The 144,179-nt window shown below is 37.2% G+C and overlaps 5 protein-coding genes and 1 long non-coding RNA gene across 8 annotated transcripts; 2 read left to right on the top strand and 4 right to left on the bottom strand.

The window, feature by feature from the left end:
- The first annotated feature begins 31,325 nt into the window (after positions 1–31,325).
- Positions 31,326–42,893, top strand: LOC139687481 (transmembrane protein 205). The gene is made up of 4 exons (XM_071584662.1): positions 31,326–31,577; positions 39,535–39,728; positions 40,998–41,152; positions 42,140–42,893. Exons 1-4 carry the CDS (start codon positions 31,387–31,389, stop codon positions 42,395–42,397), a joined length of 798 nt encoding a protein of 265 aa, XP_071440763.1. The 5' UTR covers positions 31,326–31,386; the 3' UTR covers positions 42,398–42,893.
- A 1,344-nt stretch (positions 42,894–44,237) lies between these two features.
- On the bottom strand, positions 44,238–61,902 carry LOC139688152 (CST complex subunit CTC1-like). The gene is made up of 14 exons (XM_071585579.1): positions 61,763–61,902; positions 61,372–61,522; positions 61,180–61,296; positions 60,891–61,096; positions 60,645–60,812; positions 58,051–58,180; positions 57,213–57,973; positions 55,518–55,661; positions 54,075–54,205; positions 51,305–51,533; positions 48,674–48,916; positions 48,254–48,401; positions 46,866–46,974; positions 44,238–44,339 (listed from the first exon to the last, which is right to left on the bottom strand). The coding sequence occupies exons 1-14, from the start codon at positions 61,828–61,830 to the stop codon at positions 44,248–44,250; spliced, it is 2,697 nt and encodes an 898-aa protein (XP_071441680.1). The 5' UTR covers positions 61,831–61,902; the 3' UTR covers positions 44,238–44,247.
- An 8,883-nt stretch (positions 61,903–70,785) lies between these two features.
- On the bottom strand, positions 70,786–115,762 carry Cand1 (Cullin-associated and neddylation-dissociated 1). Its single transcript, XM_071585422.1, has 23 exons — positions 115,437–115,762; positions 115,101–115,270; positions 114,622–114,835; positions 109,209–109,357; positions 107,364–107,507; positions 105,793–105,955; positions 101,552–101,722; positions 101,192–101,300; positions 94,715–94,854; positions 94,225–94,385; positions 93,251–93,456; positions 91,471–91,629; positions 90,296–90,420; positions 86,169–86,300; positions 83,593–83,761; positions 82,647–82,819; positions 81,778–82,007; positions 79,369–79,567; positions 77,920–78,171; positions 76,661–76,852; positions 75,973–76,216; positions 74,559–74,705; positions 70,786–72,254 (listed from the first exon to the last, which is right to left on the bottom strand). Exons 1-23 carry the CDS (start codon positions 115,476–115,478, stop codon positions 72,073–72,075), a joined length of 3,873 nt encoding a protein of 1,290 aa, XP_071441523.1. The 5' UTR covers positions 115,479–115,762; the 3' UTR covers positions 70,786–72,072.
- A 45-nt stretch (positions 115,763–115,807) lies between these two features.
- On the top strand, positions 115,808–116,332 carry LOC139688041 (uncharacterized). The gene is made up of 2 exons (XR_011700720.1): positions 115,808–115,935; positions 116,053–116,332. It is a non-coding gene; the product is annotated as an uncharacterized lncRNA (long non-coding RNA).
- Positions 116,333–119,016: 2,684 nt separating this feature from the next.
- nmdyn-D7 (nucleoside diphosphate kinase homolog 7) lies at positions 119,017–137,843 on the bottom strand. Of its 3 annotated transcripts, none has more exons than XM_071584854.1 (11): positions 137,641–137,843; positions 137,485–137,547; positions 137,295–137,408; positions 137,050–137,216; positions 130,883–131,044; positions 127,821–128,028; positions 125,452–125,566; positions 125,017–125,150; positions 124,060–124,179; positions 122,662–122,769; positions 119,017–119,198 (listed from the first exon to the last, which is right to left on the bottom strand). In XM_071584854.1, the coding sequence occupies exons 1-11, from the start codon at positions 137,641–137,643 to the stop codon at positions 119,169–119,171; spliced, it is 1,224 nt and encodes a 407-aa protein (XP_071440955.1). In that variant the 5' UTR covers positions 137,644–137,843; the 3' UTR covers positions 119,017–119,168. The 3 variants fall into 3 exon arrangements, with proteins under 3 accessions (XP_071440955.1, XP_071440956.1, XP_071440957.1); XM_071584855.1 differs by having other exon boundaries at positions 137,494–137,547; XM_071584856.1 differs by lacking the exon at positions 137,485–137,547.
- A 779-nt stretch (positions 137,844–138,622) lies between these two features.
- On the bottom strand, positions 138,623–143,763 carry LOC139687759 (WD repeat-containing protein 73-like). The gene is made up of 4 exons (XM_071585039.1): positions 143,428–143,763; positions 143,121–143,331; positions 142,253–142,343; positions 138,623–139,360 (listed from the first exon to the last, which is right to left on the bottom strand). Exons 1-4 carry the CDS (start codon positions 143,514–143,516, stop codon positions 138,633–138,635), a joined length of 1,119 nt encoding a protein of 372 aa, XP_071441140.1. The 5' UTR covers positions 143,517–143,763; the 3' UTR covers positions 138,623–138,632.
- Between the last annotated feature and the right edge of the window lie 416 nt (positions 143,764–144,179).

Genomic DNA, 144,179 nt, shown 5'->3' with positions numbered 1-144,179 from the left:
AACCATGTAACACACTCTGCCATGCGCCAGTTTCTCAAAACTACGAGACAGTTTAAAATTGCTTGTCGTTTGCACACCGAGTCTACTGTTAATAATTAAATGGTACGAATTAAAACACGGAACTTGGATATATTTATGAAGGGTCGGTAGAATACATGACAAAGTCAATATGCCTGTATACGTTTAGCAGATGATTACACAATTACTTTTTGGGGGATTTTTACATCACTGTTTATTTCAAGAGGACGATTAGTAATTTCGTCCCACCGCAAGAACATGGTCTCTTTCCGAAGAAGAAACCGTAGTCACTAAAAGTCGGTTTACAAGTTCAGTATTGAATTTAATGGCCAAGTAAAATTCTGAAAGAATAAGCAGGAAATGCCTTTGATGCGCCGCACTTTTTCCTTTAATTTTATGTTACTTTTAAATACATTGGATCATTTTACTGCTTGAAAACTTGCAAGCCCCGATTCATTCGTGAAAATGGTTGCTAGCAGAAATATTGTAAACTTAAATATTATGCAATGCAATTAGAGTAAGAATTTATCTTAAACAATCCTACCCAATAAATGAAACAGTTTCTGGCGTCACTTGGTGGAAATTCTTCATATTGAAATTAAATTTAAAATACGAGTACTTCGCCTTTCCACATAAACCACTTTTATTACTACCTGGGTTTCCTGATGATGTTATACCATAACGAAACCTAGGTAGTAATAAAAATCCTACCCAATAAAAATATATCTTGCAACAGTTGTTATTTGCCAACATTATATTGTATGTGAACGGGAAAGTTTATATTACATCAGAGAGCGTTCTCAGAAGGCTTTTAAAATGCATGCGTACATAGCTTTAAGAAACGGTCCCAAATAGAGTGCTTCTCCCACGAGAGACGATCTTGGATCCTGGTTATGAGTTTATGCTATCGCTATTCATCACACGATTGTCCTCCGCAGCACAGCTTGAGCTCGTGGATCTCGCAACCCTGCTTCAATGGTTGCCAGGATTAACCTTCCGTTAGATTTCGTAAGTCTGACCTTGTAAAAGAGTGCCGAGTTCTTCGTTATCCATCATGCAGGGAACGACAATGATAGGGCGCGGGGATTAAACAAGATTACCGAGAACAAGGTTTACAATTATTAATACAGGTTGAGTCAGGATGGATTCCGTGATGTGACGGGTAAATTGTAAAAAAACCAACCAAGATAATTAAAAAGCACTTTTATTTCTGAAAATAACATTTAATGTTAGTTTATTTTCATTAGGTTTTAAAAATTATTCCATCTAGGAGACGACCTTGGTGAGCGATGGACTTGTTGAGTCGTTCAAAAAAGTTTTTGAAAACTCTTCTCAGCATATCTTGCGTTAAATTCAGCTGTGACTGCCTCCTTAAGAGCTTCCAAGGAACTTTGGCGAACCTCAGCTTTGAGATATCCCCAAAGAAAAAAATCACACGGGCTCTAATCCGGGGGTCATGGAGCATCCCCTCGTAAGGAGATCAGGCGGCCGGGAAATTGTTTTTGCAGGATTTTGCATGAACGACGGGCGATATGAGCCGTGGCACCATCCTGTTGAAACCAAAAGGCTTCTTCTGTGTCATATTTCTCACCATATTCTTCCATTTTGGGGAGTAAAAAGTTCTCCAGAATCTCGAAGTAGCGCACAGAGTTCACAGTAACAGTTGAACTTCGAGATTCAAAAAAATGAAGGCTCAAGAAAGCCTATGGAGGGCGCATTACCCCAAACTGTCATTTTGAGGCTATAAAGATGTCTTGGGTGAAGTTCACGAGGGTTTTCAGTCGCCCAGTACCGAAAATTTTGTTTATATACTGAGCCTGAAAGGTGAAAATGCGCTTCATCGCTAGACCACATCGCCCTCTGCGTCGCCACCACACTATCATTGTTCTTAAAGAACGTTTCTACGACAAAGCCTCGATGCTCACCAGACCACTGCATGGTAACTACTAAAAATGGCGTTGTTTTCCCCAGCTAACGCCACTACTCCCACTCTGCTAATTTACCTGCGCATTCTTCAGTGATTTTTTTAAAACTAGGGGGCTATTCTGACTCACCCTGTGTTATCATGACGTTTCCCCCAGAAGATGCGGAAAATTCGACTCCCGATGGCCGCTCCTCTAGGCTACAGATCACCTAAAAATTCCTCTAGAAAATAATCGTAAATAACATAGAAAGTTATAAACTAAAGCCTGTTCTCTCCGAGTGGATACGATAAACGCTGGACTGGTGCTAATGACATTAGAGGGTCCCGCATTAACAAACCAGACTTGTGAGTTAGGGCTTATGGTGCTTTGATTTACACCTTTGAGGAACGGGCCACTGGAAGACTGCGTGACATTGCTGTGAGCATATCGAACCTTGGAAGATTAAAAAACTCAGACGCCTTCGTGCTGAAGTATGGGTGCAACAAGTCAGGCCACCCGGAAGAGTTTTAGAGTAGCTCGTGATGACTCTCGTCTCCTCAACGTAACTTGAGGAGACGAGAATCGGTGAGGACAACCAAGTCACAAATCATCATGTAATGAATACAAGTCACTTCACGCGTGTAATGTTGTTAGGGGATCGTGACGTGAAGTTGACACGAACGTAGACTAGAGGCCGCCCAATGGCAACAGAGTAATTGCGTTACAGCCAGGTCGTGGGTACGCAGAGAGATGTGCCTCAATTTATCCTTCGCTCGAAGGATCAAACACCCAAAAAATGTCCCCCCCCATACTTCACGATTATTTAGTACTTAATTAAGAGTAGCTCAAATGGTTTCAAATGCACTGCCGTCCACACAAACTTATGAATATTTTCTGCGGATAATTGACTTCACTCGTCTAATGTAGTACTGACAGGATTGGCAAATGCGCAGTTTTGAAATTTTGAAACAAAGGAGGTGAAGAGCAGGATGTAAATGATGAAATAGAGGGTTCAGTGCTAACTACGGCGGATCAGGTTATATATTTGGTGATAGTTCTAACAACAAGCCATTCATGGGGAGCGCATATCAGGACAATACGCGGATCCGCTTCAAAGAAACTCGGCTTCATTGAACGGATGGTGGATTAATGTAATGAGAAAGGTGTTATTGTCCTCTAGTTAGGCCACATTTGGAATACGCCGCAGGTATTTATGATCCTTGGGAGAAAGTGTGGCTAAAAGAATTAGACGAAGGTATTTATGATCCTTGGGAGAAAGTGTAGCTAAAAGAATTAGACGAAGTTCAGATAAACTTCGCCAGATTCGTAAAAAAATTGTTACGATAAGAAGACGAGTGTGACTGGCCTTTTAGAGGAATTGGACTGGGAGCCGCTTGAGATGCAAAGAAAACAAGCCAGACTTAGACTTTTAGCAAAGTTCAGAACAAACGAGTTCAACAGTGACAAAAGGAATTCACGTAAATATTTTGGCAAAACATTTTCTATTTCCTTTGAATCGCGGCTTTTATTATATTCCCAATTCGACCGACGACGACCCACGGAAGGAAACACTTGACAATCAATGGTCCTTGATGAGCTTTGCGGCGGTGGTCTCAACTCAAGAGCGATCACGTAGAGAGGCGATTTTCACTTCACCTTGAAAACTACATTGTATTTTAAGATGACAGCTGTCACTTTGGGTTGAGTGGTGGGTCTCGTTCGAGGAAAACCTTCCTGAATATCCCGGAACGTTCGTGCAAGAACCGCCGGGGAGAAATTCCCCAGAAATAAATCGCCCGCAAGTTGATGGCAACTCGTAGGCCAGGTTCACTGAGTAAGGAGGTGGGAGAGGGTGTTTTTCCGGAGAAAATCTCCTCTCGCCTTCTCTCCGATCAGCAAAGCCCACCCGCGAAAACTTGAGCGAGATCACGCACCCCTCTCTCGCGAGAATACCAGATGCTGATTGACCTCCGCCCCGTTCTTTTTTCGAATGCGGCTGGGCCTCCGCGCGAGGACGGGCGGAGAAAGCCCCGAACGCTTCGGGAACGTTTTCGGTCGAACCGGCGGCTGTTTCGAGGAAACGGCCTGGGAGAGAGGGAAAGCAGAGAGAAAAATGCAATCGCGTTTCGGGGAATTGAAAGGCTCTTCCTTTGTGAGGCTACGTTCGCATTCAAATAGCAAACCTCGTCCCCCATACTAAACCTCCCCTCCAACATCTACCAAGATGCCATCACTCCCTACGATTACGAAATGCACACGTCCGAGCATAAGTATCGCATGGCCTTCTCAATCGACGAACATTCACCCAAACCCTGATCTCGACACAATATATATTCCCTCACAAAAAATAAATAATTAAAAAAATATATAAATGAACACGTCGTTACCTTAAAAAAGTCTGATTTTCCGTCTCGTGACATGAAACTTCTCTTTTTTCTGATTCATTCCATAATGTCTCGTCTTATCATACTTCTTTCGCATTCATGCATTGTTTCACGCGTATCCTTTTGTTCCTGGGCCTTAAAATATTCCTAGCCTTGGGTGCTTCTCCGAACGTATTCAACCGGCTTTCTAGGTCCGACCCTTCCTCCTCTCCCATATTTTTGTTTGTTTATTCGACTATCATCCATTCTCTGACAGTGACCAAACCAGCGTGGCGCACTTCTTTCAGAGGTACTTGTCAATTACCGGTGCATCCACTTGAAGTGCGAAGTCTGCTCAAAAGGTATCGCGAATTTTGAATTTTCGCGGGTGACGTATTTTTGATTTTTTTGTGGCGTTATGTTGGTACTTATGTCTCTCACTTATGCCGAAAAGTTCGGCTATTTTGAATGTTCAGGTAATTGCTGACAGCTGTTTTGCTTGGACGTGTTTTGGCAATGTTTATCGGTGGTACAAAATGTTCTCAGAGGGCCGAGAAGATATGAACGACCAAGAGCGTGCCGGACGCCCCATCACGTCAACAACAGAGGAAAATATTGATGAAGTGAAGAAAATAGCATTGGCTAATCGTCGAATCACCGTTAGAGAAGTTGCTGAGGACCTAAACATATCGACTGGCTCGTGCCATTCGATTTTTACCAATGATTTGGGCATGAAACGGGTCGCCGCGAAATTCGTACCAAAAGTGCTCAATTTCTGCCAAAAACAGCAACGCATTAACATTGCTAATAAGGAGTCAGCGACAACCAAAATTTGCTCCAGAGGGTCATAATTGGTGACGAATCATGGGTTTATAGTTATGACGTGGAAACTTAAGCTCAATCATCCCAATGGAAGCTACAGTACGAGCCAAGACCGAAAAAAGCGCGCCAAGTTCGGTCGAAGTGAAAGTTTTGCTTACAGCTTTCTTCGATTGCAGGGGCGTGGTCCATCATAAGTTCTTGCCACAGGGTAGAACGGTAAATAAGGAATATTACCTGCAAGTTATGCGCCATTTGCGCGAAGCAATCCGCCAAAACGGCCAGATTTAACAAAATTTGGCTTTTGCACCATGGCAACGCCCCTACTCACACATCGTTACTTGTGCGCGAATTTTTGGCCAAATACAACACACTAATGATGCATCAGCCACCGTATTCACCATAAACTGAAGAGGCCCACGAAAGAACGACGCTACGCTACGACTGAGATAAAGACTGCATCGAAAGAGGAGCTGAACAAGGTCACAAAAAATGATATTTTGAAGTATTTCGAGGATTGGAAAAAACGTTGGCGCAAGAGCATAATATTTAATGGGGATTACTTTGAATGGGACAAAATAGATATCCTAGAAAAAATAAATAAGTTTTGAAAAAACACAAAAGTCGCGATACTTTTTGAACAGACCTCGTACTTCCGTGGTCCATCCGCCCATTCTGTCTCCTCTTTTTAGCTCAAAAACAATTCTCAGGTGCCCCATTAAAAATGATTCGTAATTAATCCCTGTTCAATCCCGCCTTCGATTTCTTACCTAAGAAAATATAGGAAGTCTGACTGCATAAAATAGGTTTATTCATTCATATTAAGCTTCAAAATCAACTGAACTAGCTTACTGAGGACTCGGTTCCTGGAGAAACCTATAGGACAGTGTTCCCCAACCTTTTTCCATTACGTATAAATAAATTTACCACTGAAGTACAACTGTAGAATATAACACGTTACATATCAAATGCTGTAATAATTCAACACCACCAATTTAACATTATTAGTATGTTATAGTTTAATGTTAAAGGAAAAACGTTCGTTGGTGCATTAGAATATATCCCATCCAACTCGTTGCGTACCACCAAAAACTCTTCATGTACCACTGATGGTATACATACCACCAGTCGAATAACACTGCAATTGGAACACTCACATCACTCACGAGTCGCAGCCGTAGGCCTCTAAATCCCCGCTCATCGCCTCCTCCCAATTATTCCAACCGTCTCGGCTCCCGGGAAGTCCGTGGATGATCCGCGGCACGTGCGAACTGCTGCTCCCCTTCCACCCCCATTCGACCCACTTCGACGCCCACCGACCCCCTCATGATGGCCCAGCACGCTCTCGATTGACAAGCGAGTGTCCCGCTCTCCTCTCGCCCCCCAAGGCGGAGAAGTGCAGCCCTGCATACACGCATGCTCATCCATCATCCACTCGCTCCTCTGTACTTGCGTCACCGGTACCAGAGGGTTGGGGTGGGAAGGGGTTTGTAATACCGGGAAGCGAAGTCAACCGGCTGCCGTCACGACGACCCATTCAATCGAGTCGCGGGGAGGGTCTCGTCTCCTCTCAGTTGGATAGATTTACGACGGTTTCCAATTAGATTTCCTCCCCTCCCCCATTATGGCGGCGGAAGAACCCGAACCCGCGATGCGACGCCGACCAACTGGGGCACGCCCACGATTCTCGAATAATTTATAACGGGGTAGGGAAATGTGAGAAAGGGGATGAACGGCACGGAAGAGTTCAAACGGCTCGCATAATTCTCGAGTCTTGTAAACCCTAGGGAGTGGGAGGAAGCCTACAAAGGTGGTCAAAGTGCATGAGAATAAACGAGAGAGCTATTAATGAATTGATCCCCGATGATTAAGGCGGCGTAGAGGTCAATTGAACAATGAGTCTTGAAAGGGAGTTATTGGCGAGTAATCCCGTAAGGCCGACGAGAGCTAATAAATGTAAAAAAAACTTTAATAGGTTTGTGGATTGCAAGAGACGGTAATGATACAGCGAAGAATGACGAAGGCCAAATCAAAGGAGTAAAAAACTGACGGAGAAGTTACACGAACGGTCCGAGAAGAATTAATTTTAGGTAACTGAAGCAGAAAAATAAATACTTGTGAAATCTTTTCAGGTCGTATTTTTCAAGGGGCAAGAGGGAGTGAGAAGGTGAAGGAGAAGAAAAGAAAAACGTCTAAAACGCAAAACCACTCAAGATTTAGGAGAAAGTATTTCCGCGGCAGTAACCCGCCAAACGCACTACAACGCTAAATTGAAACCCACTAGAGTCACAGCTGTATATTAAAAAAACTGATCGGGAGCTCATTTTTGCCAGTTCTATTCCAATTCATTATTATGTTAAGCACGTTGAGAGGGTCCGCCGCGGGAATACACCCCCCCCCCTCCCAGACACTGATTTGGACTGCCCTCGGAACTTGCATATTTTACACCTCTCAGTACCACTTTTTACTAAGAATACTATTAAACGTACTCTGTCTAACGGCCATTGAAGCATTTTTTACATGAGATGAGATAAACTCACTTGGATAAATTAGCGCGCCATCGAGGTGCAAGTACGTAAATCCTAATGAAGACACGTGGATAAAGACGTGTGCGAGAAGTGGTGTAAAGGCCTGGATGTAATTATTACTATCATTAGCATAGGTACGGTACTGTCGGTACTGATGGTACACACTACTGAACCCTCATGCTCTGACCAAAATGATACAAAACATCCTTGACAAATTTTATGGAAACTCATTATTGAACTCTGCATAATTTCTACCTCCCTTAATTCCATCCAAATAATCTATCTTTTTCAACCGTCTACCCCGCTTCTCTAGTAAACTCCCCTCTATTACCATTTTCAGTGCCCTTCCGGATTCGATACATGAAGAAAATAAACGCAGACATGAAGGTGAATGTGTCTGAATAAATTAAGAGATAAACCTAGAAAAAATTGATCGGAGAGTATTATCAAACCAAGATTGATATTCAGTAACGACTAAGAATCAGGGTTATTTTTTATGTGTTATTTTTTTCTGAATTGAGCAGTAACTTTCATTTTCAGAACGGATCCAATGATGGAAGCGTCGAAAGCATCTTCAAAGAATTTCATACTATTCTGTGCTAAATCAGAGAGTAAGCTGTGCGTTCGTGTGCTGTGCATGCCTGGTATGAATACAACCCTTCCCGGTGGCTTGCAGGATGCTATGCACATGTACATGTAAGTCGTTAACCTTTCAGCGCGTATAAGAGATAATAGGCATTAAAACCCGGTAATTACAGAGTACGTGAAATAGGAGCAGCGCGACGAATTCATCGGCAGCATAGAGATTTCTAAAGAATTTTCCTTTACTCATATATCGTAGAATATTAAGGAGATAACTACATGTAGTTCTACACTGCAAGCCGCCACTGCGGAGCTGTAGCAGGGAGTGATAAGAAACAATTCTAAATCGAAGGAGTTCCCAGCCTATCAAGCAACTCTAATCATTCAGACATCTTGGGATAAAACAGTTCAATTAAATACCATGTAATGCCTGCTCAGTTAAGTATTTCTAGATTTTAAAATGTGACATATATATATAGTGTATGCATGTGTATATATATATATATATATATATATATATATATATATATATATATATATATATATATACACATGCATACACTAGACGATTGAAATGTTTATAAAAAAATACCTTTCTTTTAAATAAAAATTCTCATAAGATACCATTTATGACTTCAACTGATCGATTTAAACTAAAGTTAAAGTTTGTATTTAATAAAATATTTCACTCTCAGTTCCGCCACTGAATTTACAAAATCCTTTGCTCCTTTTTAAAAGGAAAAAAAGGCGTGATAAGGAAGATGGAATAGCCTCGTGGGGCAGAGCATTTCCGAAGAGTATTTCCAGAGTATCTGGACATAGAAAACAGTCGAACGGAATGAAAAGAATAGAAAGCCCTTAACGGCTGCAGAGGCTGCCCGAGATACAGGGAAAATTTAACGCTGCAGAAAAGACTCATCATTATGGAGAGAGGTGTTTTCCGTTCAAATCACTTTCTCCAAATACTATCAAGTATTATTTACAGAGTACATGTTCGTCGGACGTAAAATAATCAATTGCTCTCCTTAGGTCCCTTCCTCGACAGAAGCGTTTAACTACGGATGCTGGGAGGGGGCGGGCTGGGAGGATCACGAAGGTCATGGGGTCCTCCTCACTCAAAGACCCCTCGTCCGAATGGAAATCATCAAAAAGGCGGAGTGCGTAGTTCGCACTGCCTTGGAGATTAAGCAGGGCTAGAGTTCATATTTTGATGCTTTGGTTCATTTTTGGCTGTTTCTGAAAATCAGAGAACGAAACTCATTATTAAACGCACACTCTTCTTCGACTTTTGAACTTCCCTTTCACTCCTCCCCCTCTTTTAGGCCGCTAACCTCTCACTTCTCATCCCCTCCGAGGACGGGTGGTCAGGACACGCTTCCCCTCCTCGGGCTCGTCACGTTCTCACTCATTCCATGCAACGGGTGTGTTATCCAACCGCGAAAACCTGTGTCGTACTGCCCAACCATTAACACTCTCACTAATCATGCGAGGACAAATTAGCTCCAGTAATCAATCGTTCTTCAAAAATCTTGGCAACATATCAATAATACTCGTTGCTCAGTATTTATTTTATTTTTACGAAATTCTTCGGCAAAATCATCACATAATTGTATACAATCGATATTAAATGGTGAAATGCGCAGATGAAAGCAGATGCATTCTATGGATCGTGGTAGATATATTCCATCCGATCGTGGTAGATATATTCCTTCCGATTGTGGTAGATACATCTTATGGATCGTGGATACTTCTCAGATAACTTGAAGCGCTTGATACCCCTTGAGATTACATAGTGTCCAGGATCCCACTAAGTATCTACGTCGTCCTTACAGTAGTAAACTAATATAATTACTGTCGGCTTAATTAAGATTAGGGTTATTTTAATTCTAAACATCTTATCACTTGAGGAATAAAAAAGAAAAAAGTGATAAAACCACGGTTATCAACCACAAGTTTGATTTAAAGAGTGAAAGTAGAGAGAGCTCACCTAACACAAAAACTCCCTATGACGGCGTGTGAAGTTCACACGTGTTGCGGATGGCAAGTTCCTTTCCCTTACGGTTTCCCAGAAAGATCTGGTATAAGAACAATCACACAAATTGGGTGAAGCTGAGTGTGTCCAGAAACGTCGCCCGGATTCGAACCCTTGCCCTCCGATCGGTAGCTCATCGCTATACCCACCGGACTACCACGTCCCCAAAACAAACACAAAATGATAAAAACCACCTCGAAGATCCCCCTCTGCACGAGAAACCATTTTTTAAATTCTTTCTAAAAAAATCAATTATACAAATGGAACAGGAAGGCCACTATTTCTCTCTCACTGTTGCACCAGTATCCTTCCCGAGTGTTTCGCAATAACTTACGCCGTGGCGTGTCCTTCGATAATGCGCCGCGGCCTACTTACCGGTAACCCTTGTGGGACGAAGGTCATCGCGCTCCTCTATCCTTATCACGTCGAGTGACAACATTGATGTATGTTTTCCCCAAAAACATAAACCTATAACGTTCTACATCCAATGACTCCTTTCAGATGAACCTAAATATGATTCGTGTCGACACCGACCTCCTTGAAGTCCGTGTCGACAAGATGCATACCTGTAGGTGGTGGGGGAAGAGAGGGTATTGCTGGGAGAAATCCAAAAGAGGTGGGAAAGATGGATGCTAAGCATTTTAATTGGAAATGGGATGTTGGAGACAGTGATAGAAGGGAGAATGTGAAGCAACCGAGGAAGGAGCAAAAATACAGGGTTCGTACGGAAAATAAGTGTACTGATTTTTTCCCGCCGCTCCAGGCGCGCCCAGCACCGCTCTGACGGGCTGCGATTGGAGGGGGGTATGTTGGCAAGCGACGCTGAAAAAGGCAGTCGGCTCTGAGCTGTTGTGTAGTGAGGAGCTCTGTTAACGCGAACCTCCACGCTCGACCCACGTCACGGAACGCGATGCCGAAGTTTTTGGAGCAGCGTTATTCCATCAAATTTGCGGTAAAGCTTGGGAAATCGTCTACCGAAACTGTCGGTATGATTAACCAGGCTTACGGGGAGTCAGCCATGTCCAGAAACATGATCTTTCGGTGGCACAAGATGTTCGTGGAGGGCAGAGAAGAGGTCGACGACGAACCACGGCCTGGACGTCCATCAACGACACTCACCGACGAAAATGTGCGAAAAGTTCGCGATGTACTGAACTCTGATCGTCGTCTTAGTGTTCGGATGATAGCAGAGCAGTGTAATGTGCCAAAAACAATAGTGCACGAGATTATTAGGGAGCAATTACAGATGCGAAAAATTTGTGCAAAGTTGGTGCCGAAAGTGCTCAGTGATGATCAAAGACTCAATCGTTTGGAAATCGCGACACAACTTGCGGATCACTGCAAAAATGATCCACATTTTTTAGAGAACGTTGTTGTTCCCGAAGATAAAGAGGAGTTTGAAAGGAACGCGATACGGGACTTAGGACACCGTCAAAGAGGCCGTGACGACGTGTCTTCGAGAGGTTCCCGATGATGCCTTCGCGGGAGCGTTCCAGGAATGGGAACGCCGCTGGAACAAGTGTATCGACTCACAAGGGTCCTATTTTGAGGAATATTAGCTTAAGATATGTAAAAGTGTAATAAATTTTTTTTCCTGAGCTCAGTACACTTATTTTCCGGACGAACCCTGTAGGATAGGGATGCTGGACAGGATGAAGGGAGGAAGGACGCATTCAGAGATGAAGTGTGGCCCGTTGGAGAGCAGGATGTATTTTGTTAGGAGAGTAAAGTAAATGTATCGTTGTACTGTTGTATTGGCTGCGTCCATCCAAAACGTAACTTAACCGGTAGAATACCATAAAAAATGTCCATGGTTGGAAGACATGGCTCCTTCCACTTCTTCATTTTTCCACTGATTGCACAGATTTCTCAGTTCTGGCCCAGTGGCTAAAAGGTTATCCACCGTGGTCATGGCCTATTTCCTATGTAGTCGACTTAATTTTTTCCTCAGGTAAGCATTCTTCGTTATGGTTATTACGGATGTGGAAAGTAAATTTAGAAATTCTCCTAGGGAAACTTTTAAATCGTCCCAATGCACTCAAATACTCATGATTTCGTGAAATTTACTTGTAGAATGTATTAAGGCATGTCCATACTCAATCCCATGCACAGGTCAACGCTGACCTCGTCGACTTTTAGATATAAGTGTTGGATTGCGTTAGGGATCCACACCATGAATTTTTGGGAGTTTCTTAGGATTATATTAAAACCAAAGCATAATTAGTATATACGAAACAAAAAACAGGTATTGAGTTTTGAAGAAATATGAAGTAGGCCTATTTATTACATTAACTATTTATTGTCGAGTCGCTCAGCAAGGTGACCGTCCTTCAATTACGTGAAGCCACGTTTTCAGCATTTTTAACCTCCCCCCCTTTATAGGGATCCGTAAGATAAACATGTAGATCCCCACGTATTGTACATGTATATCCTCCGCCCCTTACGTTATAATCTATTAATATTAACTGGCACTGGTTTCTAAATAAATCAAATAAAGCGCATTTAGGTTTGACGAAAGCTTCTCTTACTACAACTACCTTCTGAAAACCTTAGTTATATGTTTGTACTGAAAAAAGTTCTCTAAAAAGGAAGAAAAATTGCTTTTTATTTTTAATTGCGATCAGAAATCATTCAGTGAAATTAAGCAAACATTTTGAAACTCTTTCAGCCGGTTGATATAGGTTTCAATAATCCTGAAACGGCAGTAACATTAGTGACAATTGGCACAATTTGTACTTTGATGATAAAGGATAATTAACATAATTACTTTCTAATCAATGGCTGAAACAATGCAGCAATATAGCCTCACGTAAGATTTCTGCTGAACCCTCTCTCAACCCCGAAAGGAAATGTAATGAAATGAACATGTTCTCTTCTCCCACCCCTCTAAAACCCCTTGCGTAATTTAATGACAACCCCCAGGTAGCTCGAGTAGGGGAAAAATGAATGGCTACTCTGACTGAAAGTCGCTGAATACGGCGACGATTGCCTGGACACCTGGTCAGAACAGCTGAAAGAACCGCGAGGACGAAGAAGGTTAAAGTCACAATGGTTTCAATGCATCGGGGAGGGTTAAAAAACACTCCATTTTCCGCGGAACTCGCATCACGCCTGATTTGTCCAGAAGCTTTTCGAGGGGATCCCGAGGTGAAAAGAAGGTCACTCCTCAACCTCGATTGTCGACGAGAGGGGAGGACGATCTTTCGAGGATTTCCTTCCGTCCCTCCTTTCTCGGAAGCCCGCCAATATTCCGGCCGCGCGCAAAAATAATATCGAATGAAAAAGAAAACGTAGCCCGCATCCCGCATGTTGACCAAGGAAGGAACGTGCGCGCTACACGCCTCCCTCGGCTCGCGATCAGCCGGCGGCTGCGCTCCTTCCCCGCTTCGGTCCGCGCGACGCCGCCTCCACCCGCGCTCCACTTTCGTCATTTTTTCCCCGCTTCGTTTGGTATCTTTTTGTGCAACTTTTGCCTTCTCATTTCTCTCGGTCCCATAGATGAAGAACAAAAAAGGGACCGTCCATCCAGGGCCACCATTTCACGTATGCATGGTATTTCTCGCAGGAGGCCAGGGCCCCGAGCTTTGTCGATTTAGTTGATTTCTTAATCCCCTGTCCCAAGGTAAACTTTTCTTTACTTTCTTCATGAAATTCTCATCTATGAATTCAGATTTGTGCATATGAATGCCTCGATGTCACATAAGGACGAATATATACAAGAATTTGACGCTGTTAAGCTGACGGCTTCGAAGGAAAGCTTTGTTGTGGTGACATCAACGATAGGCAATCATACAGTAAAAAAACCACAGACTGTCAAGTTTAGCTAGGAATCAGGCCACAATCGTGCCGGAGAAATTAAGCAATAAACTGAAGTAATAAAAAATTTTGTTTTCACTCTTTCTATTTTATTATATTGATTCAGAAACATTAACAAATGGCATGCGCAAGCACATCGGTCTATGATATATCATCGTACTTGTCCAATAGTATTAATGCATGGCTAAGTAATCCTACAGAAATAACCGATATAAACGCTAACTTGCCCTGAATCCCCTCCACGAAGGGCATGCGGCAGACCAACTGTTACTGGGGTAATTAGTTATCATAGTTATTAACATCCCATTTACTTTTACGGAATGAATATCATTTTGTAGTCAACCAAATTCCACTTTCATCAGACGGAACTTCGAAGGTTGGGGTCGAAAAATTATACAATTATACCAAGCAAAGGGACCGTGTAATCAACTCATGATAAGCCCAAGAGTCCACCCACATTTGACCATCGACTGATTAATCTCCACATCGTTTTTGTGGCGAAAATATTTTCCTAAAGTTTGATTTTTTCGCAAACGCCTACATGCGATTCACTTTTGGCGTCGAACAAATTTCATGGTTAAGTCATCTGTAAATACAAGACAGCAATCATTCAATTGAGGACTCATTCAAATTGCTATCGTCAGAAGAGGCTAGAAAAATTTCATGGGCTTGAATAACGTATGATTTTCAATGCAACTCAGTGTCTAGTCACACAACAGAAGTTGTGGTCTAATTACAAGTATAAAAGAATTTACATTGCAAAAGATTTTATAAAAGAAGATAATAATATGTGCGTATGAATACATACACTCACACACACACATGTATACGTGGGTATATGTGATCATAATCATTTCATCTCAAAATCAACGAGAACTATCTCATCAATTCTATTCCAATGAAACCACCTAGTAACAGTCCTCTTCCAGCCTTCGAGGCACGGTGCGACTGCCTTTGGTCGAAAGTTGATAACGAAGACGACAGTGGCTGTAGCCCATCCATCAAATGCCATTGCGGGATACGAAAAATAAACTTCTTTTTTCAAAAAGCGTCCACCAAATCTTTACCCAGAAGCTTAGACGGACGGGGACCACACACTAGAGATAAGGCGTCCTGCCACTGAAGGGCCTCTGCTCGGAACTTTCCATTGCATGCGCCTAGCGAATTTCATGCGAATCACACACGGCGGCACACGCACACAATACTACTCTCAGGACGGGAAAATTTGGAATGCTCGAGGCGTCCGGCGGGGCTTTTTGTTCGGGTGAAATTCTCCCCGCGTATACGAGTCGTGGAGCAGAAGTAATTATATTGCACACATCCTATGGTCTCGGCCGTCCCTTCGTGGAACTAACTAATCGTTTTCGAAATGAAAACATACTTGGAGGGTACAATTTAAAACGTTCTCATTACAATTATTATTTTTACTTTTTTCATTCTTCGTTCAAAAACTTAATCATTTGTTTCTATTTTATCATTATTTATTATCTTATGTAAAGGATTTGTTTATCTCCTTGACAATGACAGCAAGTGTCTAAAACCTAAGTCAATTTAAAAACAATATTTTAATTGCCTATGCATATATGGGGGTAGGCCTGTGAGTATCGCCCTGGGCTGCTGACCGAAGTACCAGGGTTTGATTCCGGGTGACGCCTTTGAATAGCATCAGCTTCATCCAAGCCGTGTGATGTTTCGGGTAGTAGATCTTCCTCGGAAACCATAGGCGAGTCAGGGAAAGGAAATGGCCCTACTATCCCGATGTGTGAATTTCACATGCCGTTGGGCGAACCCTACCTATAAACTAACCGCCCGCTGTGATTGGGGTTTATGTAAATGTATTTTTATTTCGAAACAACCCGCGTAATAACGTTTCTCGTTATTAGATAAGAATCGATACCTCAATATCTACTTCTCGTGTTGAGTTCGCTCGACTTTCAAGAGTGAGTACATATATTTGACCATTTCTCTCCAACTTCGTAGTTTGACCGTAGAACTATAAATTCCTAGCAGAACAAGACCACTGCGGGGCTCGTCTAGACGGTGTGGTCCTTGGATTCGATGGAAGGTGAGACATGAACTGGCGACAGGGTATACCTTTTAAGAGTGCACTGTCATAAATTGAGTTCAGTCGACTTGCGATTCAGGAGATAACTCGAGGGTTTTTACCACCAAGAACTTTAAGGCGGTCGTAAACCCACTCGGGCGTAAAAGAGTCCATCACGAGAGCAGGAAAACCAACACTTCATTTTCCTCTAGAAATTTCGGAGATATTTACTCGTACGTGTATTAATGGACTACCGATCTCTAGTTTTCGGTGTAGCTCACAATCAACTTGGAGCGTCAATGAATCACAAACGAAACATCAACTTTTCATGAGACGTATATCACCATGAAGCATGTTTTAGTCTCTCTTATTAAAAATTAAGGGACTATTTAAATTTCAATGAAATGGCGGATATTTGCCAATCTTCAACCTTTGTAGTTGCATCTAAATACACTTATATCACTTAGAATAGGTAAACCGTTGAAATCAATAAAAGGGTGCGATTTTTAAACTAAATTCTACAAATATATTCTATTGTTTCAAGCTTCACTTCGTGGAAGTATTTAATATCCATACTAAAAAGAAAGACTCGTACTTTTCCACAGATTTTACGCGTTGTACCGTATAATAAAATCTGTGGAAAAGTACGAGTCTTTCTTTTTAGTATGGATAAATTCTATAAGTTTTGAAGACATACACACAGTTAAGTTCAGGTACTCATGCACATTATGATTTCACAGAGCCGTTTCACGTAGGCATTTCTGCGGATCCGCAAATTTGGTTCTTACATTTCATTTATCCGCCATTTATAATTGTCGCTCCCTTTTATTACCATACACGCCTTTTTCGTCATCTTTAGTACTCCGCATTCATATAGCCGTTGCCGCAATTTATTAACTTACCAAATTGAGGGTAATTTTTCTATGTATGTCATACTAATGCGGGCACACGAAAAACGGTGGCGCATTAGATGAGGTGCTATGCCTGGTTCCAGGCATCTGCGGTTGGTTTTGGACGGTATCACCTGTGGGTACGGGAAGACTACCGCACATACGTATATTAGCAGTAACTGGGATAATCTAAGTGCCTACTGCTTAAAATCCTATCGGACCATACGTTTTACCGTTGAAAATCGTCAAGGAAAGGCTTTTACCACCAAATGTTTTTCCCAACCATCCGCACCCAGGCGCAATCCTCATCCTAAAAAGGGCAGCCCTACCCTAACGGGGACTTTCTCCCCCCCCCGACCCCCCCGTTCCCGAGTACTCTCCTGAGGACGATCTTTTCTGAGAGACAGCCCTCCAAGTAGCGTCTCTACAGGTATGTCTTGCACACAATGTTACTAGTCCCCTGTGAATCGAAACAGTCGTGGCACCCGTTCCGCTGATATAGTATTTTCACGAACCAGATTATAGCAACCAAAACGAGTACATGTAATGCAAAACAAAGGAGATACGTTACACATTTTACATGATATCACGTCATACTCGTATTTGTACAATGTAATAATCCTCTCCTTTTAAACCTTTAAATGGACGTTATTACTGTTTGCCGTAGTTTTCTTTAAATTGATATTAATACAGTAAAACGATAGCTACATGAGTTACCTAAAATATGCATATTCCATTTTGGCAAAAATAATGAGCAAAAAAATTCGAGTATTATTAGTAAATTACGAAATGAATGAAATTGTATGTATATCGACAGAGGTATTAATATGATGTATGTGGCATGAATATTGATGGCTTTGCCTTAATAATCCATGCCAAAATTATAGTTCACGTCATACATAATGATGCATAATTCATAGAGAACCTCTGGTGTTATCTCCGATTAATACGAAAGGTTCTCTAAGTGGGCGATATCGTTTCATTATGATTATCTTCGTTTTTAGTAGTAAATGGGTGATCGTAGGAGATCAAATTGAGTAGCATCAGGCGTGATGTGGTGGAAGTCGAACATAATGAATAACTGATCGAAGCACTTTTCCACTTGATAATCAAGTCAATTATTAAGTGGAAAAGTGCTTCGATAAGTCATTCATCGTAGAAGATAATTCATTTTAGGAAAGTTCGTAGCAGTATTAACGATGCAATAACCAGTTATAACATATTATGTTATAAGTGGAAATTAGATGCTTGACTTTCTGCAGTAATGTCACATTTTTCACTCTAACGTAGGTTTTGTACGACCCATAACAAACATTACGTGTCGTCGCTTATTTCTTCCGACCCTTTCTCCTTTTGCTTGCCCCATATTATTTTATTTTTTCCATCCTTCATACTTCCTACTTTCTTCATTCAGTATTTTATGTTTTCTATCTACTTTAATGCTGTCCAAAGAGCCTCTTCCCTTCCTTCTTCTTCCCATCTTACTTAACCTTCCCTCATGCATCGCGGCCTCAAATACCAGATTGCTACCCTGCACCCATATTTTTTTTTCCTTTTCCCAAATTCACCTATCAACGTCCCATCCCCGCCATGCATTAAACTTTATCGTTTCTCTTCCTCTCCAACCAATTTATTTTCCCCATTCTCCTCCATAAGAACACCTCAAAAGCTTCCAACCTACGCTCATCCTATCGCCTCAGAGTACAGGTTTCGGAACCATAGAGAAGCACTTTATTCCATATTGAAGTTTTTACGAATATTTTCTCTATGTCTTTATTAATTGTGCCTAACATTAATAACCTTAGTAAATTTTTTCTTCGCAAGTTTAATTCTTTCCTAACATCTATATTAATTCCCCAAAATGCGATGGGATTTCGTTATGCTTCAATATAACTTCACTTCAACACAGTCTTCCTGTTCCTCAATAATCTCATAACTTTCGTCAGCTTGCACTTAACCTTTATTCAATACTACACGCATGGAACACTCAGCTAATTGTGATCCATTCACTCGACAATAACTTCCATTACTTGGCTGCCAAATTAACGAATTCTTAATCATCTGCAAACCTGACTTAAATACCTCACTGCCTACCTTAATTCCCATCTGATGGACCTCCCATGTCACCCTGTACATTTTCAGTGTCTTATTATGCAGGGTGAAAGAGCGTTATTGGAAGGTGTAAAAAGATGGAGTGGCATCAGGGAGGCGAAGCCCACGTACCCCTAAAAGGGTCGACGTTCAGTCACATGCGAATCAGAAAATAGGTATACAGCGGAGGATGGAAATGGTACGTGTTTTTTTTAATTTCTTAAATTTCTTCAAATCAAAAACTCATATTATAAAATGTTAAATGATCTCATTGCAACACGCTAACTAATGATAACCAGCGTTCAATTTTTATGACACAGTTATTGTGAAAAACGATGAAGTACGCCACCGCTACAGTTAACTCAAAGTAAATCTAACTTAAAACTCACCGTGCACATAATTCGTCTGATCATCCGTGGTGTTCTCTAAATTAAATCATCTTTTAAACGGCAATGACCGCAAATTAAAAAGCCGAACTCAGATAATGAAAATTTATCAATACGAAAGATGAATTATTTGACAGAGTATGTCCAAATATTTAGAAAAATGCAAATGAATGAATTATGGTGAGATACAAGACCGTCAATCGTAGTGAATTCATATTCATTCGTTAATCGCTCAAAATGAATGGAAGCAGCAATATCTTCGCATCCGTTGACAATTTTGTTTTTGCGTTCCATACTCTTTTGTAAAAGTATTTCACATATTTACCAACATCTCTTTTCTAACAAAATACCATGTCCTTGAAAGATATGGCAACCGATGCCTTGAAACTTTTAGTTCAACTCAAGTTAAAATTAATAAAATCTATTAGCTTACCCATTGACCTGGAACGGTTGATGTATTCTTAGCGTTGCAATGCATGAAGCACTTTGAAAATGAAGTATTGCAGTTTACTGAGTCCTTTATTCGCTCCTAAGATATGTATCCTTTTCTTCCTCTTCCAGTTTCTATCGTCTCTGAAATCAAAAGGTAGCAATCTACACGATAAGATATAAAACATTATATTTATTAATTTACTAAGCATTGATTTGATTGATTTCATATCAGAGCCAGGACTCATATACCTTTTAATGAGGCTAAACGTTGTGCAACAATGAAGCAAGTACAGGGTCCGTACAATAAGTATCGTGACTGGTTCGCTGTAGCCTCAGCGGAGGGGTGGATGGGGGGGTCCGACCGGTCGGCTCGGTAGAGGGGTCCACCACCATTCAGGCGCGGTTAGTTCACTCGCCTCCGGTCATGCGTTGAGACAGGAAATGGATTTTTGTGACGTGTGATTGTTTTTGGTGTTGTCGCGTCAGCATGGAGCGCACCGTCGAGCAACGCTACGCTGAGAAGTTTTGCGTTAAACTCGGAAAATCCGCGTCGGAGACCCTTAACCTCATTTAACAGGCTTATGGGGGTGATGCCTTATTGTGTTTATAAATGGTTAAGGAAGGCCGGGAGCTCGTCGAAGACGAGCACCGCGTCGGATGCCCGACGACCGCTCGAATCGATGCTCAGGTGGTCAAAGTGAAAAACGTTTTGGACCCTGACAGGCGTTTAACCATCGCCCTTATCATTGAGGAGACCGGCCTTTCATTCGCAACCATCCACACCATTGTATCAGAGGATCTTGCGATGAGGAAAGTGTGAGCGAAGCTGGTGCCGAAAGTCTTGAGCGAGGAACGAAAACTGCCGCGGGTGGAAATTTCACAAGAAATTTTGGACTGCGTCCAGGAAGATGAAGATTTTCTCGACAGTGTTATTACCTCAAAGGATAGCTCAAAAGGAGCTCAAAGGGTATCGGTTCGACTCCATCGAGGCGGTTCAAGCGACGACGATAAAGGCTCTCAACAGTATTCCGGAAACCGACTTCCAGCGGGCTTTTGACGAGTGGCACACGCGCCGAACTAAGTGTATCGATGCAGGAGGAGTGTATTTTGAAGATTATTAAGTAATTGTAATGATAACTGCAATAAATTTTGATTTTTGGAATCAAACTCGAAACTTACCCTATAAGGACCCAGTATGTTATCTTCATCTGATTCTGCCGAATCGAAATAGCCTTTATCGCCGTGCAGCGCTATTTTAAAAAGACACCAGACCACCAATGAGTAACAATTGCCCGCTTGATATATTTATTTTTTTCAAATATGGTCAACAATGGCCAACGTCCGTCCAAGCGAAATACATACGTATTAAGGGCGAAAAATTGAGCGAACTCTTCAGTCAGAGCTCCTGGTGGCAGCCTCAGCACTCAGAAAGAAACGAGTTTTTTGAAAATATATAGGCATAGAAGGAAATCCCGAAAATATCATTTAGCGGAAACTTGAATTGCTGCGAGAGCCTTCGATCAAAGATAAGACGGTGATTGTTGGGAGAAGGTGTGACCAGGAAAAATTCAGGCAGTAAAATACGTCTGGCGACGATGATATCTCTGCCAGATGGAAGAGACCGGAGTGTTCCCTACGGAGCTACAAAGACTGAGGGTCTAGGGGAAGAGATAACTAGGTGAAACGATGGTTGTAAAGGATTGGATGTAGTGAAGAGAGACGAACGGGGGTGGGGGAAATGATAGTGGGAAAGATATGATGCAACGTAGAGGGATACATTGACTTCATTCTATTTATTTATATTTATTGACATTTTTAAATAAACAATTTCATTCAATATTATTGGACGAAGTTTCCCACTTTTTCCCCACATTTCCGTTATCTCAGTCTGACATTGCGTCGAAAGATATGGTAATTCTAGTCATTCATCCCTTCCCTTGGTTCAAACGATTCCTGTGAGCTAACCGGCGTGCTCCTCTTAACCGAAAATGACATCCGAGGATGGGGGCATCCTTGACCTTTTAAAAATGCCGGGTGTCACACTTGCAATTGACCACGAAGCCTCCGCTAGCCCTTTAGACTGACGTTCCCTTTCAGAGCGGCGGTCGCCGATCGGCTTCCGGGATAAGAATGCATTCGCCACTTGACCCGAGAGATGGTCGCCCGTGATCCTCCTCCCCCCTAGGTCATCGTCATCGAGTGACTATCCGATTATCTCGGGGGAAGGGCGGAGGGAGGAGCCGGAGACCAAGGCAATTCCATCCCCCAAGAAATCGTATTTTCAATAATTGACAATGAAGGGAGGAAATATAGGTTGTACTTCTTGTCAGATGTAAAATATGTATATACTGACGAAGACGATAGTGAAACCTCACTGGACCGCCACAAGTTAAATTAAACATGTCAGATAAATAAGGAACTCTAACTCCGTCAATAACAATATGGAGTTAAAGGTTTTATGGGTTTGAATCCAATTGTTCAGAAGTGATCGAGAGCAAAATATTTAGCATTTATATTCACTTTTATAATTAATGTCTGTAAACAAACTTTTTGTCCTCTAGGAAGACCGAAATCAGAAAACGCAACCATAACCAACGAAGAAAAGGGCAAACTGTGAAAACATATGAGCAATTACGATAATGTGCCACCACATGGAAGATTATGACGAGAGTAATCAAACAAAGACGCGAGAGGAAAGTACTCGTGCTTAAGGAGGGGGGGGGTCGATTCGGATATGGAAGTATGTAGAGTGAAATGACACACATATTTTTGATTTCAGAAGCATCGTAGGGGAAGGAATAGATAAAAACGACCAATCTATACTGCAATCGTGGTACTGGAGAAATATTTTGACGATGAGGACTGGAATATCATAATACGTATCCTAAAATAAACTGGAATGAACAATAACGACAGGAGATAGATACACGCTCTCTATGTATAGAAGACAGGTAATAATGATTAGACTAAATGAAAATAATAGTAAGCTAAAATAAAAAATGAGTAAGGCAGGGTTGACCATTACCGTTCATGATATTTGCCTCGTATATTGAGAAGGAAGTCAGTAAGATCATGAAAAGATAATAGGTTGAGTACGAAGGAGAGAGGATAAGCATGCAGAAATTTGAGGACGGCACAATTATATTTCCGGGGAGGAAATAAAACATGACAAGGACGTGAGCGGTATGGAGATAGGAAAAGCTTGGTAAAAACCTTGGAGGGAGAACCGCGACTACACGTGTAAAATTATCATGAACCCACGTACGGAGGAATAAAGATTGTAATCAGAAATGTAAAACCTACTAGAGAAATCGGAACGATTTGTCTGAAATGATAGAACTCACATTTATGGCGATTAGGACGGTAGTTGCTCCCTCCAAGTATCAAACTCACCCATGGTCGTTACTGAACTCGTGTGGGAGTGGGCATAATACGCGCAAAAGTCGACCCTTCTTGTCGTTTCGATTCCTGTGCGTTCTCCTCGTTTTACGGATTGGATTGCTTGCTATAAGTCAGGTTACAAAACCCTCACATTCGACTCTCTGCGGTCGAGTACAATAGTCTATTCCAGTATATGAATTCGAAGAACCATCAATTTTGTTCGCGGTAAATATTTTTTCCGGAATTCTTGTAACAGGGAAGGTGAGAGAATCTACAGAGGAACAGCTGGGACTCACGTGGGCTATTTGAAAACTTTGGTCAATTTACATTCAAACTACCAAATTCCTAGTTGGATACGAGGATACTGACCAACCGAAATTCTCTGTAAAATACGAAAGGGAAATACATGTATTTACCTTAAAAGAGTAAAGTGGAGGTGGTAAGGTGGAACTTGATCGAAAATATCTAACAAGTTTACGAATATTTGTAAGTCCGAGGCGAATGAAACACCAAACCAAAGTATTATGCCAAAGTTTCAGTTAGCCTTTACAATGAATAGTTAGTTAGTTTTTAAGGGAGGCGACCTAAAGCTAACGGCATTTGCGCCATTGGGGATGGATGGGAAAGGAAGTGTGGAGAGAAACCCGGCGTCGGCATTAGCCTACTCTTGTCGAAAGGCGCCAAGGGGTCCGCAGTTTAACGTCCCATCCGATGGACGTCGTGCTCATTCAAAGTGCTCTCCACAAAAGCACATCAAGTAGGGATCGGTATACCACCGAAAAATATTAGTTGTCTCCAGGATTTGAACCCGGGCCCTCTTGGTGGGAAGCCTGTACGTTCACCACCGCACCATCCTACATTATGTTAATCAACTGCTCCAAGAGCCTTAGTTCTTTCTCTCTCACTCTCAAACGCTTCCAAATTAACTCAATACGCTTTCTCTGGTGAAATAATCTGATAGTACCCCATGAATTTCTAGATTCAATTTTTGCCATGATTCCTTCTTCCACCATGGAGGACTTATTAAAAATCCCCTTCCCCAGTCGGTGTAGGTACTGCTAGGAAAAGCCTGGTTTTCAGTCACGAATGGGATCTTACTTCAATTTATTAATTTACTTTCCGCTGCTCTACTCTAGTAAATTTCTTTTGACTCTGAAGCATTCATACGTGGTACACTAATAAATATGGGTACCTATAAATAAAACTCTGAAGAGCTCCAACGAAACCAGTAACGATAGAAGAGACCACGGACATTCTAAGACAGGCGAGTGTATATCACCGATCAATACCACCTTAGTGCGGAAAAAATATTAATTATATAAGTCACCTAAGAGAAAAGTTTGTGCTTACATGAGACCAGCATGACCCGCCTGCTCGTCAAAAATTAAATGCTAACGGAAAATTACTATTACTCCCATTACAAACGTTGTGCATTTCATGCAGTACCGAGGAAAGAAAATTGATCATATTCAATCCGGACAAACACATTGCGGAATTGAAGAGGCTTGTAAGAGGTTAAGGCCGCCGCCTTCGGCAAAATAAATTGACCGATCTAATGTACCGGACTGGTTGTTGCGAGGATAATTTATCAAAACTGTGGAAATTGGCACACTTTCCTTGATCGTCACCATCCTGAGCCGAAGAAATTATTTTTTTTACTGCAGGCACCAAGATAATAGTTTTCCTCGCTGAATGTAGGGCGCGATCAATTGCGCCTTTAATGGAAACCTGGTGCAACGACAATCCCTAGTGATGATCAAATGTAGTAGAAGTCATTATGCTAGAGCTGCAGTATGTATCATATGACTACATGATACATACATCCATGCATTTGCCAGGGAAACAATTGAGAGGCTCAGTAGTCAACAAATGTGAGTGGCATTAACGGGAACTATTCGGCCAAAAAATTCACCAAAATAAAAACTGAAGGATGGATCTAAGAGAGATTCTAACCCAGTAAAAGTAATTCAATAATACAAAACATTTTAGCTAGACTCCTGAATAATTTGGTTATCAAAAATGTATAGACTTGTAATCCTCTCAATATCTTCATTTAGAGCTTCTTCCACCTCTATCAAGGTTTACCGCAACAAGTCCACCGCCCTTCATCTGCATGCATCTACATAATATTCCGCAAGCCGCCGCAGGGGTGTGTGGCGGGGGGGGGGGGGTGTTAGGTCACAACCCGTAAAAGAGAATAAACCCACATGCAAAACCAAAAGTTCATTCAAGTCTACACCCGCAGAGGCGTATTTATTCATGCAAAAGCCTTTTTAACTTACACGCATGTAAATAAATATATACACATAAACCTAAGAATGTAGTAAAAATCTATCAAATAACGTGCAAGTTTGTATACATGCTAGAGGAAGATTTAATACAAAACAAGGGTTAATTCACCTAATATATCAGTTATTTGTTATACGAAAGAAGGGAATAAAAAAGAACCACAACCATTTATACGACAGTCTTCCACCATAACAAGACAGTTATCGCGGAATTGAAAAATAATAACGGGAAATTCTACTATCATATGGACATGCAACTCATAGTCTCCGCCCCTAAAGTCTCACAGGTAGGGGAATGTGACAAAACCCTGTAGGCAGCGGGCGGCCTGAGGCGTCGGAAACGAGGGGTAGGCAGGCAGCATTGTACCAAACCACATTCGTAATTTATTAATTTCAGCAATAATAGCACGTATTGCAAGTGCTGATAGTTGGGGTCATATCCAACCACTGAAAAACTGCTTCATGAAAACAAAGAGTCCATCTAAGAGACGGGAAGGATTACAATGTGCACTTCAGGTTGACCAGCTAGTGCGTTACCGAACAAGCTATCCGAGTCAGGCCCCAAATATCTGTAACCTTAGAAGGCAAAGCTGATAGCACCGGGGTCATCTTTCCAATATAGATTTAGTAAATAATGTATTTTCACCGAAATTTGTTTAAGTTTTGAACGTGGCGTAAATACATTTTTAATTCTGACCGGTGTTCGCTACCCAGGTATCAAGAAATTTCCTCAAGTTTTTCAGGTTTCCCAGGAAATATTTTACGTCAGCTGAAGCAATGCACGTCTCCAAAAAAAGTGTATTTTTTGGCAAATAATGGTCATGTGTTAATAATTATTTTCTTTAGGCGTCGAAAATGACAAGGAAAGGTTGGTAGTCTCATTGTGGTATTGAACGATTAACCTAATATGATGCAGTGAGCTTTAAATGCATGCGAAGGCGTAAATAATATATAGTTAAGTACATTAATTTGATCATAAACTCTTTTGTAATGACAAGTATATAGTGTAAAACTTAATATCAACCTTTCATGGACTTCCTGAAAAATCAAATTAATAATTTCAAAAACAAAAATACCACTGAATTATTTTTACCGCAAAATGTTTAGACTCTAATCTAAAGCATGAACTTTTGACTCAACAAGTGCATTCTCGACGCCTCTCAATGGAGAGCCAAGTAGGACTAGGGCTCCGAAGAAAATCATAGATGCGTAGCCGGGAATTAGTACCGTAGCGTCTCTCAAGCGCATTTCAGAATGACAGTGGGGATAAATTTCCAACGTTTAATGTACCCAACGGCTATTTTCCTAGAAAAAAAAGCCGACTTCTCTGAGTCTTCCAGGTTAGGGGACACCTTGTATTATGAGTTCCGATATTATAAAGTTGAGGTTCGGGAAATACAAGGGAGTGACAGGCAAGCATGATGGACGTCAATATTTTTCCAAATCTGACTGGTGACATCAAAACATACAGTATATTTAGCCATTTTTTTTGTAAATTGCGCTTTTTTTGCAGAAAATATACAATAATATTGAAAAATTTTTCCATATTTCAATATTTTATCAATAATAAGAAATTAGGAAATGTAGTCGTACAAATACGATATTTTGTGTAACCTCCCCTGCTTCGGTTGGGCTATTTCGATGAACATACACGAAAAAGCTCGCGAACCGATATTGAAAATTTGGATGACACAGTGACGGCACACAAGAAAACAAAAACATAGAGCACAAAAAAAGAAAAGGCGAACGAAAATTAGAAATGTCGCTGGCGCTGCCAACTTCTTCAGTGAAAGGAAGAAGGGGGCAGAGACAAGTATTCTTCCTCCTGCGCCACCAAAAATTCTATTTCTCTGTATTCTCTTTTGTACTAATTTGTATTGAACAATTGAAACAGTAAATAAAATCATAAATTTATTTAAAAAATTGTGCTCGGGCTTAACGCTAATTTTCAACGCGAAGCAGAATCCAGTAAGTGCTGACTCGTGCCTTTTTAAATTACATGCATATTTTCCTTTTGAAAATAACATGCAATTCCCATTGAATGTCGACTTGATGACAACATTATTACCAGGTTACAAAAGTAGAGTTAACTAATACGATATAACTAATTACCACATTTAAATCTAGTTCATCGACCAAACTTTGAATCTGGATCATGACACAAGTTTCATCGGATAATAAGGGTTGGACTTTTTTTAGATGAAATTCAACAAATAAACAAATGATAATAACAAACGGCGCGGTTACAGAAAAGATTTTAACCGATTATGATAGTTTCCTACACCGTCAGCAACCCAAAGTAAAGAAAGGACTAAAATGTTACGTCATTCAGGGGTTCCAATATTTGTCGTCTCAAATTAAACTATCTCTTACCGTACATGTTGAATACCCAAAACTCATTTTCCGTAGGAATGACTCGTGAGTCCGACAGCAACTAGCACTAGAACGCCCGGCCAAGTCAATATGGCCCGTCATATTTTCGTCCACAATTCGTTTTTTTTTAAATTCCATTTTCTAATTAGATTCTTTCCTTCTTACTTTGGAAAATTAACACGATTAGGACAATATCTCCAGAGACCTGAGCCCGCATCGAGGGTTCGGAGGTCGGGAAGCCTATCGCAATGAGGGTTGCTCTGAATGAGATCGAAAGGGTTTCGAGCAAGTTAAAATGATGAGTGGCGTCGTGTATTTTTCCCAAAAGCCAATAATTTTTCTTGGTTAAACAATTTAAACATTCAACGAATTATCAATTCTAGGATCGGTTTGTGGGAGCTCTCCAAACAGTTCTTTTTCCTGCCAATCTCTTTATTCCCTCGAAGCTCTTTGCACCGACATTCTCTATTACCCGCTTCTCGTCCGAGGCCTTACATCTTTCAATTATGATCTTCAGTGAACTATCATCCCTCAGTACGTGTCCAGTCAATTTCCTTTTTCTTATAGGTATCTTCCATATATGCTTCTCCCATCGTCTACTCTTTGAAGTATTTCTTCACTTATTATTCTGTGTTTCTATTTTATTTTCATCGTTCGTTAGCGCCACATTTCCATCGCCCACAATCTTATTTTTTTCTGCCACACCTTTCGTCCACATCTCACATCCCTAGAAAAGTAGACTCCGTGTATAAGTTTAAATTAATTGCTTCCTGAGGTCAACGTTCTATTTGCTGTCAATAGACGAATCTTCAGAGAGAGAGAGTATCTTCAGAGAGTTCTTCCTACATTTCTGTTCCACTTACTATACCCCTCTAGCTCGTGTTCTGGCTGCCTAAATAGCAAAATAACAACAATTTAATTTTTAATTTTTTTTGGACCCATTTGACCAATGGTTTCCTGGGTCCACTTTTATTTTACTTCACAGTTAGTTGGAGATTCCTTTGAATCTTAGTTACCCTTTTTACAAACAATAATCAGACATAAGGAAACAACAGACATAACAAAACAGAAAAAAATACAAAAATAATCAGACATAAGGAAAGTTATTCTAAAATTTTAACATCTACAGGTGCTTATATATGTTAGCAGTTAAACTAATGATAAACAATTCAAGAAAAAAATCACTCAATAGACAAATAGGAGAATACATTGCTACATTTTACACAAAATATTTTCCAGTTAGTTCACTTGTTGTGGTTCACTATTTGCCGATTTTCTTATTGCAAATTTTCCAAGCAGCTTATTGTTGTTCTCTAGGCAGAATGTAATCATTTCCCTAATGCTTGTTAGCTTCTCTTCCATACTGTTCCATAAGTGTTGTCGCTCTGTCTCATAGAATACACAATCCTCCACTCTATGTTCTGCTGTGTCTTCTTTTCCACAGTTACACAGAGGGGTAAAACATTTCCCTATGAAGTGTAAGTAGGAGTTGAAGTTCCCATGTCCGGTTAACACTTTTGAGCTTGCTGAAGAGTGTTTAATATTTAATTTTATCCGGTCATCTATGTTCGGAAATACACGGTGCGTTTTCCTTCCCTTTTCTGTTCTGTTCCATTCGTCGTTCCATTCTCTATGTGTTTCCTGTCTCAGTAGTCTTTTTAATTTTGATATTTGTATTGCATTTTCTGCATCTAACGAGAGGTTGAAATACTCTATATTTAATTTTTTCCTCCATTTGTTTAGAGCAATTCTTTCCCAAATTCGGTATTTTAGAGGTGGAGTTGCAGCCACTATACAGAGTGCGTCGCAGCTCACGGTGGAATAGCTGTTGCACATCGCTATCGTGGTACTTCAGCAGAAATTCAACGGAATGTTACCCAACATTCATAGGGCCTTACTGAAATTTTCCCAGGCGGAATACGTCTCGCGGATCCTTACTAACTAATGAGGTCCGTATTATGTCTGACCACGATATCATCATAGACAATAAGTGTGCTCAACAATTGACCAGTCAACAGTACAGACGTAAGCAAACCCTTCTCCTTGGGCGTGGGTCGGCTCCACCCACTTTTGTTTTGCTCGGTGACTACCACAAAGGATAAAAATTCACTCAATGACGGCATCACGTCCCATCCAGGAATGTGTTAGCAACTGTCGACTGCTTAATGAATCCCCTTCGGTTCAATCACACTGGTTGGGCGTAGTTTACGTCAAACAAACAATGATGAATAAACTGGTAACTAAAGTATAAAGTCCATCTGATAATTTCATAAGCATAACAGCAAAATAATGGCGCGATAGCTGACCGCAATTTGTACAACCAACCGTCTTCGTGAAGCGTTATTAAAATTGAACTGATACATTTGGATAAATCTCAAAGAATATAATTCGTCATCACAGCAAGACTAAGGTCAAATGTGAACCGGTCATGAGTATAAGTTTCCTAAGCACACACGAAGACGATAAATTTCCAATCCGGGTTTCTATTGACGCGCAATCGTATTCAAGGTTTTAGGACTTTCAAAATGACAGTACATTAGTCGAAACCCGGATCGGAAAAAATGTTTCCGTGTGGGCTCTACAAAGTTTTTTTTACGAAGTACGGTACGAGGTTTCGTCAAGTCTTTCCATAAATTTTAATTAAGGTCAGCTATCTCGATAAGCGTGATCGAAAATCCCAATTGTAACCTACCATTCTCATTATGAACGCATCACACTAACCCACTATGAAGGAAGAAAGACCGTATACATGACACTCCTTGCCACACGCCCCAAATATGACCTGTGTGTCGATTACCGGCCGATCTGACAGTAAGTGATTGGATCGATCAGAATTGGATTTCATTGACCAGCACAAGTAATTGTAATTCATTGAATAATAATAAAAATAATTCATTGAGTAATTGAATTTTTGTATTTCATTCAATAGGTGTATGCCTATATTTTATTAATGGTGTCTATGAACCTTCTCCCCCACCATTAAGTTCAAAAACGGAAGACTTGGTGCAATTATGGCCACGGGTAGCTTAGTCCACGTCTCCGAGTAGCTTCGTCCCGCGTTCCAGAAACGGGAGGCTGCTGCTCCGCATGTTTTATCTCGTCTCTCTGTGGGAGGGTATTGTGGATGACCAAAACTTGCGACGGTCGTGTAGCAGGTGGCGTAAAAGGCTTCGAGGGGGAATGGGATTGCGCGCGCACTGAAGGGACGGGGTAGAGAGAAGGGGAAGTATAGGGGATGACAGAGGAGAGAACGGCCCGGGGAGAGGGGAAGGGGTGACGGAGAAGAGAAAGGGAGTGAGGGTAGGGGAGGGGGACGACAGCACTGCCTCTCCACACCCGTATATAGGTCGTCCAGACGCTCTCCGTCCCCTAACCGATTGTGTCAGTCGCGTAAGCAGCTTCGCAAGCAACGCCTAACTCAGATACTGAAGGAAGAAAAATGTGCGTACGTTCGGAACAAGCCAGACCCTTCGGAGCGACCGCCGCCGTCGTCGGCGCTATGGCGAAGGAGGGGGCGACGCCCCTGGGCCGTCGAGTCCCACCGCCCGCGCAAGAGCGGAGGATCTCAACCGCGGAGGCAGGGGCCGGATCGGGCAAATTCGGCGTTTCGATCTTCTCCCAGTTGTTGATGTGAGTAGTGATTCTAATCCCATACATCTCTGCGCGAATCCATAATTCCTTCTCCCCGCTGCTTTTCCGTCCTCACACCTACGGAAGTCAAGTGTCAGTGGAGGGTGGCGGGCGTCGCTCTTTCGGAGAGCCGTACCCTCAAGCCATGTACGCTCAAGGAGAAAGTGAAGTGCTGGCAGGGGAGTGCTGACTTGAAAATCGGTGTCCGTAACTGACTCGACTGTCTTTCAGCGACGTCCCAGCGGTGAATTGTCGTAGTGCGTTTATTTTATCCGCGAAATAGGAATTCACTTCTCGCTGATGGCTTCTGAAATTCTTTCAACCATCCAGATTCAAATCTTCACTTCGGTACATATCACTTTCCAGGTGAAAAATTTAGCGATATGACAGGTAAATAATGATTGGATATCGGAGAAATGTGCCTGGGCGTCGTAAGACCTTAGTGAGATTTCGAGTGTTCCCAGGGCTGAATGATTTTCGCGAGAAATGACTTATTTTTGAGCAGCATTAAATTGGCGACTACCTCAGATATCATCAGATGTGGCATAACTTGGCTTTCTCTAGTGCGAAAATCGCGGTAATATCACTTTAATAACAACTTATATCGAACACGCTTGTTGTCACTAACTACGGCGGGGAATGAGGAAATTCAAACCATTTAATTCAGGTATTTGATTGGGATGAGATATGAATTATTAAAATTAAGCCTAGAAGCTCGTTTCTCTAAGGCAAGAGTTCAATTTAAACGTTCTTGTTGTTTTCTCTCGTAGACCCTTATAATGGCTCAACACCAAACGCAAAATCCAATGTTCGTCTACTTTTGAAGAAATATGTAGCGAGCATATAATGCATTCACGACTTATGATGAGACTTAATGCTTTGAGAATCGGTTCCGTCGTCAATATGACATGGTAATGCCAACCCAAATGTTATACGCCAAGAAACTGTTCCGTAATTGTCAAGTTATCATTGACCCATGAGTTATCGTAGGGTGTTAAGACTCGCCAACGAAGAATAATTTATGTAATGAAATGTAAAAATCACTTCATTAATGAAAAAAGCAATATGTCAGACGGCGGGTTTTATTTTTTGCGGTGCGGAGGTTTTATTCATGAGTTTAAAAAATAGAGGCACTTTAAATAACTTTATTCTGGTTGTTAAATACCCTTTATTGCACAATGAAGCGTTGATATTGTTCGTACAGTTGTGATCGCTACGTGCGAGAATAAAACAATCCTTCAATTCGTCTGTTTAATTGCTAACCTCACGTAGTGAACAAACGGAGTCGTAAAGATTGAGCACAAAAATGGACGATGCGAATTTTCCGAAACGGATTAGTAAAGCACAAATTACCTACCGTTGACTTCACATTCAGAGAACCCAGGTCGAGCGTTCGGGTTTTTTGGCCGTGAGTACCCCAAACTCCCCTTGGAAGAGTAGTCATTTTTCACCAAGTGGGGAGTTCACAAGTACTTGGGCCACTTGAGACACGTAGAACAACTGCCTGGTGAGGGTGTGGAATCGGAGGGGAGTGATGGGAGAAGGGTGGGGAGCTAGCCTAACACCGGCCGGCGAAAGACGCCAACGTTCCCGCCGCCTGATTAGAGTCAATTCCGCCGTAAATTAAACGATGTTTCATTTTAGGTATCATCCTGGATAAATAACCGTTGTCTTCCATTAATTTCTGATTTTCACCCGTGTAATTATTCAAGAATGCATAAATATGAAAGTTGACAGCGAGATGAAATAAATAATACAAGCTTGGCCCTCCTTCAGTAATACGTGAAAAACATGCAATACGTAGTTCAATGCAAAGATAACATCTAGATGAAAATCAGCCTTCTTTTGTCCGAGCAGGAGACTTTCTGGATCACAGAATAACATGATGTCATTAGGAAAAGTGTTCCACCTGCAGCTTAACGAATAAATTGCGAGGAGTTAACTTAATTTCTATACGGAATTCATGAGAAGATCATAAAACTTCATGCCTTTCACTCCAACGTATTTTATCATCGGCGCAGTGAAATGCTGTAAGATAACCACAGAAATATACCAGGGCTGCTCAATAAAGAAATTTTATCTAAGAAAATTTACTATTCGCGTAAATTATTGAGCAAATTTTTTGTTGAATTGTAACGCTATGTTTCAACTTGAAATGGCTGCCGCTGACGCAATATTGGGATCAAATAAATTAATCTTGTACCACGCATACATTACGCGTCATGCTAACAATAAAATAAAAAATTAAGTATTTACACTTATGAGAAGAAAAAGTATTTGATCACTCTTAATTGAACATGTCTCGAATGTTGCTACATGTTGGTGCTCAGGTTTCCTCTAATTTCCTTTAAATTATGTAATTCTTTTGATGTATAATTAAGAACATAAGTGGAGAGCTATTGGAATATCAAGTAATGTGTAGTTGCATGTTCCAAATATTACCAAAAATGTGTCTAAGTACAGCAAGAGGTCTTGTGAATTGCTTAAGTACGATAATTAAAATTTTCAAACTAGTCCATCTCTGCCTGTCTAGGCCAACATATATTGTGCTGAATTCGAAACAGTCTCCGCAATGGTGGGAAAGTACTTTACGGAACCCAGGATACCCTTGCCAATTTAACGCAGGTGATTTGTCGAAGACGTGGTTCCACTAATCGTTTCGGTATCCTCCTTCCAAACGCTTTCGGAAAATTACCGGTTAAACAATGCTTGGGAAATCGTAAAAAAAAATGCAGACATAGCACTGGGAATGCGATTACACGAAACTGCAGAATGAATACTCAAGTTTACAGTATATATCATTATGCGGGGAGCTTATTTCACATTTGGCAAGGTATCACTTTGTCCGGCGAGAGATTTCAGAAAATCAATGTGATAAGTGGAAGCGTGGCTAGACACCGAAAGAGAGGAATTATTTTCCAGTCGCCGGCTCGTAAGTACTCGTGGAACATTTCGTCGGTGAGGGAATCATTCCGGTTCATTATCGTACGGATTATTTAGGAGAAGTGAAAACCATGAGGTATGTTAAAAATTAGCTCACGTTAGATTAGATTTCCCCGCCGACACCAACGTGTATGCACATTTTCTAAGCCTTGATTTCAAAAGAAACAATTAAAAATGTTGGTATATAGTATTCTTGATATCAACCGTAACAATTTGCCCACATTTTCAAGGAGCACTAAAATTATTAAACTGAAATGTGAATCGTGATTTACTTTGGAGCTCATCCGTCAATTGCATTTCGCTTTCGATCAATTCAGATTGATTTGAAAGGTGGAGAAGAAATAATCGATTTTATGAAAAAATCATCTCATTTCATCTTCAAAATAGATTGCGGTCGAACTGAATCTAATGATCAGATCGGCATCGAAATTGGTCGTGCACAAATAAGATTTAAATGGGAAATGTTCACTTTTTTTGCTTACTGGCTTGCTTACGGTGAAGAGTCAAGATAATCCTGTAATGTATTCGCAGGGATAAAAATCTATAATTTTTTCGATGCATAACGTCAGTGGTTCATATAAATGGACTGAATTAGAGCGTAACGGTGGGAAACAGACCGAATCGGATCAAATAAAAGTAATGAAGAGTGGTACTCATTCATATATAGGTACATTCTCGTGCTCCAGGGTGAGTCGAAACCGAATCGCCAATCTCCACATTCGTGGGCGCGAACACGCATCCGGCGCGAGAAAATTTACGTTTTGACCCGTGTTTACTTCCGGGATTTATTGAAAGGGATGAGGGAGATGTTATCTTGTTTGGTCGAACTCTTTGGCCCCTTGCGCCGAAAGAAAAAGCTCTGTAAGTAAAAACGAAAGCTCACATTCCGTCCAATCGGAATCAAACTTGAGCCTGCAAAGCGGATGAGAGTAAGAAACCATGAGATTACCGCCACTTTTCTTCCTCAGAATCCACTCGCCTCGAATCATGCAATCGTTTGTAAGTGCGGGCGTAAATTTGCAAATCAATGAAGATCTGTGCCGTGTGATATCAATTTCACTAGAGAGCATCTTTCTTCAATTATCCGTTCACATGTCGACAAGAAATACAGAAATGACATTAAAAAGATCGATAAGTTTGGCTTCGACTAGATATCTCCTCCGAAATGATTTTATTTAGAATAATTTCTAAATTTCCTATGTTTGTGGAGTATGTCCCCGTCATCGCTCGAATTTCGCCTTCGAAATAATCCTTCTGGGGCTACAAGCTACAAATCCTCTGAAAATAACAGTGAATGCAATATGAAATATTGACCACTCACGTACTCGCAGGCCCAGCAACACCTCGTGAAGCCGTCAAATTCATTCTTCCGAAAGATGCTTTTCTTGTGAAGTTTCAGAAAACTTAAATCTCCGTGGATGATTGCCCGGCAGCAGTTGAACCCGAAATGGTGTACTACGAATAACACCTCCCGCTATTCATAATGTGACACTATTCTGGATTCTTACTGCACAATTTAACGTGTAACTGCTGGCAGAGTGCGAGATATCTTTCGAGATAGCGATTATTATGAGTTAATTGAAGAATGGAAGCATCACCTTGTAGTGCAACAATCTCTGCTATCAAGGGGCGCGTTATCGGTTGGCAAGGCAAAATAGCGGGCGGGAAATGGTGTTTTGTTCATAGCTTTGTGGTAATCAGGAGCGAGAGGGGGCGAGGGAGGGGGGCACAAAGCCCTCTCCTCCAAAAACAAATAATTTCCATCGATTAATTTCCAATTTGTGTGACATAGTGACAACGAAACCGAGTGGATTAAAAGCGATTTTTACATCCGTTAGACACCCGGTCAATAGCCGTTCCATATTAAACCTGGCCACGCCGTTGATTGTCTCTTTCTTTGATCCCCTGCTCTAACTTCGGGGTTTACATTCTTTCAGTAGTTGAACATGAAATGTAGGTATACTTCTGAATCTTCTAACCAACATGGTCAATTGGTAAGAAATTGAAACCCGCCGATTGTATTAAGTGATCTCGTATAGTCTGAAATAATAATAAATCGAACTTAATCAATGTGCAACCACATTCGGCTCCGATTACCGCATTTGTATGAACGAAAAACCAAAATAATAACACCGATTTGATCTCTAATCACGATCCCTCGGCGGACTAACTGCATTACACTCTCAAAATTAGCTTGAGGAAATACCAGAGTTCATTGATCTGTCGTCCCACCGGACAGGGAAATGACTCACTACTCCCCATCAGACAAGATGGAACACAATGGTCGCCTATTATGTCATTAATTTTTGAACACGATTGTTTTGTTCGCCGACAAGAAAAAGTTTCCCTCGTCACGGGTGAGGAGGTGAATGCCAGATAGTACGTCAGTGGAGTTAATATAACTTCAGACGAGACTATTTGACGTGTCATTCAACGTTAATAATGTGAGTACAATGGCGACTGACTCGATCTCGAGCAGGCCCCCTCTTCTCCATCGTTTTGAGAAAACTATTAGCTCCCCTCCCCGTCTGGTTTACAAGAAGTACCAAAGAACTCGTGGGGAAATTTCTACCCAATCTGCGGCTCGGCTCAATGGAAGTTTAGCTTAATGCCCATTTCCATACCCGTCATCATTGTCATCTCTACCCGCGGGGTTGTAAACTGAAGAATTGTGTTTTAAGTACTCCACATACGACATCCTAACATAGATCAGAATACCACTCATTATATACGAAGCTTACCTTTCTTGATGATAGGTATGGAGATGGTAATTAAGTTGACCTTCCAACCAATCCTAGCATACCCTGGAGGGCTATCCGCCTTCGCGGTATCATTCAATCACGAAGGTCTTTACGGCCATCTCCACACACTTCTCCCCATTGAAACTAGACCACACTATTCATTCGGGTGGGAGTGCAAATACTGCTGTTTCTTCCTTACACGTCACAGGGACCCAGTGACTTTAATTTCCACGGGACCGTTCCATGATCAAAGGATCATTAATTGCCAGGCAGAACATACGTTCCGCCTCTCGGATTGAAAGAATTTGGAAATACTTTTCCTCTGCCAGCTCGTGGGGTCGCGGATTCATTGGCTGTGATTGACGTATCATGTAGGTGCCAAACGAATAGTTTATTTTTATTTCTAGAAATTGCAATGAAGGAACTTTGTCATGGAAAGGGTAAAACAAGATTTAATGCGGAGCTAGAAGGTATTTTTTGGCTTACGAGGGGTGAAAAACTTAAAAAGGCTGTCTCCACTACACCGTTTACATTCGTGGCAAACTAAGGATAAAATCTAATGTCGTTTAACAGCAATTCACTGTGTCGCGTCAGCCACTTCCGGATGCGTTCCTGCTGTAATACGGCTGGCCGTTAGCGCTTATTTAGATATCCATTTTGAGATTTTACACTATCAAAACTAAAGAAACAAGGTTTTTAATTGGGTGCTACCGAGGTAGTATTATCGAAACTAATGAGTGAAATAATGATATGTCACATCTGGAGCGGCGTAATCTTGCATACTTATTTATAATACATTTTCACAGAATATAGTGACATGCAGCAGTATGTAGCTCTTGCAATACCACGCCAAAGCGATACGTAGGACCATTGGCAACATCCGGTTTCCATTATTCCTTGGGTCCCTGGCTACGTGAGCACTCTCTAGTTACGTCAAAGTACCCGTAAAGACAATCCTGAATCAAAGGTCAAATCAAGGTTCGTAACGATGTATTCTACAGGTCCGTGCGCCATCTACCACCAGAGCCCCGTTATCTGGTTCCATCCATAAATTGATCACTACACATATAGTATATTTTAACTATCAATAAGTCACTGATCAGAGCTAGTACAGAGCACTGATCCAACAAAGAATTTCAATCTAGGTAGAGGCTAAAAAGAATGAAGATATACTAACAACAATTGAGAAGACCAGTTTTTAACTCTCGAATTTTCATAGTACTTGATTAATATGATACAAATAAATATATCTATTTTCGCCAAATCCAAAGATAAACATGACCGACAGGTTCATTTTTTTTTTCTAGTTAATCTGAACTGAGGTCATCAGAAATTCGGTTTTCCCTTAGTCATGAGATAAAAATCAGGCAATAAATGTTTGGAAAACAAAATTTAGTCTTCCTTTACTGTGCCAACAAGTCATGGAGCAAGCTCTTAATGTACTAAAAACAAACAAAATGTCTAGCATCATTTTTTTGGGGGCAAACATGGACAAGATGAAATTGATATCAATCCCCAAAACTGTACTCGCTCAACCATGTGCTGTAAAAAATCTATTATAGATGAGGCCAAAGTTTTTTACAGTCCAGTGATATGCCTAAGGAGCAGTTCTTAAAATTAAATGCTATTCAAATAACTATTTCATACAGCTGCAAATGGAGATAGATTTCACTGAGAGGGGACATGGTTGGGCAATGAACTATTTAACTATTTGAATGTGCGACGTGGTCTTTAAGTTTCCATAATATTGGAGCCACCTTGAATAGCAATGACAAAAGAAAATTTTTACAAATGGAACTGAGACCCTGGCTTCAGCCCACATTAATCACATCAGTTTACAAGAAACATCCTTATTGTGAAATAAGGCCTGAAAGCTTAAGTAGTGAAGAAGGATTTTATCCTGAGACATTATCCCGCTTTTCTTTTGCTGTATTATTGATGCATTTCTCATTAATTAAATGACTAAAAATAAGATTATGTATCGAGACTTAAGCAGCAAAATCAAAATATTCAATGCAGATTTCACATTCTTTGCCAGTAACCTGACTGATTAATTCAACAATATTATTCCAAATACTATTTTGCTCATGAAATTTTTGAAAAAAAATTTAATGCAGAAGTATTGCCTCCAACATAAATACAATCATCAAAAGTGTTACATGGAAGGAGAAAAAGGATGAGAGGTTAGAATCTAACGATACGTATAAGTCATCAATAACTGCAATGACTCAAAACTGTTTAAAACTAAAAATGAATTATTTCTTGAATTGCAGAATCATCCGTGAAACAACACAGCCATTTCATGTAGTGGCAATTGTAGCTGTACTTGTGTTGTCAGCAGTGTTCTTTCCATCAAAAGGTGACGCAAAGGACCTAGATGCCAAGGCACGCCAGTTGTTGGGCTTTTTACATCTAACTGCATTTGCAACCCATTTTGGATCCCAAATCTGGATGACATTCGTTTCAGGTTAGTTTATAATTCCAAATAATAATAATAACTATGATATCACAGAGATGAAGGAGCTGACAAAAAAATAAAAGGAGTTGATTAACTAATGGTACAACCACCAATTCATTAGTCATAACTAAATATCTTTAAAATTTTTGGTAATGACATCAAATGACCTCAATGCACTATGTATGTTACAAACCAGTGTTCACTGCACTATAAATACCACCAATATTTCAGTTTTTTAAACACCTAAGATCAGCCATTTCTGATGAAAAACGAAGTTGGAGCTAAAAGTCATGGTGTCATAAAAGCAATTTCTTGCTCATAAGACATTGAAAGATAAGGCAACCAACACCAATGTCAAACATATATTATTAATGAATACAATATAATTCCCACTTAATGAGGAAAACAAAATTTTCATAACTATATGTGTACGTACTGGTTAATGTAAATTGAGAATGCATAGATAATAAATTTTGAGGATAATTTCTTAAATGTTCTGATTGTTCCAGACACAAAAGTTCCCAAACTCTGCCTAGGATTGAAAATTTCGGTAGCCGCCCTATTACCTGTAAGACTTTAGCTTTATCAGGAAAAACCTGTTTTGCACATTCATAAAAATATTCAAGAAATGGGTGTTGTCTTCAAGCCATTCAATCCTAGTTTCTAGTAACAATAGTTGAAGTAATCACAGAGATGACCATTCTGCCATTCCTATAAGTCAACTCAAAGTTATGAACTTTGATCAGAATTCAAATGAAAAGTTCTCAAATTTGATTTTTTTAAATAATTCCTAAAGCTTGAAATAATCTTTTCAGTTAAACTTTGCTCCATGCTGAAAACAGTTGACAGGGAATCTGTAAAATGCACTGCAGGACAATGATTTATCATATATTACAGTTGTTTCAATGATACTGTCACGTGCTAACCTCTATGGAATACAAACGCAAGAAGAAAATGAGACATTGAAATAAGGAAAAGCATAATGGGCCCATAACTGGAAGGCCATGACTCGATCAAAATATAACGAGAGTTGAAAACTCATTTAGCTTATAGCCGATAGAATATGGAACACTTTATGCTACAAATGTGAAGCAAATCAATCAAAATGCACCATAAGTGTCTAAAACATTAAAGGCATAATGATATATGAAGTACTGACTTTCATCTCAAATTAATGAATGGAAATAATTTATTCATCAAAATATGCTGGATAGTAGGTAGTAAAAAAATGTATTATTAAAGACTTAATACCTAAAAATGAATATTCTTGATCCACAGGTTTATCTCTATACTTCACAATGCCTCGTCACATATTTGGGCAAATCCAGAAGGTGCTATTTCCACTCTACTTTATGCTGACTGGAGCCTTGAGTCTTGTGACAATATTTACATACTCTCAGCTGCACCCCATTGAGGACCATGGACCATCACAGGTATTAATATTTACATCCACTTAAGTTATTGTAATTTAAATCTACCTCTCATTTTCCTACAGGGGGAAAGTGTACAGGTTAACTATCACCCTAGTTGCTGTGTGTATAAATATTTATGCACACCAATATTGACGAGAAACTACAAACTCAATCTTTTTAAACTGACACACATAAAAGGTTGATGCATTGTTGTTTTCATCAAATTAAATGATGGGTCTTACGATTTCTGAAAGCAATTTCTTTTAATTCCTCGAGGGAAATAAAAGAAAATTCCTACACCATTCGCACTAATCTCATCTACACACACCCAAAAGCTTATGCATGGGCCAGCAGCAGAGATTTTTAGGCTACCAAACTGCTGCGCTATTTCTAAGCGTATCGGTCTTTGTTCTATAACTTAAAATAAAAATTAATTCTATACTTCATTTCTTGAAACGCGTACTTCTCTAATTTAGTCTTTATTATCTGACTGGCCAGCATAGTGTGAGAATGCAATTATTCCTCAAAGCTGCTCTTTAATTTGTATGATTGAAACCCTTGTTAATAGTTCAATCTAACATCAATTTTTATAGTGTTCAGGGCCTTCCATTCACAGTCATGCAGAAATTTTGAGACAATCTGTGCTCTCCAAATGGCTGTTTCACGTAAATGAGGCAGCTTTTCTCCACATTTGTTCAATTCTTAGGTCAACGAGATGGGTCCCAGATGTTTTCAGCATATTTAATGCAGACAAAAGATTCAGTCAATCGATAACCCAACACTGTGTGAAATTTCATGCCGCCAAATTCAAAACACAATCCAATTCTATCAAGATTTTAAAAACAAGTTGTACACCCAGTAACTGAGCAAATATGGCAGTTTGTTAATACTCCTGCATCAACGAGGAATGTGTCCATGTGTAGAATTGATTTAGAAATAGTTTTTTGTTTGGGCGGCTGACCTCACTGAACAGACCTACTCTAACGATGAAACATTTTTCACCCGCAGTTGATCGCCATGTGTGCCTGTTTCATCGCTCAGCTGTTTGCTCGACTTTGCCTCTGTCCTCCTCTGATTCGCTCAATGGAAACGAAACACAAGATGGAATCAATGGCATCATCAGGGGACATCTCCAAGTGCCCTCGCTACATGCACTACTGCATTTCATTCCGTCGTGCCCACTCAGCAACGGCAGTGTGCAACATCTTCACCATGGCTTGCACAACTTTCCACCTTCACCACCTTGCACAGCAGTTTTGTATATGATAGTGAAGTAATAGTAGCTCCACTAAAATAATAGGTGTGACTCGTGAGTCGAAAAGCTAATGAATCTTAAATTTTTTTATGTGCGTGTAAATGTATTATTATTAGTATTGAGTCAGTGTGATTGGACTTCAAAAAGTAAACAGACAAGACTATTATTATAAATACCTCTTGTGATCTCCAATGGCTGCGCAACTGCTATAAATGTTTCACAGTGGCATCTTGTCTGAAGTGTTGTGATGTGCTCCTTGATCCTCTAAGGGTGAGGTTATAGTTCACAGGGATGGAAAACCAGACAGGACTATGCACAGCACATCACTTCAAAGGTATTAGAAAGAAAAAGAAGCCAAAGATGGGAAAACCATTACCTCTGTCGTGCTCTCTCCCTCTCAACATTGGACGAGCACAGAATCCCTAAACGAAAATCAATGGTTGAAGAAAGATAAGTCGTCCATGAAAACATAATAAATGCATTGCAGACAAACATGGGATTAAATCTCCCCAAAGCTTAGAAAAATTTTTGTATTACCTTCAGTATGATTGTTTTACAGTTTATTTCATTCTATGTATGCATATGTGGCATTTTTTTTCCAAAAAAATGGATTTCATATCATATTAGTTTCTTTTTCCATCATTTCACATCAGGGAGAGTTTTCATTAAAGTCCTCTTAATGATAATGTCTTGCTGTCAGACTGATCATAATAACACAAAAAACACAGCATTAATGAGAATCTGAATGATGAATTTCATATTAATTTATTACCATTGTATTTAAGATATTGTAAAATTCATGTTCAAGATCATACTTGATTCTTGAAATTCATACCATGTTTATCAATTTTATCACAAAACATTCATCATTGCACAATTAATTGTCCTGTCATTCCTGATGATTAATCTAGTCGCACAAATGATTCTTTCTTAAGAATTATGACATTTTGGAGTAAATATTATATATTTTGAACTTATGTATTTATATGATAAAATGCGTCAATGAAAATCTTGATTACCGAACAATGGACTTATTTTTCTTAAATTCCATCCCATTCTACTTGTATAACCAACTAGGAACATTACTAATGACTTTGCATTCTGCACATCTTAAAAATAGACTTCAAATTTGATAAGAAAATGCAACAGATTTCAACTCAGATTTTATCTCATGACCTGCCCTGACAACAAATAATAACTTAGGAAAATTGTATTTGAAAAATTTTAGCAATTTATTTTAACATTAACATTCCAGCCTAGGTAAGAAAAAAAATAGTGAGCAATTTATTCTCTTTCTCTGGAAATTTCCATTTCCAGAAAAGTTTTATCATAATATTTTGTAGAAACAATAAATCCCATTGATTTACAAAAAAAGTAACATGAATCAAAAATACATTTGCCAACCTAGTAAATCAAAAGTTTTATAAGACTTAATGTTTATGATTAACTTTTGGGGCAATTCAATATGCCTACCGCACTTCACATAATTATGAATTTTAAATATATTATAACAGCTCAATACTACATTACGGATTTATTAAATTCTTTGTTCACCAAACATCAACAAAATGTGTGCCATAAATTATTAAAGCAATGTTAACTGGATTTCATACCCTCTGATAATGCTCTTCTGATTCAGGATTAAAACTCATCGATGAGTGCAGGACATTTAAGCATGCTTATTCCATTTAAACTGCACAAACATCAATAATGGAAATATATTTTTAACATTTTTAAATCATAGGGGAATTTAGGGCAAAGAGAATACTAAAAAATTAAAAAGTGAATTGTTGCTTATTATTAGTCAAATTTTAATTACATCAACAACTAATACACAAATTATCACAGTTGGAGTATACCATCACTGGGTCAATAACTCGGCTCTTTCTAAATCAATTTCCTCAACATCCAAACAGAAGAGACTCAACATGTCTCTACCTTCCTCATTTGGGACTGAAAACCAAAGATAAATGATAAACAAGGTGAAATAAATTGTGAAAAATTCAGGGAAATAGGGAAGAGGCAGAATTTTTAAAACCCAGGTGCAAAGTATATAATATTAATATAATATTTTAAAAACATGCAATAATAAATATGACAACTAAATATAGCTATATTGACAAAAAGTAAACATAGCTATTAATAGAAAAAATTGCACAAATATATTTTCTCAAATATGTACAAGATAAGAAAAAGAGAGATGTAGGTAATTCATATTCCTTTAACTTAAATATCATATGCCAAGGTTATGTCATGGACAAGCATGACCATTCACGTTTAATATGCAATAGAAAAGGTACTTACTGTTACTTCCCGACATACATACAAAGGAAATGTTAAGAAGAGCAAGGGAGGGGTTTGAGTAGGGAATAAAAGTGGGTGGCGAACTGATAGTAAATCAGGTTTTGCAGATGATCAAACAAAAATGAGCTACAAAGGGTTTCTATTATTATTGCATGCTTTAGAGGAACAATCGAGAGGTATGGGACAAGCATTAACCACAAGAAAATAAAGTAACGATATTCTCGATAAGTTGTAAAGCAAAGTTAAAAATTTCAAGGTAGAGGGAATAAACAGGGGCGTGGAGGAGATCATGCATCTGGAAGTATTTTAGAGGAAATCGGGCATTATAGTGAGGACACTGGGAGAAGGAATGCATTATAGAAAGACCATTTGCAAGAAGAAGAGAATTGATGATGGGCCCAATGAGCAAAGGTGTGGATAAAAGAATGTTTGAGACTTTAACATGGAGCATAGTTCTGCATGGATGTGAAATGTCATTTTTGAGGCTGGACATAGGGGATGAGTATAGATAGGAGCTTTTTCAGACGTGGATGTTGTGGAGGATGGAGAAAATAAGCTGGACAGAAAGGAAAACAAACACTAAGGTTTTATTAAATAGAGTGGAACAAGAGATTAAGTTACTGTGAGGAATTCAGAGGAAACTGAGGACTGGAAAAGGCTGAGGAAGTGTATGGTGAATATTGAAACGTGCTGGAATGTTGAAGGCCATGATAGAAGGGAGAATGTTGGGTAAACAGGGTAGAGGAAGGAAGAGAGTTGAGTCTGCCTGCCTTCTTACTGTCTAGAAAGGATAAAGACAGGCAGAAGTCATGTAAAGCTGAAGAAAGACACAATGCAGTGGAAGGTAAGAGGAAGCTCTCATGATACTTAGAACTGAATAGTCGTTACAGGCTTTTGAAAACTTAGCTTTAAATAGGATACCTTGAATATATACATTCATTTTTTGGCAATACCACTTTAGTAATGATGAGAATTGTAATACAGAATATGTTAGATGATTATTTGAGCATTATTTTTGAGGAAAGAGGGAATTATAGTGGGGATATTCGGTGAAATACTGCATTAGCAAATAGGCATTTGTGAGTAGAGGAGAACTGATGGTGGATACTCTGAGTAGAGATGATAAGCATATACTACATATATATATATATATATATATATATATATATATATATATATATATATATATATATATATATATATATATATATATAAGAGAAAAGATAAGCAAACATACATATACATATATATAAGAAAAAAGATAAGCAAATACTTAAAATGCAAGTAGTATTTTATAGATGCAAGACCTGATCTTTGAAGCAAGAGGATGAGTGTAGATTGGAGGTTTTTGAGATGCAGATGTGGTGAAGAATGAAGACAGTAAGTTGGACAGTGGGGAAGACAAAGTAAGTGTTTTTAAATTGTGTAGGCAGAGAGGATATGTAAGAGGAACCCAAAATAGGCAGACAAAATGGATGGAGGGAATATTGATAGGTAGTAAGATGTTGAAGGTCATGATAGAAGGGTAAACTTTGGGCATATGGGGCAAAAGAAGGAAGAGAGCAGGCTTTTTTGACAGCATGAAAGAAGGTGGAAGTAATGAAGAAATGATGAAGGAAGCACTGTAGGACAAACAAAAAGGTAGTAACAGATATTCAGAAGTAAATAGTCATTATTGACCACTTAAAAACCATATGCAATATGTATTTTAATGGATGTCAAAATACAGTTGCCATCAAATTTAAAGAATGATTGATCGACAAGAATGTATGATAATGTCAATCCTAACATACGAATGAATGTGCGTACAAAAATTACAAAATGTTCTATTTTTTTCCAATTCCCCTGGATTCTACAAAAAATCAATGCATAAGTTTTGATTAGCATTTGATTTAAGCATCCAGTCAACTTCCAGTTATCTATGAGCTGAGAGCTTATTTCCACCACACATTAATCATTTGAGAGTCCTCAATATTAAATTCATTTGTGATGTGATGATTTTGGGTGAAAAGACATGAATTTCCTTTAATGCAGCATATCTCTTGATTTCAATTTCTCTGTTAGTATCAATTTATTTTATTATCTGCAGATTTTGAGCCACTCAATGCACAATTGATAATTAGGATTCGAACAGGGCTATACACCACAAGACAAAAATGAGAGAAATCAACTTACATTTCCGGCATAAGATGTGCCAAGGTTTTAGTTCCACTTGTGAACAAAGTCTATTGAATACAATTTGGTCAATGCTCTTGTCATTTCCTTCACTTGATTGTTGCTCTACCTGAAAAGTCAAACACAGTGAGTCACGTCAAGTGCCTTAACCAATAAAATTTAAATGGGATGTTTACAAATAACAAAACATGAGCCACATCTCCGCCGAATGAGTGGAGCCTGAAATTAATTTTTAGGTGAACACAATACAGCCTTCAATTTCCTTTACCTTTAATGGTGCACTGGTGTATTCCTAATCCCCTTATGGCTGAAGCCTTAAATCGTATGTGGTAAAGTACATCATAACATACCTAGTCAATTACCATTGTAAACCTCCTGATGCTCACGTAATGTGAGTGACAACGTGAAATACTCATTGAAATTCAAAAGAGTTGTTTAATAAGTTGTCATATGCTAGTTGCAATGTGATTATTCCCTAGTTACTGCGCACATCACACTAAATAAAAATTCAGGAAGTATCAAGTGAATGGCATTATAGGTTGCCACATTGTCAATGAAAACTACATATAATATGGGGCTTAAGGCCAAACAGAGCAATACCGGGCACATAATGACTTGAAAGTGTACCAATTAAAAATGAAATTATCCTTAATTCAATGAGTGCATAGTATTAAAGATACCCTTTTAAACCATACCATGGAGTGATATGCCTACAGTTTCAGAAGAATAAAAAACATAAGAGCTACCAAAGCATTACTAATAAATATTATCTACCACAGAGGCCACTTAACATGAAAATGGATGGCAAGAAATATTAGTTAACATAAATGGACATCTGGTTCACTCTGGCTCCTTTAGTTTTCACTGAAAATGTGTTCGTTTTACACAAGATAATTAACACAAAGCAATGATTATTATGAAAACATATTTCATCCCTCAGAAAATTGATGCTGAAAATTTCTTCACATAACAAACAATAACATCTTTGGCTGGACTTTGTAAGCCACAGGAAGTTCTTTCAATGCCTACATTGAAACTTGCATATGTATTTTCCATGAATACACCAGCAAGTATTATCTCACAACCTCAAATCTCCATACCCTCTCAATGGCTGTAGTCATTGGTGTGGAATGACACACTACTCCATTGACCCCACAGCCTCTTATATTAATGCATACTCCTCCGCCCCCATGGAGGGGAGTTCACAGAGAAGACTTTCCTTTGAAGCAAAAACAAAACATACTCCAGGAACTGCCACCCTTTCAAAAACGAGAAGGACTGGTAAACCATGAAGTATGTGTACATTCCAAGTATGGCACATAAATGATTGAGTATGAAATTGAAAAATACTAAATTAAAATCGTTAGGATAGGAGCATTCCAACTTACACATTTTCTTTTATCAAATAGTACTCTCTTTTTTGTGGAAACCATCCCAAGCTCTTTCCATCCACTCTCACAGAAGCCAAGAATCTTCCTGACATTCTCATCTTTGGCACTCATGTAAGCCTCCCCAGAGCCATCTTCGACCAAAAAACTGAAATGACATAATCAACTCTTCAAATATCCCCTTAGAAATTAACTCTGAAAGAATAGAAGTAAAAGTGAATCATTTTAATCTTCTGATATCTCTGAAATACTCAGATTTTCCATGGACATCATAAAGAAGTTAAATCATTACATAAATCAACAAACCATAATGGTTTTAAAATCAACTTAATAAACATGCATTGCATAAGATTGAGTTTAGGCCATTGAGTTTAGCCGACAGTTTCAAATTTTTCATACAATGACAAAAGTAAAGCTTACTTAGCATTTGCTGTGATCAGTGGGTCCCTCAAAATATATGAGCAGCCAACATATGTGCACCTTCCATACTGAATTAGAGAGTTACAAGTCCTGCATCGTGGCAACACTTCAAACTTCCAAATTTTGGTAATTGAAAAAATACCCCAAAATGGAGAATACAAGTTACAAGAAACTTTTGCTTCATTGGCTATAAAGCTGTGCCTTTTGCTGCTATCCAGAGATTGTTTACCCTCACTAATAGAGCTAGAAAAAAAAGTTTTCTTTTAACAACCCATATCATGAGCACATATGAGGTCTGTTCAAAAAGTATCGTAAATTATGAATTTCCACGGATTACGTATATATTTGATTTTCGATTTTTTTGTGGCATTATGTTGGTACTTATGTCTCTCACTTATGCCGAAAAGTTTGGCCATTTTGAGCATTCAATTAATTGTAGACAGCTGTTTTGCTTGGATATGTTTTGGCTTGTTTTCGATTTTTGCCTGTTCCAAAAAATGGATCAAAGAATCTGTATCAAATTTTGTGTGAAAAACAAAATTAAGTGCATAGACACATTCAGAATGTTGACTGTGGCATATGGAGAAGCTACCTTGGACCGAAGCAATGTTTATCAGAGGTACAAAATGTTCTCAGAGGGCCGAGGAGATGTGAATGACGAAGAGTGTGCCCGAGCTCATCAACAACAAACGAAAACATTGATGAAGTGAAGAAAACAGTATTGACTGATTATTCAATTATAATATCTAGAGGGGTTTACTTTGAAGGGGACAAAATAGATATTCATGAATAAATAAATAATTTTTAAAAAAACACAACAGCCACGATACTCTTTGAACAGACCTCATACATACATATACACACATACAGGAATGCATGTAATACATGAATACCAGTGGCATGCCACGATATGTGAAGCAGGAGAAGACATGGACCCAGGAGAGAGAGGATTGAAACAATCAACCTGGAGCTGGTAGAGAGATAAATTCAATCATGATGATCCATGATGTAGCCTATGCTTTTTCACTCCGGCAACACTTTTCCATTACAATGTTCAAATGGCAGTCATATTCAAAAGCCAAAGAGGGCAGAAACTGAGATGGTAAAATCAAGGTGAAGGAAAGAATGGGTCAAGGAGATAAGCCACAATGTTAAGGCATGTAGGAGATACCAGAGCAACTTGAGCATTTTATATTTTGGATAGGGAGTGTCCCAAAGGAAGGTTTACATCTCAGGGGAGTTTGTTTGCGAAATATGAAAAAAATGCAGTCTCCAAAGAAAGTTCATGGTCAGAATCAAGGTTAAAAAGTGGAATGGCGATTATGTACAAAAGTGAAGAAGGTTTGTATAAAACCAAAACTGTCAACAAAAACTTTTTCTAAACAATATATTTCTTTTAAGACCAAATGGCCCTTACTTTTCCAACATGCCTTTTATTAAGACAAAAGTAAATACCTATTTCCTGCATCTTTCCCAACTGTAAATAAGTCCAGTGATGTGTGATATTAACCCAACAGGGGAGAGAGCGGCCTTCCCCTGTGCCACCTGCAGTTTCCAAGGGAAATATGGTACCCAAAAAATGAGTTTGGGTAAAGGTATGGGTGCCCAGAGGCGACACCCAGAATCAAACCTGGGCCCTCTGGACTACCATGTCCTTTCCAAACATGTATTTCCTAATATTCCCTATAACCTTCAATTTATTCTAGTTATAAATCTAAATAATTAAACAAGGTGGACAATCTTCCCTTCTTACATATCCAAAACCCTACATTACTATATCAGAGTTATATTCGAATTAACACCAGGTTATTTTTGGGCTGTTTGGTTATGAAATATGATTGATGTTTCAGAAATTCAGTTGGAGGTACATTAACTTGTCTCTATCGTGGGAGGATAGAGAGATTAGGCAAGTTGTTAGTGTATACAGGCAAATGGCATAGGACCCCTGGTTAGTTAGATGGGCAAAAATATTGCTTGCGATATTTTTCTACAGTACCGCCATTTTGTGATAATCAGCTTTCAGCAAAGGCCATGCGGAAAAAGATTTATGCAACATCCCCTGAATTTTGCAGGAAGATGTTATTCACAAACACCTTTTTAGGTTACATCCCTTTACTTTAATAAGTCTAATAAAATAAAGACCTGACAAGTGCATGTACTTCAAGTAGGTGAATTCCTCCTCGCAAATGAGCCACAAAATATGGATGCAAGGTATTAACCTCATTCATATCCCAGTATTTCTTCCATTCAAGTTAGGAAAGCAATACTTCACCTGCTTCACTGCATTGTATACCACTGCTATACACAGAACACTACAGCTTAAACTCTTATACCAGAAAACTCTTATACCATAAAAGGCATTTCACCCCTTTTAGAGGGCGAAACAACAAAGGAAAATTTTAAATAAATATTTCAACTACTTAATATGCAGAAGTTGATCAATTGATTTTGCATACAATTAGAGGCAAGTTCAATTGGTATATAAATGAAACCATTAACTAGTCATAAAAGATTAAAAGCCAACTATTTAATTGAAAATGAAAGTAGGATGAACTAGGACTAGTTAATGTGTTTTTTGGCACCCTTTCATTAAAATGACATTCATACGAATTAATAAAATGTTGTAATAACCTCTTTGGTGATACTTCCGGGTTTCCTAAAAGTTTCACACTTGTAAAGCATGTGCTTTGATAAAAGTGCTTATTATTTGCGGAGACTTTTTTCTCCATGAATTTTAAGCACACTCGTGATCCAGGCAACAAACCAAGAGGATATAGTTTTCCCGCGTATGCAATTAAATAAATTCTAATCGTCTCATCAGACTCTTCATCTCTCAACTCAAGGATGATATTCTGTTCAACTAGAATTTGAAAAAAAAAGATAAGATAAATGTACATAGGTAGGAAAAAATATACACATAAATAGAAATGACAAACAACTTGCACATGTGTGTGCATGTGATTTACTTCCTCTTCTGGTAAATGAAATCATGAGTGAAATATAAACAAATTTTTGAGTTACTGCTTATACTGCCAAACCATGCACAAAATTAGGGAGCCACAGGGATGTTAAAAGGGTTAAAACAAAGCACAGTAATAACTTTTAAATGTATGAAAGAGATGCAAAAAGAAGAAAGTTTGGGAAGGAAAAAGAAAAATTACTGTAAAAAATATGAGTATTTACGTTCAATATTGCAGGGAAAATTCAATTTGTACACATTTTATTTTATAACATTAGGGAGACTTTTTTAAACTAGCAGGTGTACATTAGTAGTGTTCATTGAACACACACCTACAGCAAAACACTAATTTTTACCACCTCACTGAAGTAAGTTTACTTTGGCCAATGCAAGTGTGCGACAGTAACTGCAGAAAGAAGAGAGAATTAAATCCTTGAGAAAAATAACCAGAATTATATTTTGTTTGATTCAAGGTGCTCAGATTGGCCACACTACGTCACTAACAGCATTATGACTAATGCTACTACTTGACTGTCATCATCATACTAAAACACAGCATGATAATTAATTATCAGATGTTGAATGCAGTATTTGATAATTTAATATACAATGCTATTCTTTGATATTCTTTTATTGAATGATCTAGTGCCCATACAACCATGAGACAAATGATGGTATGCTGTAAGTTACTTTCATAATAAAGGGCCTTGGATGAATGAATTCAATTCAGCAATGCTTCACCTCACATGCATCGGTGTTTAAGGGCAAAAAATCAACCTTGAAAGAGTCACAATATAAAATAAAGAGTTCATCTACCAGTGAATAATTACGGATATGGCAAAACAATACATTTGAACAGGAATTATAGTTCTTAAGTAAACAAATCCTTGAATAAGGTCAATTGACAACAAACACTAGCTAGAATTAACAAAAGCTCCCAAGTTACATTTTTAATGCCATCAACCTTTATTTCCATCTTACTTTCCCTTGTGCATATGCTTAATTTTCATACTTCCCCATCCTTGAGCTGATAATTACCACAATGCTCTCTGTGGCAACTCTAACACCAATTTCATGATTAAAGTATGACATGAGATAAGTGGAGAGTAAAGCCAAGCATCAGAACACTTAAGGGATATAATAATTTGCTACATTACTTGTTGTGCCCACAGTTGAGGGTAAAAACTTGCCATATCGTATATGTTGATATCAAATATACATATATATCAATATGATGAACTGTTACAACACTTAGAAAAACACAAGAAAGATAGCTGATGCATACAAACATTAGGGTAAAAAGTAAATTAATTTTTAAAAATAACTAGCATACTATTTGAAAGATAATAAACAAAAAATCATCACGAGATTCAGGACTTAGGAAAACATTTATGACAATATCTTATCATAAAACTAATTCATTGCTGATCACACTGAATGTAATCCAATAACTTTAGAGCTATTTAACATCATACTGATTGATAATTTTCAATAGTACCACTAACTTTTTGCTGATACATGCATAAGTAGTGGAGGTTCTTTCACTACCCCTATTTCAATGCCATATTAAAATTTTCACCCACTATTGGCCACAACAGACGTTCCTAATTCTACGAATGTGCGGTTCCATTAAACAGAAACACAGTAGATCCTACTGCTTCAGAAGAGCAGCAAATAAATTTAAATGCTCATTTTTGCCATCAGCATGAGTAAACAATCTACTTCAACTGTCATGACCACTGAACTGAAAGCGCAGATCAAAAAATGGATCACATCATCATCTGCTACAGAGTCATTCTGCTCTCTTCTCTCTTTGCCCTCTTTCTCTTCCCGAAAGACTTTCTCATGGGAAGTTATCAACTTTGTGCAAAATTACTAGATTACTGAATGAACGGGATGTGTTAGATTTTGCAACATACTTGGACTGGATGAACTGTTGTGCTAATTCATTACTGCTACAAATGATTTCACTATTTCTCTAATGAGAGTCGGGTGGAACTGCATCGGTGAAAGCACTTTTCATACTAGTGAGTTAGCATTATCCATAAAAATCAAAGTATAAACATTTTCTTCAAATCAAAGAAAATATTTAAATTTCAATCTACCCCGAGCAAAAAAATGAAGGTTGTCATGAAATTCACAAGTCTCCATTGTTTTTAGTACAGACCTATGGAATGTGTAGGTGATACACTTGCTGTTAGATATATTTTATTGGGAATGACAAAAAGTATCAATTTAACAATATATAGTATATATAAATATTAAAATTGATCCAGGGTAATTCAACAAAATATCCTCAGTGATTAACTTGCATAAGTACCTACCGCCAATTGACTTCATGAAAGTTACTCTCAAAAATCTTTATAATACAATTCATAATTATTACAGAAAAATGATACCAATGTCCTAATTGAATTATATCTAAAAAGCATAAATTCTCACCTGGAATGCCATAGTTATCATCATTAATCTTGCGCTTACGAGGGTATTTTGTATCTTGATGTGACCTGAAAGCCACAATACCTTGTAGGTGGATCACATCATGAAATTCGACATCTTTTGCATCCCTAATCCTGGTGGAATAAAAAAATAATATTACTTAACCCTCCTGTGAGCATACCGATGGGACAGTGGGTGAGAGGCTGAGAGGCCATGCATAGTCTGGATATTTCTTGAGCAGTGAATATCAACATCTCATAACTATGAACCAGTCACTTTGGCAGACACATTCCCGCCCATACGTTGCACCAAATGTAAGCTGTGATTTGGAGTACTACAGCTGCACAATGTGATTCCTAATCACATATGGGTATTGAATTATAGTATTGCTTTTGCCCAGCCCTGATGTTCGTGGGAAACAAACTTCCCTCCTTAATCTTGCTTCTAAACATAAATCAATTGAGCACTTGTTTTGGAAATTTGGGAATAATAGCAAGTCTTGAACACCATTTCCTACAAATAAATAAGTGTACTGATAATTGCTAATAAATATGCAAAGATGAAGAATTAACTAGCACGTATCAGGTTGGGTGTACTGAAAGGTTAAACACAGGTTTTCATGAAAATTAAAAAATCAATTAAAATAAATATCTGTACAATATACTTAATATAATTCTCTCTAGCAGAGCATGATATTATGCCATAAATTGCTCCAATACACTAAGCTATATTAACAGAACCGGTAACAGACTGATTTGGACACAACTACACCGGGAGATGTTATGTTTGCTGTATTTGCAGATGTAATCCACGATGAATCCCAGACTTGAACAGTATCACTGTAAAGTATTACAGAGCACGCATAAGAGAGTTTTGTAAAAACCCAGCCAACTTCAAAGGGCTGTGCCATTTATAAATGAGGTTTGCATCCTTTGCTCAAAATGCTGTGATTACAAGATCAAATACAGTGGGATTTTTGTAACACTTATCAATAACCTGTCACACATGATTAAAGGGCAGATTTGAAGAAATTTGTCGCGGGGGGCAAAATGCAATGTTGTTCCATGACATTTTTTGGGTGGAAAAATAACACTTTGCCCCCACACAGTTACCATCACTGTACAGGATGAACTAATGACATTTGATAGCATACTTAAATTTATTTTCTCAGCATAAGCTGTACTTCAGATTTAACAGCCTGAAAACCATTATTTAATTACAACTTAAGTTGCAATTGAGTTAGAAACTTATGAAAATTAATATATTATTCCATTAATTCCTTTATAAAGCATTAAAACAGGCATTTAATTTTTTAACACACTTCAGTTTTACATCTCTTTTATGGCGCCATTTAAAAACATTATATGAGATTCTACCGCAGGACACAACGAAGAAATATTTTCAGGATTTCTTTCATATCATAAAATACATAAATAACATATTTACCTGTAAATTTCTTTGTTGATGATTGAATCACTTGGAAGATTAGGTAAAGTAAATGGCCCCAAAATTGAACTGCCAAAGGGGATTATTACACCTGAGGTAAATGGAAGAAATACTGCTCCAGAGGCCAATGCTGGGAAGTTGGTCCTTTGAATGCAAAAGGTTAAATTTAGAAAAATAATAAATAAAAATGCTGTGGGGAAAATGAATTTTTTGAACGTATGTAACATTTTATAAATTATTACCCAAGCATAATAAGTACATGAGAATAAAAATAAATTAATTTCTACCAAATAAATACATGAACATGCGAATAAAATCACAGATAAATTTAATGAGATTTTCAAAACAATTATTACAAAATATGAATAATCATTTATGAATGTTGAAGCATGCATGAAAAAAAATCCAACTGCTACATTATGACGCCTCTATTGGGGTAAAAGGATACTTAATGTCCTTCCCATTTTGAGAAAGGGGACTGCCTACCTGTTTACAAACATCTGGTCTGATAAACTTCCATAGAGCCTGAAGCATTAATCTCTTTTATAGCGGGACAAGGTTTATGTATTTACAGGCATCAGGTTCATTAGATGGGAAAGATATTAGAGGTGATCATGACTGTATAAGAATTTCTAGAAGATAGCCCCCTATATGCACAAATTTCACATTGCACATCATTGGATGACAATATAACTGTTATGACATCTCTAAAAAGCAATTGGAATTGGAAGATTACAGAAAGAATAAGAAATATTTTGAAATATTCAAATAAAAACTGATAAAATACATTCCCCATCATTGCTACAATTGTACCCTTGGATCCACAATAGATAATAGATAATAACAGTGGGGGGGATCTCTCAGGAGGGGTCAATACAACATTTTATTACAATCAAGATAATTAAAGGGCTTTTTTGAAGAAAAACCTAAAATTTATCAACAAAAATAGTTCAGCACAAGTATTACCTGCAAACTTTAAAATGTAAATTCAGCACCTCTTGTTATGTAGCTTATGATGGAAGGATGGAAAGAAATTATTTGAACCAAAAGAAGATGGCAGTAAAAAATTTTCCATAATTTCTTCCAGTTTGAAAATACCACCACAGATCCATCAACACTATCAAAAAATAATCTTCAACTGCTTCATACTAATGGGGATATCCACCTACATGGTACAAAGAGTAGCAATAATATGCATGCTACAAACTCAAGGATAAAGATCTCATGCTACAGCACTTATGCAGAGAGAACAAAAATGTATAATTCCCTTCTAAAATCTATATCACACACAAAATACTATATATCGATATGTTTCAGAGCAAAGTGAAAAATTTATTCCCGATGAAAAATTACTTGATTGTCAATGAAATCATGATGGACAACCAGAAAATAAAACTATTAATAGTCTCACTATCTTTTTTATTTCTCGTCTTGTTTTTTACATATTTGTTGTTATACTATGTTTATTTTCCTGCAGAACCCTATACCTGCATGCTGTTCATGTATGGTCTCTGGATAGTAAATAAAATAAATGAAGTAATCCATAATGCAATGGCATAATTGTAAAACAACTGTCCCTAATCCTACAGAAAATTACTTGACTCTGGCAATCAAACATATGCATTGTTCAGAATAGAAAGCCTGTTTCCCTTACTACTGACTTAATACCTTACAATGTATTGATGTTTCACTGACCTTTTATTGAACAGCTGAATTCCATAGGAACTGGGATATTTGATTTCGTACACCCGATTCTCAAAGAGGAATGGGTGATATTTAAGCAGATTTTTCTTCATGCAGAGCAAACATAATCTTCCTTTTTCATTAGATATCTCAGTGGCTGCGTTTGTTGATTCCACTGGTTGACCCAAGAGGGACACCAGGCAGTAAAACTGTTTTTCATTATCATATATAACTGGTGTGCTCACATGATTAATCAGCAGACGCTGTGAGAAAAAGTCTCTCTGAACATTTTGCACAGCAGAATTGTGACTTTCGCCGTCATTCATGATGTTAGGGAAATCCAGAACATTCGATGATTCCGCAGCATTTTCTAAACTAGAACACACTGGATACATATCAATGGGAGAGAGAAGTACATAAACATAATCTTTCTCAAAGTGGATCCCTTTTGCAGCATTTGATAACTTGAATTGTTCCACAACCACAGTTGCCTTCCTCACTATCAATGTTTTGCCAATATATTGTGTTATTTGACTACAACAACCAGAATCACCAATGAAAACACAACATATAGGGGTTTCCTCATCACTTAACACCAAGCGTGGAATTTCTCCTTCAACGTTTAATCTCCCAACAAGGGCCTGCTTCCTATCAACCTTGCCTTTGTCGATTATATGATGCAAATTGTAAAACCACAATTTTTCATAAGTCGTAGTTTTTGACCAATCGTGACAGTCTTTTGATGTGATTACTACCAAATTTGGATGATTTCGCTGAAATAAATTAATCATAATGGAAATTAATTATTTAGGGCACCTCATGCATGCAAACAACTGAAAAAAATACTCACGGCAACAAGGGAAGGGCATCCATGGTCATTGAGTAAAAATTCTTTCATGAGAGATCGAGATTTGAAACTGGAATCCGATACTGATGGGCCATTGAATAATAAGTGGTTCAAGACTTCAAAAACATGTTTTCTGCAAAAAAAAATACAACTTGGGAATGATTACCATATGTAATATATGAGTTAATTAATTTTAACTATTAATTAAATAAATCACACATTACTAAAAGCACTTTCATATTTTTATATACACACATATATAAGGCATATGTATGAGTATGTATACATATATAGGTGTATGTGAGCACGACAGCGTGTGAAATTCATACATCAAGGCAGAGGAGCCAGTTCCTTTCCCTGTGCCAGTTATGGTTTTCTAGAATGATCTGGTACATGAAAAATCACATGCTTGGGTGCTAATCAAGCCCGGGCCCTCCAGTCAGTAGTCCAACGCTCTACCCCTGGACTACCATGACCCACATGTATAAATAAATAGAAATATTTATGTATACATATATGCATATTATATAAATATATACATATATACATATATATACATATATATATGTATATATATATATATACATATATATATATATACACATATATATACATACATTATAGTTTTCTTTATTCCACTATAAATCACCAAAACTAATATTTTCCAGTCATCAAAAATCTAGGCCTACTCTCTTTCAATTTTTTGATGCCTATTAAGAAAAGCACAGATTTCTGCAGATATCTCTTGCCATTCAGACACCATGTATAATGTGGTCACAGCAAAGCGACATCATTTACATATCTAAGGTCCTGTTGTTACGGTCGTCAACTAGTACACTGTATATCTCATATATTAAAGAGGGTAGGAGTACCAGTGGCTTTCTCAAGCTCTAAATTAGCATACTTTTAGCAATTACATATCATTAGATAAAGATCTTTATTGCTACGAAGGTTGTTCAATAAATAGTGGCCATAAAATATTTCATCCACATGATTGAATTTAAAATTTAATTGTACCCTATATTGTTTTTTTATTGTGTTAAGTATATATGATGTAAGTTTCATTGATTTTACTTCCATATTATATTAGCAGAAACCCTTGTAAATTGAAATATGTTCGGTTCACCTGTATTTTATAATGAAAAATGCTTTCCAAGGTGTTTCTTCAATATGGAAAATAAGAAAAAGTCACATGAGACTAGGTCTGGCCTATAGGGTGGAAAAGGATCACCCTTCAAATTGATTTTTGTGAGATATTCGGCAATAAAATTTGCAATGTGCAGCTGTGAATTATCATGCGGCAGCATTCAACCTGTTGCTTTGAAATGTGGTCTTTTGCGGTTGATATGACCTTACAGAATTTTTAGTACATCCCTATAGCATGCTTCATTTACAATTGTGTACTAATGCAGCATACTGAATACACCATACCCTGAATATCAAATAATAACACTACCATTACCTCCCTAACAGAAGTCACCACTTCGGCTTTTTTTGGTGCTTACGATGCAGGAGATTTCCATATAAAACTTTGCTGCTCGCTACAAGAATCAAAATTATGCAGCCAAGTTTCAGCAGAGGTTTGAAGGAAACTCCGCATAGTCCTGTATCACCAACTTCAACTGTGAATAAACCTGCATGTCTGGAAACCCACCTAGTAAAAACATGCCTAATGTGCAATTTTCTGTTCCTAACATGTGGGTGACACACAACGAATTTCAGTACTCCTGACAATGCTCTTAAGGTTATTCAATGATTATCACTTGCTATTGCAGAAGTTTTAACCTTCATTTCCTAAGCAGGAAAGCATAAAGCTGTATGCTAAAAGGTAGTCTGGGAATTCTGGGGATACCTCCCTCTGAAATTATCTTCCCTACTTAAACAAATGAAATCATCTTCTTTCTGTGCTACAGGGAAGTACAGACCCTCCATAAGCCTCCTGCAGAGTTAAATATGCTACAGCCGATGAAATTGCAATGCAGGACAGGTGAATCGAACATGCTCTAACTTGTAACAGCTGCTGCAATACTGGAGTAAAATCAATAAAACTTGTACCAGATACACATTACACAATAAACTAATAATTTAACATAAAATCAAATTGCTGCATAACAAATTACGTGAATAGAAAATGTATGATCACTCTTTGTTAAACAGCCCTCATCTGAAAGCTGTAAGTTTTCTGCTTTGGAAGAATTTCACTGAAAACGATCTTCATATTTTCTAAATATCAATTGTGTCCATTGTCTTTCATTTAAATGTCAACCTGACATGCACATTTTTAACAAATTAATGTCAATTTATAAAGAATGGAAAAAAAATCAGTTTTTTTATATCATTTTCTGTTAGTTTATGAAAAACTGAAATTTTTTCAGTTTTTTATATGCTATAAATGGAATATTTTCAGATGAACTGAAAGTATTTGATTTTTCACACCGGTAAGTGAGACTGAATTATACAGTGAAAGTTTACACATTTTTTAATCGTTATTAAACAGATTTGTGCATCATGTTTCCTCAAATACGGTAGCCCTATTGCCCAAGCATTAAATTAAAATAAACAACCAAAACACTGTTATCATACTTCTATTGTATTACCTATTGGTTTCATTGCCTTGGATTTGCTTCTGATCCAGTAATTTCTTCAGTTTGGAAAATATTGTTGTTAACCACAGTAATTCATCAAAACACAACCCTTTTTCCAAAGCAAAAGCAATTACAGGATGCAAAGTTGATGAGTCTTTCGATGTGGGTAAGTTTCCAGGTCTGGAATAAATAAAAAATTGATATCATAAAAGTACACATACTGGTAACACCTGCGGATAAGCAATACCTATACTCAACTGTGACACTGCGTGACTCCTAGCACACATGATATAATACTTGGAACCATTGGTCTTGGTGTAGTGAGCATTATAGACAATGATGGGATCCAAGCACTTAAATGTTTCAATGCAAGCTTTGTGAGCAATAAAACTTGTGCACAACATAAAACCTTTTTCCAATTGGTAAAGACCCAAGCTGGATAATGAGTCATCAGTAACAGTTCCCTAGAATTATCGAGAATGTCTAAAATGAGTATAGTTTTACCAGTTATAATTACCCACTTTATTACAAAAATGACAGTAGGTACTTGGTATGACAGAGCCGAAATAACGATGTCCTGCAGTGACTTGGGTAAGGCCAGTTGGCATTCTTGAGCAGTGGAATCTGCCGAAGCATCAACGAATTGAACCTCTTCCTCTGCCCCCTTAAACATGAAAATGTCTCAAATTGCGGCTTACTCAAAAGAAAACAGATAGTTCATTTTGACTGATTAGATTACCGAAGTTATTTTCACTGGGTCCAGTTGAGAGAAACGATACGTTACGCCAACTTTTAAAAAGGACAACCACTGGAAATGTTCTTTTATCCTAACTCTGATACACAGGGGCTGCGAAATAATTATTTTTACAAAAAAACCGGCAACTGGAGGCCTAAAATTGAAGTATAACGCTTTTACATGCATTTAAAATTGGCAAATACAGCATCAAATAATAGAATTAGTACGAATACATTCCGGGCACAAATTACTCCAACGAAAATATCCATGAACATAGTACAAAATTAATATTTAATTTTTGTGCAGCTGGTAGTCATTTATAGCAAGCAACTTTTAAGTGACACTTTGACGTTCTACGCACACGTACTACTTTATAACTTCCGGTAACACTTACAATAGCAAATGACTAACTGCAACCACTACACCTTTAACATTCACTCTTCTGCACTTTCTTTTTTCCATAGCCCTGGGAAAATGTATCAATCCAAAAATTCACATGAATGTTTTTTCCAAAAACCCTCACTACAAAATTGGCGGAAATTTCTCATCGACTTTCGTTTTTCAATAGCACGAAAAACTCTCAAAAGGTGTCGGCGCCATAGTAACTAAAATTTGGCTCCATTTTTGAAAATAAAATAAGTTGGCTCATTATTAGAATTGACTACTAATATTACATTATTCAAGAAAAATTATATTTTCAAACGCGGCCAGATTTTTATGCTATTAATTTACAAAATAAATTTGTGAGTGGGAATGAGAAAGTTCCTGTGGTTAGGATAGATACGAGTACACAGTTAGGTACCTGCCATGTGAAAAGAACAGAGAATACCAAAGGTATGAAATGAGAAATGCAGTCAATTGAATCAGTTCAATGCATCTTTTGTTTCGCATTATCAGTCTTCCTCATATATAAATGATCAAAACGCTAAAATAGTTGTGGCCTTTCAGTGCAACTTTTGCCTAATATCCTGCAACACCATGCTTAAACACAGTGATACCCAATTTATTTCAAAGACAAAAGGGATTTAGTTTATTACTTTTATTAGCATTAGTCTGCCAGGTTAGATGTTTGATAGACCCAGGCGTTACATTCTACTGCATTCCCAAACCCAGTCTAATTTGACACGAAATATCCGTAGACCATACTAAAAAAGAATTTGATTACTTTACTGAAAATTAAGGCCAGCGTTTGGAGAAAAATCGCTGAAATTCTTTTTAATGTATAAAAATCTTTCATCACATCAAGCCAGAAACTGTAAATTTTATCCTTAGACCAGATACCACACATTACAGAAACTCATTAGTATCTCCTGTGCTTTTCAAAAATTTCTCCATCCCTCTTCTCCTATCATGTCTAAAACTTTTTTGCATTCTTTTCTGCCCATTTTTCTTTCTCTATTCTTCTCCATGCCACACCTAAAAAGCCTCCAGTCTATATTTATTCACTAACCTCAATGGTCATGCTTCCGTGTACAAAATTATGATCTATAACTAAGTCTTTAGTTGTCTTTTCATTATATCTTTTACTCAGGGTAGAGGTGAAGTACCCCATTAAAAAAGATAAAATATGAATTTAGAATTGGCACACATATTTCATTCATATACTATAAGGCTGCATATTACAGTGCTAACTGAGAATGGTCATTACATGCTAATGTAAATAAAAATCTCTGGAAAACCAGTATGGCTAGTGAGGATGACAATAAGGATAGAATTTAAGGCCAGTTGTCAGAACCGCTAGTTCCCCAAAATAGCATTAAGCTCAGATACACCTTAGAGTGCCTCCTTTTAAACATTGCCCTATATAAGGTAATAAGGGAGGCAAATCGGGTAATTAGGACATTTGTTTTAAATAAAGCATGGTAAATGTTAGCTCACAGACAAATGTAAGATAGCTAAAGTGGCAAGACCTAGAAAGGGTATGGAACAAGCATTTCTCACACCAGAAAAGGCTATCAGGAAGGTGGGATTCAATACTTAATTCAATACTCAATATCGAGCATTCATAATAAATACATACCAATATGACTTCTGGGGAAGCACACAAAAGTAACATGCCAATCCTAATATGTAAATAAATGTGGCTATACATCCACAGAGAAACAATTCAATGACATCCTCCAGGAAATAAAACTAAGACTTAGGGTGGCTAACATCCTATTTTGCACAAATTAATTCACTTCACTCTAGAATCTTATTCAGCACCACCAAGCTGGAAATTTTTCAAATACTTATAAGGTCAGTGTTCACAAATACCTCAGAGATATACCCATTAATCGCAAGAGAGACAGAAATGATAGAAGCATTCGAGAGGAAGGTAATCTGTAGGATAATAAGCCAAGTCTATGAATGAGGAAGATAGATGAGGCATGATAATTAATTACAAGTATATGAGATATTGATGTATTCCAGCTACAGGAACCACCAGCAAGGAGAATATTAAAATTGAGATTGGATAGGCATGTGATAGGATGAGTGATATAGAAATTCATAAAAAGAAATTAAACAGAAATCCTAAGGGACAAAGTGGGTGAGGTAAAAAGTGTACTACATGGTATGAAGGAGTTGTGAATGATATACATTAAAATGAGTAACACAACCTGGAAATTACTGGCATACAATAGTTTGTGGAATATTATTGACATGATCCATGCATACGCATGCATATGATGAGGATCCATGAAGGACAGTTGAGGTGTGAACGAAGGTTTGAAACATACAAAATGTACTAAAACTAATAACCAAATATTCCTAGATGTCAAATAAATTTGGACAATATAATCGGTTCACAGTAATACTAAATGATATTTTTTTCGCTTAAAACTAACCATAAACTAACTGGTACTTTCTTCCTTTTCCCCTGGCCACAGCTTGAATGAATGGCTGGGGGTTCCCAGAGTCATCGCCCAAAATCAAACCAAGTCACTCTGGTCAGTAGCCCAGCACTTCTACCACTAGCCTACCACATCTGTATTCATAACCTGAGCATCTCGAAACTGATCATATAACCAATGTGTATTTTGAATTTTGTACCAGACAAAATATGCTCACCAGGAGGATGTCACATCCTATGCCCCCTTGGATCCATTCTTTGCCAATAATGCATTACCAAGCGCACACATTACATCAGAAATATTTACCAGCAATCAGTGGCCATTATTACATGAAATCCTCACCAGCAAAATTGTTAACAGCAACACAGAGGAGGATTTAACTGATATGAATGAGAACTGGACTGATGCTGAGGACAGGGAAATTAGAAAATGTATATCAGGAGGTTGAGTGAAGTAATATAGATTTATTATTATTATTTACTTCAGGTGTCTGCATGCTGCAATCCATGACTACGGACTCCTTTTCAGAAGCAAACACGCTGCACCATGCGATTTCGACCATGGCATAACCAGCAAATCCAAGCAATGCGGCGTAGAAATTTTGCCACATCCACCCTATTCTCCTGATCTCGCTCCAAGCAATTTTTTCTTATTCCCAGAACTCAAAAAACCATTGCATGGTTGGAAATTTTACAACAAAAATGACGTCATTCAAAAGGTGGAACAATGGCTTTTGATGTAAACTGATGGTAATGCCTTGGAGAGGTCAATAAACGCTGGAAGACATGTATAGCTCTGGTTAGAGACTATTTATAGAAGCCTTAAGAATAAGAAATAAAAATTAAGTTTCTATCTCCATTATTTTAGTAATACATTACTAAAAGTTTACAATACAAAAAATCGGGGGGAAGAGGTTGCCATCATGTGCTTGAGGAAAGGGATACCACTTCTCAGCGGAAAAAGCACAACCCCACTGTGGTGAGTGTGACTTGCCCCAGATGGTGAACCATACCTGTATCCTGGCGCAGTGAAATGAATACCAGAGGGTTAGGGAAACTTTTAAAATAAGGTGTGATTTAAGTAACATTTTATGAGATGACCCCAATTATTTAAATAGGGTTTTAACGTTTTTAAGGAAAACTGGCCAAATGGGAAAACTATAGTTGTGGTATCCTTTTTTTTTAGGGTTTTGGTTTTAAATATTTTTGAATAAAGCTATCCTAATTGCTATCAGTTCGGCTGTAAAAACACTGCAAATACTATTAAGTTTTTCTCTCAGGACTCCATGGTGGGGCGAGACCATTGCACAGGCTCTTGAAGATTCCAACTTCGATTCATCCATATAGACAGGGACGAAGTCGGAGTGCAATCCAAGAAACCCATTAAATAGTCGCTAGTATTCCGACTCAGTAGTGAATGCTTTAGGGTGTGTGCGTGACATGATCTTCACATCAGGCTTTGGTATTAACCAAGGAGGAGATTTAGCAAAGAAAACTGGGTATAATTTGGAAAAGGTAAAAATGGGTGCATGGACGAAATAATTGAAATGAACAGCTAGGGGCCTCGTGGCCCTTCTTTGCTAGTTAAGTCTAGTAACCATGGATTAAAAAAGATGTTAGAACATGGGTGGTTGGTCACAGATAAAACTTTACAAGCTTAACTGCCCATCAGAAAGCTCCTGCGGGTTGCCAACAGAGGCTCCCTGCATCGGCATATAGGCTTGGGATGGGGCTGGTCCTAAATACACCAGTGGTCACCCGAGGCTTTGCGTTATGAACACATTTCTGTGGTCTCAAATAAGACTCTCTTCCCAAAGAATATACTACAGAACAATAGTCCAAATTTGTGTGAACCAAATCACAGTACAACAAACGCATGGTGGTGTAACCTGCTCCCCATGTAGATTGAATTAAAAATCTTAAAATGTTGAGAGTTTGACGACACCCCTCGCGTAATACGCGGATATACTCACGCCAGTTAGGTTTGTGGTCAAGGATTATACCCAGGAAACGGACAGACTCCACAAATGGGAGATTCCCGCCGTCCAGGCTTAAAGTCGGTGGAACGCGTTGTCCGTGAAGACCATGGAAAATAACGTATTTTGTTTTCTCGTTGGAGAAACGAAGTCGTTCTTTCGCGACCAGTTTCCCAATCTATTTAAGGTCACCTGGACTTGCCTGGAGGCGTTTACGAGTCGTGTCGACCGGCAAAATATGGCAAGGTCATCCACGAAGAGTGATGCCATCACCGGTGCATCACGTGTGATTGATGCCATCCGTCACGTCGTTGATGCGATGGCAAATAGCGTTACGCTCAGTAATGATCCCCGAGGTACCCCGTTCTACCGTATGAATGATACGGATAAATACTTGCCCGCCCTTACTTTAAAAACACAATCGGTTAAAAAATTCCTAATAAAATGGGCCATGTTGCCCCTAAATCCCCAATTATGCAACTTGTTTAAAGTTTTTCGTCGTCATACTCTATCGCAAGCCTTCTCAAGGTTGAATAAGACTGCAACGACACGTTGGCGAAGGAGAAAGACTTCCTGGACGAAATTGTCCGTTCGCATCAAAGAGTCCGTCGTGGATCTCCCCCACCAAAAACCGCACTGAAAGGTGTTGTCTCTCCGAGCACCAAAGGAGACGCCGGTTGGCCATTCTTTCCAGCACTTAGCACAGGCAACTGGTAAGAGAGATGGGACGATAGCTATTCGGGCTACTTTTGTTCTTGCCCTGCTTCGGAAAGGTATCACTAGAGACTCCCGGCAGGAGCTGGGGAAACTACCATCAAGCCAAGAATGAAAGTGCTGTGGATTCCGTCCATACCTAGGGGAGGTGGAATGAGAGTCTATGATAGCGGATTTCAGTTCCCAGGACGAGAAGGGCTCATTGTATTCCGCCGTTATTCATGCCTCACCAAAATTAAGAGGGACCCTCTCGCATCTTCTTTTGGTGTTTATAAAATCTGCATCATAGCCTGGGTCACCGCTGTGGGCCGCGAACTGCTGGGCGAATATTTCGCTTATTTATGGGGGTAAAGTTACCCTCCGGCCGGCTATGAGCAATGGTGCGATGACGAATGAGCCGTTGGACCCGGAGATATTCTTGAGAGAGGGGTTCTATGATTGATCATAGAAACGTAATCAAGCCGTCCGGGCTTGTTTAACGACCTTTCGACCCCACGCCCTCAGCCGTCGAAGAGGCCAGGATTCGTTTCTGTTGGGTATTTCTTAAAAAACCCAACGCCCATTTCCCCATTCGGATCGCCTTTGCAGTCAGTCCTCGTTCCACAAAGGGACAGGTGCTTGAGTATGGTTACCAGAGGAACGAGGAATACTTGCGGTAGCTGCCGCTACGAGCGATGATGTTAGCCTCTCGACGTTGCGCAACGCGTCGAAACCAGCGTCTTGTTTAAAAGTGAAATTGCGCTTGAATAGTGACCAATCGGCAAGACTGATGAGCCAGTTTTCAGGAGGCTTAAAACTGTTAAAGGAAATGTCTTCTTTGGCGAGTAAAGTGATCACTCACACAAAGATCATAATTAGCGGACATCTTCTGCATAGGAGCTAGACTTCTTGAGCATATAGGTACAGAGATCTTTAGCCGAGAATACTCCAATAAAACTGTTAAAACACATTTTTTCACCACTATTTAATAAAAAGATTAATATCCTCATTAAAGTTAGATGAAATCCGTTATATCCCATTTATCGGGCACCTTGGCTCTCCCCATTAAAGATCGTGTGCGTTAAAATCGTCCATCAATATAAATGGCCGCGGTAACAGGAGGACAAGGGTTTCTTCATTAATAGGTGTTACGGGTACACCCTCCGATAGATAAACGTTACACATCGTTATTCTCTCAGGGATGTACACTGTGACAGCCACTGCTTGGAATGGAGAATTCAATTGGACACGAAAGGTGTAAAAAAGGCCTCACGAATCGCAACTGCCACTCCACCTTGGGCTCGTTGACCACTGGTGTCATCCAGTCTTAAAACAGCATCCCTCTGAAATGCCCTTGTCAGCCACCTTAACATGTGTCTCTTGCAGACAGATGCAGGAAGGGTTAAAATCGTGAATTATAACAGCCAGCTCCTCCTCGTGCCGATAAAAATCATTGCCATTCCACTGCAAAATAAGTCAGGATGTTAATTTTTAAATAAGAAATGGCGAGATGACCTACGCGTGGGAAGATTATCGCTAAATGCGGGGTTTCCTCTTACACTCGCTCGCGAGGACCTCGGCATCATAGGTACTGCGGTCCTCTTACATCACCTACAGCTTCCGTGATTTTGCTGGAGGTGTCTTCTCACACCCTTTCGTCCCCTTTGTTAGGTTTTTATTTGAAGGGCCCACCAGAGTAGGTGCCTCGTTTTCCACCATACTGTTAGCCTCTTCGATACTTTATTTTTTCGTGTATTCATGTCTGCAGCGTTGCCCTTCGGATCGTGTTTGGGTGGCGATGATACATTAGGGGAACGGGAGAGAGAAAACGGAAGCGAAGGGCCGGGAGACTGTTCGGGCGATCAGCGCGTTTTCTCCTCGCTTCCAAATATGGGACTTTTTTCAGCGTCTTCATCTCTATTACCTTCCTTTTCTCTTCGTACAATCGTAGTCAGTCGACGATAGTCGATCACACCCGGAGAAAACATCTCTCTTGATCTCGTCGACTTCCACCACGCATAAGAGATCGTAATGACTATGAACTCCCCTACAGATCTTCAGGGTGCGGTGCACCTCCGCATTTATCGCAATGTCGTGGAGGGTTTCAATTAGCAGTGCACCTTCCCAGAGTTTCTTGACGCTCTTAGGGTCAACAGGTAAAATCTGCGGAAGTACACTCCGTATAAGGAAAGGAGACACCTATTTCAAGGTCTCACTTTCCTTGGCACAGGACATTATCAAGTACCGCTTGCATGCGACATAACTATTTTCTCCCCCGCCCGCGTCCGGATGTGATCTTTTAGGTGGTGGAAAGGTTTTTCCTTCATACTAATATTTCATCCCTCACCCTACCCACCCACCATATGGGACGCCACTCCGCTGCATAGGAGCAGTCCCCATGGCTAGCTCGAGGGATATATCACTTCAGGCACAGTTGTCTGTTTCGGGGTGGACCTTCGATGAAAGGGCCCACCAAAACCCTTACATCTCCGACCTCCCTACGCAAACCCCCACAACCTTGGCATTCCTTATCGGAACGAAAACGCGACAGAAGCAGATTGACCGGGAGTGGCTATCTCCCGGCCGCCTGTTCATGCAAAATCCGGGGCCAAAGAGGGGTTATACTATATGTTCCATTCCGGGCATCTGAAACCCGGCTGGGGAACAGCTCACCCATCTCTCATGGTTTTCCAGGCACGGAAAACACCCGGGTGAATCTCAGGCCAGATGTTATGGTCAAAAACATACAGATCCACTAGATGCATTCCTTGCTCACTGGGTGTTTGTTTGAGGGGTTGTCACCACACCCTTTTAGTCGCCTCTTATGCCAAGCAGTGATATTGTGGAAGTATTCTCAATCCCCCTATGCATAGAGGGTATCGTTGGTACTCTCTCCACCCCATGGGCAGGTGGTTTACCCTTGGTGGGGCATGTGTTGATCAAGTGGCCTACATTCCTGTTATGGAAGCATGAGTCCTCAAAGTTAAAATAAATTCAGTGGCTTCCCGTGCCCGTATTTCAATAAAAGGGATTCTAGGATTTGGATTCCCTTGGGCCTCACAAGGAAGCACTACCTTCTCCAATTTTTTTCTGCCCTGGAGTCCGATTCTGTGACCCAATGATAAGTTCCTATACAGGGCTTATGATCATTCCTATTTAGCTTAGAATTTCCATAGGTCGGCCTCTTGGAAATTCAGTGGAGACATTCGATATGACCAGCCTGCCCACTTTACTTTTCATTCTGCTTGCGATGACAAAGGACTATTTGATGACCACACCACCACATTCGTACATAAATTCTTCCAGTACTTGCTCATTTTACAGGTAAATACAGATGCATTTGATAGGTGGGTAGGTGGTATGGGTGATGTTTTCAGTTCCCAACTTCTCTGCCAGTCATTCCACATACTCATCGAGTATTGTGGAATGTGCGGCCTGAATAATAATGCTGAGCAGCCTATTTGGACCGGTCATGACAGGGATGATTTTGTGTGTCTTAAACGTCAGCATGCCCTTTACAGGGGTCTCAGCAGTAGCATATGAAGGACCTGCCATGACCCACCTCTGCATCACATCAATGATGAATTTGCATTCTTCTTCTGATGTCTCTGCATCATATGTCATTCTTGACAGCAGCTTTACCACTGGTCCCTAAGGCAACTCGACCTCAAAAGTCTTAACCAGTGTCTAGTGTCTTCAACCTGACTCAAGGGCTAGTGATTAAGAACTACTGACAAAAATACCAACTTGCACAGAAAAACCTGGAAGAGTGCCTCAATAATCTCATGCCATGGAAACCTGGTGAACAATCCACATGAATGTTATGCTCAAGAATAAACTGGAATGATGATCTCAAACCAACAATAATTAACTTAATATAATTTTTTCTGCTACCTACAAATAAGCATAATCAAATCAAACAACTTAACCTTTATTTAAGAACATCACTAACATAAGAATTTATCAATTAAACATGCTTAACTCCATTGCATACACATAGTCACATCAAACGATTCATTACACAGTTGTGACTAATATGCTCGCCTGCTTAGGCATTCACTTTTAACTTTTGCATAGCCAATGCAACAAATACACCTTGCAATTGTACTAAATTTCCAAGAAGTGGAAGGCAGAACATTGGGTTATGGAACTCAATGATGAAATTTACAGAAAACTTATGAAGAGTTATTGAGGAAAAAAGTGTTCCTAAGAAAATATTGGCACAGATTAGCAAGAAGGAGGTGATGGTGGTGGATACATTATTACCATAAAAATTTCAGGGTGTCTACTCTTGTCCATGATAAAATGGGTTCAATGTCAGAATCCATTAAATGTCAAGAAAACATCAAATTTATCAGCAAGACTGCAATGATTCTTCTTTTACTGATGTCATCATTACCTGGTCACCGGAGAAGATGTAATTTATGCTAACTAAAGTTTCACATAAGTCATCAATGTTGTCACAGCCCAGCTTACACCCAAGTTTACCATGCAATTTGTTGACAACACTGCACACCACTCACTCAAGTCCACCAGATGCAACTCATCAATCAACTAAACCCAAACATTTTCATCCAATGACAATTTGAGTGTAAGGACAATTTGCCAATGATCAACCAAATGAAAATGAATGCCATATCAAGTGAATAAAACACCCTAAATGGAAATAAAAATATGCAAAGGGATTTTTTTTTACGATAGCACACCTGGCTTGACAATTGAATAAACATTGCAATTGCTTGTACTGGGACATAAAGTACACCCACCCTAAAACAAAAAAAAATACTGGGAACACTGTTCACATTCAGGAGAAACAACTGAAAACAGTGAACAAATTAAGAGAAGGGGTTAAGGAGATTAACCACCACCGATGACCGCTCACTATTTAGCCAGCATAATAATTTCAAAGGCAAAGCTTCTTATTTCCCCCCTCCTCCTTCACCTTCCTGGAATATTAGTTTTGGCAATTTTACAGAGACAATGACCCCCTATCCAATGGTCCATCAGCTCAACAAACACTTTGCGATTGGGTGCCTCTTTGCATTTCTGTTCACAACGTGGAAGATTTGGACTGTAGATTTTTCTCCTGTGAGTAGTGTAGTTGCCTTTGAGAACATATCAGTGGGCGCTTCAAAGGGGATGGACATGCAACATTGTGCACCCCCCCTCCATTCATGGGCGCAAGCGGGGGCGGGGTTCCCTTCAGCTCAGGTCCATTGGGTTTGCATCGTGGGCACGTGGGTGGAATCCATGCCGGAGGTGCCTCTGGGTTGAAGGTGTGGGTCCCGATGCTGAAGAGTCACGCTGAATCGACTCAAAGATCCCTTGCAAATCCGGAGAGCTCCTGATTTGGGCGACAAACTCTCCGAGATGGGGACTCTTGTCTGTGAATGAGGCACCATAGAAACACAAGTTTGAAATCACAACAATGCCGGTGAATTAAAGATTTGAATGCATGAATCAATTACATTTAAAGAAAGAGGAGGAATGATGTCATCCACAGCAAAAAACCTGCCGAGGATAATTTTTATAAAACACAAAAAAACTGAGAGAGCTGAGCCTGCTTTGATGAAGGCTCAGCCTACTTAGAAGCCTTTGAAGAGATAATAAAATGAACAGAAATAAAAGGAAAATGAGTACAGATATGTTGGAAGGTAAGATGGTTGTTCGGAGAAGTCGAAGATAGAGGAAAAGTGGAATTGAGAGATATTGAGGTAATCAGACATTTAAGAATGTGATCAAGGGGATGATCTTGGATTAGTGGGGAAGGAGGAGGAAAAGATCAGGAATGATAGATGGAATTAAGGAAGCTAGAAATCATGAGGAGTTTAAAGAATGGTTTATTATAAAGTTTTGATGTTTAGTGTTTGCAATAGGTAAGACTTAGAAACAGAGCTATGCTTAATTCCTAAACAACAGAACTGCACATACATTAATACCTAAGAGTATTTTTTCTGGGCCCATTGTAAAATTACCTCTGGATTAGATAACTTCCGCAAATAATATCCATTGTTAACATCACAATGAACTGAGACATAAAGTGCAACTTATGTACGATTGCAGTTAAATTTAAAATGGAAAGGTTCTTCTACTTTATTCTCTTACTTTAGTAGTAAACGAGGAGTAGCTATATTTTCAAAGGAACCAGATAGGTTAGTTGACACTGAAGAAATTATCAGTTTTGCAGTTTGAAACAGGATGCCTCTTAAGTTACTGAATTTCAATATTTATTATCCCTAAATAGATTGCTAGAGCACTTTCATTTCAGTCTTATTACTAATCACATGGCAAGACAGCAAAAAAAGCTAAAACATCAACAAACAGTCACAGGAATGTTCTGAGGAGACCCATGTACCAAAAATCAAAAGGTTAAGTACAACATCCATTTAAAATAACAAGTCATAAATAGACGGCAGTTTACAAGTAGGTGTAAACCCAAATATGTAAAATAGGAGTAGAAAATGTATTCATCTTTAAACAATGAGTTATACATATTTAAGTCAATAATTTATAATTTTCATGCACAATATTTGTATTGTTTACAACAAATAAGGAAAAGTTGAGCAAGGTGTTTGAGGTGTTCACATTGTAACCTTGGTCATAAATGGTCAATAAATGCAAAATTTCATTAAAATCAAGTGAAATTAACAATGACTGAGAATTAACACACAAGACCGCTTGTATAATAAATGGTTGAGTGAACAGTGTGTGTGAATGGCTATGTGAACAGTGTTAAGGCCATAGCAAAAAATGAAACAAGTGTATTAAATAAGTCACACTAATAATGGAAAGATAATACATAGACTTAATAAAGTGATATACATTGCCCAAATTTTAGTTTAAACTTAAGGCCACAAAAACAGCTTGGTGTATGAATGAAAAAAGACAAAGTAACAAAAATAGTTAATGATAGTTACTTGAGTGAAGAAATCAAGCATAAGCGGCCGCATTTGGCTAAGAAGAAAGTGTTGTTTCATCAAGACAATGCACCAGCTCACAAATCCGTTATTGCAATGGCCAAAATTCATGAATTAAAGTTTGAATTGCTACCTCATGCACCCTATTTGCCAGATTTCGCCCCCTTGGATTATTTTCTGTTCTCAAACTTAAAAAAATGGCTCAGTGGTCAAAGATTTTCCAACAGGGAAGAAAGGATGTTGGCAGTTAGGGCTATTTTGAGGAGCTAGACAGTTCTTGTTATAAAAAGGGGAACGAACTCATTGAACATTGCTGGGATAAGTGTTTAGAGCTGAAAGGAGATTATGTTAAAAAATAAATACATTTTTTTCCAAAATTTTTGTTTCTCCTTTGTTGGGTTGTGTACTTCTAGGACCACCCTCATACGCGTAATACTCCCCAGTATCTCATGCTGTTCCCCTTGATCCAGAATTAAGAAAAAGAAGTCCTGAGGAATTACTCATTTTTCCATATGCCTTTTGAGAAGTGAACCTAGCTTGCAAAAAATTCTTATCCTAAACATTGATGGAGTTTTCAAAAAAACTGCATATGGTAAATGACTCTGTTAGTATTTTAAATCGGAAATTTCAGCAAGGAATTAATTTTAAAAGTAAGGAGGCTATTTGAAGAAGAGAAAAAATATTTAAAGAACAATACCATCTGATTTATAAGAAAAAATCACTAATTTATAGGCATCCACATCGTCACATTAGCCACTGTTTCATACTCACCAGCATCTGGAATAGTCAGCAGAGCTGCAACTGCCCGCATAGCTGAACGCTTGAGCTCATCTTGCTTTTCGTACTCCTGCTTCACAGAATTTGCCTTGACTTTCATTGTACATGTGCTGCGCAAAGGTTCAACCAAACGTTCGAGCCCTATAGCGTGAGAAAATTTATATAAACAAGGGAATAAACTTTAGGCTTGACATGATACATTTACAATCAAAATGAAAATACAATGACACACAGAGAGTACATAAATTCACACAGATAAAATTACTGTCAAAGCACAGATTGGGTTATAAGCATTAAAAAATAATGACAAAACTACACAAGATGCATATTCCAATTCTTCATTTAGAATATGCATGTAGTGGGATCCAACTGGAAAAAGTCTCATTTGGGAAATTGAGAAGGTCCAACGCAGGGCATTTCGTTAAAAACTGTTATGATAACAAAAAAAGCGTCACAGAAATGCTTCTGGAGTTGGGTTGGTAATCATTAGAAGGAACACGATTCAATGCTAGGTTGAACTTACTAAATAAATTCAGATCTGCAAGGTTCAGCGCCATGGTCTCGCAAATTATTCACACTCATTGGTCGCTTGGATCATGAATATAAAATTTGGGATCTAATTCCAGAACTAACAGATTCAAGGACTTATCCTTCCCACGGACAATATGGCATAGCAATTGTAGGGTTAGAGATAGCAAAAATCCTACTGGCAACCAACAGTGTCTACGAAATAAGCTTTACCCAACTTTCACCAATCTTGTACATTTGTTGTCAAACCCCTTCCAACATGACCGCATGAGACCGCCATTTAATGACTGCAGTGCTCAGTACAATGACAGTAGGTGACTGGGTGACTTAGTCACTTAGTCAAGTAGTCACTTAGCAAACATGATTATGAAACAGTTAAAAAACAAATTGTTGCATGAAGACAATTAATAAGAGACAGGAGGTAGGGGGTAATGGAATTGTGGTGCTACTGAGGAATAAATGAAAATAAAATGAATACATAGAATGACAAATAAGGAGGTACTTGAACTAGTGGGTGAAGAGAGAAGCATATGGAAACACACAAGAAGACAAGGGAAATTGAATGGACATAACCGAGGAGTGATAGTCCTCTGAAGGTTATAAATGGAAGGAAACATGGAGGGAGAATAATTATAGAGGAGGGCTTAGGATGAGGTACAGGAATTAGGCAATGGAAAATGTCGGAGCAATGAACTTTGAGGGACTGAAGAAATTGGTTGGGGACAGGATAGGTTAGAGAGCTGCAACAAACCAATCCTCAGATTGATAACCTGTGATGATGAATTCAAATTCTCATAATATCACATAAAACCACCATGACAACATATGAATATCAGCCACAATCGCTCGGACACTTGAATAAAACAAAATTTCTACTCACTCTGTAGCACAGCTGAGGGACATAATTGCGCCAACCGAGCCACCATAAGGTAGGTGAGCATTTTAATGTCATAATGATCTCGGAGGCCCCCTTCAACATGGTTGAGGAATTCAAATATGTCCAGGCGATCCATACAAGAGTCTAAAAGGGTGTACATGCATTCAAATGCTGCTTTACGCACATCCAAGCCATCGTCAACAGTGTGCTTGAAAGGACCCATTTCTACCTCTCTTATTAGCTCTTTCTGGAAGTTAAAAATAAATTATTAATCAACAAATGAAAAATAACCATAAACCAAAATCTATCAACAAAGAAGCAATATTGAAACTTCATCAATAAATTTGAGTGATTAAATGCTCAAAAACACATTTGCAAGTAATAATTAGGTTCCAGCTAACAAGCTCATGTATTACACAACACTTAAACCAGTATGCCACACAGAATGGTGCAAGTGCACTTTCTAATATGCTCAACATTATTTTTCATTAATGTAACATTCAGCAACCCTAAGTATAAGACTGCCCGCACTGTCATGAGCATGCATTAACGCTGAAGCATTTGCATTTTCTGAATGTGTTAGCATTGCGTGCACTATTTACAGCTTAATTTGGAATGCATATCTGGATCAAGAGAGGTGCTGACTCACAAGTTGTGGCTAGAACATCAAAGAGATGAGACGATATCATACCCTGACTTTGGTTTCAGCATAAAGACGAGGAAGAACTGTGTCCAAGAGATCCCTCACAAGAGAAGGCTTATTGTGTGCAGCTGAGTTGAAGGCCACAAGAGCCACCCGCCGCACATTTGGGTCAAGGTCTTCAAGTGCTCCTAGGAATCGTCCCATTCCTCCAGCGCGAAGAAGTGCATCTATTGGTTGGGGCTGAGAAATAAAAACACACTTGTCACGCCCCCATTCCTTCCCAACACAAATGTTTTCCAGATTACATTTTTTATTTATATTTCCTGAGAGTGCAGTCCACTCAGCTCATAGCAACCACAGGAATAATTACAAAATTTTAAATAAAAGGGCCTCATAAACAGTAGGCCAATGCAATTTTTATTTCCCAATATCAACTCTCGACAAATGATACATCAACATGGCGATAATTTTCGTGTACTTTGAATAACTGGGACCATAACATATTCACAATTATCCATATTGATAACACCAACCATGTTGGCAATACCCATATAGATCAACCCAATATCATCCACCTTGACAGTATTCTCCATATCAGCATAGAGTGGAATCTCATAATAAAAGCATCACTAGCAACACCATGACACTAGTGGAACTTGTGCTAAATAAAAAACATTAACAGCCGGTGTAATCACTCCAGGAGTCCTCCTCTCCTTGTTACTCGTTATGTGAAATGTCACTTGCCAAGTGAGGTTCCACTGTATTAATGATAATTATAGACCCTTGATTTACTGGGTCTTTAAAATTATCCCCATTTAACTGATCAACATAAAAAATATCAAAATGAGGTGTATATATCAGAATCATACCACACAGCCCTATGCCAAATTCCCTATCAATGAAGCGGCCATGAAGCATTATTTAACAAGACACTAACTTAATTTGCTATTCCAGTAATTTTGATAAACCATATACCAATGAACATAAACGAGATTACATGCAGAATTCTTGGGTCTGGGTTAAGGTTTCAAACACCCACATTACTACGGCTAACTAGCATTACAATTAAGGGTATACAATGTTGCAAATGTTAAACCTCAAAACATGTGCCTAACCAATAAACCCAAGGATTTTCCTCCCAATTAATACACCAGAAACATCTGCAATCAAACATCACTTCAAAGAATTCATATGATGCTTGGGAAAACAAAAATTTCATCACTCACAATAATGATTACTTTACCGATGAATTAAGAATTATACTCAGTGCAATACCTTAGGAAAAAAGTTATTTGGCCCTTACTTACCTGATCTGAAATGGTGAATTTCACTGCGGTGACAACAGTTGTCCTCATCAGGGGGGATTCTGACAAGAGGGACTCCTGTAGGTGTGGGAGCAGGGCCCCAGGATCGACAAGGGTAAGTCTACCAAGGCACTCAGCCACAACGTTTCTTGTTCCCTCCTCCGCACACTCACAGTGCCAGAACAGCTGCTGCCAAATGGCAGGCACCCATGCCTGCAGCTCACCGCCACCTGTGGCACTCTGGCTTCCAATGATCTGCAATGTGGACACATCTGTATTAGTATCACTTGCCAGCCATTAAAAAAAAAAAACCCTCAACATTGAAAATGAAAAGAGTTCCATGGTGACAGGTGGCAAGGAAAGATAACATCAGCGCAGTAAATACATGCACAGACTGGTTCATGTTACTGGGCGGGTAGAGTTAACAAATTTTAATAGTCATCAGGTCATTTGCTGTATAACATCATAAATACATGCCATTAAAGGAACATCAAATCGGGATGTGAAATTCATGTCTAATGTAAGATTAAATCTTAAATTTGTAATCATCTAGCAAATTCATTATCTATCCAACTGACTAGATTTCCAGTTTTTCTGATCTACTAACTTTCAATAATTTTTTGAAGGGCATCTATTTCATCAAAGTTGAAAAAATAAATAACACTGGACTGCAATATTGCTGATTTGTTATCTTATGCAATACCCATGATAGACATATTTAACATATAATTAAATCTTGGGTTTAGATTTAACAATTTAAACTAATTTCTCGAAAAAAAAATATGAATCTTAAACGTTTGAAATGGGTGGAATACATATTACTTTTGCCAAACTAAGATACTAAATGTGTAGTTAAAAATTGTAAATAGGATAATATTCATCACTGAGATCTGAGATCACAGTTTGATATGCCATATAATGCTTTACGTGTTATCAAAAGCTAACACCATTCAATAAAAAAACAATCTTAGATATGAATGAAGTGTGCCTAAATAAATTATAATTAAAAGAAAGTGATGCTTGTCTAACTTGCAAAATTTCAAAATGCATAATTCAAGGTAAAGCTGACACTGCTTGGGTTTATGATATTGCCATAAATTTGAGCTAATCTAATAAAAGTTTTTGCAAACAAAACAATTTATTTTTATCATTTTCAATTTTTTTTAAATTCTGGAAATGTAGAAGACGTATAGTTACAACCACAGAACTTTGATAACATGGGGAAAAAAAAGAGAAATCTCCTATTCCAAACCGCATATTTATAAACTCTAAACTCCATTTTTATTAAATCAAACATATTTATGAGGAAACTCCAATATAAAAACAATTCAGCTGCACAGCTAATGCCCATTTCAGCAAATGCTAATAATTATATAGCTATGGGATTTAACAAACACAAAATAGAGAATTAATAAATAATTATTTATCATCTAAAACTTGGCAAGCACCAACCTCTTTGAGGGAATGCAGAAGGAGGTACTGCCTCCTAGGTGTCGCTTCAATTTGGTTTAGTACAAAAGGCAGGAAATGAGACAGATTGCCAACTGCAATACCACCGAGGGCATGAGATGCAGCTGAGCGAACCTCTTCCGATGGTGGTGAAAATGAGTCCAGGATGGCTCGTCCTATGTCTGGAACATCACTTAGGTCTCTAAAGAAAATAAAAAAAAAATCATATTTTAAATGAAAAATTTCAAATATTCCAATAACAGAAAAAAAGGCACAAATTATTTTTGGGAAACCTATGGATCAGTTTTCTCCTTGCCATAATTTATGGTCCAAACAATAATGCCAATATATTTTGCTGTTCAACATATTTTACAGATGTCAGTGGTTTTGGGTGGTAAAACTTTAATGAGAAAAGAACTAGCACCACAAGTATCAGGCAAGTACATGGTTTAAATGCAAACAATAATAAATCCCTACCAATGTTCAAGATACAGTGGAACCTCATAATACGAGCATGATTCGTTCCACAACCTTTCTTGTAAAATGAAAAACTCAATTAATGAATAATTTTTTTCCATATAAAGTGATGTAAAATACGATGATTTTCCTCGATAATATTTGATAGTAAGCAAGAAACCCCTTAAATGTTTATGTAATCATGTTTGGTTAAGGGTTGAATCTCTTTAGATTCATTAAGTAAATGCATCTTTTAAATTAAACACTAACTTTATTAGTATGACCTAAATCTTTTGAATTTGAGATTGGTCAAAACTTCTTTTATCAAAAATAATTTTTCCTTCATACATTTTTGAATTTCAGGAAGCAATGAGTACTTCCTTACAAAATTATGAGAACGTTAAATTTTTCTTTCCAATGATACCATTGTTGATGCTATGACATTAATAGTGCAGGCGGAAAACTTTTTTGAATTATGCAAGTTTCCACACGGCCATAATTGAGTCTACTTGGGAGTAACTGATGGAAATTTTCATGAAAAAAAACATGTCATTGAAAAACATATTAATGGTAAATTAATCGCAAAATCAAACAACACTAAATAACATGTAAACAAATACTGTGGCAACTTATTTGATGGAATATGTTTTTCAAAATAAATTTAAAAAATACATGTGGTGGCTGCTGATTTTCACAAAAATCTCTTCGACTCTTCAAGATTCACTGATGCACATATTAAATTTTGAAGTCTTTTATTGAAGTTTCCAACAAAAACATTATCTTTAAGATTCTCCAAATGAGAGAGGCAAACTTTGCATTTATGTGAAACTAATAATTAAGGATACACATATATTTTCCTACAGCCCAGCTAGTTTTCTAGCAAAGAATACATTACTTACTACCTGGCTTTATCAGAAGACTGATTGTAATTTTTATGATAAAAAAGGGTCTTAATGACACTACATTATATGACATATAGATAATGGCATCACTATATGTTAAGCATCAGGGCCACAACTTATTTCTGATTTTACAATGACCTGACTTTTCCGGGTTTGGCATAAAACAAATCATGTTTTTCCAGGTGTTAGAGTTTTAAATAAACTTTATGTGTATCAGTAATAGGTCAATTCCTCTTTCTCCTAGTTCCAGTGCTAGTTCAGCTGTTCGTTGGCTTAAGTTCAGTTCTTTATGCTGATAGTTCCTGAGAATTTTGAGCTCTCACAAACTTTTACATGCAATTTTTATGGTTATTATTAGTTTCACCATAGTTTTGATGATTGCACAAAATATATAGAAATACATGCACTGCATGTCAAATATTTTTTAAACATCCTTTATAAACGACAGATAAAGGATGAAATAATGGAAGACATAAATCTAATATGAATTTCCCAATTTTTAGCATCCTAATTTTTTTCTGGCTCCAGTTCTTAGCATTAGCTCTTGGTTTAGTCCCATTAATTTAAATATAAAAAATAATGTACTGCATTAATAAATACTTTTGCACAAATCTGATATAAATGAGAAAATACACTAGTATTTGGATACTGTATCTAATTGATAAACTAATCAAACCTTATATCTACTAATTTCTTTATTACATAGCCATATGTTTAAATGAACACAGCTTTATCTGGCCAAGATACATTTTACTGACAAATTCAAAATAAAGGGACCTCATTATTTCTTGTCGTCTTTCACTATTTCAAGTTTGATTGAGATCTACTCATTACCATTGGGTTCTGTTTCTTGTATGCTTCAAAAGTTTATGTAAGAGGAAAACAGAACTCACTTCATATCTAATCTGACTAACCAAGGATGAGAAATATTCTCAAGTGCCACATTTCAAACAAAAATTAGAACAGCATCAGAGTAAACATCCACCAGAACCCATCCATATTAACCCAAATCGCCCTAAATCCATGTAAATAACATACTAAATGAAATACTTACAGGTGACGTCCTATCTCTCCAATTGCAAGTAAGGCAAAAACATGCTCGGCATCAGAGCGGCCTGGGGTAACAGAAGTGGCTGTTCCCTGGTTAGGTGGTGACACTGCACCGGCACACTCAGCTGTACCTTTCCTCACATCAGCCAAAAATTTCTCAACAACCCCGAGAGCTTCTTCTCGACTCCAGGTCACAGTGAGGGCAGCTACACATTTAGCCAAAGAGTGATAAGCCTTAAAGAGAATACAATGTCTCCCATTAAATCTAGAATAAATACACCCTAACACAGCATCTCTAACCAGACATATATAATGATTATGAAGAACAATTTATGGTTCAAGAGGTTTTCCTAATTTTAACTTTTTATGTAACACTTTGCTTCAGGGCATTGAGCAGATAGATATGTACATGAAATAGAAAGGAATGCATTAAGCATTGAATAGCATTATTCACACTATTTAGGGTGAGTGCCAGTAAACTCTTGAGTTTATCACGAAATATATAATACATTAGCAGTGGGACGACATCCCCATAGGCACAATGCATGCAAGTTTTGCAGCAGCAGCACCACATGTGTTATGAAACTAAATGCACTACACGGTAGAACATTTCCAATTTATTTTGGAAAGTTCTTTTTTTGGAAGTTTGTAATGAAGGCAATCATTATCTATGCCTGATGGGGGAAAAAATTCTAAGTATTTGCCTCAGCAAATAAGCTTGCATTTTATAGGACGAAGTTATGCCATTTAACCACAGCCCATTAGATGCAGGGTGATTTTAGACCACATTTTGGAGTAAGAAAGGACATCTAATGAATCGGGAAATATGGTAAGGAATTGAGGAAAATCCATTAAGGTGCATAGGACTTTTACCTGGCGATGAACCACAGGAAGGGTTCCACGAGACTGATGAGATGCAGGTGCTCCAGGATTACTCCTGTGGACAAGTGACACAAGCATGCCCAAGAGGTCACTATGCCCCAAGCCAGGGAGTCCAGCCACCACTAAGGCCCTGAAGAACCCCAGCATGGAATCCAGGGCAGCACCTGAGCGAAAACATGAATGCAGCTATAGAGGGAGAAAATTCCTGATTGAGGGCATTTTATACCATTACACTGAAAGCAAATCCTCATAACTAAAAATTCCAGGTTCCTCCAGCCTACTCATAAAGAGCTATACCCCACAAATCATTTTGGAATCCACCAAATTGGTATTTTGTAAAATGCTGAAACGCAAGCATGACGTAAATTTTGAGAAGGCACATGCACACTTTTGTCTGTCCTACCTTGGAAATCAGGATGGACATTCATTTCCAAGGTCAGGTGCCAAATAACAGTCCTAGGGTGTCTACCATGTGCAGAGTAAAAGTCAAGACTTCAGGAAGAAATCTGACTTTTTACTCTGCTCAGGATGAAGTCTGACTTCACCCTGCAGACGATGGTCGAGTTAGCCATTGAAATGCTGGAGCCCCATATTTATGTCATCTGAGAACTCCAAAAAACCATTTGTTTTGACAAGAGAGCCTGAGATCCTTGATGCCACATTTCCCGCTCAAAACACAATGAGCAATAAAATATACTAATACTTTCCCAAGAGCCTTCAGCCTGGCCTGGAGGGTGGGCCACACATAAGAGAAACAGCAAGCAATAGTTTAGCAACACTCCAATGGCATAATGCAGAAACAATAAAACTGACATCACATGTGTGTGTACATGTTTTCTTTGCCATACAAAAGAATTTTTATAAACGGTAAACTAAACAGGAAGAAATAATAATACCTGATCCCATAAAAATAGAATAAATCACTTCAACAACTTACCCTGAAGGAGAGGTGATCGAACCAAATGTAGCACTTCCGGGAGAATGGCATGGGATGGCCCTATTAAAGCAGTGGGTAGGAGTGTGGCTATGGAGGTGAGCAGCGTTAGTGTTAATTGAGCTACATGGAGATCGGCTTCACTTAACAGGGGCGGTAGCTCTGATGTTACCTGGATGATTCAAAGGAAATTATTAAAAAAGCATTAATTATAAACATGAAGTTTAATATTGAAACAATTTCTCATGTGAGTCTTTGAAGTTGTACAAAATACAAATTATGGGATGACATTTATGACAATAAAAAAATTTGTATCAGATGAAACCCTCTTTTTCAATGAGCTTAGGAAAAGAGGCACATGTCGCAGGATGTAATATGGTACAAGGTCTGCTTACAAAATTCCCGAACTTTCTGAATAGCACACCTCCAGTGGGTTACTTATTCATTGGCTTGGAGGCGTTGTGTCCGTGGAAACTTCCAGACACCATTTTGTTGATTAATTATGACCATTTAGGTGAAGGGTTGTTTGTGGAGTACAGCAAAAAATCAGATCCCTGGAAATGAGCTCAGTAACGGAGCAACATTATTCTGTGAAATTATGTGTGAACCTCTGTAAATCCTCGGAAACTTTTGAGTTGATTACCAAGGCTTATGTTGAGGATGCTATGAAACATTCTGCATGTTATATGTGGTTTAGCTGGTTCGAAAAGGGGCGGCAATCAGTGGAAGACGAGCGTTCTGGGAGACCATCAAATTATGACCCCCGCATTGAGAAAGTGAACGATCTCGTTCACTGAAATCCACGTTTGACTGCCAGCGAACTTTCAGAAGATTGTGGCATCTCGATGGGTTCATGCTATGAAATCCTGATAGAGAAATTGAGAATAAATCGAGTCACCGCCAAATTTGTGCCCTGTCTGATGACAGCTGACCGGAAACAAGATATTGAGTTCAAGTCTGTCAGGAACTGTTTGATCAAGCTGAAGAGGATGAAACCTTCTCGTCCAGAATCATAACAGGTGATGACATAGAAACAGAAGTGCAATCTTTACAATGGATTGGTGAAACATCCCATCAAAAAAAGCTCAACAAGTTCACTCGAATGTCAAGGTGATGCTGACTGTTTTTTTTTATGCAAAGGGGGATGTGCATCACAAATACCTACCTTAAGGCCAGACAGTCAACACTGGGTACTACTGAGGGCTTATGAAATGCCCAAGAAAGAGAATCAGATGAAAATGGCTCTAACTTTAGAGGAGCAGAGAGTGGTATTTTTCACCACGGCAATTCGCTGGCTCTTCTGTCTCTCAGAATTCATGAGTTTTTTGACAAAAACAAGACTAATGTGCTTCCCCCCACCCTACTTAGAAAACTTGTGAGTTTACCTGTTCCCCAAATTAAAAATCCCACTCTAAGGAAAAAGACTTGTCGCCATTCCAGAGATGGAGAAAAATTTGACAAGAGTAGCTCATGAATATTCCAGGAGAAGCGTTCCAAGACTGTTTCAAAAAGTTAAAACACTGTTGGGATAAGTGTATGTACAGGGTGCAGGGCTTTAATCCAGAAAAATTTCAATTTGTATTTCCCGCCATACCATAGTTCTACTGGAGGTCTCTATTGGCGTTCTTGAAAGCTAGAGGAATCTAGTAAACAGTCATAACCTCAAAATGGCCGAGATGTTGCACACAAGTGCTAAGTACAATCGAAGAGCCACTACTATCAAAAGTGTTCGCCCTGGACTTGACTCTTCGAAGGGGACAATAATTTGTCATTGAAGTATTTTTTTGTAATAAATAAAGTTTGGGCACTTTTTGAACAGCTCTAGTACATAACCTGACCGATTAATAGTAAAATATCAATTATCAGAGCTTCATTTAAATACAAATACAAAAATATACACAAAGAGTTTGTTGCAAATTTGAACACAAAAAAGGAATTCCATTATTTTGGCTTATACTTGGTTTGAAAATTTTTTGAGAAATAGCAATTAAATTGGAGTTACTAAAGGAATAAAAACTATGGTGAAAAATACCTTTCTTACACATACACTTCTTTCTTAGAAACTGTTCAATTCAGGCTGTTTGGAACTTATAAGTAAAATCATTTTAAAAATGGTACAAATAAGCACTAGTGCTACAAATTAAAACACACAAAATTAGAATGCATTGCAAGTGCATTCAAAAGCACCAATAGAATATCAAGAGTAAATTAGACCTCATATATGGTAAACTAATGCTCCAAATAGTGTCATATCATTTGTAATACATTTTTTCAGGAACCAAATATGAATGGTAATTGGGGAGCAAAAGTAGAAATTCAAATACTACACAATTTGAAAAAGAACATTTCCTGAGCAGGTAATACAACTGAGCAATTAATGTGCACAGGCAATTCATAATTACATTTTAATACAACCAATATGAGTAAAACCACTTTGAGATATTTTTCAAACTTTAAAGAATAGCACCAATTAATTTGATAAATCATGTAATAACCTGATATTCACATACCTGTGCATTAATTAACCCACAACAATTGTGAAAACTTATCTCACTCAGTAAAATGATAACGATACTAACCTCATTAAGGAGTTCATTCGTGAGGGCAGATCCATAGTTCTTGACTAGTGTGTCCAACAGTGTGAGGGTGCTCAGTTTTAAGGCTCTCTGGTTTTTTCTCAAGAAGGAGCCCAAAATTGGAACTGCTTCAGCCTTGACAAAAAAGTTTCAATGATGCATTATACCAGACAAAATTTTACAAAACAGGAAATTATTTCAGTGAAAAGTTAAATTCAACCAATTCATCAAATGATATGTTATACAGTGATAAGGAAGTATTTCTAAAAAAGGATTACCCAGAGATATTGATTGATTAACTGCCTGAAATCTTGTGAAAACTTTCTGAAAATATGCCTTATTATTGTTCTTCACTTAAAATGCAGATAATTGTTTTCAATAGTGCATCATTTATTAATACATTAATATAAGGAATATTCAAAAATAAGGGCTGCTTGGTCATCACAAAATATACATTGGAAAAGGGTTACACTGACCATTTTAGTTTCACATAAACCACCTTCACTTTTCTAAATAATTGCCGCTCACTTTTAAGCCATATTTTTTGTAATGCTGCACCAGCTTCTCTAATCCCTCAGCATAGAAATTCGATGCCTAGTTGACAATGCTGGTCTTGAGTTCCTGGTCATCTTCATACGAATGTCCACAAATCCACTATTTCAAGTGGGAGAAGAGGAAATAGTTGCAAGGTGCAGGGTTGGGACTGTTAACTGTGGTCCAAAAATGCTTGTCCACTCTACATTCTTTGCTCTTTGGGATGGTCAGTAAGCATTTTTGGTACCCACCTGGCACATAATTTGTAGTAACAGAGTTTTTCTGTAAAAATCGTGTATGCTGTGGTGGATCCAACTAATGGAAATTCATCAGCCAGTGCACTAATTGCCAATTGTCAACCACTCTCAGTTCTTGGTCCACTAGTTGAATGATTTAATCAGCCTGGATACTGGGGGGGATCGAGATGGTGCGGGGGCTAACGTACTGGCTTCCCACCCTGAGGGCGCGGGTTCAAATCCCGGCGGTGTTGAATATTTTTCAGAGGTATCTCGATCCCTACTTGAGGTGCTTTGTGGAGGGCACTTTGGGTGAGTACGCCGTCCGTCGGATGGGACGTTAAACTGCGGACCCCTTGGCGCCTTTCGTAAAGAGTAGGCTAATGCCGACGCCGGGTTTCTCTCCACCCTTCATCCTTTCCTGTCCATCCCCTATGGCGCAAATGACCTCAGTTGTCGGTCGCCTCCCCTAAAAACTACTACTACTGGATACTGGGTCTGCCACACTACTCTTCATCATGCACATTTGTGTGGCCATTTTTGAAGTCTCGACACCACTGTCAACTTTTCCTTCACTCATTGGCGTAAATCCATTAAGTAGGCACCACTCTCAATGAATCTGGGCAGCTGATGATCCTTTTCGCACACAAAATTGGAATTACAGCATGTATTTTGCAACTGGTGGGAGTAACAACTTCAGCTGACATTGTTATCTGCTTTCGCTGACACACAAAGGAATACTGAATCAAAACAATAACTTCAGCGACTCCAGAAAAAAGTAATAGAAGGTGTTCCATTCATTCAACTATGTTCTGAACCACCTATATTTAAATATAAGAAAATGGCCCTTACTTTTTGATTATGCCTCTTACTTTTCTGCTATACATATGATAATTATTTAAAATTCTTAATCACTAATCAACATGAAAACTCTTTCATAAATCAATATCCCTTCATAAAATTTCAAAGTAAAACAATGCAATTCATTAAGATGGCAGATGATATAAATTTTGTGAATGGACCATTCTGTAAAGAATTAGTATGGGACTACGAAAAGCACATAAATTTGATGTCTGTTGTATTTCCTTTAAAAAATATGGCAGTATGGATGCTCTGGGAATCAGCCAGAACATACGAGGGTCATCCGGAAAGTAGTACCCGTTCGTGCCGCATGAAGTGCTGACGACGCGAGTAGCCGCTGGACGAGGTCAGATAGCTTCAGTGGCTTGTCTGCCTTCTCTGAGCCAAGTTGCGTGACGCTAGCATTGCCTGTGTTGTTTCTGTGATTGTTTACAATGTTTAAAAAAATTGAGAACGCCGCCAGTTGTGAAGTGAGGGCAGTGATTAAATTCCTCAATGCAAGAAACGTTCGCCCATGTGATATTCATCGCCAATTAAAGGAGGTGTATAGAGACAATGTAATGGACGAGTCGTCTGTTCGGCGGTGGTGTCGCAACTTCAACATGGGGAGGGGGAACACACACGACGATGAGCGTTCGGGAAGACCGTCTGTCATTACAGACCAACTGGTGAGCTCAGTTGACGAATTCGTGAGGAACGATCGGCGCGTCACAATTGATGACATCTGTGAGCATTTTCCCAATGTTTCTCGAACAATTGTTCATGAAATTGTTAAACACCATCTGCATTATGCAAAAATTTGTGCAAGATGGGTCCCTCGCGTATCTCAATGAGCTGGCGGCGAAGGACTATGCAGCAGGAATACAGAAACTTGTCACACGTTATGACAAATGCCTTAATTTGCTTGGAGATTATGTTGAGAAGTAGTTTAAAGTATCCTCTTTCAAATAAAATTTTTTATGTTTGCTAATATTTACTTTTGTGTCTTTATTTCACGAACGGGTACTACTTTCCGGATGACCCTCATATTAAATAAATACATTAAATCTTCTAGAGCTACTATTTATTGCTAATAAATGTTCCATTTAGAATTGAGGCTTTACCAAGTAAGCTCAAGGAGTGCTGTTAAAGGTGGTGACACCTCTGAATTCTGTAATTATAGGCCTGTATCTATACTATCAAGGTCAAATATAATTGGGAAAGATGCTAGACAAAGACTTTTGAGCTTTGTGAACAATATGATTGCTTTTATAATATCTGTACGGTTGTACTGAAAATTCTGCCACAGTTTGCTATGCTTTCAATACCATTGTTTAACTTCAAATGTTCTTGACCAAAGGTAATTAACTTCTGGCCTATTTACTGAATTGACTAAAGAATTAAATATAACAGATCATTATTTTCTCTTATATAAACTAGAAAGAGCTGGAATGAGGTATATCTTCAAAATTGATTTACAGTTATCTATCAGGGAGAACTAATATGTCTATTCTAACCCTTGCAAAGTTGCCCTCTCCCTATATATTGTTGGGTACCTCAGGGTTCAGTTTTAGGACCTTTGTGATCCTTATTTTTATCAATTACATCAGTTATCTGCCACTTTTAGGAGTAATGTTCCTTTTTACTGATGATACAAAGATGTTCTAAGCCAGTCTGACAGAAAAAGAATTATACGCTAACATGTAACATGATTTGAATGCCTGGTGTGGCTGGTTCATTACTAATGAATGAACAATTAATATTTTGAAAACTAAGTCCATAGTTTTTTCATAAACCAGCTGACAAACGTAGTATATTGACCCCCTTAACAATTACAGAGGATCTGCAATCAGTGCAGTTAATTGTGTAAAATACATGGGTCGTTCAAGAAATCCCTAGGAAAAAATAGAAAAATACATAATATTGAGTAGATTTTTTTTCAACATAATCTCGTTTAGCTTAATACACTTATCCTAGCGTTTCTGCAACATTTAAAGATTTAAAGTCATCCAAATAGTAAGATTTCAGAAGGTCCCAAAAATCCTCTAAGATGTCCATGTGCATCCCTTGTTGGACAATTTCACCTTCTTTGGAGCCAGAACGCCTTTAGAAACCTACTGTTTTCACTGTTCTGAGGGAAGTAGTGCATCCATATTTCGTCCACAGTTATAAATCACTGCAGAAACTCATCAAGATTGCAATGAAAAATGCAAAACCAGCCAAATTAACCACATTATTGCTTTATTCTCCACTGACAGCAAACATGGCACCTATCTAGCTGAGTTCTTTTCACAGTCAATTTTTGAGTAAAATTGAAAATAATGTTCCTTGTAATATGCCTGCGCCCTCAACTATTTCATGAATTTTGATCACCCAAAATCACATTCAGGATTTTGAGTGAAAGGTGAATTGAAGATGGAAATCAAATTTACCAAACAATGGTAAGGGAATTTAATTTTCATCTTGGTTGTATTTTAAAAATACGACTCATTGAATTTCACACTCAATTTAACTACTTACCAGGATAGGCGACAGATCTATGTGCAGTGGAGAGCCAGCTACTTTAGTCAAGGCCTTAACTGTTGTTAATCGGGTTATTTCATTCCGCAAACGATCCAGAAATATTGGCAAACAGGTGTGAAGTTCTCCCTATAAAATATTATGAAAACAATGTATTCATTAACATCGGTTTGATACAAAACATGTATTACTGAATGAAAAAGTATAAAAAACGACCTATTTCAACAGTCATTCCACTAATTTAACATTTAATTCAACTGAATCAGACAGTACACCCTTTAAAGCGCGAGCAATTACTTAAGCAGCACAGGCATAAGTGAAACAACATTATGGATCTTGAATTATTACAATTAAACATTACGGGTGGAACCTTTTCTGTATTACTGATTTTAGTCTCTTCCTTAGGTTTGAACAGCCTTGAGAATAACTTGGTGGAAATCTTACATGATAACAAATTTTGGAGAAATAACATTCATACATTGCACGTGAAAATTGCAGGGCTATTTCACCAAACTTTTATATCACTAAATAGGCTAGTTTTAACTTTAAAAAAATACAAATATTTCATCAATACTTACTGATTGCTCTCCTGTCTGTTTCACATTGAAACTTACTGGTTTAAAGTTTACTTATCTTAATGCAGATAACAAAATGAAAATGAGATTCAATGAAAGAACTGAGTCTATATCTATTTATCTAATCTTTATCTATTACACACTTATGAAACCACCAGTGACAAAGTAGAAATATGAATTCAAAAATGACTTCTGGGACTATTTAATCACCACTTATACAGTAAATACTGGGTTAAAATTACACTGTGCACATCATTTCATGGATTATTACATTTGTATCTCACATCACTCAATTAATTTAATTAAAATAATCCGATGTGGTTTCATAATATTAACCAGGCCTAAATATAATGAATAAAAAATTCAAGTTTTAAGACTAGCCTAAAATAATTGAGGGTAAGATCAGAATGTAAATGACAATAAGAATTTTTATTATAATATAATCAGCATCAAAAAACATTTAGTCAATTGAATTAAATTATTAATATTTTCGTGTAATCAACTGGTGGAAAAATAATTCTCCATACATGCTTCACAGCCCACATTAGCCATGCTGCACTTGGCATACTTCTGCTGTAATATGGCGTGTCATTAGATTACTTGCCTGCAAATAATCACCAAGGTTGCAGATGATTTGACCCATACATGATATAGCACGTTCCTTCACTTCCTGATCAATGTCAGCTGCTCGCAAGCGCACTAAGGTGCAGCGGTACAACTCGGATGTAAAAGGCGTGAAGTCAAAACCACTGGGTTCATCTAGGAGAAAACAAATAGAAACTCAATCCATAGAATACAAATAACTTATTCAAAGAATTTTATTAAAATAGTATTCTTTGGGGGGCTATATATCTATTAGATGAACAACCAATGAAAGAACATGCTTTACAAAAACATACTAGTGTAAATTGTAAAACAGTTCACCTATTTAGGAAGTATTTTTAAAGAATGGGAGCAGGCAGTCTTCTTAACAGATGATGAGACGAATAAAATCCCAGATATCACATACTCACAGAAAAAAAATTTGCGACTAGGTTTTCTTGTCCTGATTTGGTTCATTTAATTACAGTGGACTTTGGTTCGCTTTCTCTTTGTTAGTACATTTCTCATTTCAGCATATCCATTTCTTTATATCTAAGACCCAACCCACACATGCTAACACACTTTGGTTTCCTCTTTTGTACATCAACAGAAGTTCAAAATCCAAATTTGTCCATGCACAAGTAATTAACTTAAGGCAAAATGAACAAAACTAATTGAAAAGATAATATCTCATGCAAAGAATTAGAATCACTTAAAAATGGTATTTTTAGTCAATAGTAGCAGAAAAATGGTCATGAAATCATGTCAATGAAACAAAAAAAATCAAAACCTATGGTTTATTTATCACTAAATATGCACATATAATGATGTTTGTTAAAAAAATAATGGTGGCACTGTTATCAAAATACAGTTAACTCTTGATTATCCATATTAATGGATGTATGATAAAGCATGGATAACGGAAATATGCAGAAAATATGGTCGTGACATAAATGGATTATATGTAGACAATCCATTTTCATTCCTTGTGACTCATTCAAATTTTTTAACAATGGAAAGAGTACACTTCTTTCAGTTTTGCTGCCATTTTTATAAGGGGAGAAGTATAGTTTTAGAAGAAAATGGAACTATAATCAAGTTAATATCAGAAAGTATTTTCTCAAAAAGCTAAATCAATCACATAGCCAGGGAAATACAAATGATTGGCAAAGAACAAATATTGACAAAGGACTGCTGGTATAGATTCAAAGCCATTATTTGATATAAATCTACATCTCCAGGACAGTCAGTATGACTTTAACCCTTGATTTGTGGACACTTTAAAAAGTTGATGGTTCACAGCATAACTTAGCAGAAATAATTCATAATTAGTAATGAGAATATCTGATTTTTCCAATTGGGCATTTATTGAAACGACCAAGATTTTGATGAAAAAGTCATAATTAGATCCCGATAATGACTTTGTAGTAAAACAACAGTAATTGAATAAAAGGTCATTGCGGGTCCTGATGATAATTTCACTGTTCATATGGATTCTCAAATTACACAACACCATCAAGGAAGTTTACGATAGCCCATTTTGAGACTTTCTTCCATACATAATGAAACTCAATTTGGAAAGAGTGTCATTTTTGACCAAGCACAACAATAAAACCAATGAGGAAAAAGTGTTACTGACAAAATCCACAGATCACTTTTATGAACTATAGAAAAGTTGAGAAATGATAAAATAGTTCATATTTGACTGGGACAAAATGTGTCCCACAACAAGTTAAAGGAATTGATAACAATTAATGGCAAGCAAAAATGAGTAAAATCTCTTAACTGTATCACTCACCTAGTGGCCTAATTACGCAGACCATATAAGTAAGTACAAGCAATGCTTCAGCTGCAATCTTGTAAAACGGATCAGAAACAGCTGCAACAATGGGAGGCAACAGTAGGTGAACATATGGATGAAATGCTTCCGCAGGATGAGATGTAAGCAGGCAATGGACAAAAGAAAGACCATCTATCTTCATGTTGCTGCTGGAGTTCTTTTCACTAAAATATAAAGGAAATAAACAATGAGAAAAGAAATTTATTTTTTTCATCACAGAAATGTAATATTTCATACCGCATTTCCCAATTTATGAATTTAGATAGCCATCTACATACTTCTTAAACAACACCATTTCCTGAATGTCAAAGATCAATGATTAGAGACAAATTATTATTATTATTATTATAAGGTAATCTACCGGTTAAGTTAGGTTTTTGAATGGACACAACTACCAAATAAATATTTTGTGACTCCTATCAAAAAACAATCCAGCAACCTACTCTACATCCAAGTCCCTCTTCATCTCAGTGTACTTCCTTCCTCCCTTCATCCCATCCAACATCCCTATCCTATTCCTTGTTAGCCTAACATTCTCCCCTCTATTACAGTCTTCAACATTCCACTGCCGATCAATATGCTTTTTGTCCATTATTCCTGCCTCCTTAGAATTTCTCCCACACAAACCTAGAGACAAATATTGAAATAAAAACAAGGCTTATGACTATATAAAGATAAACAGAATTTTTCCTATGAAAACTTCAATCAATGCTGGATTTTTCCTATGAAAAAAAATCAATGCTGATGGTAAATGTTTTTGTAAGTAACCATTAAGACCACTAATTTGGTACTGCCATTTTCTGCCATTAATTGTCTCATGTAAAACATAATTATCTAGCAAGCCCTTTGCCATTTCTTAGGCATAAAGTAACTTGAACACATATTTTCATTAGTCTATTGAGTGGACATAATGCATCACATTTTATACTAACCCTAAAGAGTACTGAATTCCAGGAATTAATGCAGGAACATGGTCGGACAGTGCTCCAGGCAGTACAGCCACCAGTTCTTTGAGGAGAGAGAAACAGTCTTGGCGAGTGCGAATACTCTTCTCCCTCATCTGGCGATGTACTGCATTCACAATAGCCGGGACCTAGGGATATTGAGTGCATTTTCAGACATTAATACAGGGGAACCTCATACTGCGAGCATAATTCGTTCAGTGACCTTGCTTGTAAAGTGAAACACTCATTCAGTGAAACCAGTTTCCACACATAAATTAATTTAAAATACAATAATGTGTTCCATGCTGAAAAATATAAATTATGTACAGGGTTTATTAAAAAAAATTATGTATATATTGTTTATGGTGGTGGATCTATAATGTGGCTCTAAGCGACGATCAAAGAAATGCTGAAAACAATCACTTGAATTAAATAACTTTTTCTTTCATTAGCCTAAGGACAACACACAAAGACTGACCTGCTGCTGAAGCATGGATATAGGTCCCTCTTCATGATCCATCGAGTCTGGGTCAAGGGATAGGTTGACTGCAGGCCGTGTCTGCCTTAGCAGAGCCATGTACGCATGGAAAACATCTGATTTGACATTTTCTTCACGCTCTAGTAGGTTAAAAGAACACAAAGCATTAAATGTAATAACATTTGTATTGGATAAAATTTCATGTACAACTCATTTTTAAAGTCAAAATTTTAAGTGTTATTTTACTTAAATAGAAAATCACTATGAAAACAACAATAGTCACAATTGGGGAGGATGAATGCTGATACTCAAATATACTCAGCCCTTCACTGTGACAAAATTTTAATATTATATCAAATGTTTGATTTTTAGATAACAGAAATGGATTTTAGATTACAGACTATTCCAACTTCAAAACTGATCCATCTCAATGGAAAAACTTTATGATATTAACTTTTAAACATTATGAGGGTATGATATGAATACCCACTCATTATAATTACTCGAGTATTCTTAAAATCCTTGAGATTGACCATAGCTAAGAAAAATCAATTGCTATGACAAGATTTTGCTGTATGCTTGAGTTGTTAACATGAACTTTTACTCGATTCCATTTCCAGGAGTTGATGGTGTATATCGTCTACCTTATTTGAAGTGGCAACAATCACAGCAAAATACATGGACTACAATAATATTCCACGAAGAAACCATGAGACAAAAATTAGTCATTTTAGATGGGTAAGGAGTAAAGACGTAAAAGAACTAAATTAATTTGATTATTTTCTCATGGACTCTTCACTTCATCGATGAAATCCATATAAAAATGTCTATAGTAAGTTACAAAACATGAATGAATTATAAGAAATTCTAATGTGAATCTCTTGGCAATGTGTTTGAATCATATTTTAGGTACAATAAGTCCCAAATTCACACATATCTAATATGAGTAAGATACGAGGGTGGTCCCATAAGTACCTGGCCTGACCTACAGATGGTGGTAGTTGTTTGAAAAATATCACTGTATTAGAAAGTACACAATCTATAAAGCATATGTTTCAAGTTTGAAGGTGCCAAGTTGTTTATTATTTGTTTGGCAGCCATCAATAGTGAACGTTTTTAGTGAATTTAAGATGAAATTCCTGGTAAAGTTGTTCATCATTTCAATGCAACAATTTCAGAGCGTAAAAATCATTCGCCTTGACTGGGACTCGAACCCAGATCCCTCAATATCCGGTCGAGTGCTTTAGCCACTTAAGCTACCGAGGCGTCCTCTTAAACTCTGAAATTTTGGGGCTTTTAAAGGAACTAGATGTTATGACGAAATACCGTACATACATTTCTTTGGAATTTGTTCATCATTGTTTTGAAGCCATAAGAGCACCCCTTCTATTTTTAATTAATGAATCTTTGATACAAGGGATTTTCCCATCCCAATTAAAAGAATCAAAAGTAGTGCCCATTTATAAAAACCATGGCTGTGTAAATGATTTGAACAACTACAGACCAAGAGGCGTCCAAAATACATTTGCTAAAATATTCGAAAAAGCCATGTATACTACCTTGATCAAAAAGTTCCCGGAATAACCACCGTGTGGCGCTCCCATCGTTCCGATTTGAGTTCTGTTTTTTTGTTAAATTGGTCATTCTGTTGTTGATATTCCCTTTAAATCTTAGTGTCATAACTTGATATTTGCAAAAGTTACGGTCGGTTTTCGGTATGTCCATCAGTGCTTCCTGCGATTTTTCCATTACTTCCTCTCGGCTGCTAAAACGCGTTCCCCGTAATGGTTTTTTAACTCGATTGAACAGAAAGAAGTCACAGGGAGCCAAATCAGGTGAATTCGGTGGCTGTTGGATGGTATTTGTTGCATTTTTCGTCAAAAAATTACGAATAATGATAGCACTGTGCGACGGTGCGTTATCATGGTGCAAAATCCACGAGTTTTCTGCCCACATTTCTGGTCTCTTTCGGCGAATTGCTTCACGCAAACGTCTCATAACGCCCAAATAATACTCTTTGTTTACTGTCTGGCCTTCTGGCAAAAATTCATGATGCACTACACCGTTGTAATCCATGAAAACCGTCAGCATTGCCTTCTTTTTTGACTGAAAACGACGTGGTTTTTTTGGTCTCGGCTCATTTGGTGAACGCCATTCACTTGCCTGATGTCTGGATTGCGTGTCGTACTCATAAACCCACGTCTCGTCTCCAGTAATGATCCTTTTGATGAATGTGGGATCGGATTCAGCCTCGCAAATCATGTCTTTTGCGACGTCAACACGGTCTCTTTTTTGCATGAAATTGAGGTCTTTTGGCACCAACTTTGCTGCTACACGACGGAAACCCAAATCATTAACCACAATGTCTTGGGCGGATCCATAGGCAATGTTCAAGTCCTCCGCTATTTCTCTGATGGTTAATTTGCGGTTATTGACCAACATTTCTTTTACTTTATCAATTTTTTCACCGACTTTCGATGTCGATGGTCTGCCACTGCGTTCATCATCTTCGATTGACTCACGACCACTTCTGAACCGCTCGTGCCACTGGTAAACGACCGTTTTTTTTAGAGAATCGTTGCCGAAACACTTTTCCAACGTCCGTGCGCCACTAAATCCGTTTTTTACGCAAAATTTAATACAAGTTCGTTGTTGCAAATTTAAATCCATTTCTGAAATTGTAAAAAATCGCCAACACACACAGAGATAGATGTACTCTTGGCTACGTAACTTTTGCAAATGTCAAGTTATGACACTAAGATTTAAAGGGAATATCAACAACACATGTACCAATTTAACAAAAAAAACAGAACTCAAATCGGAACGATGGGAGCGCCACACGGTGGTTATTCCGGGAACTTTTTGATCAAGGTAGTATGTAAATAGCATCTTATCTCGAAAAAAACTTCCTACTTTCAAATTCTCAGCATGGATTTAGATCTGAAAGGTCTACCACAACTACCATATGTCAGGCAATCGACAGCATACTTAATTCATTAGATGCTAAACGCAAAACTCTTGGAATGTTTTTTGACTTGTCAAAGGCTTTTGAATGTAAACCACAATAGACTACTAATTAAACTCAATAGAATGGGAATTCGAGGAATTCCTTTAAACTGGATGAAGTCCTATATTCATAATCAAGCAATCAATAAAAGCATACCAAGTTAACAAAGGTGTTCCACAAGGCTCAACCCTTGGGCCACTCCTCTTTCTGATATACATCAATGACCTACCTAACTGCTTACCAAATAATGATGGAATAATACCAGTGTTGTACGCTGACGACACTAATGTAATAATATCAACACAAACATATCCCAGCCTTGTGGAAAAATCTAAGTCTGTCACACTTGCAATAAACAAGTGGTGTACAGATAACCTTCTAGACTTAAATGTAAATAAAAGTAAAATAGTATACTTTACACGCAATAAGAATGTGTCAGATGATCTGCTGGTAAAAATCAATGACCAATCAATTGAGCATGTGACAGAATGCAAATTTCTAGGTATTTCTCTATGTGCAAATATTTGTGTTATTAAGACACCTGTATGAAACTACAAGTAAAACTGTACTACTCAATTTGTACTATGGGGAAATTTATTCAAATATAACCTACAGTATAATATTATGGGGATCAGCTGCTATTTCTCAAACCATCTTTAAAATGCAAAAGAAAGCTATTAGAAACATCACCAGGAAACCTCACAATGCTCCATCAAGGCCTATTTTCCGTGAATTAAATTTGCTACCACTCCCATGCATCTACATTATGTTTTTAATTCTATATATAAAAAATAACATCGGCAACTATTCTCTTAACTCTGCCTATCATCATCATTACACCAGAGGCAGGAATGACTTCCATTATGGGAATATAAGAACTAAAGCATTGAAATTAGGACCCAATCAAATGGGCATCAGATTATATAACAAACTACCCAAAAGTATCAAGGATACAAAGGGAACTGCTGCATTCAGGCATAAATTAAAAAGATATCTACAGCACAATATGTTTTACTCAGTCGATGAATATCTCAACAATATTCCCAACCAGTAAGTTCATACTTCTAATTTCTAGCAATGGTCATGGTCTGATTCATGTTAATGATCAATGATTTTTCTGAATTTGATATTGCATGTGCATGTTACAGCCAATGTTCATGGGTTTGTACCAAACATTTACGTAACTATGAGCATCATTTCTTTTATGTACTTTAACTGAGCCTGTGTCTTTGCTCCTCATTGACGTGCCTTATATCATGTACATACACCACCCACCTGGTATTTTTGTATTGTGATCTCTGGGCAAATAAAAAGTAATAATAATAATAATAATTTGTGAAAATGGAGAAAATTGGTCATTGTTATGTGATACAATACTTTATTTTAAAGGCCTCAGCCCAAACAATAAAAAAGTTGAATTGGATTCTACTCTGGGTGAGTCTGCTCCATTGTTTACAACAGTAAAATATTGGGTAGCAGAGTTTAAACGAGGCTGTACGAGTTGTCAAGACGAGCATCGCATTGGTCAACCAAATGAGGTGACGACTCCAGAAACGGTGAAGAAAATCCACAAAATGATACTGGATGATCGTCGACTGAAAGTGTGCAAGCTAGCAAACATAGGCATAGTAGGCATTCCAAAAAGTGTGGCACATCACATATTAACTGAAAATTTGGACATGAGAAAGCTGTGTGCAAGATGGGTGCCGCGTTTGCTCACACTCGAGCAAAACCAGTATCGTGAAGATGTTTGAATTGAGTGTTTAGCAAAGTTTCACAGCAAAAAAGAGTTTTTGCGCAGTTTCATTACCATGGATGAAACATGGGTCCATTACTTCACACCCAAGATAAAAGAACAATCAAAACAATGGATTCAAAAGGGAGAACTGGCTCCAAAGGAGGCAAAGACCGTTTCATCTGCAGGCAAGGTCATTGCATCGGTTTTTTGGGATGTGCATGGGATAATTTTCATTGACTATCGTAAAAAGGAAAAGCTATCAACGGCAAGTATTATACAAACTTATAGCAACGTTCGAGCGAAGAAATCAAGCAAAAGCGGCCGCAGTTGGCTAAGAAGAAAGTATTGTTTCATCAAGACAATGCACCAGCTCACAAATCCATTATTGAAATGGTCAAAATTCATGAATTAAAGTTTTAATTACTACCTCATGCACCCTATTTGCCAGATTTAGCCCCTGGGATAATTTTCTGTTTGCAAACTAGTAAAAATGGCTCTGTAAACAAAGATTTTCCAACCATGAAGAAGTGATGTCAGCAGTTAATGGCTATTTTGAGGAGCTTATTATAAAAAGGGTATTGAACATATTGAACATCACTGGGAAAAGTGTATAGTGCTGAAAGGAGATTATGTTGAAAAATAAATATTTTTTTCCATAATTTTTGTGTTTTCTTTGTCAGGTTGGGTACTTCCGGGACCACCCTCGTAGAGTGAAAGATGCAAGGATCTGATAATTCACTACATCAATTATTAAGTTGTATACATTAACCAAACACATACTTTAAGCCTTCTCTAATCTACACTATATGGGGCCAGAGGTTCAAATTAGGTAAAATATGGGTTGTCTAGGGTTTCCTATACATAACTCCAAACATTTCCCCCTTAACATCTTAGTCCCCCTTAACATCTCTGTCAGTGCCACCCATTTCTACTCCATGTGATTGTTGATGCACATATCACTAGAGGTGGGCTCATGCTGTCTTTCAACTTCCACTCACATAATTTCCAGAACTTGCCTTTCCTTTTGTGAACATTTAATTTAGACCTAAGAGCAAATAGATGGACATTAGTCTTATTCTTATTCGGATTGAATAGTGTATAAGGCAATACCAAACTCCCAAGAGAAACCTCTGCATTCAATTTCTCAATAAAATCCACATTTTTGAATGATCATAGTTGCATTTTCTTCTACTGTTACTCTTTTGGTACAATTGTCAAAAGTTACCATTGCTTGCTGCTATTTTATCCCATAATTACTAAATATATAAGTAAACGCATAATCACATAGTTGCATGAAAGACTTAGCTATTTCAAATATGTGCTGCATCTGCAAAATGTCCGTTGCTTAGATGAGTATATGAATTATATTTTGCGTAGCGATAGCTATTCATAATTTCAAATGGATAGCTAGAATATATATTGAAATATTATAATTATTTTCAAACATATTCATATAAACTTGTACACCTAATGTATATTTCAACAGATTACAGCAGGGCTGCTTCTCATTACTACTCAATAAGTCACCATGTATAGTCCAGATTCTTAAGGGTTTACTGTGTATTCTGCTAGATAGATAATCAATTAATGACTCTGCTTACACCACAAGATAAATATAGGCAATGGGCATGGATTTAAATTGATAAAAATATAATGATTATAGCTAGCATAAAAACTTTTTATGTGAATATAAAATAATGTCTACAAGCAGCTACCATAAATTTCCACCTACCTTTAAATCTGGCAATAAGGGCTGGGGAAATTGTACGGTAGAAGTCTGGAAGCATCTCATGGCGTGTAGAAATAACAGCTTCAAGACACTTGGCAGCAGATCTTCTAACCTGGAGGGAATAAATTGTTTCAAAAATTCAATGCATTAAATAAGTTTTTCCACAATGACACCATGTTTTGTGTTTCCCAAGAGAAAACCACACCATTCATTAATAGTTTCTCAGCCACCAAATCTCAATCATTTTTAAAGCAACCAAAATTTCAGATTCCACATAATTTATTATACTTCAGCCAGTTCTACTAGGGCCAATTTCCACTTAACTCAAAAATATACACATCGACTTTTGGTCAAAGTACGCACCTTCCAGCTCATATCATCATCATCCGAGTATTCATCATCTTCATCGTCTTCCTCTCCGTCCTCCTCTGTGTCCATCCTCTGCCCATCACCAGTGCCATCTACAGCATCATCTCCATCATCATAATTGTAGTTCGGATCATAAGTCACATATAGCAGACAGAGGTCAGTGATCTTTAGGAAAAGAAAGCAAGTCAGTCAAGTAAAATCTCAACTTTACATTTTGAAAAGAACTAAAGAATACATGGGAAGCACTGAGATCATGGAGAAATATATCTTCAAAGATTGATTCGGTACATTACAAATTCAATACATCACAGAATTATAATTATATTATGACTATAAACACCATCAATTTGTTTACGGAAAGATCCAAATGAAGTTAAAAAATCCTCATCTTGAACAACTGAGGGACAACTTTTAAGTTGTACATAAGATGTCTATCATAAATTAAGATAAAATATTTACTACCATTAATTTACCATGAGAGTGTTCTTCAACACCAAAAATAAGAAGTGTATGGGTTACAGATTGTAGAAAACTCCAGAAAGGAATATGTCATATTCATAATTCATAGTTGTACAAATTTGCCAGGATTTAAGTGATCATTAATGTTTTCGGGTAACAAACTACTTTGCATTTGTATGTTTATGGAAATATCAATATGTTGTGAAAGTTGGCACTTCATTTCAACTGGAATCAGTTTTAAAATGTGAATTTTCACTGTCCCATATTCCCTACATTCTTACCTACTTTTCACATAACTTTCAATTTCTGCTTAATTTTCAATGCGTTTTTTTTCATCTTTAAAAAAGAATTTTTAAAGCATTTAAAATCAATATCATAATGAAATAACAGGCTTAACTAAGACAAATTAAAAGCTTTCACCCTATTTCAATTGAATATCAAAAAGCCAACCTGCTGGAAAAAACAAATTTATAACATTTTGTGCAATTCAAACTCGCATCTCACTAATCGGATGATTACTACAACACATTAAAATGCACCTTAAAAACTTAGTGGTAAAATAGTAAAAGTGATAATTTTAATGAATTTATTACGTAAACATAAAATTTACCAATAAAAATAGAGAAAAGCTATCAAAATTGGCATTTTTTTCCAAGGATCAGTGATAATTTGCAAATTCTGGGCTCAGAATAGTAAGTATTTATATTAGAACCAACCCGCAACATAAAAAAATATGTAAATTAAGGGCATGTAAATTTCTTCACTCAAAATATACTCAATTTTCCTAATTTTCATTGTTCTAAACTCAAGTAAAAGGGGGATTTTTTTGAAAAATTCTTGTGAGAAACAAATACATAATTTCATTGCCTCAGCACATTGCTCAAAATTTCTACAATTTGTAGATTATGGATATTTTGATGGCACAGTACAGTCAAAATTTGCCAATGAATATTTGAAATTAAATATGATTTTTCAAGAGCTGGTCGAAAGCCACAGATTTCCAAGTCAATTTCCAATTACTAGGAGTAACCAGCAGGCAGTAGAGAAAATCATGAATGAGGGAAAAGAGCTGAGTACTATCAAGGAAAAATGAAAATATATATAAAAAGGGATATCGAAAGCCGCAAAAGAAACTATAGGAAATGTTAACGGGAAAAGGACAAGGACACCATGGATCACGGATGAGATGATCAGAATGATTGATGAGAGACGGAAATGGAAGAATGTAAAAACAAAATTAGACAGAAGGAAGTACAAAGAGTGAAATAATAAGTTGAGACAGGTAACAAATAAAGCAAAACAGGCATGGTGGAAGATATAGTGCAAGGATATGGACAGTTTGCAGAGGAAGGGTGAAATTGGTGTGCTCTACAAGATGATTATAACACTATTAGGAAGTAAGAAAAAAAGATCTGTGTTAAAAGTTAGAGATAAGTTGGTTAAGATAATAGTTGATACAGAGAAGATCCAAGAGAGATGGAAGGAATATATAGAAGAACTGTATGGTAAAGAACTTAAGCCAACATGCTCAGACATGGAGAGAAAGCATGACATAGATGAAGACAGCTTAGGTCCATGCATACTCGATCGTGAGAGAGAAAGGGAATTAAGGGCGATGAAATCAAATAAGGCAAAGGGTGTAGACAACGTTCCTGCAGAACTACTAAAAGTTTTACGAAAATGTGGGAGGATGAGTCTATATGGACTGATTCATAGCATCTATCAATAAGGGAAACTGGTCGGAAGACTTTGTGAGATCAGTATTAGCTCCTATTCCCAAAAAGGTAAAGGCCACGTCATGTAAGAACTACAAGGACAATAAGTTTGATTTCCCATGCAGCTAAAGTGGTTCTCAGGATCATCAACAAAAGGATGGAGATCAGGGCAAATGATTTCTTGGGGGTGATAAGTTTGCATTTAAGAAGGCGAGAGGTACACACAATGCCATTAGACTAATGAGATCACTAATCAAGAGGAATATAGAATACAATTGGGATGTATTTGCCTGTTTAGTAGATTTCGGAAAGCCATTTGATAGAGTGAAATGGGAAAGAATAATGAGTATATTGCAGAAAATAGGAAAAGACTGGAGGGACAGGAGGCTAATCCACAACCAGCATGTCTCAGCCCGCTCAGGTGCGAGTGGGAAACGGAGGGTCAGGGTGGGCAGTGTTAGGAAGAGGTGTGAGGAAATGATTAAAGAAGCATGGGAAGAACTGGAGGTAGGAATAAAAGTGGGCGGGGAAAACGCAAAATCAGTTAGGTTTGCTGATGACCAAGCTCTAGTTTGTCATCCAGTCAAGGAGTTTCAAGTATTGCTCAGGGAATTCGAAATTCAGGGCGGTTGATATGGAATGAGTATCAATGTAAATAAAACGAAGGTTATGCGATTTTTCAGAAAGAAAACGGCTAGGAGGGTAAAAACTAGAGCAGGTAGAACAGTTTACGTATCTTGAAAGTGTTTGGGACCATCACGCTCAAAGTATTAGGGCCGTAAGGAGAAGAATTGCATTAGGCAAAGAGGTTTTCACAAGGAGGAGGGAATTGATGACAGGGACGTGGAGTAAGGATATTAAGAAAAGACTCGTAAAAACTTTGATATGGAGCGTAGCTATGTATGGTGCAAAAACATGGTCATTGAAGCAGGAGGATGGACGTAGACTGGAGGCTTTAGAAATGTGGGTGTGGAGAAGAATGGAGAAGGTGAAATGGACTGAGAAGAAAACAAATGAGGAAGTACTTGGTATGGAGGGCAAAGAGAGGGGTTTGTTGGGAGAAATCCTATGGAGGCAGGAAAAGTGAATGAAGGGGGTATTGACCGGCAGTTGGTTGTTGAAGACTGTATTAGAGGGGAGGATGTTAGGCAAACGAGGAAAGGGGAGAAACAGGATAGGGATGTTGGACGGGATGAAGGGAGGAAGAAAGTACTCAGAGCTGAAGAGGGACCTGATGCAGAGTAGGATGTTGTGTTTTGCTAGGGGTCACAAATTATTTAATTAGTAATTATGTCCATCCAAAAACCTACCTTAACTGGTAGATTACCTAATAATAATAATCCAATTACTGAAATCCTGAAAGTCTTAATTCTCTATTGTAATTTCGTTCTGTTGCTTGAAAACCAGTAGTAGTAGTTTTGAGGGGAGGCAACCGACAGCTAAGGTCATTTGCGCCATAGGGGATGGACAGGAAAGGATGAAGGGCGAAGAGAAACCCGGCGTCGGCATTAGCCTACTCTTTACGAAAGGTGCCAAGGAGTCCGCAGCTTAACGTCCCATTCGACGGATGGCGTACTCACTCAAAGTGCCCTCCACAAAGCACCCCAAGTAGGGATCGAGATACCTCTGAAAAATATTCAACACCGCCGGGATTTGAACCCGCGCCCTCAGGGTGGGAAGCCAGTACGTTAGCCCCCGCACCATCTCGATCCCCCTTGAAAACCAGTTGTATGCAAAAACATGTATGTATATGGAGAGGAGAAGGACCGCACTGTTTCTGCCCAGCTAAGACTCCCACCCTAGGGTGAATTTTTTAACCATTGCTGTGCATACAATGCCTCCCTTCCCTTCACCTTACAAGCAACCCAAACAACTTAACCCTACCCTTACTCTGAGAAGCACAAATTCACGTAATAATGGCAATCTTCAATGAAACCTGGCCCACAAAAAATAAATACTACTCGGAAACACTATGTTATACTTAACGTTTTGATTATCAAAGTCCACAAAAGTTACAATTAAGTTACAGCTACAGTTAAAATGATATTCATCAACACTTACGCTGCGAACATGTGGTGTTATTTCTTTGGGACAGCGATGCACAAATGCCTCAAAAGCTTGCAGGCAATGCTCTCGGAGCTCATCATCATCTTCTTGGGCATAGCGAGCCACCAGGGGAACAATCCGTTCAACATGCTCTCCAAAGCGATGACCAGCCTGTCGACTACAAAAAAATTACAAGACATTAGCTAATGTGCCTCAGATAACCACAGAACCACTCAGATAACCTAGGAATGCCACAAATCTGTTAATTTAAGGTACCACTTGGTTATTTCAAATTTCTGAATAAAAGTGAACGGCAGAATGCTTTTCTCTAGACTACTTATGGAGGCAGTAAAAATGGAATGGAAATAATACATTTGGTAATATTAGAGAAGCAAATGGACGAAAAGATAACAGAGTTCCATTTATGCGTAAGATTTTTAACACACTTCCAAGGGGAGTTTATACACACTCAGGTGATTTATTACATAAATATTAAAGTTGCAGTCACATTACACAAATTATCAAATATTAACTGAGTAATGAAGTGGGTAGACAGTAAGAGTCATTGTTGAGTTTATTTTTTTATAATTTCACTCAAGATATCAATAATGTGATTTAATGTTTGAATGATTTCATTTATGCACATAGCAATAGGAACAAAAAAGTAAAATTACATATTTGTAGAAATCATGTGTTTGGAACTTGTACGGCTAACTGTTCAAAAAAGTATTACACAGCAAAAGTTCACGAGGCATAAAAGTTACTCTTTTTCCTGCAATGAGATGCCAATTAAGACAATGGGTGAACATTTACACTCCTCCATTAAGTTCATATAGAAGCCATTAAATCTACTCTTCAGTGGTGAAGATGCCACTCAAAATCAAGGAAAACAACCTTTAACTCCTAAGCAGAAGAATGGCTCCTCCTATTAAAACTACATCAGCCTAAATTAAAGCCTATGCTTTGTTGCAGATGTACACTATGAAAAAAATCTGCTCTCAGAATAAATTGAAGCCCAAGGTAAAATATTTGGAGCCACAATTCCTACAGCCACTCAGCCATGGCAGAACCTGCAGTTGTTTTTGTGCATACATGATGTCATTATAATGATGCTTGGATGGATGATATTACTACAATGAATTCTCATAACATAAATAACTGATGAAATATTGAACTCTGCAGCATGCATTAAAATTATGAGAACTAAAAATTAATTAATTAAATACAATGATTGATTAAATTCGTGAAAACTGCCATCAGGATGATGGAAAATTAACTTAGGTAGACAGGATTTTATAGAGGGTAGAAAGGTGGACATGCACCTGATATGAGCCTACCCTTAAAAATCAGATATTTGGAGGATATACAGTTAAACACACCACTCAATGGCTGGAGTACTCCAGTCAATCTAAAACATCTGGCATTGAAACCCAAGTCTGTGACATGGGAAGCAAATACACTACTCTAGTGTAGACTCAATCTCATTGCCTGTATTTTGCTGTATCATATTTAAAATAAATGCACAAGCAGATTTTAATGGGTTTCATTAAAGTAATAAATTGTAAGTAATAAATAATATATCTTACCAAATGGATGCAATACACTGAATATGAGTTCGAGTTGTAGATGGTTGGCTGTTCTTGGACAACTCTTCCAAGAGGAAATCAATTAACTTGGTGTATAGTTGATTATTGCAGGACATGACCAAATGGCTCAATGCCACTATTGTCCTGAAAATCAAAATTGGTAACAAAATTATTATCTCTTAAGCTTCCGCATATGCCATTCATCATAATAGCTGTAACATTGTTCTGAACAATTAATTTTGTACTATAGGATAATATGGATTCAATGGACCATTACTGAAATATTTGACACCAGCAAAAGAGTCAACAGGGGTATGAGTTTCAGTTCATTTACTCAATTAAGGATTGATAAATAAGACATGAAACATTAAGGAATAGCATGAAGGAGAGGGGTAAGGAGAAATATAGCACACATTGGCGTGAGACCACCTTCAACAACAAAACGCAGATTACAAGATGCAGAACTTCCTTACAAGTGCACCCCATTTAATGCCCAGGTAAGGACATGATGAGTCCACTTTAATCACCAATTTAGGGTGAATAAAGTAAAAGTTTACAAAAAATAAAAGTAAAATAGCCACCACTGTGAATCACAAACCCGTGTGCAATACATTCATGCCTCAATGTTTTCATTATGTTTCCTTTAATTTCAAGTTTCATTGCGATTCATGGGTCCCTGCCAGGGAAATAAAATCCCGGTAAGCCCTTAATCCTCGTGAATTGGGGAACATTGTTTCACAAAACCAAATAGGACTGCATGTGAGTTTAGACTAATCTTTCATTAGTTTTTTTAACCAAACCATTTTTTTTGGCAAAATTCCACTTTCTTCACCACTTTGTACCCTGAAAGATTATTCCCTCCGGGATATTTCTTAAACATGTTTTAATAGGCATAGATATATTCTCCAATTGAATGATATTTCACAGATATATTATGCTTCTTTTATGAGGAATGATTTACAGAGTTTATTGTGATTCAATTACAACTGAAGTTGACGGAAGATACTACGTGCCATATTTATTTTGAGCTTTTTCAATAGTTCTTAAAACTGAGCAAAAACACTTTTATAAGGTAATTTAGCTGATGACTTTATTTATGGAAAAGGCAAATGAAAAGCTCACTTTTTAAAAAATAGAGTTATAGTATCTCAATAATGCTGTTTTTATTTATTTAAATATACCTGTCATTGTTCTTGAAGGAATACATAGGTGTTTTATTGTTCCCATTCACTTATTCCGAGGTAGGCAAACTGAATTCTTTGAAAGTCATGGTTTTGCCATTTGAACACCAACCCTGATGGAGGCCATGCTAGAAATTTGCAACCACAGAGCTGCTAGTGAGTTTTATGTATCTTGTAGTATGAGATACTTTATCTATAGAACCTGATGGAAGTGAGCCTTCCATATATTTTTACTCATAGTAACTTCCAATTCTTAAAGTCATACAAAATAGGCTGAATATTCTAGGATAAAGATCTGACATATTATTTTGTGGAATAATGCTGTCAAATAATCATCAATAACAAGCAATTATTGCATCCCATTTGCTCAATCCCAGGTTTATTGAAATTTTCATTTCCAGGCTTCAAGAATCTCAAAACACCATTAGTAAACACACTAACTCAGACAACCCCATAAAGGATAAAGATAGTAATTGGTGCCAATTCCTGAACAATTAACATGACTAAGTCTCCAGTAATTGCTGAAAACTTGTGCTGTCTCTAGGAATATAAAACTGTGATTCTCAAGGCTTAGGAGACTAGTGTGGTTGCTGCAAAGCCAAACTAATGACCTTTCATAAGAAAACTATTTATTTAATTTGCAACACAATGCAAATATGCTCACCTCTTTCGCACAGCCTGCCTAGGAGAAGAAAGCTGAGGTAAGAGAGCTTCCAAGATGGTAGGATGAAATGATACCAAAAGTCCACCAAATCTTGAAAGTAAATCAGCCAAAATGTCAAGAGCCTCCAACTGCACAGAAACATCTTCACACTACATGAAAAAGAAATCAAATATATATACAATTCCACAATAGTTAATTAAAATAGTTGAGCAAACAAATGCCTATGAGACAGAGAAATGGATGGCAAGTGGATATTTTTAAGCGAAATGGTATAATGGGTAAGCAAGGACTTAAAAATTTAGAATTGCAGAGAATGATGCATTTCATTTAAGAGCATGATCCATTGGTATTTTTAAGAATATCATTTAATAGAGATAAATGTTGAATGATGCCAATGTAAGTTATTAGACTATATAAATAATGTATTTTAAAATCTCCAGAAAGTCAAAATACTTTTTTACAAAGACAAAATTAAAAGATTTCATTCAAGTATGGCCATTAGTATATTGACATATATAGTCTCACAGATGCACTTAAATCTGAAAATATTTTTTCTAAAGATTTTCTCCCCAGGAAAATTGATCAAGAACTCATCTGCCCCTAACCCCCACCCCTCCCATTCCAGACCCAATGCTGAGTCATAACCAAGTTGCCACTGCCTTCCCTTAACTGAAAAAACCACGACCACCGACTTTGAAGCCCCGAAACACCCAACCTTTCAAATTTCCCCCCTCTCCTCTGTCCCGATGGGTACATATTCAACAGCTGTATGAGTAACTTGTACCTGATGATGCCACAAGTCGGTGAACCACGTAACAAAAATAAAGTCTGTGGAAAATTACATATTCATTTTATATGATTAATAAAAGAGAGAATATTTTCTTGCTATAAACACCACAATCAAGAGAATTTATCCCTGAAACTGTCATCTGTAAAATCACATTGGGAGATAAGGTAAGCAACATTGACAATTCAGTGGCTCTCAAAGTTTTACCTGTGCTTCCCCTGAGATTCATAGTGAGCTGTCCTGTGGGTGCATAAGATATGGTTGTTCATACATGCCACCTTATCAAATATGCCTAAAGAGATATGCACAAGATGCAAATTTTATGGAAAGGAACTTGATTATTGGGATTTTATAATGTCAAAATACCTTAAATCTGATTTATCAATCACTGTTTAGAATACCAACAATTTGGTAATGGAGTTCCTAAGAAGAATTGGATGCAAAGAAAGCATTTGTTTTATCTCTTAAATTTTTCTTTTGAAGATTAAAAAAAATTGTCGCTTTAACAGAAAAATTTTAATATAAAACCAATCATAGAAGTAACACTTTCAAGTATGTCAGAATATATGTGAACAAGGAGAAAATAAATGTACCTAAAGATATCTACATCTACACATTTACTCCGTGGCACACCAAAAATGTGTGTGGCAGGAGGAGCAAATACCAGGAGGAAAGGATAAGGGGTGAGGGAAAGGGAAACAAAACATTCACTTTAAATCCCTCAAGAGGGTGGTGCACACACACAAACATATTAGATGAAAACTCATTTAATTTTTTAATTTGTTAAGTTTTGACTTTAACCACTACAGAAGTTCTCAGGAGGGAATAAAGTTGAACATCAACCACTTATACAAAAAACCACCACCATACTAAGACAGGTCAGCCAGAATTGGTAAGTATAAAGGTGAAAGTTCCATTTATCCATGGCCATGCAACTTAAGGTCCCCACCCCTAATGCCGGAGATGGACGAGGGGTATATCTCAGACCTACTCTGTCATATAGGAAAGGATTTCCGAATAAAGCATATGAGATCAGTGTAAAATGCATGCATACAAGTGAAATTATATATTGCCCAGACGTTGTGGGAGGCAAGTGACATTCTTGTTGCCTATATCCCTCAAGTTATTATCCCATATTGTCTGTGGGTAGGAGTCCTCAAGTCTGCTAGTTCTGGCATCTTTTCCTCAAATTTTACATCCATGACCCAAACAACCAATTTATATTGGATAAGGAATACTTGACAAGATCTTCATAGAGAAATAAATGGCTTTGAATTTTTTTTAATAAGTTCAACCTAGTGATAAACCTTCCTTGTTCTGATGATTCCCAACCCAGCTCTTATAGCATTTCTGGGATACTTTTCATTTTGTCATTGCAGTTTTTAACAAATCGGGCCACCCTGCATTGAACCTTGGATGGATAAAACTTTTCCCATTGGAAGCCGTAAACCACTGCACGTAATCTCTAAATGCGGCTTCACAAGAGCATGGTAGCAACATTCCTTCTCCTTACGTTCACTCCTGCCAACATTGCCTCCAATGAATCTCAATTTTTTATTATCTTGTCCATTGACTTTATTCATGTGGGGGCCCCATGATAAGTTGTCAAAGATAGTCACACTTAGGTATTTTACCATGTCAACCACTTCTTGATTAACTCCAGCAAGCTTGCACACAAAACATTTAAAGAAATTGACCGCCGAACATTTGTTGTGATTTAGTTCCAATCCCCACTTTATGCCCCAAAGATATCACCTATGTGATGCAATTGGTCATACTGCCATGAAATCCACAAAATTTATTAGTCATTAAGGAGGATCACAAATTCCTTATAATGAGGTCTGGTTCTTTGAAAGTTGAAACAATCATGTAGCATCTATTCATTCAAGGTATTCTACCTAATAAGGCAGGTTTTGGACAATCTCTGTCTATCTAGCTATGACACGGAAATCTTATGGTTTACCTCGCATATTTTCCCATTTCTTCTTGCTTTTGCCTACCTTCAACCTGTCTAAAATGCCTACTCTCTTCCCTTCTCTACGTGCCTCACGTTTTCCCTCTTATCAATGCCTCCTACATACTCCTGAATACAATATGATATTTCCTCTGCAATTCTTTCCCCCATTATTTTAAATGCTCCCAATGTCAATGCTATGCCTAGCATATTTAAAACTTCAGCATTTGTCTTTCTCTCGGTCAAACTTATTTTCTATACTTTTGGCCACACCCACAACTCACAAGCTTCCAATCTATGCTGATCAGCTTGTCTCTAAGACCAGGCTTCCGATCTATTGAGCACTATGCTCCATATCGAAATTTTTATCAATCTTTTCCTCAGATCATACCTTAGGGTAGCTGTCAAAGGGTCTCAAGGAATGAAAGACCATCTATAAAACAATTCAACCGAACTGAAAGACATTTGTGAAGGTTGGGAAGTACAGAAGAAATAAGAAAGAGAGTAAGTTTTCTTTCTTGCCCAAAAACAAGAATTTTTTTGAGAGGGTCTACACAAAAGGGATTAGCTATGAGGAATGCACATATACATGAAATTTAGACAACCGCAACTGATTCCAGAACTTCTCCAAGACTTATAACCACACTTCTAAGGGGAAATAATAGTAACTAATGAGATACATATGAGGATTCAAGACCACAAAATGTAACATTATTGAAAGAACAGAGTAATGTGGAAGGAATATGTACTTTGTCTCAAATCCCTCAGCTTCTCCAAGAGAAGGAGACATTTCTACTAACTGACGGAGTAAGAACCACTTACAAAGTTATGGATGTAGCCATAGAAGGAGAATATCAACAACCAAACATCATGCATTAAATTTTCATAATTCTGAAGGCTTCTAACCAAATTTCCAGCTACTGGAAAGTGTCACACACTGTGGAGGCCATATATGCCATAGAGCTAACTCTAAAATTAAAAAAAAAACTCATTAATTAATCTCTTGTTTTTCCAAAAAATAAGGGGTTTTCCTTATTTAGCTTCACAGCCTTAATTGGCTTCTTTATCACCAATTCCTCAACACTGCAGCATTTAAATGATGGTGTGAAGAACCCATATTCAAAAATGATACCTTTAGAGAAATATATTCAATGAACAACAGTAAAAGAAGATTGAGACATGGATCTATACACAGATCAGACCACATTGATTAAATGTGGTGAAGTTGGAGAATCTAAAGCACAAGAAGGTGGAAGATGAAAGCTCATTAAAACTTATTCTTGATCTCTCAAGCATATATCATGAAAGCTGCCAAAATAACAGTTGATGTGTAATTAAAAAGAAAAAAGATAAAAATGTCGTGGTTTAGTCAAGTGGTGCTACATATAATATAACAATGGAGTCTTGGCCAGTGAAGTTCTTTAAGAGTATAAATTACAGATTCAGGTGTGATATGGTGGAACTGTTCCATTCTAAAAGAGACTAAAACTATTATAATTTTCCACTTAATAAAGATTTATTTCAGACTAGTTTTGATTTATTATTGCATGTTCAAGTGAAGTAACTTCATTTGAAAATGTAGTAAATCAAAACTAGTCAGAAATAAATCTTTATAAAGTGGAATCTTCTAATAGTTTTCATCTCTGTCATTATTCTATTAGAGTGTTTTAAGAGAAAGACTACATGTTTCACGCGAAAATAACAGCAAAACAAACTGGTCACATCCCTGAGCACAACATTTAACTGAAAGCTCAAAAGGAATTGGTGGAAAATACTATTTAGGTAGGCCGAAAAAGAATTACAGGAAGCAAGTTGTGGAAGATGCCAGTGCCAAGTGCCTTAAAGATATTTACTTCTAAGTTTAGTACCGAAATAGGGCCACAAAAAGCCTCTCTTATATATTTTTGTTATAATATGTAGTTTCCAAATTAAAAAAAGTCAGTCGCCTTGCATGAGGATATCTCAAAAATCCACTAAAAAATCTTGGTAAAGTCAACACAAGGAAACCCAGCTTTGAAGGAGCTCATGAGGAACTCCTTGTGTTCTAACAGTAGTAATTTAAGGTGATCCCCAAAGCATAGGAAGTATCTGTCACTTCAAATTGACTAGAATAAAACTATAGATAACAATGCCATACCAAAATGGCATCCAGGATATCCTGTAATAAAATTTGATATCACCAATCACTTCCATTACCAAGCTTAAAATGAAGGCACAACGCCCTAGGCAAAGTAATGACAAGCTTCCACCTAAGTACAAAGTCATTTGAAGGTATGCCAGTGAATCAGTTGAACACTGCTTGACTTGGCACTAAACCCCCAACAATTTCTCGAGACAACAAAGTATAACTCTTCTCCCTATATGCAAGTGAATGCTTAAACTTAGCAGTACCACACAAAACTGCGTTCCCAGCTGAGTTAGAGATTGACAGCGGTTATCATAATAAAAAAATCACATTTAGTGCCTAACAAGGAAATAGTTCTTGGTTTCATAGAATAATCTACCTTATTTTAATAATATGAAAAAAACAAACTTTGACATTTGGCGAATCTAAAACGTAAAATTAAAAGGCATACAACTGAATCATTACACGCTCAGTAAGTATAATAAGAAAATTTGCAGAAAAATGTCACTACAGGTTCAAAGAGTTCAAAAAGAATTATTTCTAGTACCTTTGCAATTGCACTACTAACTCGTCCGGTGATTCTCCTACATATGTTTGCTGCTAGTGGACCAGAAGCTAAAGGCAATTCGCCAATTACAGTCTTCAAACCAATGGACGAAATATCCCTCAATTGCTCTCTTTCCGAAACCATGTTGATACACAAAACATCAACCATCGTTTCCACTTGAAATTCCTTCACTTTGTTCACTAAAGGTCCGAGACTGGAATAAATGTGAAAAGTATTAATATTATTTACATGGTATTTAGGAAATTAAACGATTAACTACTGAGTATACATCAAAAGGACATAAATGTAACTGCCCAAATATAGAATATAATTGGAGGAATGCTTAGCATCAAAAATTAATATTTACGGAAAAAACACAACAAAATTAATAAATAACTATATTGATCAGTGGTCAATTTGCTGTTGATCTACAAATGGCTAAGAAGAAATAAATGCGATAAAAATCATGGTGAACATACCATTTTACGGCTAAATTCTGAACTTCTCCATTCTTATCCTCTAACAATCTTAAAAGCATTTTTACAACTTTACGTTCTGAATCGTCATCTAGTTTAATGCTATCCTTCTGAAGCTCTGACATCAGGTCATTTGTTGCCATGAATCTAAAATCCTTATCACTTGATGTCATCTGGAAAATAATAATAACATCTTTTTAACCTGTCAACTCCTTAATAATAATATATATCAAACAATTACAGGACAACATGCCATTATACTGACTATGTTCGCATGTATACATAAAAATATTAGAAGACAGTCATGCTATAAGTTAAGGGCCATTTAATTTTACATACCTTCTCCAGAAGATTAGCTATTTGATATGATACGCTAGCCATGTTGTATTAATTTAATAGGTTATAAAATTGCACTTTTTAAAATTCTTAGGCAGAATATTTATCTACAAATATTACGTGGGGTTTCACCGGCTTTACGTTACATGAGCCGCTTAGAACTAGTTACTCCACACGCATGCGTGAATATAAATAACTCTCGACTTAATAAAATTCCTCTCATACCTTTTACATTAAGCACATAATAAATCTATAATACTCTAATTAATAAATATAAATTCAATTATTTTCTATTACTGGCCAAGACATGTACATAAAACCAATTAAGCTTGATCATGCAAGTTGACAGCAATAAAGGACGCATCAAAGTCAAATTCACAATGCGCAATGCTGAGCAAACCGGAAAACTGAAGCAGGCTGGTAACAAGTTTATTTCGCCAAATTGTCACAGATTAAGGAAATTATTAAAAGAGTATCTCTATTGTTAATTATAGTGTCGTAGGTAACTTTTCCATTTATGGATTCACGCATTTCAAATCAATACCGATTGCCCATCAAAGATGAATCCGCACCGTCCTTCAGTTCATCAACATTGGTTTAATTATGAGTTTTATTTTAGGTCTTATTTGATTAAGAATAGAATAAAGCGCATCAATGAATTTGAAGATTGTAAAAAGACAACTCCTATGCCATGAAGTACTATAGGATCCAGGGCTCGTTGATTCGCACAACGGTGATAAAATTCAAGAGAAGCATTGTGAAACTGGCGACATAGTATTCCTGTGGATTTGGTAGTTGAAGTGCTGCTCTCCTTGATTTTCCCGTCAGTCACTTGTTTGTAAGCACTTTCAAATTTAAGAAGAAATGATAAGAGATAAAATTAAATATTTTCACTCAAATATCTAATTTATTCAATCATTTATTAATAGAATACCTTGGATTAATAGTCGTTTATAATCATTTTTTGATGTTTCATTATTTATGTTATTGCATTTTCTTGTGGAATCTTTCTCTTACTTTTTTTGTATTTTTGAATATTTTAAACGCAACAGAGCGTATTCCCGTACTGAAGATTTGATGTTATCAGTAAGAGTGAAAGGCAGAAAACACAATTGTTACCTGACACCAGAGTCAATGTAGTTTGTATCCCCTATTTGTTTGTGGTGACCACATGCCATACAAATAATATTTATGGCGAAGTAGGTAGAGGTGCATCTGAACGGCTACCTGCCACACCTTCCTCACTGGACACTATGCTGCAGGGTAGCTGGGGGTTTTTGTTCGGTGATACAGGCACCCTGAGCTATTGCCAGATTTATTGTCCCTGTTGCTTAGCCAGGGAGTCTCGCCTAGTTCTATATCTGTATGTATATGCCATTAAGTGTTAACTTCATGGCCATTGTGGAACGGTTACTCTTCCTTTGTCAAGTGTCTAAATCCTAATTCACACACTAAATTTTTCCTTGTTAGTTTATTCAATAAGAAGTTGAAATAGGTAGGGATACCCCACATTGGTCCATCCTATTTCTAGAAATCAAACTGATTTTCTCTAAGTAGTTATTTTCTGGGACAGAATGAATTAAACCAGAAAATTGTTCGTCCTACTCAGGATGGGAATGTAAAATATGCATGGAATAACATCAGTGCCATGGTCAACACCATGATGATATGGCTATCACTGAACATTTTCTTAACCTGGGTCGTCACTAAGACTGCCCAAGTTAATCGGCATTGAATGTCTTCAAGTTTAGAGGAAGGGAACCAACAGATGCGTACATTAAACGTAACTAAGACTGGTTTCATTCCTGCACCTTCCCTTCACACTCAGTCGGGTTAAATAGTTGATTGGGAGTTGTAAAACAAGTGGGTCTTGATATCTCAAACCTGCTACCTGAATTGATTGGTTGTGAGATTGATGAAAATCCAGTCTCTGAGCAGTTTTGAGTCTGAAGATGCTTGTTGGCTCTGTCATGACCTGGGAGTTATTTCTGAAAGCTATCTAAACTCAGCTAAGCATAGCCTAAACTAAGCTTAATTATATCAGAGACCCTTGCTCTAAACTAAAAGTCATTTGAAATACTCTGTAAAGTGTAAAAAGTAATGAGAGACTCATGACAGGAAGTAGGTAGAGGTGCATCCACCTCATCCTGTGTTTAATAGTTCCTGAAAGACATGTATGGAACATGTCACACTGAAAATATTGCAAACACAATACTTTGCAATTAGTTTTAAATACAACTGTACAGTTAAGGTATACAAGGGGACATTTTTAAAGACTGATCTCACAACCAGCCTCTTTGATTTATTGGGATAACATGGTTGATCCCTTGTCTTTCCTTTCCATTTGTTGTAATTTATACGCATGCCATAAAGTTAATAATCAGAGAGATTCCACAACAATATTATACTCATCTCAATTCCTTGACCAGATGCTGCTTTCCATACACTGGTGCATCTCTTCCTCTGTCACCAACTAATGTCGGAAAAGAACCAAATACAATCCATTTCCATACTTACCCAGAAAAATAGCTACATCCCGAAAATAGAAAACAAAATTAAACCAGTGTCCATAGATGACATTATTCACCACTTCCATAATGCCTGTTTCGGTGAATTGAGAATATGAAGGGAACCTCTCTAAAAAATCATTCAAACTGCTACCCAAGCCCCTTAAAACAGAATGCCACTTACCTGTTACCATAGGCAAGATTATGTACAATAAAAAAGATGAAGTGCATTAACCCAAGAAATCTGGTGTGTACAAATTAGTGAGTGACAACTGTTCTTTGTGTGGGTTAAGTGTGAAGATCTGTAAAAAAGGAATACATGAATATTTTTGAAAAAAATGACTCTACTTCTATTTTTACAAATCATACATTGGACCAAGAGCAAACCAGCTGATGTGAAACGATCATTTTACAATTTTCACCCTAGGGCAAAATAATGGATGCATCAGGTCAAGTTAAATAACTAAATCTAAGAAGTCAAATAGTTTGCTTTGTAATAAATGGTCATTCTGATCGTCCTCTCCTTTAATTGCTTCCAACCTTTTCCTCATTCACCACCCCCCACTAACCCTCTTCTTCCAAACAGTCGGCATGGTCTTGATCAAAAGCCAGGCCATGTACCTGGGTTGCACCCATCTGTTGAGTTTCCCATTGCACACAAAAACCCTCTCCATACCCTCATATTTCATGAAGATCTTATTAAGGCGAATCAGTCAAACTTTGTGCTAAATAAAACAGCAAAAAAATAATGTCTTTAACATCGATACATGACTATGAGAACATTTACCTCAAAACTGTGTTGAACAACACTTCCCTTGATTAAGGAATACACAAAGCATGATTTTTCATACTTAATTACGTACTCCTAAGCATAGCACTCTTCAAGCTACTTGCAACAGTAACCGTAAGTGGTATTTTAAACATAGGCCCAAAGAAATATGCAAGGTATTGAAACAGGTAAAAGGTGCAGCACAGTCAAGGGAAAATTTCTGTCATGTTATCTCAGTTTCACTTGATTTTTTCTACATTGAAATCCATACACTCAACTACATGAAATTTCAGTAGAAGTACAGTTCATTTGTTATTTTTTTATACACAGTTTATTTGGGCAGGTACATAAACCACCAAAGAATAGCATTATACATTTATTCTTTTATAAAAGTGAAAAATAGTATTCATAATTAATAAATATTACAATTTCTTGATTATTGAAAGTCACATGCTCAATTCATTCCAAGATTTTGAAAAAATATTCCACCTGAAAGGAAAAGGAAAAAGTAGGATATAAACAATGGCAAAACAGAAAAGGGCCACATTATTTTGTATTTTTAATTTCTTATTGTAAATTGTCATAATATAGCCAGAGAGATTATTTTCTTTAAGAAATGATATTCAGGGCATTGCTGCTAGCATAACTTAGGTAGGTGTGGTGAAACTACCCGCATCATTACTTTCTCACATCCATTGCTCATTTATTTAAGTTCCAAAACAAGGCCAAATTATGCATCAATAATCATTTCTTAATGAAAAATCATATCCACACTAACATTATGCTTGCATTTAAATGTATTATGACCCAACTTTATTCATTAATATGACCTACCAACATTTTACATTCGGCATCGATTTATTGTAAAAAATCAAAAGGCTACATTTTTGAATTTTGGAACATGGTAGTCCAGTGGGTCTCAGCTGCTGGTAAGAGGGCCTGGGTTTGATTCTGGGTGATGCCCAAAGCTTCCAGAAAAACCACAGCACAGGGAAAGAGCCTTGAGTAGTGAATTTCATTCACCATAAAAGGCTAAGTATTAGGTGAACTCTATCATCACCTATCAAAACAACCATGATGATAACTGTTGTTTTGGTTGTTAAACATATTTAATGTTCAAGCACTTGCAGGCAGCCTAATAAACAAATGAAAAGTGAATGTGTGTGCAAGTTACCTTCCCACCACTGCCCCACGATCATTTTCTTAGATTCTTGGAGCTCCCAAGAACATACCATTTCCGTCCATGGCCTTGAATCAGTTTCTTTGCATCCTCATCCAGTCCTAACAACTGCCCACAAGTCCAAGAACAAATTTATAATAATATTCGGGATCATTTTGATAGCAGTGAGTTGCACTAGAACCATTCAATGATACAGTATAGATAAACTATGATATCACTGCAGGTACACAACATGAACCATACACAGCTTTTTCCCCCTGAAATCATCATTGAAAATGAAGGCATATCCCTTACAGAATCTGGCTTTCTTGGAAGGCACTTGGGAAGATAGGCCAATGTTCTGATCTCCTCATATTCTGCCTCTTGGGGAAAATATGACATCTAGAGAGAATATGCACCGTAGTGCAAGGCAACAAAACATTTATATTTACTTTCTAGCATCCTGCTTCCTTTAACATTGCTCACCTTCTTACCCAGCTGTCTGTATCTTGCAATAGATAATAGTTTTCTCACTGGCTTTACGATTTGAGCCGTCCAAGGTGTGAGATTAGAGGCTTTGATAATGTTTTATGATGTTAAACCAAATAATATTCTTAGATACAAAAAGAGCAGGTGTAGGAGTTACAATTCTTTGTACTAAACACTAGTTCTATCAAAGATTGCTACTGCACAATTGACTAAAGAACATAGATCAGTAAAGAAAAGCTCTATGTTGTACTAATTGCTGCTTTATTCTGCGTGGAACTCAAATTTCGCTATTCCTAAATTGCACATAAATTCTGTCCCCAAAGGTTCACTTCTAATTGGATGACTGCAGCAATGATTTTACTTTTCAAATGTTATATTGGTTATTATGTCATTTGTGGTGTGGCATTATCTTTTAAATATCCTAAGTAAGCTGTCACAAATGCTCTTATAATAACAATGCAACAATTTCAGAGTATAAAAATTATTCGCCTGGCACACTTAGCCGAAGACTCTGTTAAAAGTTACTGTCGTGGCATCTCCCGCAGTTTCTTGGAATTTCTCTTATAGCTGTTTATTTACTTGCAGCAAAATTTATGATCTCTCTCAATGCTCAGGTATTTCAGTTTTCCTAGTATTATATACTCAAAATAAGAACTCTCATCTTATGTTTTCATGCATAGTGACCTACTTTATGCCATAAACGTATGAAATATATTTATTGATTAGCTATCGTGAAATACATGGTAGGGTCAAAAAGTAGTAGGACTGAATTTTTGTAACACAATCGGAGGTGGAGGGGGGGTCGGACCACCTGTTCGTGGTAGTGGGGAGCCTTCTGAAGAGACCGATATTTTTTACGGTTTCCTGCGAGCAAACGGAGAGTAACATGTCAATATCCGTGAACCTCTGTTAAGAAGTGTTGTCTCCATCCAAGATGGAGAAAAATCTTGAGTAGCACCATGCAATCAAATTCTGCATCAAACTCAGTAAAACCATGACAGAGACCCTCGAAATGATTTAGGACATATTATAATTATAACACAAGGCATTCTGCTGACCTCCACCAAAACTTTGTCAGAACCTGTACCACCGCCCATGGACCTAAACATATGGGCCTCAGGATTTTTAATAAACTTCCTAAAGAACTGAAAGCACAACATAAGCTGCCTATATTTAAGCTCAACCTTCAGAAATATTTACTCTGTAAAATGTTTTATTCTATTAATGAACTTCTTGTCCCATGAGTTTCTTTGTATTTAAACATGTACTTAGTATTTATCATTTCTTTATATAACATTGACGTGTCCTATATCTGTGCTTGTTTTTTACAATTGTACAAATCTGCTGGGCAAATAAAATTACTTACTTACTTACTTACTGACACCTACGGGGATGCTGCCATGAAGACCAGTGCACCGGTCACCCGTCAACTTCAAAGATTGATGAAAATCTGGCAAAAGTAAGTAAGCTCCTGAACTCCCACCAGTGCACAAACATTGGTCTGATTGTTGATGAGTTAGGGATTTTGTATGGTAGCATCCAAAAAATTATTACTAAGGATTTAGCCATGCAGAAGGTGTGTGCCAAGTTTGTGCCAAGAGTCCTGAGTGATGAACAAAAAGTGAATCGTATGACAATTTCAAATGTTGCCACACCACCCTACACTCCAGATCTGGCACCGCCAGACTTCTTCCTCTTTTCTCGGCTCAAGCAGGACCTCAAGGAAACCAATACAGCTCTGTAGAAGACGTTCCAGGGACCGTGATGGCATTTCTGAAGGGGATTCCCAAAAATGACTTCCAGAAGAGGAACGCTCAGTGGGAATCTCGTTGTGTCAAAGCACAAGGGTGCTATTTCGAGGACTACTAAGGATTTGTAACGATAGTTCAATACAAAAATTTTAATGAATTCAGTCCAGCTACTTTTTGATCCTACCTTGTAAATCGAAGTCAAAGCAATAAATATTTTACTGTACACTCATTAATTGATGATAAAACAAACATAAAAATGATTACCCCTGATAAAACAAACAACAGTCAAAGCTATATATATGTACCTGTGCAGCACCATGGAATGAAGTAAAGCTACATTTGAAGTACATGACATCCTATAAGATTGTAAACTCAATTTGATGCATATGACCATAACGTGACTTTTCAATTTTAAGGGGAACCAAAAGCTTCTTCATGGTGTAATCATCATTAAATGTACTGATTGTATCATGAACTTATAGTCATTAATCCTTTTTTGTGCAGTGAAAAAATAGTTTATGCATAATAGATTATGTGATGGTATATAATTTACCTCCAATGAACCATCTTCAGGAAGGTCAGTACAATGAATAGCATTTTTTACTTTTGTGACACCATATTTGGCTCTGAGTGAAATGGGCCTCAATTCTCGGGCAATTTCCTAAAATGAAAACAATAACATGTAACATCTTGAAATATACAAACTTACACTTAGAAACAACCATATGGTGATCTTAAAATTTTAAGCATAAAAACTACAAGTGCTGACCAATAATATGATTGCAAGTGATACTTTGGACATAAACCAAGTACATACAAGTGCAAGTGCCTTGTACATATTATAATGATTCCTCTGTAAGCAACTGATTAAGACAAATTATACATGGGCTACTTTAGATAATGTTTAATTACTACAGAAAAGCTTCAATTAATTTGAAATTTAAACTTTGAAGTACTTAATATCAAATGCTTAATGGGACATATTGACTTGCAGGCATTTTGTTGAATTGAGAAGACTGCAGGCAATTCTTTATGTGAATAATGGAAACAAAAATGTTCAGGTTACAATTGTTACGAATGCATGCTGGCACTCTTTGCATTTGTAAACATGAATTAGAATTCAACTTCACCTTCCATACAAAATATATCACAATAAGGGCATTAGAGGCATGTGCGGAATATGTAATGCCAATAATGTAATATACATATTTTGCACATTCTATAGGATAACGATATTAACATTTACACTTTACACTTTCAGGCTTCACTTTATGGAATTTCTTGATGTCCATATTAAATCAATTTGTAATTTTTCAAAGACTATTTTGCAGTTCAATGCGTTTCACCTCAAAATAATGTCTGTGGAAAATTACAAACTCATTTAATAACGAAAAATTGACAGTTTACTTTTGATTAAAAACAGAATTACCCAGGCCAAACCTTAGCCGTACATTTCATTGAGATATTTCAGAAATTTTAGCCAATGTCACATATATCAGCCTTACACTGCTAGCAATCCTGAATTTAAATCTGTAAATTTTCCGAAGACAAGAAGGGATATATCTGGAAATGATGTCCTCACCATTAAATATGCATTTGGAATGATTTTGCTTACAGAATAATTAACTTCATCGTACTTTGTGAGATATTCCGCAGTTTCCAAGATATGAAAATTCACATAAGGCCATGGAACAGAGAGGGAAATTATGGTCTACACACTAAATACATACACGTGGTGAAGCAATCACGAAATTTTATCCCAAGTAAAAATTACTTTGTCAGGATCTTCATAATACACCCATTGCATAGAACACTTTTACTTATATGGATGGTCATGGCCCTTTTGCCACAAAACTACCTCACCCATTAACAAAGGTTCATAAAAAGAAACTACAAATGATATCACTCGGGGAGAACACAGATTACAAAGCTAAGTGTATTTTGAACTTACTGGGTCAGAAGGTCCAACCAGCAATCGGAATTTGTTGACTATTTCTTCCTGGTTTTTACACGATGGATGCTTGACCTCTAAAGCGACACATGGTCCTGATATCAGCTGACCCACCATTCCCTAAAAGTTTAACAAATTCCGGTTGTTAGCAATTTACCTTCCAGGTTTAATTTATCATCACACTTCATAGAACTACAATGAATTATCAAGCTAAATGGTGTTTTATTGGGGGAGTGCTGAACTCTCAAAATACATGTGAAGATGTACTAGACACATGAAGCTTCTTTCCCAACTCTATCATACGTTAAATGGATATCCATATGCCATAAGAATACTTAAGAAGATATACAATTTTTTCCTAAAATGACAGCTCGAAAACATGCACTGTATTATTTTCAGGGCAGTATTACATTGAATGATGCACAAAAAAGAGGATGGTCATTCTTGGGGAAATATGATGTTTCTATTTCACCTTTCTGTAATAAAAGAAAATCAAAAAAGGAGACATGAAAAAAGTTTTTTAAGTAATACTCTCAATGACTTGTTTGGAAGAGGAGAGGAAAGCAATGTGCTCATTATTCATAGTTGAATCAATCCTGAATTTTATCAGATAACTTTTAGCTTCTAAAAACTGCTGTCATTAATATCAAAGAATAATTCCCCACAACACAATAAAGTACTCATTTGATGCCTTGGGGATAATACATGTATCAATGCCAAATATATTGCATGTATTATTCTAAGAAGAAAATGAAATCATTTCTTTTTCCAAAAAAATGTTTAAAAAAAAAGATTAGTGTGAAAAATAATTCCTCTTTTTACAGAAAAAAAGTAACAATAATGCAATTGGCACTAAACTATGTAATTTTGTAACTCATAGAGAGCAAGCATTTTTTACATATTTTTTACGAAGAGAGTGATAGACAAAACGATTTAAAATGTAAACATATTACTTACATTATGCTCGGCAACTACCCCTTCATAAACCTCATAAAACTCTTGAACATCGGTTTTATCTAAATAAAACATTCTCATCGCGGTAATATCAAATGAGGCACCCTGGATTTCAGATATTATTTTACCTAAGTTTCCTGCAATGAAAAAAATCATGTCGCACATGTCAACAAATTTGGTTGCTCAGTATAGGCTATTTACTAAGTAGGGTATACATATTGAACAAATGTTTTCCACACAACTTCCTTTCACAGCAACTTTCTTGAATAGTTCATTAATTGAGTTTTTGGAAAACTAACAAGGGAATTGGCTTCTAAGAGTATTTTATCAGGATTAAATTGAATTTTTGATCATACTGAAATGTTATGATTACTAAGGAACACTGCAAATTTTAATAGAGTTACAAGAAACAAATACCAGGATGACATTTTGACTAACCTTCCTCTATTGAATGTGGAAGTATAACACAACAAGTACTATTTTCAAAGGTGGCAGTACTTTTGGGGACGGATTGTCTGGAAGATGATTTTGATGGAAAGAATATCTCAAGCTCCTGAAAATAAAGTTTTTATTGTTGTAAGAGGTATATAGTATGCATCTTTATTCACTCATTTCCAACTTCATCACTTCAGCCATTCAAACATTTATAGATACTAATTGTGCCACTTGTATACATTTCATTCGGTAATATAGGCATGTAAACATCATTTCACAATAAACAATATGCTACACTTATATAACACCAGAAGATGCAAGGAAGATACATAGAAAAGCATCAAATTTAATGACAGCCTTAAGAGGTCTGACTTGTATGGACTGAACTAAATAATCATTCAACAGTTGGTTTAATAAATGAAGAAAGAACTTTGATTAAAAAGATAGTTTTAATGCGTAACACTGTCAATGACAGGGTACTTTCCTGTGCAGATCAATAATTTTCATTCTGTATGTTGCAAAAGGCTTGTAAAATACTTTTCCTTTTTGACTTGCCATGTGCAATGGCCATAATAGTGAGCATTGTACTTACTGGGTAATTAAATGTATACCATTACATTTTGTCATGTTATAATTACATATTATATTAAAATACAATATTCGCAGAAAAGCACCAAAAGACAAGACTGATACTATTACTTTTGAAAGTAAATCAGGGATGCCAGAATCAGGAAAGGCTACTGCTCCCCTCTACTCCATTTTTCCTTCATGAATTAGGTCAAAAGTGTTCCATGTTTTGAGAAAATAAATTATCAATAGGAGACTGAGTGCATGTTTAACACTAGATCTCCTGATGATGTCAATTTGATGGATTTTAAAAATTTAGTGCAGTTGTAAAAACTATCAAATCTAGCACACACCATTATCTCCCTTCCTTCCCAATCACCTAACTCGGCTTAAGAGTGGAGAGCATGGCAACTTCCTCTTTATTTTCTGCTATCCTTCAATATTTTTTCAGTGCACAGCAACAACATATTCAACAGTGGTGGTATCAATTAAAAATTACCATAGATATATAGATAATGGCTTGAACTTGATGGATGTTGATCAGCAGCTCTTAAATTAAAATATGGTGTACCACAGGGCTCTGTGCTTGACCCAGTACTTTTCATCATCATGATTAATGATTTTTGCTGTAATATGAAACCTTAATCTGTTTTATATGCTGATTACACTACTTTTCAGCAAAAATGTCAACATTTAGAAGATGCAAAGGTACGACCTAGCACTACCAAAAGACATGCTAAGGAATGTTTTGATATTAATCATTTACATTTTAATACTAACAAAACTCAGCATATTGTGTGCAGTCTTATATAAAAAATAACTGATATTGAAACTGCTAAAATACTAATAAAATATATTGGTACAAAACTTTACTGGGAGACCCACATCAGTCAGACCTGTAATAAACTGAATAAAGCAGTTTATATGTTAAGAAAGCTCAACTTTCTCATTTCAAATGAGTATCATTTCACCCTTTACCATGCCTTCTCTCAATGTCATTTGAATTATGGTGTTGAGTTATGGGGTCATTCCCCACATGTTAAACAAATTTTTCTACTGCAAAAGAGAGCTATTAGCTCTATTGTTTATATACCACCATTTGATTCCCGCACACCTTTTTTTATTAGGCATGGAATCATGACTGTATTTAGTTTATATATTTTTAAGACTCTGATTCATGTGAAAGTTAATCTAGAAACTAACCAATTAAGATCTCGCATCCATAACTACACCACAGGAGGTAAAGCGAATCTAAATACTATTTATTGTAGATTGTCGTCAACTTACAACACATTTAATAATGTGAACATACAACTATATAACTATCTGCCTACTCAGTTGAAATTGGACTGTATACAGTGGTCCAACAATAGGGTATATACCTAGTTACATGCTCACCCACTAACTCATTGGATGAATTCTTTTGTGACAATCTTAATCACAATTAAAAAATTATGTCTATATATTAAATAATATTTATATTGACGACATTTGGTTGGTTGGTTGAACCATTTTTCAAAATGAATAAAGTATTATATATATATATATATATATATATATATATATATATATATATATATATATATATATATATATATATAATTGTTGCTTTGTAAAAAATGGTGGGAAGATAGATGGTATTGTAGCACTTATCAACCAATACTACTCCTAACAGATTAGAGGAATCTTAATAAACATGAGCTACATAAAATAAAAGGATTATTGTAGCCTGGATGAAAAATATTTACATTGAATAAAATCAAATTTGGTAATACATCCCCACTCAAATAACTTTGACGACTTACTCTTTCAGCTGATTCAGGACTATCTGATCCATGAAATCCATTCAGTGTCTTATTAATGCCATACATTGCTCTCAAAGAGGTTGGAGCTTCATCTTTTGCTTGTTGGACATCAGTAGGACCTATTTCCTGGCGCCAGGCTTTAATAGCATTTCCACCCATCAACTCAAGCCCGACTACTGGAGCTGAAGACATATGTTGTACCAAAGTTCTGAAACAAATTAACATTATGCAGTAATATTACATCACCCATTACAACGCAGCAAGGGGGTAAATGGAATGTGTCAGCAAAATAAACAATATAACTTGATTTTTAACAATAATAATCATATGAACCATGATCAGAATTTAAAATTAATAAGCTAACTGGTAAACTTCTAGAGATTTCTGGGTTAGGATTGGATTTCCATCATTGTTTCTCCTGTTCTGTTATGGACTTCATCGGATTGCAAAATGATTTATTTGGTGAATTTTTACATATTTATGGAATTATTGTTTTGCAGTGGGGAACGGAGTGGTGTGTCCGGGGGTCTTCTTGCTTCTAAATAAAAACAACCAAAAGCTACCAAACTTCTCCCCTCAGTCATGATTGAAGTTGTTCTTTCTTGTTTTTCTATTTCTTATCCCTATTTAATTAACCTTCTTCTGAAATGATTTTCCCCTTAAATTAAATGTCATTGATGCCTACATATTTCGTACTCCACTGCGGCATGTTCCATGAAAATCAACTAATAAAGATGAGTAGACAATTATCACGACTTCATAAAAGACAATTGTTTTATTTATAAAATGTACAAAATTCACGATTTCACCATTTTTCTTCTGTTTCTGTAATTTAAGATTACGTCCCTACATGACTTTTATTGCTTGAAACCAAAATAAAAATATTTCTCATCTATTATTAAATAGCATGTAGATGTGATACTAAGGCAATTTCCGCCATCAGGATATTGTATGCATGGCTCTAGTACAAAATTTCCAGGAATAGGACCAGAACTAATCAAAACTCGACCACAAACAGGAATCAAACTTCAGGGTGAACACCATTCCATTGCATAAATTCAATCCCCTAATTACATTAAGTTTTGGATGCTGCATAATAACACACCCCGAACTTGAATTAGAAAGTAATACTAATTTAACCACCCATTACTGGCAATGTGAAAACAAAGATAAAATATGAGGCCTGTGATTAGTGGTGAAGTATTTCACATAACACAAAATTTGAACTGATTACTAAAATAATACAAATCCCATTGTTTTGATCATATATCCTAACTTTTACCGATAGGATGAAAGTCCATGGCTGTCACTGAGTCAATGCCTGATACCAACTCTTATAAGGTATTGCAGGTTAACCAAAACAGACTAGAACCATACCAATCACACAAGTTATTCTAGCTACTTGAAGATAGGTTTTGGGTGGCCCCAAACTACAATTCAATCCTCTCCTTGCAATTGCCTCTTTTGCTAATCCAATTCTTCCCCTAATACCTACATAACAATGCTCCTTTTCCTCTAAAGTACTGCCCAAATACATGATCTGCCCCAGCTGGTCCAGTTTATACTCTCCTACTTTCATGTTTAACTACATTCCCCTGCTTCTCGTGAATCTCTTTGGTTTTATTTTCTAGTGGTTAATCATAATCTCATAACTCTTCAATTGTTTCTGTAAAGCACTAAATAATAACTGCAATCCTTCGTCAGTCTTACTCACTGAGGCTTGATCATCTGCAAACCTGACTTATCTTGCCACCCACTTTTATTCCCAGCTCAAGCCATTACCAAACTAACCTTAAAATTTCCTCAGAGTATACTATATTGAAAAGTACTGGTGATAACAGGCAACCATGTCTCATTCCTCTGCCAATCACTTCATACCCTGGTACATCAGCAACCTTTACCTATGATATCTGATTAATGTAAAGCTTTCTAATAAGCCACCTATCCCTCCGGGCTAAAACACTATTTCATAACATCTCTATTAACTTTGCCCATTCTATACAATTGAGTACATTCTCAAAAACCCATGAAGCACAAAAAGACATTGATTATATTCAATGTTCCTTCCTAATAATTTCATTATCATTACAATGGCACTACAAACTTCTCTCCCCTTCATACACCCAAACTGATCTGCATCTAATCAGTTGCTTTCACTATTTCGCAACCTTCAATTGATGATTTATAGAACCTTACTGCATGTATAAGGATAAGAAAATGAAACTAGTTCAAGAGTAGATAAATGTCACACACTTCCCCTTGTACCTGTACTTTCCTTATATCCTTGCATTGATCTTTCCACCACATTTTCTTGGCCCCATTAGTTTCCCATTACATAATCTACATTCTAAAGAATAAATACATTCTCCAATAAATTATATGATTTCATAAGATAACAGTATCGACCTGGGCTATACAGGGTCTGTCCCAAGGTGAAGTAGAATGATTTTTTATTTTGTAGGCATTATACATAAAGAGTTTGCACCACAGGAACAGACCGTGAATGGTTAGTTTTACGTAGAAGTCCTCAATAGGCTGAAAAATGAGTGCAACACATCAGGAAGTAGATTTTTGCCAAATGAAGGCTGCAACACCGATAATGTGCCATCCAGCACAACATACTTCATGACCAAGTACCTAGCCAAGCAATGCTGCCCCAGCGACCCTGTAGCCCCGATGTGGCACCATCAGACTTGTTTATGTGTCCTGGAATAAAAAGGAGCTAAAAAGGCAACCGTTTTGAAATGCTGGATAACCTCAATGAGGACTTGACAAGGTGTCTGAGCAAGGTTTCCATCTCCACCTGCAGGATGCAAACCGTAACTGGCAGAGACACTTGCATTGGTGGGTCAATGCTCAAGGGTGATATGTGCAATTTACAGAATTTTAGTAATTTAAAGTTTGGTCTGCAATTAATTTTGTTCCCTGAATTTATTCTACTTATTTTTTGGACAGACCCTGTAATGTACAATGATATACCTACCATAAACTACTGACTCACACAATGGCATTGATGAATACATTGTGTTGTGCAAGGCATAATTAAAATTAAATGAACCTACGGAAAAAAAGTCCTTCCCTCATGCTCCTTGTAAAATTCTTTGGCGTTTTCTTCACTCATGAGACACATTTTTGCATTTGTTACTTTAAAGCCCCTTGAGTATATTTCTTCTAAAATTTTTCCAAGGTAGGGAACAGATTCGGGCTTAAGCATGGCATAGGTCCTGAAAAACAGAGAGGATTAAAAATGGTTTTGTGTACACACAATGATGAAACAAAAATATGACATTCACTAGATGAACATCAAAGTAATTACTACTTATTTTAATAGTTATTATTCACAACTTCAGAAATTTGAGGCCATATGTTAAGAGAATAAAATGGTATCATTCAAGCTAACCCATTTCATGCACATGAAATTTCAGAACAAATTAAAAAATCTAAAAAAAATTATAGTTACTTAATAAAGTTGCAACATCAATACATGCATTTTGGAATCAGCTTAACTGGTTGCTTGCACATTTTCTAATATCCCATTCTTACCACGACTGGAATATTCAATACATATTTAATTGCCAAAGTTGTATAAGAGTACAATGTAGGGCTTATGAAATACATTTATCAGAGAAATGTTGTTGAGCGTTAAAATCAACATTAGTGTTGCTTTTTCTAATTAAGTTCAATCTAAATTTATTGTAGTTCAGCAATGGGTATTTTCACTAATAACTTAATTACCTAGTAAAATAATGAAAATGGTACAGCCCATAGGTGAAAAGACAGTTTTCAAAATGATATTTTTCAACAGATATACATAGTCCTTTAAATCATAATTCCAATATTGTATGCATATGGGTATAAAATGACTAATGAGCCTTAGAAACATTTCACAGAAATTAAAAATTAAAGTTTTTAAAAACTGTCATCCTCTACCTATACATGCAAATTTAATACAGTTCAAACATATTCAAACGTTTTCATTTTTTTCTATCATAAACTCATGAACCATGATTAAAAAGACCAAACTTAATTAGATTAATTTGGATTGACAAACATTTGCTTAATGATTGATATCACAGTAAAATATGAAGGGCATGGAAGCCAACAACAGTGATCTCTAATTTTTATCAATTGTCCACTTCTGTATCAAAAAAAATAAATGGAATTTTCCCCCATATAAGAGGTTATTTTGAACATCCTCTCCCAGCACTTGGTGCTCATGGCCAGGCTAATAAATTGAACGCATAATTGTCATTGATGTTAGCATAACTTATTTACTTACTTCTTCTGTCACTCTAAGTTTACATGTAGATAATATTAAATAAATTAATATGTATGCATGCAAATACATATATACACACAACCAAATGCACAACAAATATTAAGATAATTTAAAATGATGTACTACCACTGATGAAGAGGTCAGAGGATCCTTTGGCCTCAAAACATCTACCTGATGTTTTTCCTCATAAATATTTATGTAACCATATTTGGTATAAAATATTAATGAATTCAATTAATGAGCGTGATATTTTGTCCCAGTCACCTTCACATACACATGGGAATGGCTCGGTCATTAAATAAACTATGCATATTTCTTTGCTAGGGATTAAGGAGACCATACATTCAATTTAAAAGATACCATGAAAACAGAATAATAAGTTAAAAATTCAAGGAAAATTTCTACTTGCAAGAATACTGGCCAACTTTGGTTAATGACATGTCATTTAATATTAACAATACCTGATATAAAAATAATCATGTAAAATAATCAATTCATGAAACTGTAGGCCCTAGTAATAATAATAGCTTAAAACCTCCTGTTACTTTAATATGGTAAATCTTTAATTTGGTAATTACCACAGAAAACACAAATGGCAACATATAAATTTAGTGGCAAAGTATACAAAGTAGTATTTTTGATGATTAGATAAAGAAACAAAGGAAGTTCTACAGACTATATTCAATAAATCAATAAGAATATGGAATGACGAATGTAAATGCAGAAGACCTATGAGGGTCTCATGCGAGTTGACAATCTGCTAACTTAATTACAGTCAAGCATGGACCACCAAGATTTTGTGTTAGTGATTAAAACAAGAAATGAGTGGAGAATACAAATAAAGTGGAACTCAAGTATCAAAGAGAAAATTGGCAAAGTGGACACATTTACTGGGATATTTCAATGCCCTAACATCACCACCTCATCTAAAGTCTTATTAGTGAGAGAGGCTTGAATCACTTTTACTTGAGTACTAAGAGTAAAAGTCATATTTACCCCACACAGTTTCAGCTTGGTCAAACAATCCCTTTTCAATATTTCATTGGGAGAATGCACTCCAGGATGATTGTTTGAATAGTCTGTGTCCTCCATTTGTTTTTATTTTCTTCTCAGCTACTGAGACATGTATAAAATTGTCAATCTGAGAGGCTTGACTAAATGTGGCTGTTCACTAAGACTGCAAACTTAAACAGATTTTGTTGTTGACTTCAACTGTGTAGTAGAGTGGGAGCCTGCTCAAATTAGTGCACATGAAAGTTTTGCAGAGGCAGCCAAAGAATTACCAGCATGCACTGGAGGTAGGATATGCAGGTGCAACTTCTATCCTATTTTTTCTGATGTTGTGAAAATTCTTCTAGCCAATGAAGCTGATTGTTCATTGGATGAGAACCAGACCCCCAACAACTGACTTGTTGTAATGAATAATTTTAACTAGTCAACAATAGCACCAATAATGAATGTATGAGGTCTGTCTGGACAGGATCAATCCATGTAATATTTAGAGAAAAATCCATGGTTTGCATAAAAATGATAGGGAAAAGTTTTGGAAAAAGAAATATATTTCAGACATAGCTGCAATGGCTCGAAATTCTTCACAGTACATCCCTTGTGTGTCGACACACTTTTGCCAGTGGCTTTTCCACAACTCGAAGGCTCCCTGGTAGGCAGATTCTGGAAGGTCCTAAAGGGTATGCAAGCAAGCTTCTTTGATGACACTTCCCATGGTGGTGTCTTTGAGGGAGGATTTGAATTTTAGGAATAGGAAATAGTCTGCTGTCGTCAAGTCAGGACTGCAGGGGGATTGGAGAATCATCGCAATGCCATTGCTGAAGGTCTTCTCAAGCAGACACTTGGCTCTGCTTTTGGTCATCCAACAAGACCTTCAGGATGATTTAAGCGCAGATCTTTTGCGATGTCAAATTTTCAGTGATAATGGTGTGCACTTCATCTTATCAATAATACGATCTGCGATCATGTGCACCCTTAACCGATGGTTTGAATTCAGCATTTTATGCACAAATCAGGAAAAAATTGTTACCAATACTTTTTATACAAATCTTGTAGCCGATGTTTAACAATGAGGTCTTAGACCCCTTCCAAGTACTCCCCCTGGGACCTCACACACTTATCCCAGCATCTCTTCCACTTTTCAAAACAATTGGCAAAGTCTGTTCTCGGAATGGTCATCAGCTGCCTTGTTGCGTTTTCCTTTATCTCGTCGACAGACTGTAGGGAAGACTGAGCTTTTGCTTCAGGGTCATAGCCGTAGACCCATGACTCATCTCCAGTTACAACCTTTTTTAGAAAACATGGGTCATCACAGCTTGGAGAAAGTCCCCCACAGCTTCAGCACAAAATTATTGACATTGAAGATATAAAAGAGGATAGGACGAGTCAGCTGATGACATTCTGAAAAAGGACTTGGCTGACTGTTTTTAAAAGTAGAAGAGATCCTGGGATAAGTGCATGAGGTCAGTGATTCTGTTTGGGTGAGTCCTGAAAATACTACCCACAGAAGCAAAGTGAAATACATCAGTATAAAAACAGATGTAAATGAGCTCTCTTACTCAGTTGGAGGTGATGAAACAATCCTCACTGCTTCCCTTCAATCTTCCTCCGGCAGATTGCTGTTCGTACATATCTGCTCTGTGAGAAATTATTACCAGCCCTATGATCCGAGATGGGCCCACTTACACAGAAGACTAACAAGTGCCAGTGAGGTTATCGTTAATGGACAGTAATTTGGCCTTGGAGAAAATTTTTGTTGAATGGACTGGAAAAATCAACCTTAATGTTTGACTTGATGATGGATGGGAAAACTCATACGAGAACTCCTAGTTCATAATCCTCTGAGACCATTTTTCACATTTAGCCTGCATATGCTTCCAGATGGAAGGTATTCCACCTATTTAAAGGCAGGTTTTGGATGATCCATACTGACTATGTACGTCTAAATACCATGAGAACTTCCCCTTTCTTTGTCCTAGATCATTCATTTACTCATTTCAATGTATCTTCTACCCACCTTAATGTTGTCTAAAAAGTCTAGGCTCTTCCTTCCTCTACCCCACTTACACAACTTTCTCCTTTCTGGCACAACCTTGAACATTACTCCACCTATTAGTATTTTCTCCATTGACTTTCTCTGAATTTTTCAGATTTCCCCAGCAGTTTCTTCTTTTCGCCCACCTCGTCCAAGTCCTCAGAATTTTTCTTCAACTCTGTTCAACTTATTTTCTCGATTTTACACCACAACCACATCCCAAAAGCATTCCACCTATGCTCTGCTCATACTTTTGCCTCAAAGACCAGATCTCACATCCATGGAGTACTCAGCTCAACTATCTCCTTCTATCCACAAAAAATCAAATATTATGATATCCAGCTGACCTCATGCTAATCATAGTTTGTGCGTTGAATTTATCCCATGCTTAGGTTTGGATGTTCTATATATCTCAGAGCAGTACATACTACAAACAGGATGCAATAAAACATGTACATGGATGAATAACCAAAGAGCATTCAGAACACTTGAGCAAACTTTAACATATACATTCCATGAAATCACCTGGTAAAAGGAAACTGCATGGTAGAGCAACAGAATCTCACCCAGTACCACCGCTGTTAGGTAACTTTTAATGCCTTCCATATTTCTAAACAAAAAATTTAAATATGCCAGCTGAGAAAAGATTATAAGTCCAATTCTCATTAATAAATTTAGCAGTTGTGCTTTTCCCACAAAAAATTACTTCAATATTAATGATATTGGTTGTGAGGATCTATGCATATGTAAATATTGTTTCATATGGTGAGTACATTTTTTCAGCAAGCCAGAATGAAAGCAATCAGTCTGCCACATTAAAAAATGCAACCAACACGTTCATTTACATATATCAGTCATTAATTTGTTGAAATGCTTCTTAATGAAATAACAGCACCAACATGATGTTTCCACATCATTAAATGCTTTAAATTAGAACGAGATTACTACCTGTTCACATATAACATACAGTGAACAAAACTTGACGTTTCAAGAGAGGGGGGTGGAACATAAAGGTACTTCTAAGACAAATCCACCCCCACCCTCCCCCTTAACCTTCATGACATAGATTTTCATGAAAAAATGCTTAGGTGATTTCTATGAAAAGATCCTCCTCTATAAGGGATTCCAACTCAGCGTATTAAATCAAGATTAAGTTTTAAAAAGTAGCGTAAAAAGATAATTTCTGTTACTGATATTCTGGGCACTCTAAAACATGTAGGTCGCAGTGCAGTAGGTTTAATCATATGGTATGGTGCCCCTTATCACTATCCTTCTTCCAAATACACCTGCACTGGATTCTCCACTTTTGCTCCCATTCTACCTACTACATCTCCTGAATAACTAAAATCTCTCCCCTGGTGGAATACTTCATAAGAGACTGGTGAATTTAGTAATTATTGTCTATAGATGCTGTAAGGCAACAAAGCCTAGGTTTTACAGAGTAAATTAATGTGGAGACATCAAATTGATAGATTCATGGTTAGCAACTAATTACTGGAATCTCACATATCTTGGTAAATTTAGGTAACTTTTCAGAGGAAAACTGACCATGAGTATAAGTTAATTCATACAGATGAAGAAGCTATAACTACTTTTTTAATGAGATCATTTAAGCCTTCGGCAAAATTTGAAAGCTATAACTTTCAGATTATTCCTTTTGTGCCACCCATCACCAAGGCATGTAAGATATAATAGGTACTGTTTGATAATTACCGGACAATCGCCTAGACTCGAAGAAAAGGTAAGAATTATAGCATATTGTGCATGTAAGAATATTAATTATCAAACAGATAAAAAAATTACTATGGCAGGAAATTGAGCAATAATTACAAATTAACTAATATGAACATGGGCACGTTATTAGCTGCTATGATGCTAATTTAGAAAAATTTCATCGAGTAAATTACTTCTCTGTAATCTTGGAAAATGTCTCTCTCGTAAACCCATCACCATAATCGATTACTTTCATTTGACGAGAAAAGATGTTAAGAGTAGACCCAATGTAAATCGATTTTAGGGTAACGCCATCGCACTTTATCCTTTTCAGGAAGGTTCTCCCATTTTTAGCTTCAATCTGCAAATAAATTTTATATTTATATAAATTAAAGTTTGCAAGTCAAGAATTAAATAATTTTAGCATGAATGATTTTACCAGTTCAATTGTGTCATTCGATATGAAGTACAGAAGATAAAACCTCCGGGTCACAGATGCCATGTCATCATACCATTCTACCATGAAGTTGTAGCGAGTTTCATGGATTCCAGACTAAAATGAATAAATATTCGGTTTTCAGGAAGTCACATAACACCATTTACTTAAACGGAGAAAGCACAGGACTAACCATTCTAACCTTAGGGAAAAGTAAAAAAATATACATCGCAAAAAACAGGATTTTGGCATCGTGCTGCACCAGTGATTGAAAAATAAAAGAATTTTATTCCTACTTCTTTAACACCGATTTTGTATCTTACAAGGCATATATCTATCACTACTGTACCATTTTAAATTATTTTCCACGTAAGTTTGACAACAGCTCGGAAGGCGTACGATTTGTCTCAAGATTTTGAAATAAGTGTCATTCGAAATGACTATATATTTTTCCAAATTAAGTTACTATGAAATTATCCTTTAAATGGGGTCAATATAAAAGAGGCACTACGAAGTAAATACCGACATTAACTACTTTACTGTACAAATTGAGTTGTTTGAAAACAAAAAAAAAAGACTAGCGTTATTCCACAGCGTATCAGTGGCTTCGATAAATAGGCGCGTGTTGAAAACTGACGTTACGTTGGCAGTTACATTTTGCTGTTGCAACCAAAGGTATCTCTTCAGGATTGGGATGAAGTTACTCTCAGTGTATTCTCCCTCCTGAAAATGTCGCTTGATAGCCATAATTAATATGATGTCCCTGTTCATATCAATCGCGCGCAGCGAAGGACATTGTACTGTACTTACCTCCCTCTCCATTGCCCAACACTCACCACAAACTTCCCTTTGAACCTCACTAAAGTTATTCTCTCCCATAATGCCTTTAATTGTATATGTACCAAATGATTATTGCTTTATGTTTCTTCCCCTTCAAGAGAGAAATGGTAAATTCTTTAAATATAATGTGTAAAATTAGACCTGCCCAAAACATAGGACAAGAACCATGTAAGCTCACTGCCCAATATATTTTCAGAAAGAAAATCATTAATGCTTCTTCGAAACCAGTCAAAGGAATTAACAACTTTGAAAATTTCAATTAGAAAAAACCAAGTCTCTTGACATGATATTGGGTTGACCCAGATAAGCGAGATGAAATACTACTGTTTCAATAACATGTGAGCAAAAAAAGAACTATAACAATTCAATTTCCTCAGAGAGAATTTGTTGAAATTTTAATTGGAAGATTATGGTATTTATAGCATGACCTTGGATAACAAACAGGTATGCAATCTCCATCAAGAAATAACTTTGTCAAACATTATATTGGCATAAAATTAATTATAATTTATTTTCTATGAATTTCCAGCAGTGGAATGAGCCATCATTAGCAGATGAGTATAACAAATTTTCATGAGTAGGAGACCAGATATGGTTAGTTATGAATACATTGGTTCTTGAACAATCACGGCTATGGCCATCATAAGAGAACACTAGTTTTGTGGCACTTCCTTCCAATCTGTACACACTTATTCCTCCACTAACACTTGAAACTGAGAACATATCATCCCTGTGAGGTGAGAACAAAATCAAGGGGGAGCCACCATGTTGCATTGATGAATCAACACAAACCTCCACTTCAGACACTGGCAATTCACTATCCCCTCTAGTGTCAAATATGGTTACATGCCCACAAGAAGACAGAACTCCTACGAGATTTCCACGTTCCTGCACACTTAGTGAATACCTTTTACTGCTTTCACCCGGACTTTTGACAGGGAATTGAGAAAAAGATTTGCTTTTCAATGATCTGCAGTCCAAAAGTGTCACTTTTCCAGTTTGGCATTCACAATAACCCACAGAAAAATCACTCCATGTGTTGAGGTCAGATATCTTAGTCTCTGATATTTTAGAGCCATCTGGAGGGAAGATGGGGTCCACCCTATTTGAATCAATATTCGCCACATGAATGTTCGAGGAGGATGAACCAAAAACGACTTTCTTCTCAAAAACAGCCATAAGCGGATTTTGGATATCTGATGAGAATTCACTCACTTTCCTTATGTAATCTGAAAACAAAAGGAATACATATCAGTTAGTCTAGAAGGAATGGGAAATAATAAGAAACTTTGACATAATAAACATGATATATCTACACCAATAAGTAATATTAAGTGAAGAAAAATAAAAAGAAGAGTATGGAACCCATTTCTCAAAGCTATAGGTTGATTTATAAGTCCTCTGAAAAGTCTTTGTTATAATCTGTATTAAACCATCAAAATTTAATATGGATATGCAATGAGAGCGGTGCCATTTATTAACAGCCGACTTGGTATGCACAAACTATAAGGAGTTAGAAATTGACTTTAGCTTATCATACAAAGCCACGATGTATGTACATATAATTTAATTCTTGTACCAAACTTTATTTAGATCTTAACTAGATGAAATTTTTGTTGCAATACAATAGGAAATATTTTCATGAATAAGGTTTAAGGTAATGAAATTAAAAATACAAAGTAACTTTCCACTGTTCTTTATTAGCGTACGACCGGTTTCAACGCTCAAGCGTCATCATCAGGTACAAAATAAATCAGTCGCAGTTCCACTTATATACCAATCATGAGGGAGAGGAGGGGTGGGTGAGAGGGGGGGGGGGACGAGGAGGAGGCGAAAGAAAATGGAGTTGCGATTGGCGTTGATGTGGAGGGGGAAGAGGGGTGTTAAGTGACAGGACAGGTGTTTGGTTGGTTTAGAGTGGGGTGGGGTGGGTGGGGGGGTTTGTCGGGTCTATCTGTGAGGGAAAGGGGTACTTCCAGGATTGTACTTCCACAATCCTGGAAGTACCCCTTTCCCTCACAGATAGACCCGACAAACCCCCCCACCCACCCCACCCCACTCTAAACCAACCAAACACCTGTCCTGTCACTTAACACCCCTCTTCCCCCTCCACATCAACGCCAATCGCAACTCCATTTTCTTTCGCCTCCTCCTCGTCCCCCCCCCCTCTCACCCACCCCTCCTCTCCCTCATGATTGGTATATAAGTGGAACTGCGACTGATTTATTTTGTACCTGATGATGACGCTTGAGCGTTGAAACCGGTCGTACGCTAATAAAGAACAGTGGAAAGTTACTTTGTATTTTTAATTTCATTAACATGAATTTCCACAAGGTTGAGCCAGAAACAATTGAAGGTTTAAGGTTGTCATTAGAATTACTAATTTTCATGCCACTATGATTTCTTTTTTGCAATTGATAATGTTTATGCATTGGAATTATCATTGTCAAATACCCATTGATTTAAAAGTCTTAAAGTTGGGTAATTCACTTCCTCTTGGATCTGTACAGGTGCAGTGGCTTTGCCATATAGTTTTCCACAGAATAAAAAACATGCAAGTCAGACTTTTCACAAAGGAGGGTCTGGAGTGTCCATACTATGAGTTGTAGCTGCGTAGAATTATTAACTTTTGCTTATTGGAATTATATTCCATAATAAACAATTTAATTTGTGTTAAATTGCACATGTTCCATAAATTGATGCAGTTTCTAAATCCTTTCACCTTTAATACATGGCCAAAATTTGATGGGCTTAATACACAAATACCTTCAAAGCTATCTAAACTTACTCCAGACCAGTCTCAGAGTCTCTATTAATGAATGGGTTGTGTGATGCTGTGATAAAGCAGTCAACATATTTTTATCATTATGCTCACCCACCATTCCCCATATAATAGTTTCATAGATTATTTACTATTTCATTTCTAAAAGCTGGTATCAACTTTTCTTTGAAATGATTTCGTAACTATTTTACAATTTTAAATAAGAAGCCATCCCATCACCTAGCAGAACTATGAAAATTCTGCAATGGTGTTGTTTTGAGGCATTCAAAGATTGTTTTTCTAACTCAATTGTGGGCCTATTCACTGTAAAAAACTATGCATTCTCAGAGAGACCAATTGTGAGAAAGCTACCTAATACATTATAAAGCTACTTGATATATATAATACCTAATAAGTATTAGAAATCATCGAAATTCATGTCTAAATTAAATTTCTTTTGAAAGTGAAGATATGAAAAATAGATTAGGACATTAAAAAACATATTCTATTACATGCATTTTCATTCAAGATTCATGGCTGTTACACTTTTATTTCATATTTTATTGAGTGAATTAAAATGTTTGCTTCTTGCATTATACACCAGTGGAAATTCAATCTGAGTATTATTTTTGGCATACAAATGGAACAAAACCAGATTCCAGGTTTACATATTACTAAGGATTTAGAATCTCAGTCATTGATTCTTATATTGTAGAAATTACTTCTTGTTGAACGTAATTATTCTCCTAATATTCATGCTAATAAATAATGTTTTTCAATAAAATCCACTTAGACAAATTACTTTAAAAATATATAAATCCTTAAATTATTAAATTTGATTTAACCTACCCTCTTTAAGAGAATCCCATTACTTTCATTCGCTGCAGTTTTGCCTTCACCCAACAGAGCTCACATAACCCTTTAATTCATTCAGCAGTATCTACTCTCCTTGGTTTCCAGATTCAACCACTATCATTCTCATAAGCTGTATTAATTAGGTAAGATAAAAAAGGAATGGCATGGTGCAAAACCATGTATTTCTTTTCCTGGTATATGAACACTTCGAAACCCTTTTGCTCAATTATCACAACTTCGAAAAAATTAATACTCCTAGCATGATTTAAGAAGATTAAATTTTTAAAACGTCCTTTGAAATGCATGGAGTTACAATTGATACCACCAAATTGAAATAAATAGCACTTCAATGTAAATTACACTTTAGTATGTGTTGAGGAAAAGTGAATCTCCTAAATAATAATAGAATTTCATTCTGAAATGTACAGAGAAATTGTTAAAATGGAGCCGACGGGATAACAAAATATACAACAGCTATTGGTTGGGGGTTATGAGGAGAAATTACCCGATTTTTCACTGCCCAGCTCGTATACTGACACTCCATCTAATGTATGTTCAGACACTACAAGTTTCCTTTGATTTCTCAAGCACTTCATCTGTTGGGAAAGTAAATAGCAAATTATTAGCTTTACATTTATTCATGCTATATTCGAAAGCCGGATTAAAAGTTTGCGATTTTCATAATTATGTTAAAGAAAGGTTAAAGTTTGAGGAGATGCATATTTTCCACAATTACACATGTTTTAGTATCGTGACATTCCCACATATATTTATATATATATAATATATATATGTAATATATATATATATATATATATATATATATATATATATATATATATATATATATATATATTATATATACAATTTAAACAATAATAATAATTATATATATATATTTATATATATATATAATTTAAACAATAATAATAATTTTATATATATATATATCATAATTCGCTACTCTCTCAAGATGTTCACACACGAAATGCAATACAGACATAGTACGGAAGGCTAAAATAGACTGTTGCATGAAATAATCTTTGCCACTTCTCGGTTAACCCGATTACATGAATACACCGTGAAACCATCATGATATCACATCTGTTCAAAAGACAGAATAATTCTGTCCCATGATGAATTTTAAGCGTTGTTGTTAATTACTCATACGTGCAGATGATTTCCGGAATTCTTGAATTTCATTTATCAATTAAGAAACCCGAACTGTTACTAAAAATATGGCTAAAATAAGGGGCCTTTGCTTCCTCATAGAAATGATCAAATTTAATGCCTGCATTTACGAAATAACTCACTCTAATAGCCGCAAGCCTTCAATAAAATTCTACTAATACGGAAATTTAATCAAATATTACCTGAAATAAGGGCTTAGTTGTAAAGCCACCAGTTTTCATCTTTAAATCACTAGATTCAAAAGCAGATGTGGTGCTCTTTTCGGGAAGAGAAAACTCCTGAATTTCCTGTCGATCTCCACGTATTTTTCCAGCTACACAAATGTGATCGATTTCAGAGAAATCAACGTGTGTTAGGGGTGAATCGAAGTCGAACATTTGCAGCTGATGAAACCTGTCCAAAGTTAAGTCATACATAATTCAGTCATTTGCCGATTAGGGAAAACGACGAAAAGTGGGTTGTTCGTTCATGTATGTTCATTGTACTTGCCTCCCAATGGAATCATAATACCATTCATCCTCGTCATTATCTTCAAATGCGATGACTTCTTGAGTGCAATTGCTTGCGTCAACTTCCATTATATCAATGCCTCAAGTTCTCGAGGCTATTACAGCGGTCTCAATAAATACCTTTTTCAATGCTTTGAACCAGTTCAAATTTCCAAAGGAAAGTATGTTTCGCACACAGCTACGTTCAAAAGATTTAAATTCGCACTCCCATTCTCTTTCCGCTTCAAGGAAGTGCCGTTTGAGTGTTGTTAAACTGATGTTTATCAAGGTCCGTAATACAAACACATAGATGATGATTGCCATCGGCCAAGTAAGAGACGCACGCTTACAGTTAGGCAGATGTGTCTAAAAACGATGTGGCATTGGTCAAAAAGTGGCGGCGTTTGAAAATTGTGAATCGTCATGATGAATTACATCTTTTCAGCGGACAGATAAAAAATAATAAACCTACGCACAATTTAATGCATAATTATTATATATTTATATGAATTTTTAATCGTCGATCAAGGTACTTTTTCCTGATAAAATGTCTCATGGGCGTTATTTTTTCACACATCATCCTCGATTTGCTCTACAAAATCTCGATTTGAAACTTGGGTTTAGCTCAAGGTAAGCTCTATCTCATCTGTCAGGCCAAACTTAGGGTTGATAACTGTGGTTTTTCATACACTTTGATCGCTATTTATGCAGTTTTTTATATTTTTCTTTCTTGTATAAAAGAGAATTGAGGTA

This window comes from Hetaerina americana, unplaced genomic scaffold (assembly GCF_022747635.1).
Source record: "Hetaerina americana unplaced genomic scaffold, ioHetAmer1.1.p SCAF_2, whole genome shotgun sequence".
NCBI classification, from domain to species: domain Eukaryota; kingdom Metazoa; phylum Arthropoda; class Insecta; order Odonata; family Calopterygidae; genus Hetaerina; species Hetaerina americana.
The sequence above is the reverse complement of the archived record's forward strand: the minus strand, read 5'-3'. Positions and strand labels throughout refer to the sequence as shown.

Bases quoted from the DNA above. Each gene is read 5' to 3' on its own strand.
- LOC139688152 (XM_071585579.1), bottom strand. From the start codon at position 61,830: ATGGAAAAAAGAAAGTGCAGAAGAGTGAATGTTAAAGGTGTAGTGGTT. The intron at 61,297-61,371 runs GTAATCTAATCA...TTCATGTTTAAG, and splicing joins ACCCAGTGAAAATAACTTCG to GGGGCAGAGGAAGAGGTTCA. The intron at 57,974-58,050 runs GTGAGTATTTTT...AATTTATTTCAG, and splicing joins GATGCCCTTCCCTTGTTGCC to CGAAATCATCCAAATTTGGT.
- LOC139687759 (XM_071585039.1), bottom strand. From the start codon at position 143,516: ATGGAAGTTGACGCAAGCAATTGCACTCAAGAAGTCATCGCATTTGAA. The intron at 142,344-143,120 runs GTAATATTTGAT...CTTTCCCAACAG, and splicing joins CAACTAAGCCCTTATTTCAG to ATGAAGTGCTTGAGAAATCA. The intron at 139,361-142,252 runs GTAATTTCTCCT...TTTTGTTTTCAG, and splicing joins GCTGGGCAGTGAAAAATCGG to ATTACATAAGGAAAGTGAGT.
- nmdyn-D7 (XM_071584854.1), bottom strand. The intron at 137,217-137,294 runs GTAAAATCATTC...ATTTATTTGCAG, and splicing joins CGAATGACACAATTGAACTG to ATTGAAGCTAAAAATGGGAG. The intron at 128,029-130,882 runs GTAGGTTCATTT...AATTTGTTTCAG, and splicing joins GAGGGAAGGACTTTTTTTCC to AACTTTGGTACAACATATGT.
- Cand1 (XM_071585422.1), bottom strand. From the start codon at position 115,478: ATGGCTAGCGTATCATATCAAATAGCTAATCTTCTGGAGAAG. The intron at 107,508-109,208 runs GTGAGCATATTT...TTTGATTTTCAG, and splicing joins AGGCAGGCTGTGCGAAAGAG to GACAATAGTGGCATTGAGCC. The intron at 83,762-86,168 runs GTTAGTATCGTT...TGAATCATCCAG, and splicing joins CGAATGAACTCCTTAATGAG to GTAACATCAGAGCTACCGCC.
- LOC139687481 (XM_071584662.1), top strand. From the start codon at position 31,387: ATGTGCGTACGTTCGGAACAAGCCAGACCCTTCGGAGCGACCGCCGCC. The intron at 39,729-40,997 runs GTTAGTTTATAA...CTTGATCCACAG, and splicing joins CTGGATGACATTCGTTTCAG to GTTTATCTCTATACTTCACA. The intron at 41,153-42,139 runs GTATTAATATTT...TTTCACCCGCAG, and splicing joins AGGACCATGGACCATCACAG to TTGATCGCCATGTGTGCCTG.